Here is a 144,179-nt window from a genome sequence, read left to right as displayed (position 1 = left end):
TGTGTGACGTCACTGATCGTCGTTCCCTATAACAGGGAACAGACGATCAGTGACAAGCCACAAAGAAGAATGGGGAAGGTGTGTTTACACTCACCTCTTCCAGTTCTTCAGCTCCGGGGACCGATCGCGGGACACCGGCGGATATCGGGTCCCCCAGGCGCGGTTACGGAGCTTCGGACCGGGTCGCGATTGCGCTGCCTGGCTTAAAGAGACACGTACAGGTAGGTAATTGTACGCCTTCCCCGTTCTTCTCTGTGGCTTGTCACTGATCGTCTGTTCCCTGTTATAGGGAACGACATTGGGTCTCCAAAAGCCCTCCTACATTGACCAGCCTGGAACTCTCTAAATGGAAAGGAAGTTTGTGGGCTTCATATTTTTAGTTGCCAGGCAGATGTTAGCAAAAGCTTAGAGACAAGCCACTATTCATTTCTCCAAGGTAAAACAAAGGGGGATAGGAGTCATGGTACATGAGAAGCTTACTGGTATTTTAATGATATTCATGCCAAATTTCTTATGGACCCCGTGGCTAGATTATAACCACGATCTCAGCCTTGACCATCCCCTCCTCTCCCTATAGCTCTTCATTATTGGGACAGCATGTGGTGGCGGCTTCACCAAGCCCTGCAGACTCCCCAACTTCTCCTCCCTTTCCTCTTCCTCCCTTGTCTTCTTTTTCTGCCTCCTCTTATTCTTCTCTTTGGCACCCTCTCTACTCCTATTCCTCTCTTCCTTCTTGTCATGCCATAAACACAATGATTGAATGAGCTACCAACCCTTTATCTTCCTTTCTTAGTTGTAACTAGTATCATGTTTTCATGTGCAAGAGCTGCTATTACACATCCCTGACTCAATGTTCCTCATAGTTATTAGCGGTATTTTGTATTGCTGTTACTCTTGTTGCACTGTTGTGGCTTAACATTTCTGCATTGTCTCAGGTATTACCATTTTTGGCTATTGTATGCACCTTTTATGCTTTCTTCGTATCGTTCTGAAATGTTCTAAAAACGAATAAAATCTTTGTGGAATAAATTACATTCCTGGGGATGTCCTGACCCCAGACAGACAGAAATTGATGTCAGGTACAGACAGGAAGTGATGTCAGGTACAGACAGGAAGTGATGTCAGGTACAGACAGGAAGTGATGTCAGGTACAGACAGGAAGTCAAGTCAGGTACAGACAGTAAGTGATAAATACCTGAGCCTACTGCGCTATCGGTCAACAGTCCATAATATTCGAAGTGCATGGGTCAGGAGTGTGCAACGCCTTAATAGTTTTCCCTATAGAGCAACCTATAAAGAGGAATGAAAATACTTACATCCCCCACTTGCTTCCTTACTAGTGTTGAGCAGAATACGCCATATTCGATTTCGCGATATATCACGAATATATAGCCGAATATTCGAGAAATATTCGCTAAATTCGAATATTCGTGATATTTTATCGAAATGAAATGTTTGCGAAATTTCGCTATTGCGAATGCGAAAATAATTGCGAAATTTCGACAACTGCGGTAGGAGCACTCTGATTGGCTCAGAATATTCGTGATATTTTATCGAAATTTCGCAAAATGCGAATGCGATATTTATTGCGGAATTTCGACAACTGCGGTAGGAGCCCTCTGATTGGCTCAGAATATTCGTGATATTTTATCGAAATTTTGCAAAATGCGAATGCGATATTTATTGCGGAATTTCGACAACTGCGGTAGGAGCCCTCTGATTGGCTCAGAATATTTGTGATATTTTATCGAAATTTCGCAAAATGCGAATGCGATATTTATTGCGGAATTTCGACAACTGCGGTAGGAGCACTCTGATTGGCTCAGAATATTCGTGATATTTTATCGAAATTTCGCAAAATGCGAATGCGATATTTATTGCGGAATTTCGACATCTGTGGTAGGAGAACTCTGATTGGCTCTGATGCAAAAGAAGGGCGGAGAAAATAATCGCGCGATATTCCGATTGCCGAATAATCGCATTGCGATTTTTCGGCAAGATAAAATGATCGCTTCAGCTACTCGGCCCAAGGTCTCTAATCATACCAGCAATGCTTTTAGACGTCGATGGAGATCTCTAGGATGTGATCTGTTCTAAAAATAAAATTGAAAAAATTCAAATATTCGGAATAGCGAATATTCACCGCGAAATTCGAAATATATCGCGAATACTCGAATATGCCATATTCGAGCCGAATATTCGCAATACGAATATTCGTGAGCAACACTATTCCTTACCAATGAACACTGCCCACACACTACAAGAGAGGCCAGAGTTGAACAGATTGAGATCAGCTCGTTGTTTAGGGGAGACAATAGAGAGAACAAAAATAAACACCACTATAATATAAACAGGGATAAAGATGCGTAGGAGCAATGGTGGTTATTATGAAGGAAAAAATTAGAGCAAAGAGTTCACTTGTTAATCCCTTATATCCCCACCCTAATATTGTACAACCAATGTCATCCAGATATTTCTAGGAACTTACATATTACCAAATCAGCAATGAGAACATTGAAGGACCAAAGTTCTGTGTCTGAGAGGATGTTAAACCTCACCCTGGAGATCATCACCCTGCTGACTGGAGAGGTAAAGAGGATTCTGGGAAGTCACATGACATCACTCTTATCTCTATTAATAAAACACAGACCTAACAGGAGAGGTGAGGAGGATTCTGGGAGGTCACAAAACATCACTCTTATTTCTATTAATAAAACACAGATCTGACCGGAGAGGTGAGGAGGATTCTGGGAAGTCACATGACATCACTCTTATCTCTATTAATAAAACACAGACCTAACAGGAGAGGTGAGGAGGATTCTGGGAGGTCACAAAACATCACTCTTATTTCTATTAATAAAACACAGACCTGACCGGAGAGGTGAGGAGGATTTTGGGAGGTCACATGACATCACTCTTATCTCTATTAATAAAACACAGACCTGACCGGAGAGGTGAGGAGGATTCTGGGAGGTCACATGACATCACTCTTATCTCTAATAATAAAACACAGACCTGACTGGAGAGGTGAGGAGGATTCTGGGAGGTCACATGACATCACTCTTATCTTTATTAATAAAACACAGACCTGACTGGAGAGGTGAGGAGGATTCTGGGAGGTCACATGACATCACACTTATCTCTATTAATAAAACACAGACCTGACCGGAGATGTGAGGAGGATTCTGGGAGGTCACATGACATCACACTTATCTCTATTAATAAAACACAGACCTGACTGGAGAGGTGAGGAGGATTCTGGGAATGTGACATGATTTTACTGTTTTTGCCTGAATATAGAGTTTCCCTCCTGTGAAGTCTGGAGATAAAATCACCATCACAGTGCCCCCACTTCTCCCCTTCACACCTGAAATAAACAGCAAGGAGAAGATTGTCGAAGTCATTGAGAAGATGACTGAACTGCTGACAGGAGAGGTGAGCAGTGCTGAGAATTCTGGGATATTATCCAGTAACCGATAAGGGATTTTTCTGGATGGTGACTGTATCATTATGTGTGTCAGGTCCCTTTATATTTCTCCACGGAGCTTTGGGAAGATTTACAAGAACAAAATGATCTCTTCGAGGACATTATGATGGACAATGAGCCGCCCCTCACATCACCGGGTAAGAGGAGACACACAGATAGAATGTTTCTTTATTGCACATAATGGGACACTTCAGTTTTCTTGCGAGTGTGTGAAGGTGATGCTCACTGCTGTGCAGGTCTATGTACAATGTTACCAGATTCTCAATGGCCCTGACTAAGACCAGGAGACCGATGCTAGCTAGATCTATACCTACAGTTGTGATCCCTCAAAAGAATGGTACCAAGTCCCTGCCCCGGATGCAGAGGACGAGACGTGGGGACAGCCTGTAATGTTGTCGATCAGCACTGGACCCTGTGTTTGAGGCAGGGCTTTTTTTCAGCAGGAACGCGGGGGAACGCAGTTCCGGCACCTCCAGCTCTGAATGTATGTAATGGCAAGGGGTGCTGAGGTGTACTGGAGGGTCTATTGATGCTGGCTGAGGGGGGATCTATTGTTGCAGGAGGGGATCTATTTTTACAGGGGGAGGGTCTATTGTTGCTGGGGAGGTCAGTTGTCACTGGTGGAGGATCTATTGTTGTTGGGGGGCTCTTATGCTATTGGGAGACAATCATTGCTGGGAGACATAAACTGTTGAAGAAGGGGTATATTGTTGCTAGCTGTTCAGAGTCTATTGTTGCTGGGTGTGCTGCATTGTTGGCTACAGGGGATCTATTTACTTCCTATCATTAACAAATTACATACAAATTACTTAGCACCATAAATTGATAATTGGTTCTGTATCCATTACTGAGGAGGTGGGTAGGGGATTGAACTAAGGAATGGTGCTCAGAGGTGGGCAGGGGATGGAACCAAGGAATGGTGCTCGGAGATGGGCAGGGGATGGAACCAAGGAATGGTGCTTGGAGATGGGCAGGGGATGGAAACAAGGAATGGTGCTCAGAGGTGGGCAGGGGATGGAACCAAGGAATGGTGCTCGGAGATGGGCAGGGGATGGAACCAAGGAATGGTGCTTGGAGATGGGCAGGGGATGGAAACAAGGAATGGTGCTCAGAGGTGGGCAGGGGATGGAACCAAGGAATGGTGCTCGGAGATGGGCAGGGGATGGAACCAAGGAATGGTGCTTGGAGGTGGGTAGGGGGTGGAACCAAGGGATGGTGCTTAGAGGTGGGTAGGGAGTGGAACCAAAGAATGGTGGGTAGGGAGTGGAACCAAAGAATGGTGCTCAGAGGTGGGAAGGGGGTGGACACAAGAGGTGACTCGGAAGGAGGGAGTTCCTGCACCTATTCTCTGAGAAAAAAAGCCCTGGTTTTAGGAACCATGTTCTATGCATGTATTGCCAAGGGGAATTTCCGGTAGGGTGCTATACAGGTACAGGCAGTGACCAACAGTATGGGGTATTGAGTACCTAAAAGTGGTTGTAAACCCTCCGAGACAACTGTATCTATTACTAATGTAGATAACACAGGCAACTGATTACTGCTGTTGAAAGTGTACTCAATGCTTTAGTTCCCATGGAAATCGTCCTTTAATCCAAAATGACGTCATGCGCGATTGCGCAGTAGTTAGTCTAGTTAACGGCACATAAAGTGTGCCGTTTCTATCATATTCTATGCTGGTACATTTGTACGCACAAGCTTCCCCTCAGAACGGCACAGAGGTGAAGTCTCGCGATGATACTCCCCCTTGTGACAGAAAAAGACATCACACAGGGGAGTGAATAGGCAGCATAGACAGATTGTTATGGCGGTACGGCGCATGCGCAACATTTCGAAAGGTAAAGAGAGTAAGGGCAGAAGTGACGTGCATAACAGATTCAGAAAACAGTTCAAGCAACGGCAGAATACCCGGAAATGAAGAGATTAGAAATACGCTAAAAAAAGGTATTTGGGTATTTAGAGACCTTGGGCCAGATTCACATAGGTTAGCGGATCTTTAGATCCTCCTAACCTATGTGATTTAAGATCCGCCGCCGCAAGTTTTTGAGGCAAGTGGTTAATTCACAAAGCACTTACCTCAAAACTTGCGGCGGCGTATCGTAAATCCCCCGGCGGAATTCAAATTCTGCGGCTAGGGGGAGTGTAGTATTTAAATCATGCGCGTCCCCGCGCCAATTTAACTGCGCATGCGCCGTCCGCAAATTTTCCCGGTGTGCATTGCTCCCAATGACGTCGCTAGGACGTCATTGGTTTCGGCGTGAGCGTAACTTGCGTCCAGCGCTTTTGTGAATCTACTTACGCAAACGACGTAAAATTTCAAAATTCAACGCGAGAACGACGGCCATACTTAACATTGGCTGCGCCTCATAGACCCAGGGGTAACTATACGCCGGAAAAAGCCGAACGCAAACGACGTAAAAAAAGCGGTCGTTCTATTTCGGAATCGGCGTAACTGCTTATTAGCATATTGTCGCGTAAAAGATAGGGAAGTGCCACCTAGCGGCCGGCCTGGAATTGCAGCCTATGATCTGACGGTGTAACACAGTTACACCTGTCGGATCTTAGGGATATCTATGCGTAACTGATTCTATGAATCAGTCGCATAGATACGACCGGCACAACTCAGAGATACAATGGTGTATTAGGAGATACACTGTCGTATCTCTATGTGAATCTGGCCCCTAGTTTTAGGGCGATTTTAATCTATGATCCTTTGTAATGAGCTATTGTATGTGAAAATTGAAAAAATACAAAAAATTGGCCGGGTTTACTTCCCCTTGAAGGAGCTTTGGGTACTGCCCACCGTGAGGGGTAAAGACTGGACTCCCCCTCCCGAGGGGGGCGGGGCGGGGCCTGCGGCTGGACTGGTGAGTGCTCCTGGTAGTCCTGCTGGTAACTAGCAAGCTTGTTAGCAACCTCCCCCTTCCCCCTAGGTAGTTGGTTTGATGGTAAACTCATTTGATGGATCTGTGGTTTGTGCTGGCTGTGTTGAGGCAGCAACAAGGCACTGTGATGTTACTATATGTCCCACCTCTGCGGGGCTATTTGGGCCTTGGTGTTTTTTCACTGTTTGCTGCTCTATTTGGCTGTCCATGTACATTTTCCTGAGTTGCTCAAGCACCATATAGTAATGATGAAGCCTGGGAGACTTTGAGCATCAAGTGTGGAGGTGAAGCTGTCTTCGCCATCCACTCTGTTTGAGACAGCCATGCATGCTGACTGGACTGACTCTGACAGGATTTTTACTCCAATGAAGAGGTTTGCTCAGCAATACCACATAGAAGAACAATCCACTATGTGGTGGAGTATGCCTTCGGTAGATGCAGTGATCTCTGAATGAGAGCCTTTCGACAACAATCTGATGTTTAGGATGCTGCTGACAAATGAAAAAAAAAAAATCCTCCCAGTTGGGAGAAAAAAACACTGCGCTAACACAATACAAATAATTGACCGTGAAGATTAATTCTAAATCAATACAATTTAAAGCTGCCAGTACCAATTACCTAGGAAACCAAAAGTAAAAGACAAAGGGCCAGATTCACGTAGATCTGCGGTGGCGTAACGTTTCTCATTTACGTTACGCCACTGCAAGTTTTACGGGCAAGTGCTTGATTCACAAAGCACTTGCCTGTAAAGTTGCAGTGGCATAGCGTAAATCCCCCGGCGCAAGCCCGCGGAATTCAAATCAGCCGGGTAGGGGGCGTAGGGCATTTAAATTAGGCGCGTTCCCGCGCCGAACCCAATGCGCATGCGCCGTCCCTAAAATTTCCCGACGTTCATTGCGCTAAATGACGTCGCAAGGACGTCATTGGTTTCGACCTGAACGTAATTGACGTCCAGCCCTATTCACGGACGAGTTACGCAAACGATGTTAAATTTCAAAATTTCAACGCGGGAACGACGGCCATACTTAACATAGGATACGCCACCTAGGGGGCATGTTTATCTTTACGTCGCGTATCTCTTACGGAAACGGCGTATCTTTACTGCGATGGGCAAGCGTACGTTCGTGAATCGGTGTAACTACTCATTAGCATATTCTACGCCGACCTCAATGGACGCGCCACCTAGCGGCCAGCGCAAATATTGCACCCTAAGATACGACAGCGCAGGCCGTCGTATCTTAGGCATGTTTAAGTGTATCTCAGTTTGAGAATACATTTAGACATACGACGGGCTTAGATTCGGAGTTACGTCGGCGTATCTACTGATACGCCGACGAAACTCTTTGTGAATCTGGCCCAAAATGTAAAATATAAGGTACAGCGCTAAACAAGAGTGAAAAAGTGATGATAGTGTGATGACCATAAGCTAAATGAATGATAAATGGTCAATGATCATGTGATATGTTAAAGGAAAGCAAACAACCGTGAAGGTGAAAAATTCAATCTATAAAAGTCCATGAATGGTGAATCATCAAAATAAAGATTGAGCGAATAAGGTCCTCTTCCACCAAGAAGCCGCCCAGTGAGTGAGATGTAGTCTCCTTACCAGAAAAAGATGACCATCCTGACAGCGGTCTAATGGGCTTAGGGATAATTAGAGACAGGCCGTATAGGTAATGACTCCACAACGCTTGTTCCACAAGATGAATGGGTGCTTCAAAAACTCATGGGATAAGAAACAAAAGACAACCCATAGCGTGATACTGTTGATAAGCGAGTTTAATAAGCTAATAAAAGTTGCACTTACAGTTGGTGGTTTGAAACAGCGCAATGAAATGAAAAAAAAGGGGGATGCGGCGTCTCCTCAATTCCGCTCCTGTTTGCTGGGCTCCCTGCTGTGTATCTCCGTGGTCGGATAAGCGTGATGACGTTCCACTGCTAGGCCACACCTACGTGTTTCGTCATCATAGGACGTCGTCAGGGATAGGCTGGCTGGTCGCGTCATCACAAATGTCTGCAGACCTTGTTAAAGGTTGGTGCAGCCTTGCTGCTGGTAGTTGTTTCTAACAGAGTCTGCCAAGGCCTTGAGGTAAAGTATGAGCAAAAAGTCAGATACAGTACCTTCAACTGTGATATTGATTTGGGAAATCACTGGGATTTTTTTCTCTCATGCCCTCTGCTTCACTATGAAAGACTTGAGGGTTTCCATTCAGCAAATTTCTCGTTTGGGACTAGTGTCCCAAAGCAGCGATTCAACAATCGCATGTGCAAAATTCTCTGGCTAAAATGCTGATCTGCAGAGACCCCCCTGCAAAAAGCTGCTAGTGAATTTTCCCTTTCATGGGTATTGTTTGCTTGGGCCTGACCTGGATGTCCAGAAAATTGTAGGCCATAAGAGTTCTCTGTTGCCTTTTGGAAGGACAATCACGTGACCCAAAGGTCTGCCATTCTTTCTATTTGTTCCTCAACAAGGCATTCCTTTTGCCACTGTCTGGTTTTGACTTCTAGGTCAACCTCAGTTCCAGTTCCGCAAATTCTAGGCCTCCCAGCCAGCAAAGTTCGAGTCCAAGTACTCTTCTCATTGAAGGAGCCTCCCACTCATGCAGGTCGGGAAGGGGAAAATTTAAGACCTTCCTTCTCAGGGTATGATTGTTCCAGTCCCAGAGGAAGAGAAGTTCCACAAGTTTTACTGCAGCCTCCTTATGGTTCTAAAACTGAATGCTGATGTTCCATCCATCTTGGACTTCTTTTGCCAGCTGGGATTCCTGGCATCAGTGGACAAATAGAATGCTACTGCTGTTTAGCCTGTCCGCTGCTGTTGTTCCCGCGCTCGGCCCCAACATCCTCTTCGCCGCTCAGCCTGGCCGTTGATTGGCTAGCGTGGATGGATTAAAAGCAGTGCAGCCATTGGCTGGCGCTGCTGTCAATCACATCCAATGATGCAGCACGCCAAATGATGCCAAGGGGCGGGGCCAAGTCATACAGTGAACGGCTATGGCCGCTCGCTGTATAACGGGAGCGTGCCCGCAAGGACTCCACACAATACGAGGGAGCTCGCATGACTGTGTGGATTTCTTGCGGGGAAGACCAGAGACAACCACCGAGGGACCCCAGAAGACGTTGATAAGTATAACATGTTTGTTATTTAAAAAAAATAAAATAAAATTTACAACCCCTTTAATGTTTAATTTCAGACTAGCTTTTGCATTCTCCTCTTTCACCTTCAATAAGAGACTCTTTAGTTTTTCTTCGCTTTCTGCCATTAGTGTGGCATCGTCTGCATATCTCAGGTTATTGATATTTCTCCCGGCGGTCTTAATTTGTCGATCCTGGCATTAAGAGAATATTGGAAATGGGTGCGCTAATTAATAGTATTGATACATACTTGAAACCAATCAATATACAAATATATAATACTACAACACCTTACATTACTAGAAGATCTAGTAAAAAAGTCCTAGAATCCTGAGCTGTGTTGCACTGGTGATTGCTCAGATTCCTGTGCCAAACAAATTAGATAGACTGTGTTACTGAAAACAAGTCCTATTAGTGCATAATAGCATACGGATGAGAGTCTATTCCCAAATTAGTCCTCAATTTGTGAAGAAAGAATTTTGCGTGCTTCTTGATCAAATAAAGTGATGTTCCACCTTCACCATTAAGCTGTCACCCAAAGTGAATAAATAGATGGCTTCTTACCAGATGGTAATGCCCCTTACTTTGATACCAAAAAAGGGAACATTAAAGCTTATGACAGGATCACCTGTGAGGTCAATGCCGTCCTGGCAGTGATGGTTGCAGTAGTCATTTAATGCCCGATAATTGCATGAAAAACAGAACGATGCCAAACATAGTGTAATTTTGTTTTAATAAAGTAAAAAATATGCAGAGGGAGCCAAGTGGCCGCCTACCGTTTAGGGTGCTTCAAACCCGACACTGGGGCTTACTCGCGTTGGAGCAGTTTAAGATCCTGGATGCTGTATGCCGCCGCGCTCGTTGCCCGGGCGTGCGTTCCACTTCAGCAGTAATGAGAACCAGTGATACAGGAAGTGACGATATTGCGTGCGTGGTTAGGTACCGCCCCACGCACGCAATATCGTCACTTCCTGTATCGCTGGTTCTCATCACTGCTGAGGTGGAACGCACGCCCGGGCAACGAGCGCGGCATACAGCATCCAGGATCTTAAACTGCTCCAACGCGAGTAAGCCCCAGTGCCGGGTTTGAGGCACCCTAAACGGTAGGCGGCCACTTGGCTCCCTCTGCATATTTTTTACTTTATTTGTACTCCAAGGCCATATTTACCTGTTATTCTGGAAATGCTTTGACTTCTTAGTTTAGCATTCCAATCTCCAAATATGAGAAGGATATCTTTTTTGGAGTTAGTTCTAAATGGTGTTGTAGATCTTCATAAAAGTGGTCAACGTAAGCTTCTTCGGCTTAATTTTGAAATAGTCTGCCTCAATTCCAGCCAAGGGGTTAGAATATCTGGGCCTAATCATGGTTTTGTCAGGGCGAGAACGATCCTCCCCTGAACAAATGTCTTGCTCTGAGGATGCAGGTGGACTTGCTCAAAATGCTTAAAATTCCCTTCATTTGCCTCTAATTGAAGGTTCTAGGAAAGCTGGTAGCTTTCTTCAAGTCAGTGCCATTTGCCCAGTTTAATTCTAGGCCCTCCCAAAAGTATGTCTTGGCGGCATGGGACAGGAGAAAACACAGTTGTTGGATTCCCTGATGCCACTACTCTCCAGCAAGAGATTGTCTCTGGACTGAAGGATTCCCTCATGGATGCTGAAGACGGGAAAATAATTTCTTCCTCTATCTTATGTATCGCCCCCTTACTTTCAGTATGGGCGCTATGCCAAAGTTAATGGGAGGGTTAGTTTACTCCCATTCACAATTTGTGGAAATTTGGGTTGTTGCCAATTTCAGAATTTGTCCTGTAGGTCAGTCTGCTCTCCAGGGGTGCGTTATCACCCCTGGTCGGCAGTTGGCGCTAGAGGGGTTCTGACAGACCCACTTTCCCCAGCAGCCAATCAGAGGAGATCTGCCCTTGTTGGGCATGCTGGGGGGGGGGATATATCTGTGGCAACCGCCATTGGTCTCTGTTATGTGCGGGGCCCGAGTTACAGGTGCGGTATCCACCTTCAGGGTACGCGCATCCATGGGCCCCGCCACCGTGGCCTGCTTCAATGAGGTTATGCACCATGCGGAGCCTCACCCTAACATTGAGAGGGGCCCCAGCGACTTGCTTGGTCCCAACCTTCTGCTGAGAAGATCCTAAGCTTGGAGCTGTGCGATGGGGGATAGGCTCGGGGAGAACCTAGAACTAGAGGTTGCCCGGGAGGCCTGGACGAACCATCAGGGATCCGGTTGCCACACTGCATGACAGGTATGCTTAAGCTGTCAGTTGGTGACACAAATCTGAATTGACTGGGAGGATTCACTCATCCTGCTCTCACATATCTCAAATTGACAAAGCCTGTATCAGAGGCTCTGAGTCAGGCCGGTAGTAGAGGTCTGTTCCTCCCAGTGATCTTTAAGTGGCGCTCCGGCTGCCAGGCCTGTGATAGTCGCCTGTCCGGGGGCACTTTACCCACCCTGATCGGGGTGGCGACGAACTTAGTTACACTATTGCTAAGAGCAGGCTTGCTCTTTTTCATATCCAAGGCCTGATACTAAAGTTCCTCAATGCTCATCAACCTTTCTCTATTGTGTGCCATGTTGATGTTGGCCATGTTGGGCCTTGGAATAAAGCATTGAAAACTAATTTTGTGTCTGGACATTTGCTCTTCATCTACACTCTCGGATGTCACACCTAGACCAAGCCAAGAAGGTAACTCAGTAAGCCGATCCCAAACTAATCAGCGGCTCCTTCGGGGGTGAGCGCTACACTTAGAAGGATCCTGGCGCTGGATTCCAGCTTAGTGGGCTGAGGGGGAGTTCTGGACATTTTGTAGGACAGGACGCCCTGTCTTTTTTTGCCAGTGTACAATCATTTGTACAGTAGGTGGTGCATAACCCTGTTAGGAAGGATTACTAAAATTGCTTTGTGTCCTGTGATGTTGATTTTACAGGTAAGTCAAATTCCAGATTTTCAGTCAGTTTATGTGTTTCCTACAGATGGATCCAGTAACATAAACCCACCAGCCAGAGATCTTGCTCTGGATTCCACAGAGGAAGATAACACCATCCCTCATGATAATCAGGTAGGTAGAGTTGAGGTTCTGGAACATAAATCAATTGAACACTGATATGTGTAGATTTTATGAACCCTACACGATGATAGTCTGTGACCCTGCATCCTAAATACTTCTATTTTTACAAATGATTGTGAAATTAGTATGTAGAGATGATATCCCATATTAATTCAGGGGTATGACAAATATTTTGTCCATTTAGTGATTAGACAAATGTTTTCAATTTCATATTTGAAAGCAGAGCCAAGGCCTGGGATTGTCGTAACTAACACCCAGCTGTTAATGACCCCCTTACATAGAGGGCCAGATTCTCAAAGAGATACGACGGTGTATCTCCAGATACACCGTCGTATCTCTGTTTCTGAGCCCGGGTATCTATGCGAGTGATTCTTAGAATCATTTACGCATAGATACGGTGTAGATCCGACTGGCGTAAGTCACTTACACCGTCGGATCTTAGATGTAATTCCACGCTGGCCGCTAGATGGCGTTTACGATGATTTCTCATTTGTTTATGCAAATGAGCCTGATACGCTGATTCCCGAACGTTTTTGCGCCGCCTCGTCGTCGTTTACGTCGTTTACGTAAGCGTAAACTTACCCCTGCTATATGAGGGGTAAGTTTACGAAGGACCGTCGTATGCCATGTTAAGTATGGCGTCGGGACAGCGTCGTCTTTTTCAGTCGTTTACGTCGTTTTACTAAGTCGTTCGCGAATAGGGCTTTACGTTAAGGACGCTCACGTCGGCTTCAATGACGTTTTCCGTCATGAGCTGGAGCATGCGCACTGGGCTATTTTTACGGCTGGCGCATGCGCAGTGCGATCGTCGCGGGGTGCGCTTAATTTAAATACAAGCCGCCCCTTTGAATTATGTGGGGATACGCCGGGCCATTTACACTACGCCGCCGCAAACTACAGAGCAAGTGCTTTGAGAATACGGCACTTGCTCCAGTAAGTTGCGGCGGCGTGGTGTAAATGGCTTACGCTACGCCGCCGCGGATTCTACGAGAATCTGGCCCAGAGTATGTACAGTGAGGAAAATAAGTATTTGAACACCCTGCTATTTTGCAAGTTCTCCCACTTGGAAATCATGGAGGGGTCTGAAATTGTCATCGTAGGTGCATGTCCACTGTGAGAGACATAATCAAAAAAAAAAATTCCAGAAATCACAATTTATGATTTTTTAACTATTTATTTGTATGATACAGCTGCAAATAAGTATTTGAACACCTGTCTATCAGCTAGAATTCTGACCCTCAAAGACCTGTTAGTCTGCCTTTAAAATGTCCACCTCCACTCCATTTATTATCCTAAATTAGATGCACCTGTTTGAGGTCATTAGCTGCATAAAGACACCTGTTCACCCCATACAATCAGTAAGAATCCAACTACTAACATGGCCAAGACCAAAGAGCTGTCCAAAGACACTAGAGACAAAATTGTACACCTCCACAAGGCTGGAAAGGGCTACGGGGAAATTGCCAAGCAGCTTGGTGAAAAAAGGTCCACTGTTGGAGCAATCATTAGAAAATGGAAGAAGCTAAACATGACTGTCAATCTCCCTCGGACTGGGGCTCCATGCAAAATCTCACCTCGTGGGGTCTCAATAATCCTAAGAAAGGTGAGAAATCAGCCCAGGACTACACGGGAGGAGCTGGTCAATGACCTGAAAAGAGCTGGGACCACCGTTTCCAAGGTTACTGTTGGTAATACACTAAGACGTCATGGTTTGAAATCATGCATGGCACGGAAGGTTCCCCTGCTTAAACCAGCACATGTCAAGGCCCGTCTTAAGTTTGCCAATGACCATTTGGATGATCCAGAGGAGTCATGGGAGAAAGTCGTGTGGTCAGATGAGACCAAAATATAACTTTTTGGTCATAATTCCACTAACCGTGTTTGGAGGAAGAATGATGAGTACCATCCCAAGAACACCATCCCTACTGTGAAGCATGGGGGTGGTAGCATCATGCTTTGGGGGTGTTTTTCTGCACATGGGACAGGGCGACTGCACTGTATTAAGGAGAGGATGACCAGGGCCATGTATTGCGAGATTTTGGGCAACAACCTCCTTCCCTCAGTTAGAGCTTTGAAGATGGGTCGAGGCTGGGTCTTCCAACATGACAATGACCCGAAGCACACAGCCAGGATAACCAAGGAGTGGCTCTGTAAGAAGCATATCAAGGTTCTGGCGTGGCCTAGCCAGTCTCCAGACCTAAACCCAATAGAGAATCTTTGGAGGGAGCTCAAACTCTGTGTTTCTCAGCGACAGCCCAGACACCTGACTGATCTAGAGAAGATCTGTGTGGAGGAGTGGGCCAAAATCCCTCCTCCAGTGTGTGCAAACCTGGTGAAAAACTACAAGAAACGTTTGACCTCTGTAATTGCAAACAAAGGCTACTGTACCAAATATTAACATTGATTTTCTCAGGTGTTCAAATACTTATTTGCAGCTGTATCATACAAATAAATAGTTAAAAAAATCATACATTGTGATTTCTGGATTTATTTTTTTGATTATGTCTCTCACAGTGGACATGCACCTACGATAACAATTTCAGACCCCTTCATGATTTCCAAGTGGGAGAACTTGCAAAATAGCAGGGTGTTCAAATACTTATTTTCATCACTGTATGTAGATGAAAAGTCCATTGTAGACTTGTGAGCTTCAAACCCAATGGAGTAAAAGAGATCTGAACACACTGGGCTCACCATTGTCTACAAAATGCCTGTCCTTTTTGTAAGATCATAGTAGTTATGTTTAATTTCTAATAAAACCCAGAATATTGGGCAGGGAGGGAGATGGTACTGATTCCGTCTGATAGTACTTATTATTGGCTACCTACAAAAAGTGCATGTCCTGGTTGTACAGAACCACCTAGATATGGGTGCCCAGAATCTCGACGAGAAAAATAGAGAACCTGCGCTCTATTTTCTCGTCGAGATTCTTGTCGGCCTGTTTCCCGACGAGAAACCTGAGAGTGTGTATACTTACCTGTATGCTCAAAATGAGTTTGACACATGCGCGGTAGCTTCCACGGCATAGGTAGGGTGAAGCAAGATGGCGGCGATGGCATCGAATGTGACGAGTGCATGCTCGTCGTACGCGAAGACGTCATCGCGTTCTTGCCTTTCAAGAGAACCGCGGTTCTTTTGAAAGGTCTGTGTGTACACTCGAGCGGCAAGAGATTCTTGCTAAGAATCTCGTCGAGAAAAACTACGTTTGTTTCCTGACGAGATTCTTGCCCGTGTGTACGAGGCCTAAGAGAGGAAAAGTGCCAAAGAAGCCACATAGCTATATGATACAATTTATTAAAAAATAATAACCATTTACAAAGTTAAACAAAAGATAGGCCACTTCAAGATTGTAAAATGTGTGATCACATCACCAGCGATAGCTCATGAAGACCCCAAAAAACTGAGCCTCGTGATAATGAACATTGTAATTTGCGTTCGGCACACAATGGATTGCTGACTGACAAATCATCACGGACTGTGGAAACTTTACACTAGACCTCATGCAACTAGGATTATGTGCCTCTCCACTCTTCCTCCAGACTCTGGGACCTCGATTTCTAAAATAAATTCAACTTTTTCCTCAGTTTGTGATGTTTTTGGGACCTTGTCATCTGCTGGTGTTGGTCCACTGTGCTTTATCAAGTCTAAAGTCAGTGCAGCCCTCTCCCAGGAAATTCTAGAGCACTTCATGTTCCCTCGGCTGACCAGCTTTATGGAGATGCTGAATTCATTTTTCCCACACTGCCATAAGCACCAATACCTGGTTTAATGATCATGATATCACTGTGCTTGATTGGCCAGCAAACACACTTGACCTAAACCCCATAGAAAATCTGTGGGGTATTGTCAAGAGGAAGGTGAGAGACACCAGACCCAACAATGCAGATGAGTTGAAGGCCGCTATCAATGCAACCACACCTCAGCAGTGCCACAGGCTGATCTCCTCCATGTCACCCCACATTGATGCAGTAATTCATGCAAAATTGAGCCCGGGCCGAATATTGAGTGCATACTATACTGTACATGGACATACTTTTCAGTAAGCCAACATTTCTGTATTAAAAATCATTTTTTTTGGACTTACAGTGCCTTGCAAAAGTATTCACCCCCCTTGGCTTTTTACCTATTGTGTTACATTACAGCCTTTAGTTCAATGTTTTTTTAATATGAATTATATATGTTGGATCAGAACACAATCGTCTAAGTCGGTGAAGTAAAATTTAAAAAATATAGACATAAAACTATTCTTCAGAAATAAAAAACTGATAATTGGCATGTGCGTATGTATTCACCCCCTTTGTTATTAAGCCCATAATAAGCTCTGGTGCCACCAATTACCTTCAGAAGTCACATAATTAGTGAAATAATGCCCACCTGTGTGCAATCTAAGTGTCACATGATCTGTCATTACATAGACACACCTTTTTGAAAGGCCCCAGAGGCTGCAACACCTAAGCAAGAGGCACCACTAAAACCAATCACTGCCATGAAGACCAAGGAACTCTCCAAACACGTAAGGGACAATGTTCTTGAGAAGTACAAGTCAGGGATACGTTATAAAAAAATATCCAAATTCTTGATGATCCCTAGGAGCGCCATCAACTCTATCATAACCAAATAGAAAGAACATGGCACAACAGCAAACCTGCCAAGAGACGGGCGCACACCAAAACTCACAGACCGGGAAAGGAGGGCATTAATCAGAGAGGCAGCACAGAGACCTAAGGTAGCCCTGGAGGAGCTGCAGAGTTCCACAGCAGAGACTGGAGTATCTGTACATAGGATGATAATAAGCCGTACGCTCCATAGAGTTGGGCTTTATGGCAGAGAGGCCAGAAGAAAGCCATTACTTTCATTAAAAAACAAAATGGCACGTTTTGAGTTTGTGAAAAGGCACGTGGGAGACTCCCAAAATGTATGGAGGAAGGTGCTCTGGTCTGATGAGACTAAAATTGAACTTTTTGGCCATCAAAGAAAACGCTATGTCTGGCGCAAACCCAACACATCACATCACACAAAGAACACCATCCCCACTGTGAAACATGGTGGTGGCAACATCATGCTGTGGGGATGTTTTCCAGCAGTCGGGACTGGGAAACTGGTCAGAGTTGAGGGAAAGATGGATGGTGCTAAATACAGGGATTTTCTTGAGAAAAACCTGTATCTCTCTGTGTGATTTGAGGCTAGGACGGAGGTTGACCTTCCAGCAGGACAATGACCCCAAACACACTGCTAAAACAACACTTGTTGGAATGGCCTAGTCAAAGCCCAGTCCTCAATCCAAAAGAAAATCTGTGGTCAGACCTAAGGATTGCTGTTCACAAGCGCAAACCATCCAACTTGAAGGAGCTGGAGCAGTTTTGCAAGGAGGAATGGGCAAAAATCCCAGTGGTAAGATGTGGCAAGCTCATAGAGACTTATCCAAAGCCACTTGGAGCTGTGATAGCCGAAAAGGTGGCTCTACAAAGTATTGACTTTAGGGGGGTGAATAGTTATGCACATTGACTTTTTCTATTATTTTGTTGTTTGCTTCACAATAAATAATAATAAAAAAAAACATCTTCAAAGTTGTGGGCATGTTCTGTGAATTAAATGATGCAAATCCTCAAACAATCCATGTTTTTGAATCAAGCTACCGTATGGTTGCCAAGCAGATTGGTCAGCTGTAAAACTGAAGGTAGTGGAAAGTTACCCTATGCCATGTGCCTGGTGTGTGTGGACACTGGGAAAAGTGATTACACCAAGATTCTAGCTCCCAGTATAGCTTGGAGAATCTCAGAAGTGTCTGGGAATTACTAGGAGGCTTCACAACCCTTATCTCCTTATTCCTCCTCCACCAAACAAGGTCCTCATCTTGGTTAATAAGTCGTCATCAGTCTGCGTCATTGACAATGGCATTTTCTGTTGGTTTAGGGTGAAGATATGACCAACATGAATGTTCAGAGTGATGTAGAAGAGACGTATGTGAATGATGATCAGCAATATACGGGGGAGGATGGGACGGCAAGGACATTCGTAGAGGACTCACCTACAGAGATCAGCACAGGTAACCCACAATATATTCTTCTGTTATCTCTGCTCTATTATTGCGCACTGATTGGTCCAGAGTGGAGATTAGTGATATCAGCCAATAATAGGTTTATAATAGTCATTTCCGTGTACTGATACCCGTCCTACACATTGGAATGTATTTTTTCTCAGATAGACCCAATTTTTTGTGCTGCAGAAACAGTTAATGTATTCAGACATGATATACAGTATGTTACAAAAGTGAGTACGCCCCTTAAATTTTTGTAAATATTTTATTCTATCTTTTCATGTGATAACACTGAAGAAATGGCTGCACTGATATGATGCACTGATGTAGGCAATGATGGCTGCACTGATAGGAGGCACTGATGGAGGGACTGATGGCTGCTCCGATGGCTTCACTGATGGCTGCACTGATAGGAGGCACTGATGGCTGCACTGATGAGATGCACTGATAGTTGGGCATGCATACATGTGTAGTTCACCTTTTTGTCAGGGAGCCACAGCAGGCGTCTACACACATGGCAGGCAGGACATACGAGGTGCGCTGGAAAGGGAGAGGATCCGGGAGATGGGAGGACATGGGACCACCACTGGTCAGTCAGCCCTGGCCGGAGAAACATCTTCCGGGCTGGGCGATGGGGGCCATTCCATTGACAGGATCCCAGGCAGCTGCCACCAGCCTCACACCTCCCTGCACACAGGGCGGACCGCTTCGCTGTTGGTACCACAGTCCCGCCCAACACGGCTGCAGCAAGCTGCCAGGGACTGTATGTGTGTGGAAAGGGGGGACTCGGGGGACAGAGAACTCTGCGTACCCTTGCCCGTGGTGCTCATACACTGAGGGGTATGCGCACCATGGGTTGAAAAACCCAGGCGTAGGCTATAAAAAGATTGCCAAGACCCTGAAATTAAGCTGCAGTACGGTAGCCAAGACCATACAGCGTTTTAACAAAACAGGTTCCACTCAGAACATGTTGACGCATTTCTGGTTTCTCAAACCAGTGACGCAAATTCTGCCATCCATGGAACGCACGCCGTCCTAGCATACACTGATGCCTGTTTAATACAGATGTCTCGTGAGTGGCGTTGCTTGATTGCGCAGCACAAACCTTACTAGCGGTACTTCACTATTGGCTGTTTTCCGTTTTTTCCCATTATGATTGATCTACCTCGGTCCATCCACGTTATGAAAGCTTCTCTGAAGCCTCGTACACATGGCTGGGTTTCCCATCAGGAAAACTGCCAGGAGAGCTTTTGACCGGGAAAACCGGCCGTGTGTATGCTTCCTCGCAGTTTTCCCAACAGGAAAACTGCCGTGAATCCCGGCGGGAAAATAGAGAACCTGCTCTCTATTAAACCCGGCAGTTTTCCCAAGGTGGAAACACTGCTAGGGAGCATACAAACGGCCGGGATTCCCGGCCAAAGCTCTCCCCGCAGTTTTTCCGGCGGGAATCCTAGCCGTGTGTACCTGGGGAAACCTACCGAGCAGGTTCTCGGTTTTCCCGTCGGGATTCCCAGCGGACTTTATACCGCCTGGAATCCCTGTCGTGTGTACAAGGCTTGAGAGTATATTCCTCGTAAACCAGATTTTGTAGATCACAGCTTTTCTTACCCCAGACTGCAAGGCTGAGGGTCCATTAACTCTGGTGAGTGGGGTCACAAGAGGGAAGTGTGGCACTTGAACACTTTATCCTGGGTGATCACAGAAGCGCTTTATTTTGGAGCATTTAGAACTTTATTATATATGTATATGTTTTGATAATATTATCACAGTTAATGTTTTTGAGCACATTATCAATTTGTTGTTCAATATTCTGCTAACGCTGTTAATTCACATATTCATCCACTCAAAACAGGCCTCGCCATGGTCTACCAAAGAAGTTGAGGTCACATGCTCAGCGTCATATCCAGAGGTTGTCTTTGGGAAATAGACGTATGAGTGCTGCCAGCATTACTGCAAAGGTTGAAGGGGTGGGGGGATCAGCCTGTCAGTGTTCAGACCATACGCCGCACACTGCATCAAATGGGTCTACATGGCTGTCTTCCCAGAAGGAAGCCTCTTCTAAAGATGATGCACAAGAAAGCCTGCAAACAGTTTGCTGAAGACAAACAGACTAGGTACTGTATATGGATTACGGGAACCATGTCCTGTGGTCTGATGAAACCAAGATAAACTTATTTGGTGTCAGATGGTGTCAGGCGTGTGTGGTGGCAATCAGGTGAGGAGTACAAAGACAAGTGTGTCTTGTCTACAGTCAAGCATGGTGGTGGGGGTGTCATGGTCTGGGGCTGCATGAGTGCTGCCGGCACTGGGGATCTACAGTTCATTGAGGGATCCATGAATGCCAACATGTACTGTGACATACTGAAGCAGAGCATAATCTCCTCCCTTCAGAGACTGGGCTGCAGGGCGGTATTCCAACATGATAATGACCTCAAACACACCTCCAAGATGACCACTGCCAGGCTAAAGAAGATGAGGGTAAAGGCGTTGGACTGACCAAGCATTTCTCCAGACCTAAACCCTATTGATTATCTGAGGGACATCCTCAAACGGAAGGTGGAGGAACGCAAGGTCTCTAACATCCACCAGCTCTGTGATGTCATCATGGAGGAGGGGAAGAGGACTCCAGTGGCAAGCTGTGAAGCTCTGGTGAACTCCATGCCCAAAAGGGTTAAGGCAGTGCTGGAAAATAATGGTGGCCACACAAAATATTACCACTTTGGGCCCAATTTGGACATTTTCACTTAGGGGTGTATTCACTTTTGTTGCCAGCGGTTTAGACATTAATGGTTGTGTGTTGAGTTATTTTGAGGGGACAACAAACTTACACTGTTATACAAGCTGTACACTCACTACACAACATTGTAGCAAAGTGTCATTTCTTCAGTGGTGTCACGTGAAATTATAGAATAAAATATTTACAGAAATGTGGGGGTGTACTCACTTTTGTGAGATACTGTATGTATAGTGATGTGTTGAACCTACCTAGGTCCGGTTTGAGACAGGATGGGTGAACTTGCTGAATTTGAATGCCATTGGAGTCAAGAAGAACTGAATCTAATGCCGCGTACACACGGTCGTTTTATGTGATGAAAAAAAATGACGTTTTTAAAAACGTCACTTTAATTGACCGTGTGTGGGGGAAAACGTTGTTTTATGTCTTCTAAAAAACGACCAAAAAAAATTGAAGCATGCTTCAATTTTATGTGTCGTTTTTCAAAACGTCAACTTTTACTTCACAGAAATTGACCGTGTGTAGCAAAAGCGTCGTTTAAAACAAAGTTTTTTCATCCACGCATGCCCAGAAGCTACTTATGAAGCGAGCTTCAATGGAAAAAAGTGGTGGAACGTAACCTCGCTTTGCTAGAACATTGTGAGAAAAACGATGGTGTGTAGGCAACTTCATCTTTGAAAATTGAAGTTTCAAAAACGTCGTTTTTTACTTCACAGAAAATGTCGTTTTTTTTCATCACATAAAGTGATGGTGTGTATGCGGCATTAGGAATCAGTAATGTCCAATTTCTATACTACAGTACAATGTATACAAATACTCCTGCACAACCAAATCCTAATCCACTAGTGAAATAAGTGCTGCTGCTGATTCCTAATATGTGTTCCCACATCAAAGACAATGGCCCAGATTCAGGTAGAATCGCGCAATATTTGCGTGGGCAAAGAGCAAAAATTTTTCTCTGCGCCCACGCAAATATTGCGCTTTGCCCGCGATTCACGGAGCAGTTGCTCCGTAAATTGCGCGGGCGATATGCTAAATAGCCCTGCGTAAGGGCGCCTAATGTAAATGATCCCACCGGGGGCGGGAATCATTTAAATTAGGCGCGCTCCCGCGCCGAGCTAACAGCGCATGCTCCGTCGGGAAACTTTCCCGACGTGCATTGCGGCAAATGACGTCGCAAGGACGTCATTTGCTTCTAAGTGAACGTGAATGGCGTCCAGCGCCATTCACGGTTCACTTACGTAAACTACGTAAAATTTGAACGTCGCGAGCGGGAAGCGCAGCTATACTTTAGCATTGGTTGCGCCTGCTATTAGCAGGAGCAGCCTTATGCTAAAGTGGCCGTACGGAAACTCCGTACCTTGCGTGCGCAGGGCCCGCGCAACTTTTGTGAATCGGTGGTAGTATGCAATTTGCATACTATACGCCGATCACAAAGGCCGCGCCCCCTAGCGGCCAACGCAAGAATGCAGCCTGGGATGTGAAGGCATAAGGAGGCTTATGTCTGTCATATCCTAGGCTGCAGTCGGTGTAACGAGGTTCCTGAATCAGGAGCACTCGTTACACCGGAGCAAGTAAGCCCTTGCGCCGCGCAACCTATGGTTGCGCGGGCGCAAGTGCTTCTTGAATCTGGGCCAATATATATATATACTATAATGGTGCTGCACTGCTAAGACATACACATACAACAATACCCAAACCAGATACAGGTAAGTTAAAAAAATAATAACACACAAATACTAATACTAATGGGAAATGTATCCACAATTAAAATTATGTAACAGTCATCAAAACCCTAGTATACACACTGTGCCAGTGCTCAACTCCACAACAAGAATAATATTACTGCTGACGTAAGGTCCAGAAAATGTGATTATGGTCTTGTGTTATTCTCTAATTGATCAATTGTGTAGCCACAACTACAAATCATGAAATTTACCTGTGTCCCACAACTCTGCATATAGTGCCCTCACCTTCAATACATGACGCACATCATATAGGTCATGATGCGCATTGGAACTTCTCCAGAAGGTACACACTAGGTTATATGTCGCTCTGCCCTCACTAGACGGTTAAAAATGGGTGCATGTACCTTTTAAGGGTAGGCTCCCCCGCTTGCAATGTGATAACCTTGCACATTGCAAAATATGCCAGAAGGACCGCCATAGTGTAATATATTTCAAACCCCCATACATTTATTACACATTTAACTCACATAAAATGAAATCCACATAGCATAATGTAACGAAACGTCCCACACTCCGCTTAGGTGCTTTCGTCATATACCGCTTCCTCCCAGTCTGAATATAGATATCAGATATTCCAACCGCTATCAAGCACAAAACAAGACAACACTCGTTTGTTTGCTGAACATGGACTGTTTATTGGAACAAGAATACAGGGCCAGATCCACAGCCCAGCAGCGCAACGTAACTTAACAGATTTAAGTTACACTGCCGCAAATTTCCTAAGTTAGGTATCGATCCACAACACACTTACCTGGAAATTTGTGGCGGTGTAACTCAAATCCGTCCGGCGCAAGGCGTTCCTGATCTAATGGGGCGAGTCCCATTTAAATTAGGCGCGCTCCCGCGCCGGACGTACTGCACATGCTTGTGACGCAAATTTCCCGACGTGCTTTGCGTGACGTGACATAATTTTTTGATCGGCGCGGGGCGTAGCGTATTTTCCGTATTCCCGTACGGCTTACGCAATCGACGTCAAATTTTAAAATTTGACGCGGGAAGGACGGCCATACTTTACACAGCAGTACGCCTGCTGTGTAAAAGTAGGGCTGCTTTACAAAAGTGTAACTAAGCGACGGGAAACTAACGTAGCGGCGACGTAGCGAACGCGAAAAATCTTTGAGGATTGACATAGCTCCTCATTAGCATACCCGACGCGTAATTTCGACGATGAATGCCCCCAGCGGCGGTCGCGGTACTGCATCTTAAGATCCGGCAGTGTAAAACTATTACACCTGCCGGATCTTCTGTCTATCTCTTGGAAACTGATTCTGTGGATCAGTTCCAAAGATAGAAACAGGGATACGCAGGCGGAACAGCAGATCCGCCTGCGTATCTCTTTTGAGGATCTGGCCCACAGTCTTTTATGCAGTTAAAGAGGAAGTTCCTCCTCCTGCTCATAATACTCTAACAATACACCTGTAACCAGAAACATCAATTAGCATGAGCTAATGAACTAATCCCTTAAAGCAGTCGATGTGATTTCCTAACTACAATACACATTGTGACGGATCTCGGATACCCCAAGTGGGCACATCCGTTAGACCTGTGTCTCCAAACCCACCCGCAGCCTCAAGATTCGCCATAACCAGCCCTTAACCCCTCAATCACGAGACAAGCCACACAGTTGTTAAGGGTTAAACATGCAGAGCATAAACTCTTTGGCCCAGATTCACAAAGCTCTTACACCAACGTATAACAAGTTACGCTGACGTAAGTGCAAATGTGCGCCGTCGTATCTGTGCGCCCGACCCACAAACAGATATGCGCCTAAAAACAGGTTTCACCCCGCTGACGTAACTTGCCTACGCCGGCGTAGGATGGGTGCACATTTAGGCTGGACGCAAGTTGGCGCTCCCATTGATTACCCATTCAAATATGCAAATGAGGGAAATACAGCGATTCACGAATGTACGTGCGCCCGACGCAGGCTCCGCGAGGTGCGCGTAAGTTGTACGTCCGGCGTAAAGTTATGCCCCATAAAGGAGGTGCAAACATGCAAAGGTCTGCACCAGGGAACCCAAGCCGTCGTATTTTACGTTGGACGTGTGTCTGGCTGGGCATAGGTTACGGTCACGCCATACGCAGTGATCCGGCGTAGTTTAGGCAGTTGTACCGACATGATTGTGAGCAGGCGCAGAGGGATGCGTCCACGTCACGGCGCATGCGCAGTTCGTTATACGTATCTGTCTGGCGCTCGGCCCATCATTTGCATGGGGTCACGCCTCATTTGCATGGGTCACGCCCACTTCTACCTACGCCGGCTTACGCCTTCGAAACCCATGCCACGTTGGCACAGCGTTGGGAGCACTGGCTTGCTGAATTCCATGCTTGCCTCTCTGCGCTGCGTTAGCGTAGCGTACATTGTTTGCCCTACAGCGGTGTAATGTGCACCCACTCTCTGTGAATCTGGGCCTTTATTAAGTACAATACATACACCTTTAAACACAGTTAGCCTTGTCATAGAGGGGGTAGGGGACAAGGAAGAACCAATGGGAACTCTACATTGAAACAGAAACTACAGTTGAAACATAAAGGGATTATGATAAGCAGGCAGCCCCTCCCTACACATCCCCTGCGGAGAGAGATGTCTCCAGTCCAGACCATTGTCTACCAGCCATGAACCAACACAATTAAACACAGCAACAAGAGGGGGGATGGGGGAGAAGGGATGTAGCATTACATACATTACATTATCTCAATGCCAGCTTGTCACCAAGTCTCTCAGTCTCTTCTGGGCCATAGTCCCTTCCAAAACACACAGTGGCAGTGGCTTCTGTCATACACATTATCATAAATATCACCACAGAACACTTTCATACAATTGCAGGGTTAATTAGCACAAACAACAATTGGGAAAGACTCGTATGCCTAGTACACACGATAGGATTTATCCGCGGATACGGTCCTCCGGACCGTTTCCGCGGATAAATCCTCTGAGGATTTTGATCCGATGGAGTGTACACACCATCGGATCGAAATCCGCGCCAAATTCCCATCGCGATGACGTGTCGCGCCGTCGCCGCGATGATGCCGCGGCGACGTGCGCGACGCTGTCATATAAGGAATTCCACGCATGCGTCGAATCATTACGACGCATGCGAGGGATGGGTTCGGACGGATAGATCTGGTGAGTCTGTACAGACCACCGGATCGATCCGCTGGAGCCGATTCCAGCGGATAGATTTCTTAGCATGCTAAGAAATTTTTATCCGCTGGAAATCGGTCGGCCCGAAATATATCCGCGGATAAATATCCGCTGGATCGTACACGCCAGCGGATCTATCCGCTGAAACCGATCCGCGGATCAATTTCAGCGGATCGATTCTCTCGTGTGTACGGGGCCTTAGAAGTTATACTAGACTCATTTACATGACTGGTGCACTGATGTGTCCTTGCTAATTAACCCACCTTATAAAAAAAACCTTACATAACCTTACCACTAAATTAACCACATGACACCTTCTGGATTAAATGGCCAACAAAGGCCCCTTTATTAATTTAAAAAGATAACATATAAAATAAACTTATAAAATTAACCATTTTTAATAAATATATATATATATCTTTAAATAAATATATATATTTAACCATAAAGGTCTTTCTCCACGGTGTGTGTTTTTTTTTTTACAATTCTTTACACTTTCTTAGTGAAATGGTAGAGGTACAATGTACCCCATTACCAATTCACATAGGTGGGGGCCGGGATCTGGGGGTCCCCTTTGTTAAAGGGGTCTTCCAGATTCCGATAAGCCCCCCCGCCCGCAGACCCTCACAACCACCGGGCAAGGGTTGTGGGGATGAGGCCATTGTCCCCATCAACATGGGGACATGGTGCTTTGAGGGGTCACAGATCCCAAAGCATCCTCCCAATGTTGAGGGCATATGGCCTGGTATGGTTCAGGAGGGGGGGGGCGCTCTCTCGTCCCCCCTCTTTTCCTGCGGCCTGCCAGGTTGCGTGCTCGGATAAGAAGTCTGGTGTGGATTTTTGGCGGAACTCCATGCCATTTTTTTTTAAATTTGGGGTGGAGTTCCCCTTAAAATCCCCACCAGACATGAAGGGTTTGGAATGGATATTTGGGGGGGAACCCCACGCATTTTTTTTTATTTAATATCCATACCAGACCTGAAGGGCCTGGTAATTAAATTTAGGGGAACCCCCACACATTTTTTTTTTTTTATGAATGACTTTTCTCTGTTTTGCCCGGGAGACGACAATTCATTATAGCCGCGAGTGATTTTAAATGACTTTTTTTCCTTCAGAAATTACACTTTGAGTAGAGAAAGTTCTACGCACGGGAAACATGCGCTATTTCACAAGCATACTTTACACCCCCCCCATGGTATAAAATTTAAAGGAATATTTCACTTTTATTGTTTCACTTTAACCACTTAAGGACCCCTTTACGCTGATATACGTCAGCAGAATGGCACGGCTGGGCACATCAACGTATAGGTACGTTGTCCTTTAAGCCCAGCCGTGGGGTCGCGGGCGCGCACCCGCGACCCGGTCCGAAGCTCCGTAACCGTGAACGCGGGACTCACGGACCCGATCGCCGATGGAGTCCCGCAATCGGTCCCCGGAGCTGAAGAACGGGGAGAGCTGTGTGTAAACACGGCTTCCCCGTTCTTCACTGTGGCTCCGTCATCGATCGTGTGATCCCTTTTATAGGGGGACACAATCGATGACGTCACATCTACAGCCACACCCCCCTACAGTTGTAAACACACTTCAGGGAACACATAACCCCAACAGCGCCCCCTGTGGTTAACTCCCAAACTGCAACTGTCATTTTCACAATAAACAATGCATTTTAAATGCCTTTTTTGCTGTGAAAATGACAATGGTCCTAAAAATATGTCAAAATTGTCCGAAGTGTCCGCCATAATGTCGCAGTCACGAAAAAAATTGCTGATTGCCGCCATTAGTAGTAAAAATTTTTTTTTTTATAAAAATGCAATAAAACCATACCCTATTTTGTAAGCGCTATAAATTTTGCGCAAACCAACCGATAAACGCTTATTGCAATTTTTTTTTACCAAAAATAGGTAGAAGAATACGTATCGGCCTAAACTGAGGACATTTTTTTTTTTTTATATATTTTTGGGGGATATTTATTATAGCAAAATGTAAAAAATATTGCATTTTTTCCAAAATTGTCGCTCTATTTTTGTTTATAGCGCAAAAAATAAAAACGGCAGAGGTGATCAAATACCACCAAAAGAAAGCTCTATTTGTGGGAAAAAAAGGACGCCAATTTTGTTTGGGAGCCACATCGCACGACCGCGCAATTGTCTGTTAAAGCGACGCAGTGCCGAATCGCAAAACCTGGCCGGGACATTTAGCTGCATTTTGGTCCGGGTCTTAAGTGGTTAAGCATTATTAAAATCACTGCTCCCGAAAAACCGGCCGGTTTTAAAACTTTTTTTGCATTGATACATGTCCCCCGGGGCAGGACCCAGGTCCCCAAACACTTTTTAGGACAATAACTTGCCTTTAAAATCAGCACTTTAGATTTCAAACGTTCGAGTCCCATAGTTCTAAAGTTCACACAAACTTTTGGTCTGTTCGCAGGTTCTGGTGCGAACTCAACAGGGTGGTGTTCGGCTCATCCGTATTTATGATCAGGATGAAATCAGGATGAAATGCGTCAGTAGCAGGGCCAATGTGAGGGTACTGAGCTGAAGCGGGAATCCTACCCACTGTTTCATGTCTTGTTTTTGTCAGCTTCCTGCGCCAGTCTGTATGTGTTTCAATCCTAGTTACAGTAGCATTTTCTTAGGTTGGTCCCTCTTCTTTGAGCTGACCTATAACTATAACTCTCATAACAGTCTTGTTTGGATGAAAAATACGGAGGAACATAGAAAACTGAAATACTTATAGTAGCAGCAAAAAATACTTCTCCAAACACCCTCCAGTGCTGCTTATCAGCCCGAGCCTATGGACACTTCTTCTACACTGAAGAGTCTGCAATCTGAACTTTGAACCTTTTTATTAGCACAGATCACATGACCCAGTGTCTAGGCTTGTGGTTGTGTGAAGACCATGCACCTCCCAGTCCCCATTGGCTGCTAATTTGTTGATAAGGCTGTGTAGTGTGCATGTAGAAGTGATCTGGGAGGAGGACCAATGACCCGTTGGCTGAAGGGGAGAAGTTACAGACGGTTGGGTCATCCACAGAGGACATTGGCTCACTAAAATCGATATAATCCAGAGGAAATCCTGATTTTAAGTAATACTAACCACTTCCCACCCGCCGTATGCAGGATGACGGACAGGAAGTGGTTCTGTTATCCTGACTGGGCGTCATATGATGTCCAGCAGGATAACATGCCGTAGCACGCCCGTGGGGGTGCGCAGTGCGGTGTGTCAATCTGATATGCCGCATCTCCGATTGTGATAAGAAGCCTCTGTCAGAGGCTTCTTACTACGTGATCAGCTGTGACCAATCACAGCTCATCATCGCATGAACCAGGAAGTGCCGGTAAACGGCATTTCTAGGTTCACGCTGACAGGGAGAACCGATTAGCGACTCTCCCTGTCAGAAGGGGGGGGGGGTCTGTGCTGATAATCAGCACATTAATTATCAGCACAGCCCCCTCAGTTCTGCTAATCACATGCCAATCAGTGCCCAGCAGTGTCCCCACAATAAAGTGTGCAAGTGCCCATCACAGTGTCAATCAGAGCCCACCACAGTGCCAATCAGTGCCCACTACAGTGCCAATCAGTGCCCAGCAGTAACACCTGTCAGTAATCTATCAGTACCTCATCATCAGTGCTGCCCATCAGTGCCACTTGTCAGTGCCAATCAGTGTCGCCTGTCAGTGTCCATCAGTGCTGCATATCAGTGCCGCCTATTGGTGCCTATCAGTGCTGCCTATCAGTGCCCATAAATTCTATATATCAGTGCCTCCTCATCAGTGCCACTTTATCAGTGCCACCTTATTAGTGCCTGTCAGTGAAGGGGAAAACAACATTTTATGACAAAAATGTGGGTCTTTTTTCGTTTATTTAGCAAAAAATAAAACCCCAGAGGTGATCAAATACCACCAAAAGAAAGCTCTATTTGTGGGAAGAGTTTGGGTACAGTGTTGCATGACCACGCAATTGTCATTCAAAGTGTGACAGCACTAAAAGCTGAAAATTGTCCTGAGCAGGAATGGCCGAAAGTGCTCAGTATTGAAGGCATCATTTTTTTAAATTAAAAGAATGTTGGGGCAAATCCACAAAAAACCTGCCTAACTTAACTTTTAGCAGTTAAGTTACACTTGCGGAAAATTTCTACCTAAGTGCCCGATCCACAAAGCACTTACCTAGAAATTTTCGGCTGTGTAACTTAAGTGCCTCCGTCGCAAGGCGGTCTTCTCATCCAGGGGGCGATGCCAATTTAAAGCGGTGGTTCCCCTAAAAATAAACTTTTGACATTGCATTTGCTATAATAATTACAGTTAGAATCGGCTGGTTTTATGTAAAAAATACCTCCGTATGTAGCGTTTGGTATATTCGTTCCCACCGCCACTTCCGGGTACGATGCTGGCGGTGGGCGTTCCTAATTGATGGACAGGCATCCGACCGACGCATCCATCGCGTCACGAGATGCCGAAAGAAGCCGAACGTCGGTGCGGCTCTATACGGCGCATGCGCACCGACGTTTGGCTTCTTTCGGCATCTCGTGACGCGATGGATGCGTCGGTCGGATGCCTGTCCATCAATAAGGAACGCCCACTGCCAGCATCGTACCCGGAAGTGGCGGTGGGATCGAATATACCAAACGCTTCGTACGGAGGTATTTTTTACATAAAACCAGCCAATTCTAACTGTAATTATTATAGCAAATGCAATGTCAAAAGTTTATGTTTAGGGGAACCACCCCTTTAAATGAGGCGCGCTCCCGCGCCGGCCGTACTGCGCATGCTCGTGACGTCATTTTCCCGACGGGCAGCGCGCGAAATTACGTTACGTCGGGCTTTGTGGATTGCGACGGGACAATAAAGTTGCGTCGGGTAAAAAAAAAGTTACGCGCCGGGAAAAAAAAATCAAAATTTTAAAAAAAACGCGGCGATCGAAAAAAAGGTCTGTTTTTACAAGGTGTTACTAGTTTACACTTTGTAAAAGCAGAACTAATTTTACGTATGCAAACGTAAACTTACGCAGAAAACACAAAGCTGAAAAGCTTTGTGGATCTTCGTAAGTCCTCATTTGCATACGCAAAGCGGCATTTCGACTCAAAATGCCCCCAGCGGCGGATCCGCATCCTAAGATCCGACAGTGTAAGTCTCTTACAGATGTCGGATCTTCTGCCTTACCTTAATGCAGGGAATGCATTAAGGCAAAACATCGTTAGACTTTAGAACCAATTTTAGTGAACTAACTCTCTTATATCTATTGATCATGTCTTTATATTTTTTTAGGACACACCACCAAGAAATATGCAATGGACCGTCTCATTTCATCTCCAAGCTGTGAAATGGAAGATAAGAACGTCACAAGAGATCCTGCAGGAGAAAAGGCAATGAGCTCAGCTATGGATGGTGGACTTCCCAATGTGGATGGACCATCAGATCCTTCTGATGCTGAGCAACCTCGTACTGTGAGGGATGGTGCCAGAATTCAGGTGGAGGAAAAGTTTTCCTGTCCTGAACGTGGGGAAAGTTTTAATTCTGAATCAAGTCTTACCGTACACCAGAGATCTCACACGGGTGGGAAGCCACATTCCTGTTCTAAATGTAGAAAATGTTTTTCTCGTGCATCCCGTCTTTACAAACATCAGTATTCTCACACAGGGAAAAGACTGTACTCCTGTCCTGAGTGTAGGAAAAGGTTTGCACAGAAATCAGAACTTGTTCTACATCGAAGCTCCCACCAAGGGAAACAGTCTAATTGCTGCCCTAAGTGCGGGAAATATTTTTCAAAGAAGTCCCATCTTTATAGACATCAGTGTTGCCACACAGGGAAAAAACGATATGCCTGTCCTGAGTGTAGAAAAAGGTTTGCACAGAAATCAGAACTTGTTCTACATCAAAGATCTCACAGAGGGAAAAAGTCGAAGAGGGTTCACACAGGGGAGAAGCCATATTCCTGTCCTGAGCGCGGGAAATCTTTTACACTGAAATCAAAACTTGTTGGACATCAGAGGTCTCACACAGGGGAGAAGCCATATTCCTGTCCTGAGTGCAAGAAATCTTTTACATGGATATCAAGCCTTGTTATACATCAGAGGTCTCACACAGGGGAGAAGCTATATTCCTGTCCTGAGTGCGGGAAATCGTTTACACAGAAATCAGGCCTTGTTAGACATCAGAGGTCTCACACAGGTGAGAAGCCATATTCCTGTCCTGAGTGCAAGAAATCTTTTACATGGATATCAAGCCTTGTTATACACCAGAGGTCTCACACAGGGGAAAAGCCGTATTCCTGTCCTGAGTGCGGGAAATCTTTTACACTGAAATCAAAACTTGTTAGACATCAGAGGTCTCACACAGGGGAGAAGCCATATTCCTGTCCTGAGTGCAAGAAATCTTTTTCACAGAAATCAAGCCTTGTTTTACATCAGAGGTCTCACACAGGGGAGAAGCCATATTCCTGTCCTGAGTGCAAGAAATATTTTACATTGAAATCACACCTTGTTATACATTGGAAGTCTCACACAGGGGAGAAGCTATATTCCTGTCCTGAGTGCGGGAAATCTTTTATACAGAAATCATGTCTTGCTAGACATGAGAGGTCTCACACAGGGGAGAAGCCATATTCCTGTCCTGAGTGCAAGAAATCTTTTTCACAGAAATCAAGTCTTGCTAGACATCAGAGGTCTCACAGGAGAGAAGCCATATTCCTGTCCTGAGTGCGGGAAATCTTTTACACAGAAATCAAGTCTTGCTACACATCAGGGGTCTCACAGGAGAGAAGCCGTATTCTTGTCCTGAGTTAGGCTTTAAAGATCTCATAATATGTGAGAAGCCGCATTTCTTCCCCCAGTGAGGGAATTGTTTTCCGCAGGTGTGCAATCTTCACAAACATCAGCCAGTGAACAAACAGAATGTTTTATATTAAAGACATGTTGTTATGTTACAAATGTTACCTTTTTATGTTATATTATACAGTTAATATTATTCTTTAAAGAAATAAAACCTTAAAATTCAAACAGAACTCTGTTAAATTTATACTTAAAGGGTCACTTTTTTTTTAGCTAAATAGCTTCCTTTACCTTACTGCAGTCCTGGTTTCATGTCCTCATTGGTCGTTTTTGCTCTGATGTTGCTGTAAAACTGCTCTGTTCTGGGCACTTCCTGGTTGTCTGGCTCCGTATGAAAAAAGTCATGGGAGAGTTTAGTTTCATTTTCCTAGCCATGACTCTCTATGGCACTGTCCAGCACAGAGGCATAAAATAACATGCAAAGACTAAACTACTTTCAGTTTCGTTTTTGCATCTAAGAGGCACATTATATGATTGATTTTTATCTATTTTTAATCGTTTTTAAAAGTCAGTTAACTATTATGTCTCTATACCCTGTAAACAGTCATTTCAGCAAAAACATGTTTTTCCTTTAGTGATCCTTTAAGTTATCAGGGGGAAAGCGGTATTGAGCCATACAGAGTCCGGTCATACAAATAGATCTTTCTTTTGGTGGTATTTAATCACCTCTGGGGTTTTTTTTTTTTTTGCTAAACAAACAAAAAAAAGACAGAAAATGTTGGGAAAAAAAGTTTTTCATATTTTGTTATAAAACAAAGTATGAGACCGATGAGGTGGCACTGATGGGCACTTATAGGTGGCACTGATGGGCACTGATGAGGCAGCACCGGTGGGCACTGATGAGGCTGCACTGATAGGTGGCACTGATGGAGATTAATAGTCAGCATAGAGAGGTGGCACTGATAGGTGGCACTGATAGGTACTGGTATGGAAAAAAGGAAATGTTGCGCTGGTTAAATGTATATACCTAAACAATAAAATTGATATGAAATAAAATGCATAAAATTGAAGCCAATAAACCCAAAAACAATGGGAAGCTCTGAAATTAATAGAAAAACTCAGTCCCAGTATATCCGCAATAGGTATAGTTCATATTATAGTGAATAAATGTTCTGGAGAAGAGCATGTGCGATAACCACCATCACGAATTAGTAAAAATTGGAGGCTTACCACATGGCAAGCAATAAATGCTTGCGGCTGCAAACCCCAGCCAGGGCCTTTAAGCGATCCTCACAGGGGGGGGGGGGGATGAATGTTGAGACCTCCAACGAATCCACGGTATTGAAGCGTGTCACAGAAAAGAACACTCAATGGTGAAGTATGACAAGAACCGGAACACACATGAGGTATATTGTGACTTATGGAACCACCACCACCAACACCCTATAATTAGGAGGCTTAACAGAGCGTATAAATAAACCAGCATGTGGCTAAAACCCTAGCCAGGGCCTTTGAAAATCCTGGGCTGTGATTATTATGTCCTAGAATCCTCCGATGTGCATGTTCAATGGATACATGAAAGGAATAACAGGACCCACATAGTGAAGTACGTTACCAGTAATCGTTTAATAAATAAAAAGTTTGCACTTACAAAATCGCAAATAGATAAAAGCAGAGAGAAGCCGGCCGGCTCAATCAAACGCCCGTCCATTCGGAACAACACGTCCTGCGTCAGCACGCTACCTTCCCGACGCGCGTTTCGTCATAAAATGACGTCATCTGGGGCACTGTGTGACACTGTGTGACACTGATAGGCAGCACTGATAAGTGACACTGATGATGAGACACTGATTGGCACTGGTGGGCACTGATTGGCAGCACTGATGGGCACTGATTAGCAGAACTGGAGGGCACTGATTAGCAGCACTGGTGGGCACCAGGGTTGCCAACTTTCAGTCAATTTACAAACAGTCCTTTTTGCATCTGTCCTTGAATGTCTATTACGGACATGTAGGTTGCATGTCCGTAACTGACATTCGTGGACAGATGCAATAATTATGAATTTTACAAACTGTTTGTAAATTTACTGAAATTTGGCAACCCTGATGGGCACTATGGGGACCGATGTCTAACAGAAGCTAGTTAACAGCTTTCTTCTTTTATTCACACTGTGACAGCATGAAGAAAAAAAAAAGCAGATTACCGGCTCCTGTTTACTTCCATCATCTGTGATTGGCTGACAACTGTTCACGTGGTAAAGGGCCCACTGTGATTGGCCTTTTACCCCAGTCTGTGATCAGCTGAGTCCCAGCACGAGAATGTGAGGACGTCCATGGACCCCCTCCCGGGAAGAGAAGCCAGCGCTGATGCTGTCTTTTGGCTATAGCGCGGGCTCCAGGTGTTTAAAGTATATTCTGTAATGACTTGTTTGAAAAAAGGTGTCTCTGGAAATGTTTTTGAAATGTTGGCAACTATGGTAAAAGCAGATCAGGTGGTCTTTATTAACTTAGTGACCACTGACCCGCAATGTACTGTGGACGAGTGCCCATTGTAGGCAAATACATACATACCCATACGTCACGCCTCCTGCCAGCACCTGCTGTGATTGTATGCAGCCATGGCCTGCCAGCAAGTCCCAGCCAATGATTCATGGACCTGCTGATCGGCTGTGTACAATCACAGCCTAGGGCTCCGTGTTGACTTTAAAAAAAAAAAAACTCTGTACACAGGGAACGATCTCTGAAAAGCAGGGGTGAGAAACTCAGAGATCAGTTAGTAAAATCAGCACACTTTACACCCATTGCACATAGTTAGGCACATATTTAACCCCTTGTTAAATCAGATCAGATTAAAGCAGATCAGGTGGTATTTATTAACTTAGTGACCACTGACCCGCAATGTACTGTGGACGAGTGGCCACTGTAGGCAAAGCAACATACCCATACGTCGCTGCCTACTTCTGGGTTCAGGACATGCCTCCTGCCGGCACTTGCTGTGATTGTATGCAGCCATGGTCTGCCAGCAAGTAGCAGCCAATGATTCATGGACCTGCTTATCGGCTGTGTACATTCACAGCCTAGAGCTTCATGTTACTGTGTGACTTTCAACAAAAAATTCTGTACACGGGGAACGATCTCTGTGTTTCTCATCCCTGCAAGGCAATGATGAGAAACTGAGAGCTCAGTTAGTAAAATCAGCACACTTTACACACATTACACATAGTTAGGCACATATTTAACCCCTTGTTTGCACTGGATGTTAACTCCTTCCCAGCCAGTTTCATGAGTACTGTGACAGTGTATAGTATTATCACTGATCACTGTATTAGGCCTCGTACACACGACCGAGAATCTCGTCGTAAAAGAAACATTGTTTTCCTCAACGAGTTTCTTGTCAGGCTTGTCGAGAATCTTGTCAAGCTTTCTTTGCGTACACACTGCCAAGACAAAATCTCATCGTTGTAAAACGCGGTGACGTACAACACATACGACGGCACTATAAAGGGGAAGTTCGATTCCACTGGCACAACCCTTGGGGCTGCTTTTGCTAATCTCATGTTACTGCGTGTTAAGTAAATGTTTGGTGAGAGACGATTTGCGATTTTCAGTCTGTTACAGCGTGACGAATGTGCTATTTCCATTACGAACGCTACTTTTACCAAAGGTGCGCTCCCGTCTCATACTTTATTCTGAGCATGCGCGGGTTTCTAAGCATACACACGAACGTGTTTCTCATCGTAAACCAGCCCGACGAGAAACGCGACAAGGAAATTGAGACTCCTGACAAGAAAAAAGAGATCTTGTTCTCTTTTTTTCTCGTTGAGGACCACGACAGTTTTCTCGACGAAAAGCATACACACGACCGTTTTCCTCGGCAAAAAAGCTCTGCCACCAATTTTCTTGATGGATTTTGTCGAGGAAAACGGTTGTGTGTATAAGGCCTCAGTGTCACTAGTGATATCAGTGTCAGTTCTTTTCAGTGAAAGTTAGTGTCAGATTTCCCATTGCACTATCGCAGTCCTATTCTAAGTTGTTGATCGCCACCATTACTAGTATATAAAAATAATAATTAAATTCCAATATATATACCAGTGTTTCTTAACTCCAGTCCTCAAGGTGCCCCAACAGGTCATGTTTTCAGGATTTTCAAGATGAAACGGCTGTGGTAATGTGCAAAATAATGGAAAGCCTGAAAACATGACCTGTTGGGGCGCCTTGAGGACTGGAGTTAGGAAACACTAATATATACCATAGTTTGTAGGTGCTATAATTTACTCATTGTGATTTTTTTTATCAAAAACATATACAGTGGGTGACCGCGATATTGTGTCAATCTCGCTCCCTTTCTCGGCGAGATTGATCACCTACGAGCCCCATCTCGGGAGCCAGCGCCGAGCTGGCTTGCCGCGATGGAGACAAAGCCGTCATAGAAGCGACGGGAGATCCGACTTGGATTCCCGCCAATTCTACACGTGTGCGGCGTTTGTTATGAATCCTGAGGGGGAAGTCCCCGCCGGATTTTAAATAAAAATCTGCATGGGTTCCCCCCTCAGGAGCATACCGGGCCCTTAGGTCTGGTATGGGTTGTAAGGAGACCCCCCCAACACCGAAAAAACGGCGTAGGGGTCCCCCTACAAACCATACCAGACCCGTATCCAAAGAACGCTACCCGGCCGGCCAGGAAAGGAGTGGGGATGCATGCCCTCAACATGGGGGGGTTGGGTGCTCTGGGGCAGGGGGGCGCACTGCGGGGCCCCCCCACCCCAGAGCACCCTGTCCCCATGTTGATGAGGACAGGGCCCCTTCCCGACAACCCTGGCCGTTGGTTGTCGGGGTATGCGGGCGGGAGGCTTATTGGAATCTGGGAGCCCCCTATAATAAGGGGGCCCCCAGATACCGGCCCCCCACCCTAAGTGAATGGATATGGGGTACATCGTACCCCTACCCATTCACCTGGAGGAAAAATGTTAAAGTTAATAAACACGACACAAGGGTTTTTAAAATAATTTATTAGTCTGCTCCGGAGGCACCCCCTGTCTTCTTTAGCTCTTTTTACCAGGGGGGGGGCTTCTTCTTTGAAGTCTTCGGGTGGGGGCTGCTCTTCTTCACCGCCGTCTGGTTCTCTTCCACCGCCGGGGGGTTGCTTTTATAAAAGCGCCCACCCCCCGGCGGGTTTCCTCCGACGTCTTCGGCGGGGGGTGGTGTGCTTCTCAGGGGGGGCTTCTTCTTCCGCTATCCGGGGGGGTCTTCTCCACTCTCCGGGGGTCTTCTTCTATGTTCGCCGCTCTCCGCTGTTGACTCGGCGCACACCGGTTCTTCCTCCCACTGTCCGGTGCCTTCTCCTTCAGGGCTGAACGTCTTCTTCTTCTTCTATGCTGTGACGTCTTCTTCTTCTGTGCTGTGACGTCTTCTTCTCTTCTCCCGATGTTGACACGTCGCCTCTTCTCGCCTCTTCTCGCTGCAATGACAGGTTCTCGGCTTGCATCTGACTTATATAGGCCTCACAGTCCCATCATGCTCCGGTACCTACCCACGTGGGTAGGTATCACATGGGTAGGTACCAGAGCATGATCCACTGAAACTGGTCCGTCGGTGTCTTCTACGTCACCGCGTTCTCTGTCCGCGGGGATTTTGGTCTGGTGGTGTGTACACAGACCAAAAGCTCCCAGGAGACATGTCCGATGAAAACGGTCCGCGGACCGTTTTTATCGGACATGTCTCCTCGTGTGTACGGGGCCTAAGGCAAAAAGGGTACTGAGCTAGTATTCACCGCATACTAGCTTATTATGAAATTCTTACCTTAGAATGAGGCGTCAGTATCTCAGCCGTTCCACGCCGAGGGAGATGGCATGTTGCCTCAGCGTGTCTTCCGGGTATAGCGGCTCCGGCGCTGTGAGTGGCTGGAGCCGCGATGTCGTCACTTTGGCAAGACTTCTTTCCGGCAAGGTCTGCCATCTTCCGGGCTTTCAGCCGTGAATCCCCGATGCTCCGCTGAAGTCAGCGGCTCATTGCAAAGGGAATATCTCCTAAACCGTACAGGTTTAGGAGATATTCTTTCTACCTACAGGTAAGCCTTATTATAACCTTACCTGTAGGTAAAAGTAAAAAATGTGACCATACAACCACTTTAAAGGGCATCAAGAAGGTCCAGACTCCATCAGATCAATGCCCAACCTGATGACCTATTCAGACGCCCATTGAGGCCTTCTCTCTGCTCTTTTCTGTGAATGTGGAGAGGGCATCTGATAGGGTACACTGGGGCTACCTACACCAGGTTCATGCTAGCTTTAGTTTTAGGATTAGGGGGTGAGCTGAACATACCAGGGTTTGGTATCAGCAGGGTTCAGCAAACATTACTAAAATTCTGGTGCCAAATCCAAACCCCAATAAAATCAAGGGGAACCAGATGTTAAAAAAAAAGCAGGCTATTTTCTAGGTTAATAGGCAAGGGGTTATCAAACAAATGGCATTGGGGGCTGGGCACTAACCTGGGACAGGGGTGTAGCTTAGGCAGGGCCATGGGGGCTGTTGCCCCGAATGCAAAATTCATAGGGGTGCAGATTTTACATCCACATGTCATACGGTAATACACACCCTGCAGAGCTTTTCTAGGAAAGTATTGGTCAGTTGGTGTAGTTTGGTGTGTACTGTGCACTGACCGAGGAGGAGGAGAGGCGGGAGGGGGATCCTCTTTGTCTAGACCTCCTTCCAAATCCTAAACTTTGAGTGTGGGGAACTCTCTACGGGCTCCAACCACCCATGAAACCCCAGATAAGCCAGTTACTGACAGACCTCCTTTATTGTTTTTGGCTTGTTTTTTATTGCTTTATTAGGGGATGATAACTTGGATAAGGTAGAGAATTATGGGATGCCCAACTTGGAAAATGTCCAGAACGTAGAGCAAAAAGGGGACAACTTCCTCCTTATTTACATGAAGGTCCTCTTCTTCCTTCCTCCTACACAAACTTGGTTCACTATATACAGCACACACTGATTATTTCAATGATTTAACAGTCCTGTCAACTCAGCAGCAGCACATTACAGGCTAGGAACATCCCGTCTCTTTGTGGATACATTTTAGTACATTGTGGAGTGAACAGCATCTCCTTCTTCCTTCCTGTGGACACTGAGACCAGTTTTACCACTGCAGAAGACTTCCAGCCCTCCTGGCTACCACCAGCCCGCCTGGTTGCTTCATTCCCCCAGTCCTCCTGACTGGCACACACACATGGAGATTCCCCAAGGCAAGGTTAGATAAAGACTTGGGGCTAGATTCAGATAGAATGGTCTATATGTCCGCCCGGCGTAACGTATCTCAGATACGTTACGCCGCCGTAATTTAGGGCGCAAGTTCTGTATTCAGAAACAACTTGCGCCCTTAGTTACGGCCGTGTAACGTATCTGTGTCGGCGTAAGCCCGCCTAATTCAAATGTGGATGATGTGGGCGTGTTTTATGTATATTAACTGTGACCCCGCGTATTTGATGTTTTTTACGAACGGCGCATGCGCCCTTCTCCACCACTTCTCTCTTTCTTCTTCTCTCCCTATTACCCTAATTTTAAAACCACTTCCATACCTTTACCCCAACCCTGTCTCCCCCCCTTTTGTTTTCCTTTTCTACACTTACCTCCCCTCTTTGTTATGCTTTACCACAGGGCAACAAATGTACCTTACCATGTTTACTGAATATGTTATGTTACTAACCTTTTTCTCCTACAATAGGGAACCTTGGCAACTAAACTTCTGATGACTCAGCCACGAATGGGGGGGTCGGGGTTCCAGGGGGGCCACGCTCAGGTAAGACTGCCAAAAAGCTCACAAACAATCACATACTCCCATCAGGAGAAAATGTCTACTCCTATTTGACAATGCATCCGTTCACCCACCAAATGGCCAATGGCACTGGACGTGGCCCCCTCTGAACCAAGAGCCATGCTCATGTTCCACACGGGTATAGTTAAAGTTACTATTACTACTGTTTCTATCAGATGTTACTGATATTGTTGTTGTTTATGTTAAGGCTTACGTTTTCCACTCAGGGTCATGTCAATCTAAAGAGGCAGATCCACAAAGATCTGCCCCGGTGCATCGTATATGAGATACGCTACGCCGCCGTACCTTACCTGGCTTTAGTTCGAATCCATAAAGATTTTGCGCCGTAAGTTACGGCGGCGTAGTGAGAGTAGGGGGCGTGTTTCATTTAAATGAAGCGCATCCCCGCGCCGAACGAACGGCGCATGCGCCGTCCCTAAATTTCCCGCTGTGCATTGCGCTAAATGACGTCGCAAGGACGTCATTTTTTTTAACATAGACGTGAATTACGTCCATCCCGATTCACGAACGTCTTACGCAAACAAAAAAAAAATGTAAAATTAAACGCGGGAACGACGGCCATACTTAACATAGCAGGTTTAACTATACGCCACAGAATAGCAGCTTTAACTATACGCCGAAAAAAGCCGACTAGAGACGACGTAAAAAAATGCGACGGCCGCTCGTACGTTCGTGGATCGTCGGAAATAGCTAATTTGCATACTCGACGTGGAAAACGACGGGAACGCCACCCAGCGGACGCTGAAGAATTGCATCTTAGATCCGAAGGCGTACGAAGACGTACGCCTGTCGGATCTAACCCAGATGCCGTTGTATCTTGTTTTGAGGATTCAAAACAGAGATACGACGTGGGTAATTTGAAAGTACGCCGGCGTATCAGTAGATACGCCGGTGTACTCGCTCTGTGGATCTGCCCCTAAATCTCCAGTTCTCAGTTGTATCCTACCATTACATCCCTCCCTCATCCATATGTTACTATGCTGCCACAATCCAATCCCATGTCTCACAACTAGTTTGAGTTACCTGGTATACCAGTGTACAACCCCCACAGATTAAAAACCCTCCCTCACCGGGCAGACATCCTACAATGAACGTACCCACTCACACCAAAGATTCTCTCACCATGGAATCATATATTTTATCTGCCGTCAATAGTGGTCAGGAGGGAAACCGATTTTCCTTCCTGATCTTCGACAGCATTCACTGTATGCACCTCACTCAACCCTACATACCTCATAGGGACACAGATCTCACCCCTCTAGTTGAATGCTATCTACCACCCCCACCAACATCGAACTCTCGTAAACACTGCTGACCCGAACCGAAACCTCTCCCGCTTTTAGGTGGGCCTGCAGGTCAATTCCCACACAGTACAGTCTCACAACCCTCCCACCTAAGTTTTCCATGCACCCTTTCCACCACAGTTCACTTCCCCATCCTACCTGAGACCCACTTCACCTCCCCTCCCCACGCCTGCTCCTCTCCCCCCTGCCCCCCCCCCCCCCAACGTCTCTGACTTCCCTAAACCAACATATACACATCGGATCGCCCCTACACCTAACATGACTACACATAAGACAGGTTCTTCTAACCTCTCCCTAAAATGACTCTGCCTTAACGCCAAAGGTCTGAACACCCCAGAGAAACGTTCTCAACTACAAGCCAAGCCAACATGAGAAGCATGAAAGCGGATGTCATTTTCCTACAGGAAACACACTTCTGCTCCAAGAAAACCCCAAATATAACAAACCGCTTCTACCCCCATAGCTACCACTACACCACGACACCTCCCCAATATCGAAATCCAAAGGAACCTCTATACTCCTTTCCAAAAACACTCCTATCCAAATCCCTATACGATCTCAACACGTCCAACCTGTCCAACCTCCCCACAAACGTACTAATGATATCAACTCTTTTTTAGCTTAATTTGCCCCAGAGAAGATTACCGAAGATGTAGCCGCAAATCTTGAGTTCCCAATCACCACAGCCGAATGGCAACAAGCGATAAAACAACTAAAACCCGGTAAGAGCCCAGGCCCAGATGGGCTATCCGCGGGAAAATTACAAAACATTCTCTGACACGCTCCAAAAGACCTTTTTGAACGCCTTCAACTCCCTCTTCCCCTCAAACCCTCTCCCAAGAGGGATAATGGAAGCCCACATTGTATTCATCCCCAAAGAAGATAAAGATCCCACACAAACAAGTAATTACAGACATATATCACTTCCAAACGCGGATATTAGGATTTTCTCCAAGATACAAGCAAACAGACTCTTACCACTACTCCCCTCTATTATTTCCCAAGACCAAGTATGTTTCGTCCCTGGCCGAGAGGCAATCAAGACGTAACTACCACATTTCAAAATGTTTAAGACAACCAGGTTGGGTCCTAACCCCTCACAATGCATGTTCTAATTTTGTAGTGTACGATGTTCTATATTACAGTAGTCTTTGCCTTGTGAAACTCCAATGTATATCTGCTGTTCGAGATTTCTGTAAATGTTTTATTTTTCCAATAAAATAAATTGTTTGAAAAAAAAAAAAAAGAATAATTGTTTTCAGCACTATTTACTGGAGATTGCACAAGAGGGAATAAGAACTGTGGTTGTCAGAGGTTACAGAACAGAGGAGTACAATATTTGACTGTTCAATTGTATTTTATTTTTATGTTTGGATTATTATTATGATGAACTGGATTGTATTTATGTTTATTAGGTAAGAGGTAGAATTATTTGTTTTATTAATGTTCTGGGCACTAAGTTTAGGCATTTAGGGCCAGATTCACAGAAGAGATACGACGGCGTATCTCCTGATCCGCCGTCGTATCTCTGTGATCCGCCCGCCCTAACTATGCGGCTGATTCATAGAATCAGGTTACGCATAGATAGCCCTAAGATCCGACAGGTGTAATTGACTTACACTGTCGGATCTTAGGATGCAATTCTAGGCCGGCCGCTAGGTGGCGATTCCATTGCGGTCGGCGTAGAATATGCAAATGACTACTTACGGCGATCCGCGAAGATCCGCGCGTTCGTCGCAATCTCGTACGTCGTCGCTAGTCGGTTTTTTCCCGTCGCAAAGTTACACCTGCTTTAACATGGCTTATCTTTAGAACAGCCATGTTAAAGTATGGCCGTCGTTCCCGCGTCGAATTTCAAATTTTTTTTTTTTTTCGTAAGACGTCCGGGAATTCGTAACGCCGTAACGCACGTCGCAGTTAAAAAAAACATTGGGGCGCCGTTATTTTGCGCAAAGCACGTCGGGAAATTTTAACACGGAGCATGCGCAGAACGTTCGGCGTGGGAACGCGCCTAATTTAAATGGTGCTCGCCCCATTTGAATTAGGCGGGCTTGCACTGAGCGCATTTACGTTACACCGCCGCAAGTTTACAGGTAAGAGCTTTGTGAATCAGGCACTTAAGCTGTAAATCTGCAGCGGTGTAATGTAAATGGGATATGTTACGTAAACGTAAATGTCTCTGAATCTAGCCCTTATTTGTTGATATCATCTTGTAATATTAAGTACAGCTGCTAAAGATGGTAAATATAGGAAGGCAAAGGGAGGGAGCCATGAGCTCAGTTTTTGAAAAATTTAGTTTTAGAAGTGGTGGAAATCCATACGGATATATGGATATATCAGTTAGTAGCTCAATGAAGCACTCAGAGACTGAAGGGGTGAGCTGAGCTATATTTGGGTGTCATCAGCATAGAAACGGTACTGGAGGCCATGCAAGCCTATCAACTAAGCACGTGAAGAGGGGTAGTTAAAGAATGGAGGGAGTCTGAGGACAGAGTCTTGGAGGACCCCTATGGAAAGAGGAAGAGGAAAGAAAGAGGTAGAGTTGTAGGTGATGCTGAGGAAGCACTTAGATTGGTAGGAGGAGAACCAGCAAAGAATATAGTCTTGGAGGCCAAGGGATTGGAGTTTTTTTGTGTAGGAGCAGGTGGTCCACTGTGTCAAAGGCAACAGAAAGGTCTAATAGTGAGAGTACTGAGTAGCAGACATTGTTTTAGCAGTTATTAAGATATTAGTATGTTTTGTCCATATCTAGGCAATGATGTAAGGCTCCATACCATGCCCATTTGCTTATGTGGCTGGAGATTCCTGACCATGTAAGTGAACGGCCATGGTGACATTAGTGGTTGGTAAGGACACTGCAGCTGCCAGCAGTCGCTGCTTCCTTAACAACCATTGACAGCAATGCCCAGATATGGCCATATAACTATGTAGCGTTTAACCCCGAAGGAGCCGCTGATTAGTTTGGGACCGGCTTTCCAGGTTACCTTCTTGACTTGATCTAGGGGTGACTTCTGTGAGTGTGAATAAAGAGCAAATGTCCAGACACCAATTCAGTTTTCAATGCTCTATTCCAAGGCCCAACCTGGCCAACATCAACATGGCACACGACAGAGAAAGGTTGATGAGCGTAGAGGAACTTTAGTATCAGGCCTTGGATATCAGGGGAGAGTAAGCCTGCTCTCAACAATGGTGTAGCTCAATTCGTCGCCACCCCAATCCGGGTGGGTAAAGTGCCCCCGGACAGGCAGTTATCTCAGGCCTGGCAGCCGTAACGTCACCTGCAGATCACTGGGAGGAAACAGACCTCTGCCACAGGCTGGACAATTTAGGATTTGTGAAATCAGTTTGAGAAAATCCTCCCAGTTAGTTCAATCGATGTCACCCACTGACAGCTTGAGCATACCTGTCATACGGTGTGGTGACTGGATCCCCGATGGTTCGTCTAGGCCTCCTGGACAACCTCTGGTTCTAGGTTCTCCCGAGCCAATCCCCCATCGCACAACTCCCAGCCTAGGATCCTCTCAGCAACAGGTTGGGACCCAGCAAGTCGCTGGGGCCTCTCTCAATGTTAGGGTGAGGCTCTGTATGATGCACGACCTCAGCATGGCAGGACACGGTGGCGGGGCCCATGGATGCACGCACCCTGAAGGTGGGTACCGCACCTGGAACTCTGGCCCCGCAAGAACAACCCGCCAAAAGCGGCTGCCACAGATATATCCCCCACCCCCAGCATGCCCAACGAGGGAAGAACTCCTCTGATTGGCTGCTGGAAGAAGGTTGGTCCCCCAGAATCCCTCTAGCGCCAACTGCCACCCAGGGGTGATAACGCACCCCTGGAGCGCAGACTGACCTACAGGACAAATTCTGGAATTGGCAGCAGCCTAAAATTCCATAATTCGTGAATGGGAGTAAATTAACCCTCCCATTCCCCACTAATTTTAGTGTAGCGCCCGTACTGAAAGTAGGGGGGCGCTACAACTACATTAAGCTATTGATGTAACCCATTTCATTCCCCACCTATTTGTTTGCATGGCCAGGGAGTCCTGACCATGAAAATAAATGGGCTGGGTGACATCGGTAATTGGAAACACAGTGTGGACAAACAGCCAGTGTGCTTCCTTAGCAAACATGGATGACTGGAAGTTGTCACTTTCACCCACAACAAACGCCCAAAATGTTCAGATTAACGTCTGAAAAGGGAGTGCTTTGTCTATTTCTTTCAGATCTGTACAGTAATTCAGTGTGAAACGTTACCTCTGTGTAAGAGCTTCCTGTAATAAAGACCATTCACTGCTGCCCTCTCTCCTTGTGCAGGCTAACTGGTCTTGTCTCCGCCCCCTCCTGTAGTTTTCTTCAGGCAACCTATAGTGGGTGGAGTCTTGTGGACCCCTCCCACAGCTCTGCTCTCTGCACAAGCTATGAACAGCACAGTGATGATGTCCCTGCTACTTTGGTACCATTGTTGGTAATTGTGACCCCTCTGTATTGTGTGATGAGAACTGATGATTTACAAGTCAGAATTCCTGATTAATAAAGAAAACAGAAATCGTTATATCGGGATTGAAGATTTTTTTTATTCAAAGATAATTCCTGTGTGTGGGGTGACGTTCCGCTGATCACAATGATTGATTCTGATCTCATCTCTTCACGAATGTCTTCAATGGCTTCTTATGCCAACAATTCAAATGCTGTGATTAGAAAGACAATAACGAGTATGAATAAAAATAATAATAATGGTGTGTGAGTGCAGGGACATTAGAGTGTAAGCTCCTCTGCTACAGAGACTGATATGACTGGCTCAGTGTTCTCTGTACAGCGCTGCAGTATTTGTCACAGCTATATAAATGTATAATATTAATAGTGTGTGACTGTGGGGGGCATTAGAACAATGATGTCATATATTAAAGCCTATTAACCACTTAAGGACCCCTTCACACCAATATACGTCAGCAGAATGGCACGGCTGGGCACATCCACGTACCTGTACGTGGCCCTTTAAGCCCAGCCGTGGGGTCGCCGGCACGTGCACGCGGCCTGGTCCGAAGCTCCGTGACCACGGCCGCGGGACCCGTGGACCCGATCGCCACTGGGGTCCCGCGATCGGTCCCCGGAGCTGAAGAACGGGGAGAGCTGTGTGTAAACACAGCTTCCCCGTTCTTCACTGTGGCGCCGTCATTGATCGTGTGTTCCCTTATATAGGGAAACACAATCATTGACGTCACACCTACAGCCACACCCCCCTGCAGTTAGAAACACAGATGAGGTCACACTTAACCCCTTCACCCCTTAACCCCTTGTGGTTAACTCCCAAACTGCAATTGTCATTTTCACAGTAAACAATGCATTTTTAAAGCGGAGGTTCACCCTAAAAAAACATCTATTCACCATTACATCCAGCATACTTCGGATATGTAAAGTATGCTGGATTTTTTTTATTTTTTCGGGGCACATACCGTTTAAAAGTACTGTTTCACTCAGTTCGGGCTCTCTCTGGTATGGCGCGCCACGCTTTCCGAAAATATCCGAGCTGGACTCGGCTCTGTACGGCTCCTGCGCCTGCCGTGTAGAGCTGACTGCGCAGGTGCCGTACAGAGCCGAGTCCAGCTCGGATATTTTCGGAAAGCGTGACGCGTCATAACAGCACATCAATCATCTACACCGATGCAGAGAGAACCCGGAAGTCGGATGAAAAATAACTTTTAAACGGTATGTGCCCCGAAAAAAAAAAAAAAAGTCCAGCATACTTTACATATCCGAAGTATGCTGGATGTAATTGTATATAATTCTTTTAGGGTGAACCCCCACTTTAAGCCATTTTTTGCTGTGAAAATGACAATGGTCCCAAAAATGTGTCAAAATTGTCCGAAGTGTCCACCATAATGTCGCAGTCACGAAAAAAATCACTGATCACCGCCATTAGTAGTAAAAAAATAATAATAATCAAAATGCAATAAAACTATCCCCTATATTGTAAACGCTATAGATTTTGCGCAAACCAATCGATAAACGCTTATTGCGTTTTTTTTTATAGCAAAAATAGGTAGAAGAATACGTATCGGTCTAAACTGAGGAAAAAAAACATTTTATATATTTTTGGGGGATATTTATTATAGCAAAAAGTAAAAAATATGGCATTTTGTTTCAAATTGTCGCTCTATTTTTGTTCATAGCGCAAAAAATAAAAACCGCAGAGGTGATCAAATACCACCAAAAGAAAGCTCTAATTGTGGGAATAAAAGGACGCCAATTTTGTTTGGGAGCCACGTCGCACGACCGCGCAATTGTCAGTTAAAGCGACGCAGTGCCGAATCGCAAAAACTGGCCAGGTCCCTTAGCTGCCTAAAGGTCCGGGTCTTAAGGGGTTAATCTTCAAGTCAGGGTTGTGTGGATTTCAGACATGAAATATGGAAAGGCTGCATGTAGACAAAGTTTGATATTATGAATGTGTCGGGTCAATGTTTTACACATTAGCCATTACATAGCTCTAACAATACACAAAAATACAATATTTATCCCCAAAGATTGCAAAGACTCTATATTTGGGTGGAGTGGAGTCTGGTTTTAATGGATCGACACACTTCATCCCGCACTGATTGCAGCACTTGTTTTTTTCCTAGGAAGCTCTACATTATTCTGATGGGTAGAGTTTGGTCCACACTAGGGATGAGCTCAACACACCTGGATCAGTTTGGAAAGTTTTAACTGAACATATAAAAAGTTCTGACGCTGAATCCGATACCCAATAAAGAGCCCAATTTGTCAAATCAATTCTCATAATTTTTAAGGTTAACAGCCAACAAGGGGTTGGCAAAAAATTGCATGGGGGACGGGCTATTGCCCTAAGGAACATGTACCAGTGCAAAAAAAATTATCTAATAATAATATATATACAGTACAGACCAAAAGTTTGGACACACCTTCTCATTCAAAGAGTTTTCTTTATTTTCATGACTATGAAAATTGTAGATTCACACTGAAGGCATGAAAACTATGAAGTAACACATGTGGAATTATACATAACAAAAAAGTGTGACACAACTGAAAATATATTTCATATTCTAGGTTCTTCCACCTTTTGCAGCAGACACATCTCTAGAACTGGTAAGAGGAGACTGTGTGAATCAGGCCTTCATGGTAGAATATCTGCTAGGAAACCACTGCTAAAGAAAGGCAACAAGCAGAAGAGACTTGTTTGGGCTAAAGAACACAAGGGGCCAGATTCATGTACAATGGTGCAGATTTGCACCGGCGTGGTGCATCATTTTTAGACTACACCGGTCCAGCGCGGAGAGGCAGTTAGGTGATTCAAGAAACTTTTTTTGTCTACGATGCCCCAGCGGGGCGGATTTTAGACGGTGTAAGGCGGGGTAAGGCCAACTGGGAGTCACCCTATGCTAATGAAGTGCCGACCGTGGCGCAGGGGTCACGCCGGGGCGCATCTTAGACCGCACATGCTCAGTGACATCCAGGGGTAAATGCCCCAATCTGCACATGCTCAGAACTGCGCCCGGGCGTGATCCCTGAGCTCCGCCGACCCACTACCAAAGCCCAGTCCATGAATCAGCCCAGACTTCCGCCCTGCAGGTGCAAATGTACTGAAGCTTTTTTTTTTCTAAGCTAGGTGGTTTGCATTGTGGTGGGGCAGTTATGGCTGGTGAGGAATCCTCAGGTGGGCGGATGACCAATTTCAGCCCAGAGGAGAGGGCTGTAATTATTGAGGGCCTCTCCCAACATGGGGACCGCCTCTATGTGTTGTCCAGCAAGTGTTGTTGCTCAGTTCGTTTGTAACGCTGCTGCTTTAGCTGCTCTCCAGCTGACCTCTGCAAGTTTGGTGCAAAGTTACCCCTGCTTTTATGAGGTGTAACTTTGCACCGGAAATTTCAGCTCCGCTCACCGGGAGTAGCCTGCGCCGGTCAAGCTTAAGTTGATGAATCGGCCCAAAAACCTCATTTGCATATTTAAAACACAAAAACCATGTCCGCGCCAGATCCGACCAGCGTAAATCTGCGCCAACGCCGCGCCGGCGTGGAAAGGTTACACCGAGGCGATGAAGTCTATTCAAATCTGCACTTACGCCGTGCATCTACCAAAAAAACGGTGTAAGTGCTTCATGAATCTGGCCCAAGGAATGGACATTAGACCAGTGGAAATCTGTGCTTTGGTCTGATGAGTCCAAACTTGAGATCTTTGGTTCCAACCCCCGTGTCTTTGTGCGACGCAGAAAAGGTGAACGGATGGACTCTACATGCCTGGTTCCCACCGTGAAGCATGGAGGAGGAGGTGTGATGGTGCGGGGGTGCTTTGCTGGTGACACTGTTGGGGATTTATTCAAAATTGAAGGCATACTGAACCAGCATGGCTACCACAGCATCTTGCAGCGGCATGCTATTCCATCCGGTTTGCGTTTAGTTGGACCATCATTTATTTTTCAACAGGACAATGACCCCAAACACACCTCCGGGCTGTGTAAGGGCTATTTGACCAAGAAGGAGAGTGATGGGGTGCTGCGCCAGGTGACTACCTCTTGAAGCTCATCAAGAGAATGCCAAGAGTGTGCCAAGCAGTAATCAAAGCAAAAGGTGGCCACTTTGAAGAACCTAGAATATGAAATATATTTTCAGTTGTTTCACACTTTTTTGTTATGTATAATTCCACATGTGTTACTTCATAGTTTTGATGCCTTCAGTGTGAATCTACAATTTCCATAGTCATGAAAATAAAGAAAACTCTTTGAATGAGAAGGTGTGTCCAAACTTTTGGTCTGTACTGTATATATATATATTTACATGCACAAAATAAAAATTAGGGTGACGTTAAATCCTTTTAAAATTATGTAAATATAAATTGTAAAATAATAATGTGTACTTTCAAATATATTATACACAATTACCGTATATACTCGAGTATAAGCCGACCCGAGTATAAGCTGAGGCCCTCATTTTATCACAAAAATCTGGGAAAACTTATTGACTCGAGTATAAGCCTACGGTAAGAATGCAGCAGCTACTGTAAGGCCCCGTACACACGACCGAACATGTCCGCTGAAAATGGTCCGCGGACCAGTTTCAGCGGACATGTTCGGTCGTGTGTACGGCCGACCGGACAATTGTCCGGCGGATCAGACAGGTTTCCAGCGGACAAATGTTTCTTAGCATGCTAAGAAACATGTCCGCTGGAAGCCTGTCCGTCGGACATGTTCGGTCGTCTGTACAGACTCACCGGACATGTCTGCTCGGCCGAAAGCTCTCGCATGCGTCGAAGTGATTCGACGCATGCGTGGAAGCATTGACCTTCCAGGGCCGCGCACGTCGCCGCGTAATCGGCGCGGCGACGGCGCGGCCACGTCACCGCCTATCGTGTCTGCGCGGATTTTTGTTTGATGGTGTGTACAACCATCAGACAGATATCCGGCAGCAGACTGTCCGATGAAAACGGTCCGGCGGACCGTTTTCATCGGACAGTCCGTCCGTGTGTACGAGGCCTAAGAGGAAAAGAGGGTCAACAATGCACATTTGCAGGTTCAGTGTGCCCATTTGCATGCCTCACTGTGCCCATTTTCAACCTTACTGTGCCCATTCTCACTGTGCCCATTGCAGCCTTACTGTGCCCATTCTGACTGTGCCCATTCCAGCCTTACTGTGCCCATTCTCACTGTGCTCGTTCCTTCCGTGATAGAAGGTCACATGCCAATGAAGCAATACATCAGGAAGCGCCGGGTGAAGTCACTTCCGGATGCGGCAGAGACCAGAAGTTCAAATTTACCAGCGTCTTTTTCACGTGTGACCCTGCGAGACGATATATATATATATATATATATATATATATATATATATATATATATATATATATATATATATATATATATATATATATATATCTATATATATATATCTATATATAAAATGTTGAAAAATGAATATTAAAAGTACAATATTCCTTTAAAAACCTGCTTAGGGGTGCCATAAACATGCCTATGAAAGTGTGCATCTCTCCCATAAAATTACATTTCTCTGCAAGCTTCCTTAATTTTGCAAACTGTCCAATGGTCCCCCCCCCCCCCAAAAAGATTAGGGACAAGTATGTATTTTGGGGGGTCACCATGGCATTATTTCCAAAATAAAGGAATCTTGCAAGGCAATGTTAATTCATGTCTTTTTTCTATAAATAAAAATAAATTATAAAATGCGAAAGGACCACCAAAAAATCAATACCAGACTCCGAATACTGTGTGGATTTTAAAGGGGAAGCTCACACACATAAAAAATAAATTTGTGATGTCCCATAAAATCCATACCAGACCCTTATGCCGCGTACACACGACCGTTTTTCATGTGATGGAAAAAAAACAAAGTTTTTCTCGACGGGATTCCTCTCGAGCCTGACTTGCATACACACGATCGTGATAAAAAATGCTCGAGCAAAGCGCGGTGACGTACAACACGTACGACGGCACTATAAAGGGGAAGTTCCATTCGATTGGTGCCACCCATTAGGCTGATTATGCTAATTTTCCGTCTCATAACTTGCTTCTGAGCATGTGCGTTTTTTTCCCCTTTTTTCCCAGTGTTTGGAAATCCGCCGGACTGATTAGATGTTAAATTTTTAAAGCAGCAGCAAACCTGCTGACGTTACATGGTTGCTAATGTGACAGAACACCTCTGATTTTCACATTTAACATGTAAACAGTCAGTTGGGTTTACAAACACTGGGCTGGATTCAGATACCTGAGCGTATCTGTCCGGCCCGCGTAACGTATCTCCGATACGTTACGCCGATCTAACTTTGGGCGCGAGTTCTTTATTCAGAAAGAACTTGCGCCCTTAGTTACGGCGGCGTAACGTATGTGTTGCGGCGTAAGGCCGCGTAATTCAAATGGGGATGTAGGGGGCGTGTTTTATTTAAATTTGTGTTGACCCCGCGTTATTTACGTTTTTTTTGAACGGCGCATGCGCCGTCCGTAAATATCCCAGTGTGCATTGCTCTAAATGACGTCGCAAGGACGTCATTGGTTTCGTTGTGAACGTAAATTACGTCCAGCCGTATTCGACTTACGCAAACAAAGTAAAATTTCAAAACTCGGCGCGGGAACGACGGCCATACTTAACATTAGCTACGCCTCATATAGCAGGGGTAACTATACGCCGGAATAAGCCGAACGCAAACGACGTAAAAAAAAAACGATGGGCGGTCCTAATTTGCATATTCCTCGCATAAAAATACGGAAGCGCCACCTAGCGGCCAGCCTGGAATTGCAGCCTAAGATCCGACGGTGTAAGTCACTTACACCTGTCGGATCTTAGGGATATCTATGCGTAACTGATTCTCTGAATCAGTCGCATAGATACGACCGGCCGAACTCAGAGATACGACGGCGTATCAGGAGATACACCGTCGTATCTCTTTCTGAATCCGGCCCACTGTATTTAAGCATATAAGCTCAATTTTGTGTTAAAAATAACTGTGAAATCTAAAACTCCGGTGGGTGTAACAAGATGTCCGCTTGCCCCTTCTCACTCTATCATTACTGTGCAGGGGTGTAACAAGATGGCGGCGATGGAACGTCACTTCTGGAGCAATCTGTGATGGGGAGCCGAATGTGACAAGACACCGGCATCCTTACTGAGGGAAACAGGAAGTGAAGCCTTGCAGCTTCACAACCTGTTTCCTACTGCGCATGCATGAGTCGCGTTGCTCTTTCTGAATGGTCCCTGCTGTCTTCTGGAACCTTTGTGTCTCCCAGAAGGCAGCGAGGGGGGAAGGAGGAGGACCGGACAATGCATAGATCAACGCACAAAATTGCAGCGATCTTTCCCTGGAAGTGGGAGCGTATACCTGGTTTTGACAGGCATCGGCTCTCCCCTCCCTCCGAAAGGTGCCAAATGTGGCCCTGGAGGGTGGGGGGAGAATCAGATTTATAGAAGTTTAATTTTTGATGGAATTCCAATTTAATAGGGTATGCAAACTATGAGTAGGACAACCCAACACAAATACAGCATTGAGGGACTTTTTCCCCATTCAGTGTTGGTGGAGAGAGGGTGGGAAGAGATCCAATAGAGAACAGTGAGTGTTATATGTCCATGTACTGGAAAGTCATGAGAACATGTCCAGTATCAGTGGCCCGGATTCAGAGAGCCATTGCGTCTGCGTAACCATAGTTACGCAGCGCAATTGCTTACTTGCGCCGGCGTAACGAGTTCTCCTGATTCAGAGAGCTCGTTACGCCGACTTCGGCCTAAGATATGCGTGGCATAAGGCTCTTATGCCCTCATATCTTAGGCTGCATTCTTACGTTGGCCGCTAGGTGGCGTTTCCGTTGTGGTCAGCGTATAGTATGCAAATTGCATACTAACGCCGATTCACAACGTTACGCGAGCCTTGCGTACGCAGTTTACGTCGTTTGCGTACGGCGGTTTTAGCGTAAGGCTGCCCCTGCTATTAGCAGGGGCAGCCAATGCTACGTATACCCGTCGTTCCCGCGTCGCGAAATTTGAAATTTACGTAGTTTGCGTAAGTGAATCGTGAATGGCGCTGGACGCCATTCACGTTCACTTTGAAGCAAATGACGTCCTTGCGACGTCATTTGCCGCAATGCACGTCGGGAAAGTTTCCCGACGGAGCATGCGCTCTACGCTCGGCGCGGGAGCGCGCCTAATTTAAATGATTTCCGCCCCCTACGGGATCATTTACATTAGGCTCCCTTACGCAAGGCATTTTTGAAGAGCGCCCACGCAAATTACGTGGCTACTGCTTCATGAATGAAGCGTAGCGCAAATAATTTGCGTAGGCGCAGGGGAAAAAGGGTACACTGCGCCTCCGTAATGAGCGCGCAGCTGTACCTGAATCTACCCCAATGAACCCAAACAAGTGAATGGCAACATTGGCTCTCTGGTGTTACAGACTTTTCAGAAAACGTTTTTCTATATAGTGTAAAGGTTCTCCGTTATCACTGGGTTGTCTAAGCTTGGTTTACCTGTAATGGATGGGTCAACACACTTCCTCCCACATTGATCACAGCACCACTGTTCTCCAGGACAGTCCTGATTTTCAAGGCAGTCACCTAAATTTAAACTGTTCGGACAAAATTGAAAAAAATAGAGTGGACATTCATCTGCAAAAAGAAGACAGAGAGGGAGAGTTAATGATGCTCCACTCCAGGTATGACAAACGCATGTACAAGAATGGGCGGTCACACATTCACCCATGGGCAGCACTTTGATGGTAAAAGAACATTTTACTTTTATTTACTCAAATTCACTGTTCACCATTTTTTTTAGCTTGGATTTACTGCCCGTGCCTACCATTGCAATACTTCCTGCCCACCCAACCACCCGTCCTTTACAATTCACACAATAGATGATTTTTATGCTTCACAGAGTCAGGGATAATGAAGAGTACATTACAGTTACAATGGCTCTGACATGTACAGGCGCGTTGTTTTTACTTTAACGTGAATCACTTTATTAGTATTTAAAGCGGGGGGGGGGGGGGGCCTTTTTTCTGCCAAGGGCCATTTGGATTTTTGTAACATCATTTGGGGGCCGTACAAAATCATCGACTTAAAAATGTATGCACTTTCACAGTGGGGGTGCCACTTTGGGAACACATGAACAGAGGGCAGCAACAATGCAAGTCAGATGGCAAGCATGGCTCATTTAAAATAACTCAAAATCATATTTTATCTGCTGTTTTTTTTTTTATAATACACAGTAGTGGTCATTAACCTTGCTTCAGCCAGCTCCCCCCCCATCCAGCCATTTATTTATCTGCTCTAAGTTCAACTTCCGCGTACTTTACAAGTAGTCCGTCTGCTCTGTAGCACAGTGCTAGCTTCAGCTAGAGCCAGGCAGGCTCCTCGAGACGGGTCCTCAGCTCCTCTAGCTCGGGTACAGCCTACACTGTTAGTCACAGCTCCCTGTGCACAGCGCTCCTCTCCAGCTCCTCTCCAGCTCCCACCTCGCCTCCGGCCGTGAGTGGAGTGACGTCACGCCGCTGGCAGGGAGGGACTACGAGACTCCTCCGTAGGGGGAGACATTAACCTCCACAGTGAAGGGAGGGGAGATGACAGTCCGCCCTCAGCACATGCATGTTCAGTGCCGCTGCTCGCTCGCTATGTAATGACACAGCCAAGTGACACACTGGCGGGTGGCCATGGCAGAACTTGCGGCTGCGCCCCCCCTCCTATATTAAATGGTAGCGCCCAGGGCACTCGTCCCGCCCGCCCCTGCCTTGTCCTGGCCCTGCCGCAGACACACACTCAGCGGCATGGGCGGGGGGGGGCTGGATGGAATGATTTTGCGGGCCGCAAGCGGCCCGCGGGCCGCAGATTCCCCACCCCTGATTTAAAGCAATGAGAAAAGCAATAATATCTAGAGAGATCACAGCACTCGAGAAGCTGTTTCCTATCAGACTCTTTCTCTCCCTTTAAAACTTCAGATGGACCCATAGGTAGAGAGCAGAATGAGGAGGGAAGTCACTGTTTTGGCTCATTCAGCTATTTGCTTAAATTTCATCCACCTGGAGAGGATGAGCATGGCTGTGTAGCAAGTGTATGCTGCACACCTTGATTATAAATACCTTAGTGAGTGGGAGTGATCAGGGTCTGTCAGCCAATCCTATGATTTTCGAAGTGGAGCCAGGTAAGGTGAAAGAAATGGAAAAGAGTACCGCTCCAAGCCCTGCGACCTATGCTGTGCTCCCGCCCTGTAGTACCGACAGGTGCAGACTCTGCGCTGACTGATCCGTGGAAAAAAGAAATGTTCCTGGACTGCCACACTCTGATAGGCGATTTATTGAAACAAAATGAACAAAGGATAAAATCCAAAGCTGTATAACATCCAAAAATTCATGCAACACTGCAATCAATGGTAGAAAGTGGACATAGGGGACAAACAAGCTAACATGTATAGATGCTTAGTCATAGGTGAAAGAAAGTGATGAATACAGGGAACCCACTATGAATAGGTGTATACTAACACCTGTGCCTCATAACATCCGGGCGGGGAAGCCCGGCCTCTGATGGCACCTCAGCCAGTGCGGCGTCCGACACCACCGCATAAATGACATTGTCCCACAGTGGTAGCGCCTGGTATTGCAGCCCAACAAATGTGGATGGCCTCCGTGCTACTCAGCAAAGAGAGCACAGAGGCCCCCCTTGCCAGGGAGTCTCGATTCGCGCCACCTAACCAGCAGTACCGGACCTACATGCCTCTAGCAATGAAATATATATATATATATATATATGTAGCACTACCCCTGAAGGAGCTGCTGGTTTGTTTTGGGTGGCATGTTACCTCTACTTTTGTGAGCATAAACTTTATTTTCCACAAACCCTCCTAAAATAAAATAAAATAATAAATAAAATAATAAACTCTATTGGCTCAAGTCGTTTGGAAGTCACCATGAAGTAGTACAGGAAACTTCTAAAGTTGGAGCGACTTCAGTAGTGCTAATTAAGACAGCTCCTATTGAATAAAATGGGCTTTCAGATCTCACGCGACTTGGAGTCTCACAAGTCGAATCCCAAGTCGTGGCTCGTGGCAGTGTGAACCGGGCCTTGATGTGGTACCTTTATTAAATGTAACCATATTGCTATACTTGGAGGCACCTCTCTTATCTTTTATACTCAGTCGTGACGTGACGTGACGTGACGCTACTCGTATTGCAAGACCTCACTCGTTTACCAAGTTAAAATTTATAAAAAAAAATGTGCTCATCTTGTAAAACACTCGCAGACCAAGTTACTCGCAATCCAAAGATTTACTATATATAGATCAGACAAATTTTATTTTATTTTTTTAAAGTGTAAAGGTTCTCTATCTAAACTTTTGTACCTGATATAAGAGGGTCACCACACTTTTTCCAGCATTGTTTGCAACACTTCTTTTCCCCTTCACAGTCCTGATCCGTCTCACATTCATTTAAAGATGGGCCTCCCAATGTGCATAAATTAGTCAAGCCTGGGCAGTATCCAGGTTTGTCTGTGGAAGGAAGACAGAGAAGGACAGTCAGTAACTTTCTTCACCAGGCATGTCAAACTCATACACAAGAATGGGCTTTATAGGCGGTCACACCTTCATCCATGGCCAACACTTTGATGGATATAAATAGCCAGATTCACGTACGCCGGCGTAACTTTGTGCGGGCGTAACGTATGTCATTTACGTTGCACCGCCGCAAGTAAGAGAGGCAAGTGCAGTATTCACAAAGCACTTGCTCCGTAAGTTGCGGTGGCGTAGCGTAAATGTGCCGGCGTAAGCGCGCCTAATTCAAATTGTGAAGAGGTGGGCGTGTTTTATGTAAATAAAGCATGACCCCACATAAATGACGTTTTGAACGAACGGCGCATGCGCCGTCCGTGGACGTATCCCAGTGCGCATGCTCCAAATTACGCCGCAAAGACTCATTGGTTTCGACGTGAACGTAACCTACGCCCAGCCCTATTCTGAATCGACTTACGCAAACGACGTGAAATTTGATGGCGGTTCCGACGTCCATACTTAGCATTGGCTGTGCCATCTTTTTGGTGGATTATCTTTACGCCTGAAAACGCCTTACGTAAACGGCGTATCTTTACTGCGACGGGCAAGCAGACGTTCGTGAATAGGCGTATCTCGCTGATTTATGCATTCTAGGCGTAAATCAGCGTACACGCCCCTAGCGGCCGGCATAAATAGACAGCTAAGATACGACGGCGCCAGCGGTCGTATCTTAGCTACATTTAAGTGTATCTCAATTCGAGAATACACTTAAATATACGACGGCGCAGATTCGGAGTTACGACGGCGTATCTACTGATACGCCGTCGTATCTCTACGTGATTCTGGCTAACAGTGTACATGGTAAAAAAATACATTTTAAACCCTTTCCCTACCAGGGCTGTTTTTTGCAGCCCACCCAAACGGTACCTCACATTGATCTGACACCAACAAATAACTATACGGCACCTATGGTAAAAGACCTTTGATTCCCGTAAGTGGCGAACCTTTTATTCCCACTGCCTAAAATAGAGACAAACAGCCTCTCTTTCAATATAATTAGTTGGAGGGAGTAAAAGATGGTTCCACCCCCCCCCCCCCTTTTTCTTCCCAACTCCTCTACCTCGTTTCTTTCATACCTTTCTCCCTTTAGTGCCTTGAAAAACTATTCATACCCCTTGAAATTTTCTACATTTTCTCATGTTACAACCAAAAACATAAGTGTATTTTTGGGGATTTTATGTGATAGACCAACACAAAGTGGAACATAATTGTGAAGTGGAAGGAAAATTATAAATGGTTTTCATTTTTTTTTTACAAATAATATGAAAAGTGTGACGTACATTTGTATGGCGCCCCCCTGAGTCAATACTTTGCAATACTTTCACTGCAATTACAGCTGCAAGTCTTTTTGGGGATGTCTCTACCAGCTTTGCTCATCTAGAGAGGGACATTTCTGCCCATTCTTCTTCTTTGTAAAATATCTCAAGCTCTGTCAGATTGGATGGAGAGCGTCTGTGATCAGCAATTTTCAAGTTTTGCCACAGATTCTCAATGGGATTTAGGTCTGGACTTTGACTGGGCCATTCTAATGCCCCGTACACACCATCACTTTATGTGATGAAAAAAAACGACATTTTCTGTGAAGTAAAAAACGACGTTTTTGAAACTTCAATTTTCAAAGACGAAGTTGCCTACACACCATCGTTTTTCTCACAATGTTCTAGCAAAGCAAGGTTACGTTCCACCACGTTTTTCCATTGAAGCTTGCTTCATAAGTAGCTTCTAGGCATGCGCGGGTGAAAAAACGTAGTTTTAAACAACGTTTTTGCTACACACGGTCAATTTCTGTGAAGTAAAAGTTGACGTTTTGAAAAACGACACATAAAATTGAAGCATGCTTCAATTTTTTTTGGTCGTTTTTTAGAAGACATAAAACAACGTTTTCCCCCACACACGGTCAATTAAAGTGACGTTTTTAAAAACGTCATTTTTTTTCATCACATAAAGTGATGGTGTGTACGGGGCATAACACATGAATATGCTTTGATGTAAACCATTCCATTGTAGCTCTGGCTTTAAGGTTGTTATCCTGCTGGAAGGTGAACCTCCCCCCAGTCTCAAGTCTTTTGCAGACTCTAATGCCGCATACACACCATCACTTTATGTGATGAAAAAAAAACGACATTTTCTGTGAAGTAAAAAACGACGTTTTTGAAACTTACATTTTCAAAGACGAAGTTGCCTACACACCATCGTTTTTCTCACAATGTTCTAGCAAAGTGAGGTTACGTTCACCACGTTTTTCCATTGAAGCTCGCTTCATAACTAGCTTCTGGGCATGCGCGGGTGTAAAAATGTTGTTTTAAACTACGTTTTTTGCTACACACGGTCAATTTCTGTGAAGTAAAAAACGATATTTTGAAAAACGACACTTAAAATTGAAGCATGCTTCAATTTTTTTTTTGTCGTTTTTCAGAAGACATAAAACGACGTTTTCCCCCACACACGGTCATTTAAAGTGACGTTTTTAAAAACGTATTTTTTTTTCATCACATAAAGTGATGGTGTGTACGCGGCATAACAGGTTTTCTTCTAAGATTGCCCTGTATTTGGCTCCATCCATCTTCCCATCAACTCTGACCAGCTCCCCTGTCCCTGCTGAAGAAAAGAATTCCCACAACATGATGCTGCCACCACCATGTTTCACGGTGGGGATGGTGTGTTCAGGGTGATGTGCAGTGTTAGTTTTCCGCCACACATAGCGTTTTGCTTTTAGGACAATAATGCCTTGTTTCCACTGAACGGAATGGTTCGGGTCAGTAAATTTGGAGTGGTTAGAATGGACCGGTCTATTCTCGTGAGCGTTTCCACTGCAAATCGGACCGTCAGGGACCATTCAGGGTTTAGAAAAAATGCCTAGCGAGTCCACCAATCAGTGGAATGTATTATATGTCTGCCCGAATGGAACCGTTTCATTTTCTATGGCACCACATCTGAAACAGGACCCAGAATGGTCCGGTACGGTTTAATGGCACACTTTCATAATGGAAACACCCAAAATAGCGTACCGAACCGATCCGCTCAGTGGAAACGAGGCATTAGTAACATTTTGGTCTCATTTGACCAGAGCACCTTCTTCCACATGTTTGCTGTGTCCCCTCCCCCACATGGCTTCTTGCAAACTGCAAACAGGACTTCTTATGGTTTTCTTTCAGCAATGTCTTTCTTCTTGCCGCTCTTCCATAAAGGTCAGATTTGTGGAGAACATGACTAATAGTTGTCCTGTGGACAGATTCTCCCACCTGAGCTGTGGATCTCTGCAGCTCCTCCAGAGTTACCATGGGCCTCTTGGCTGCTTCTCCTTGCCCGGCCTGTCAGTTTAGGTGGACGGTCATGTCTTGGTAGGTTTGCAGTTGTGCCATACTCTTTCCATTTTCGGATGATGGATCGAACAGAGGTCCGTGAGATGTTCAAAGCTTGGGATATCTTTTTTTAACCTAACCCTGCTTTAAACTTCTCCACATCGTTATCCCTGACTTGTCTGGTGTGTTCCTTGGCCTTCATGATGCTGTATGTTCACTAAGGTTCTCTAACAAACCTCTGAGGGCTTCACAGAACAACCATATTTATACTGAGATTACATTTTACACAGATGGACTCTATTTACTAATTAGGTGACTTCTGAATGCAATTGGTTCCACTAGATTTTAGTATTAGTACATTAGTACATTACACAGCACCCTGCACCTCTGGGCTCCTTTACATTAAACAGCACCCTGCACCTCTGGACCCCTTTACATTACAGAGCACCCTGCACCTCTGCTCCCCTTTACATAACACAGCACCGCACCTCTGGACCCCATTACATTACCCAGCACCCTGCACCTCTGGACCCCTTTACATTACACAGCCCCCCACAGTTTGTTACACAGACACCCCCCCCTAACAGTTCTGGACCCCCTACATGTTACACAGACCTCCCTACAATACAGACCCCCTGCCTACAGTACATACCCCCCCTACATTACAGACCCCAAGGTTTTTCTTGGAAAATCCGATATTGGCCCGTATTCTTGAAGCTCTTACGCCAACGTATCTTCTGATACGCCGCGTAAGTGCATGGATGCGCCGTCGCATCTCTGCGCCTAATTCTTAAAAGAAGATACGTCTGAATTTTGGCCTCATCCGACCGACGTAAGTCTGCTACGCTGTCGTATCTTGGGCGCATATTTACGCTGGCCGCAAGGGGCGCTTTCATTGATTTCCACGTCGAATATGTAAATGAGCAAGATACGCCGATTCACGAACGTACTTACGCCTGTCGCAGTAATCTATGCCGTTTACGTAAGGCGTACGTCCGGCGTAAAGTTACATCACATAAAGCAGGGGTAAGTCATGTTAGGGTATGGACGTCGGAACAGCCGTCGTATTGTACGTCGTTTACGTAAGTCGTATGTGAATGGGGCTGGGCGTAGGTTATGTTCACGTCGAAGGCATTGAGCCGTCGTATCTTAGGGAGTATATGCAACGGGATTCTGAGCATGCGCACGCATGCGCCGTTCGTTCGGCCATTCATTTGCATGGGGTCACGGTTCATTTACATGTATCACGCCTTCCTTCAACCTACTTTGAATTAGGTGGGCTTACGCCGGCCAATATACGTTACGCCGGCGCAAGTTTCGGAGCGAGTGCTTTGTGAATACTGTTCTTGCCTCTCTATGTTACGTCGACGTAGCGCATATGAGATGCGCTACGCCCGCACAAATATACGCCGCTCTACGTGAATCCGGGCCAATGTATATGGGGTATTAGAATACATTTATAAAGGGATGAAAGAATAATGATAAGAGGATTGATGAAGAAATTGTAGGTCATGGCATTCACTAACTTACCTGCGGTCACTGCTGGGAACACGACTGCCCCCATGAGAAGGGAGAGAGATATCACCATCACCTTCATGTCTGCTGGGAATATTCCGCTGATGATCAGCTCTGCAGATGGATTTTATACCCAGGCCTTAGAGATCATAGGGACAGGGCAGGAACTGAAACAAAATGGTATTATTTAACTTAGTTCCCAGTTTCGCAATAGGTAAATAACTCTTCAACTAAGTCAATGCTAATAAATATTTATTATATAATTGGTGTGGGAAAGTTGAGAAACAAGTCAAACAGATTTGCAAACTCAATGTGATGTTGAATTCTTGATTCACTCTGAAGATTCCTTTGTTTGGTTTGCATTTCATTAGCAAGGCATGCCTGTCTAAAAATGAAGCCAGTGGATTAAAGGTAAATCTGCTGGTTGTCAGCATTTATTTCACGGACCCAAGTTATAAAGGTTTACTGTTACAGGGCCAAGTTAATAAATTGCCCATGTCTTTTTCACACACAGTATTCTAAATCCTTTAGAATGACCTTGAATGACCTTTAGAATGAACACTGACCTTGTACCACCTGTGCCACTAACCCTGTATCCCCTGTGACACTGACCTTGTACCCCCTGTGACACTGACCTTGTACCCCTGTGACACTGACCTTGTACCCCCTGTGACACTGACCTTGTACCCCCCTGTGACACTGACCTTGTACCCCCTGTGACACTGACCTTGTACCCCCTGTGACACTGACCTTGTACCCCCTGTGACACTGACCTTGTACCCCTGTGTCACTGACCTTGAACCCCCTGTGACCCTGATCTTGTACCCCCTGTGACACTGACCTTGTACCCCTGTGTCACTGACCTTGTACCCCTGTGTCACTGACCTTGTACCCCCTGTGACAATGACCTTGTACCCCCTGTGACACTGACCTTGTACACTTGTGCCACTGACCTTGTACCCCTGTGTCACTGACCTTTAGAATGAACACTGACCTTGTACCACCTGTGCCACTAACCCTGTACCCCCTGTGACACTGACCTTGTACCCCCTGTGACACTGACCTTGTACCCCCTGTGACACTGACCTTGTACCCCCTGTGACACTGACCTTGTACCCCCCTGTGACACTGACATTGTACCCCCCTGTGACACTGACCTTGTACCCCCTGTGTCACTGACCTTGTACCCCTGTGTCACTGACCTTGTACACCTGTGCCTCTGACCTTGTACCCCTGTGTCACTGACCTTGTACCCCCTGTGACCCTGATCTTGTACCCCCTGTTACACTGACCTTGTACCTCCTGTGACACTGACTTTGTACCCCTGTGACACTGAACCTATACCTCCTGTGACAATGACCCTGTACCCCCTTGTTACACTGACCCTTTACCTCCTGTGACACTGACCCTGTACCTCCTTGTGACACTGACCCTGTACCCCCTGTGACACTGACCCCGTACACTCTTGAGGGGGGAGGGGTGAGCAGGAGTGTCAGGACGCCCACCAACACACAGTTCCTTTCTCTATCTGCAAAGTCGATAGAATCCTGACCCTCCTGCTCGCCCCCTCAAGAGGCTTTCTCCACACCAGGGACAAAGTGTCGCATTACTGTGTGTAGTTACAGACAGAAGAACAGGAAGTAAGGATTTCTCAGAAGAAATAAGGACATTTAAAAGCAAAATGGAAGGATGAGGTAAGTGAAAGAGGACTGCACTAAGGTAAAGGAAGCTATTTAGGGATATTTTTTTTTCCTTTACAACCCCTTTAAGTTCAATGGCAGGGAGGTTGCTAGGGCAGAGGACCTTGTCTATGGTCCCCATACCCCTATGGGTCCCATACCTTTCCTATGGGCCCCATGATCTGTAGTATGGCTAGAGATGAGCTTTATGTTCGAGTCGGACATGAGTTCCACTCGAACATTGGCTGTTTGGCCGTTTGCCGAACATCGAACAATTTGGGGTGTTCGCGGCAAATTCTAAAAGCCGCGGAACACCCTTTAAAAATCTATGGGATAAATTAAAAGTGCTAATTTTAAAGGTTAATATGCAAGTTATTGTCATAAAAAGTGTTTGGGGACCCGGGTCCTGCCCCAGGGGACATGTATCAATGCAAAAAAAAAGTTTTAAAAACTGACGTTTTTTTAGGGAGCAGTGAATTTAATAATGCTTAAAGTGAAACATAAAAGTGAAATATTCCTTTAAATTTTGTACCTGGGGGTTGTGTATAGTATGCCTGTGAAGTAGCACTTGTTTCCTGTGCTTAGAACTGTCCCTGCACACAATGACATTTCTAAAGGAAAAAAAGTAATTTAAAACTACTCGCGGCTATAATGAATTGTCGGGTCCCGGCAATACAGATAAAAGTAATTGAAAAAAAAAACAGCATGGGTTCCCCCCTTAGTCCTTTGGGTCTGGAATGAATATTAAGGGGAACCCTGAAACAAAAAAAAATAAAAAAAATGTTTTGGGGGTCCCCCCAAATTCCTTATCAAGCCCTTAAGATCTGGTATGGAACCCTGCGCCATTTAAAAAAATGGCATGGGGGTTCCCCCAAAAAATCCATACCAGACCCTTTAGGTCTGGTATGGATTTTAAGGGGAACCCTGCACCAACATAAAAAAAAATGGCGCAGGGTTCCCCCAAAAATCCATACCAGACCCTTATTCGAGTTATTCATTATTTTGGTAATTTGACAAATCTGAAAAATTTCAATTCGGTAAGTTCCATTCGTATAGATGCGGGATTCGTTAGTTTGAAAATTCTGATAAATTCGTATTTGTTACATTCACTAACAGGCAGCCAAATTTGAAAGGAAATTCCAATACCTATAATTTAATAGTTTATAACTATTATTCCAGTTTTCATTATTTTAATTATTATTAATAATAAATAAACAAACAATGTTAATGGTTAATAAACGTAATATTTTAATTATGATATAAATTATCCAAATGTTTTTTTTTCTTTCAGATTTTCGGATTTTCGCTTATTTTCGAATTTTCGGATTTTCAAATTTAGTTTTTTTGTTCTTTTGGAAAAAAAAAAAAAATCGGAGAAATTTGTTAAACCGTTTTTAGTTCATTCGGATGTTTTTGAATGAAAGAATATGCCGAATTTTGACGAAAAACTAATTCCGAAGGAAACAAATTGCACATGTCTACAGGTCAGCCATCTGTCAGGGAAAATGAATAGCGGTAGGGAAAGGTTCCGGATGAGTAGGGACAGGATAGGGGCACACTATCCTTCCTAGGAATCCTCCCCACTGGGCTCAGACTGACCTGGCTGCATTCCACCCTCAGAGACAGATGCTGTTGGTGCATCAGAAGTTGCTCCAGAATTGTGAGTGTTCCCATATGGGTGCCTTCCCTCTGGGCTGTTTGTATCTTTCAGCCATTTCTTCAATACAAGTTTTGTTAGTTGCAACCGGACTCAGTGGGCCAGATTCACGTATCTGGTCACATCTTTGTGCGGGTGTAGCGTATCCTATTTACGCTACGCCGCCGCAACTTAGACAGGCAAGTGCAGTATTCACAAAGCACTTGCTCCGTAAGTTGAGGCGGCGTAGCGTAAATTGGCCGGCGTAAGCCCGCGTAATTCAAATTTGGAAGAGGTGGGCGTGTTGCATTAAAATTAGCCGTGACCCCATGCAAATGAGGGGCCGAACGAACGGCGCATGCGCCGTCCATGGACGTATCCCAGTGCGCATGCGTCGGATAGATGAACGTAACTTACGCACAGCCCCATTCACGTACGACTTACGTAAACAACGTAAAAAGATACGCTTGTTCCGACGTCCATACTTTGCATTACCTGCGCCTCATAAAGCATGGGTAACTTTACCCCGAACGTAAGCCTAACGTAAACGGTGTAGCGGGCGCAAGTACGTTCATGAATCGGCGTATCTAGCTAATTTACATATTCAACGCGTAAATCTACGGAAGCGCCCCTTGCGGCCAGCGTAAATATGCACCCAAGATACGACGGCGTAGGAGACTTACGCCGCTCGTATCTTGGCCAAATTCATGCGTAACTGATTCTAAGAATCAGGCGCATAGATACGACGGCTCGCATTCGGAATTACGACGGCGTACGTGGAGATACGCCGTCGTAAGTCCTTTGAGAATCTGGCCCATAGAGGTTGAATTTAATTTGTCAGTTGGCCATGCCACCATGTTATCAAGACTCTTCTGTAATATGTCACTCACACAAAGTGGAATTAAATTCCTCTGTTGCTATTGATGAATATATTTTCAAGGTTTTTATGTCCGGAGTTCAGCCTTACTATCTTATACAATGGCCCAGATTCAAGAAGCACTTGCGCCCGCGCAACCATAGGTTACGCAGCGCAATTGCTTACTTGCTCCGGTGTAACGAGTGCTCCTGATTCAGGAACCTCGTTACACCGACTGCAGGCTAAAATCTGCGTGGCATAAGGCTCTTATGCCTCGCAGATTTTAGGCTGCATTCTTGCGGGGACCGCTAGGGGGCGCTCCCATTGTGTATCAGCGTGTAGTATGCAAATTGCATACTACCACTGATTCACAAGCTTGCGCGGGCCCCGCGCAAGCCAGGTACGGAGTTTCCGTACGGCTACTTTTAGCGCAAGGCTGCCCCTTCTAATAGTAGGGGCAGCCAATGCTAAACTATAGCCGGCCTTCCCGCGCCGTGAAATTTGAATTTCACGGCGTTTGCGTAAGTGAAACGTGAATGGCGCTGGACGCCATTCACGTTCACTTAGAAGCAAATGATGTCCTTGCGACGTTATTTGCCGCAATGCACGTCGGGAAAGTTTCCAGACGGAGCATGCGCTGTACGCTCGGCGCGGGAGCGCGCCTAATTTAAATGATTACCGCCCCCGGCGGGATCATTTAACTTGCGCGCGCTTACGCCAGGCAAATTTGCCGGCGCGCCCTCGCAATTCACGGAGCTACTGCTCCGTGAATCGAGGGCAGCGCAAAATATTTGCGGGGGCGCAGGGCAAAATCGTTGCCCTGCTCCCCCGCAAATATCGCGCAATTCTACTTGAATCTGGGCCCATGTTGGTAATTGTAACTCCTCTGTATTGTGTGAAAACAACTCAGCATTAGCAGGTCAGAATTTTAAAATAATAAGGAAAACAAAAATTGGGGATTGAAGAATTCTTTATTTAAACACAATTCCTGTGGTGGGGTGACGTCCTGCTGATCACAACGGGGTGATGCCGATCTCATCTCTCCATAAATGTCTTCAACGGATTCCTATCCTGACACTTAAACGACTGTGATAGAAAGACAACAATGAATAAAAAATAATAGTAATTATAATTAGAGTGTAAGCTCCACTGGTACAGAGATGTGGCTGGCTCAGTGTTCTCTGTACAGCACTGCGGTATATGTCAGAGCTATAGAAATGTATAATATTAGTGTGTGACTCCGGAGGGACATTAGTGTGTAAGCTCCTCTGGTGCAGAGACTAATGCCTGACGAAGGGGCCCTACACAGCTCCGAAACGTTGCACTCTCTATGTGTTGTGATCATGCAATAAAACATCCGTTTGGACGCTATTTACGTCGTTCCATGGTGTGCTGGCAAATATTTCTACTACTAATGCCGTGTACACACGATCGGAAATTCCGACACGGAATGTTGGCTCAAACATGTGTTGCATACACACGGTCACACAAAATTTTCGATTGGCAAGAACACGGTGATGTACAACACTACAACGAGCCAAGAAAAATGAAGTTCAATGATTCCGAGCAAGCGAAAAAATTGATTCTGAGCATGCATGTTTTTTTGCGCGTCAGAATTGCATACAGATGATTGGAATTTCCGATAGGAACTTTTTCCGTTGGAAAAATAGAGAACCTGCTCTCAATCTTTTGTTGTTGTAAATTCCGACAGCAAAAGTCCAATGGAGCATCGGAATTTTCGACCAAAAGCTCACATCGGACTTTACTTGTCGGAATTTCCGATCGCGTGTGCGCGGCATAAGAGCTTTGCTTATGATACATAGTTACACCAGAGTTGGACATTGGAGAAGTTCTTCTTGGTTCAGCTTTCTACGACATGTAGCAAAGTATAAACCTATTGACTAGACTAGAGACAGGAGGAGGGGTAAGAAGGCTGCTTAACCACTTGAGACCCGCGCTATTGACAAAAGACGTCAACAGCGCGGCTCTCAGGTGCCAACGGGACGTCTTTGGACGTCTTTTTAAAAGCATTACCCGCGCGCGCCTCTGGGGGGCGTGCAGCGGGTAAACACTGTGCCGCCGCATCGCTGGGGACCCGATGCGTGTACCTGGCGGCCGCGATGTCCGCCGGGTACACGCGATCGTCGGTGACACGGCAGGTAACAGCAGAGACGTGGAGCTCTGTGTGTGTAAACACAGAGCTCCACGTGCTGTCAGAGGAGAGGAGACCGATCTGTGTCCCTTGTACATAGAGACACAGCATCGGTCACCTCCCCCAGTCACCCCCCTCCCCCCACACAGTTAGAACACACCCAGGATACCCATTTAACCCCTTCCTCACCCCCTAGTGTTAACCCCTTCCCTGCCAGTCACATTTATACAGTAATTAGTGCATTTTTATAGCACTGATCGCTGTATAAATGTGAATGGTCCCAAATTTGTGTCAAAAGTGGCGAATACGTCCGCCGCAATATCTCAGTCCCAATAAAAATCGCAGATCACCGCCATTACTAGTAAAAAAAAAATAATAAGAAAAAATCATAATTCTGTTCCCCATTTTGTAGGCGCTATAACTTTTGCGCAAACCAGTCGCTTATTGCGATTTTTTTTTTTTTACAAAAATACCTCGGAAAATACGTATCGGCCTTAACTGAGAAAAAAAATAGTTTTTTTTAAAAAAAATTGGGATATTTATTATAGCAACAAGTAAAAAAAAAATATATATTTTTTAAATTGTCGCTCTTTTTTTGTTTATAGCGCAAAAAATAAAAACCGCAGAGGTGATCAAATACCACCAAAATAAAGCTCTATTTGTGGGGAAAAAAGGACGTCAATTATGTTTGGGAGCCACGTCGCACGACCGCGCAAATGTCAGTTAAAGCGACGCAGTGCCGGAAGCTGAAATTTCGCCTGGGAACGAAGGGGGTTTATGTGCCCAGTAAGCAAGTGGTTAAGGGGCTACAAAAGTTGGTCACATTGCCTTTAGAACAGTTCCTCTGGACACGTCCCCAGCCTCCTCCCATAACATCCTTTCACAATGTTTTGCTTTTTACCTCACCAGCAGGTAATTTGTTTATTATATGCAGGGATGGACTGGCCATTGTCACTACAGGGAGTTTCCCGGTGGGCCAGTGGCTCAGTGGGCCAGCTTCAGTGACAGCGGACCGCCGCCCCCCTCTGCTCCTCTGTCTCTCCCTTCCCGCATCGCTCACCTCCTCTCCCTCCCTGCAGCACTTACCCGGGGGGATCAAACAAGCAGGGGGAGGACCAGAGGAGCATGGGGGAGGGGGCAGACAGCTGACTCAACAGCTATGGCCTGGGAGTTTCTCACTTCTGCCTAATCTTGTCCCATAAGGGGGGGGCACCAAACTGATTCTTTCCCCCGGGTGAAATAATGTTTAGCTTCCCCTCTGGTACTGCCTATTAGGCCGCGTACACACCATCCGACCAAACCGATGAAAACGGACCGAGGTTCAGTTTCATCGGTCCAAACCGTCCGTGTGTACGCCCCATCGGTCTGTTGTCCTTCGGACAAAAATGAGAGAACTTGCTTTAAAATTGAACCAAAGGACGGCTGACCATCGGTCCAAACCGATGGTTAGTACACAAAAGCATCGGTTCAAAACCCGCGTATGCTCAGAATCAAGTCGACGACGCATGTTTGGAAGCATTGAACATCGTTTTTTTCAGCACGTTGTGTGTTTGACGTCACCGCGTTCTGACCCGATCGGATTTTGAACTGATGGTGTGTACGCACATCAGACCATCAGGCTGCTTCAGCGGTGAACCGATGAAAACGGTCCGTCGGACCATTCTCATCGGATGGATTAACCGTGTGTACGCGGCCTAAGAGTACCAGTACCAGACGTTCTACTCTAATAAAGTAGAATGGCTAGTGGCTAGTAAAGGGGGAGAGGGGGCTTGGGTGGCCGGAGGGGGGGGGAGGGTGCAGAAGTTGGCCGGCCACCATGGGAGAGACCTGTAAAAGTGGGCCAGTCTGGATGAAGTCCAGGGCCAAATTTTTGTCCCAGTCCAGCCCTGCTTATATGTGCCTGAGTTGGACATTGGGCAGTTGTACTCTTGTCTGGAACTGTTGGTGAGGAAGGGTTGGTGGACTATGGCAGGGGTCATCAACCCCCGGTCCGCGGCCCACTACCGGGCCGCGGCACTTCTGCAGCCGGGCCGCGAGCAGGCGTCATGAGAGAGCCCCACATGTGGACCGCGGCACTCTGCCATTCGGACTGCAAGGAGACTTTTCTTCCTCCTGCCGTCGCTCTGTTATCCTCACAGAGCCGACAGCGGGAGGCGGAACAATTCTGGGTGGAGGGCGGAGCTGCCCAAGGTTATCAAACAGGCGATTGGCTGCTAGGACTGTCCTTCATCCTAGCAGCCAATCACCTGTTTGTTACCTTGGCCCTCCATCCAGAACTGTCCCGCCACCCTGCAACTCCTCTCCTCATGCTGTGCCTCCCTCCGATCTGTCTCTGAGTGTGGGGGACGGAACTGAGGACTGTCATGTGTGGGGGACGGAACTGAGGACTGTCATGTGTGGGGGACGGAACTGAGGACTGTCATGTGTGGGGGACGGAACTGAGGACTGTCATGTGTGTGTGTGGGGGGGGGGGCTGAGGACTGTAATGTGTGGGGAGGAAGGCTGAGGACTGTAATGTGTGGGGGGGAAGGCTAAGGACTGTAATGTGTGGGGGGGACTGAGGACTGTAATGTGGAGTTATGATATAAATAGGGGAAGACGACAGTACTGTTAATGGGGGAGCCCAGATTATGATAATACTACCAGTGACATGGTGAGTGTGAGCAGGGTCTAGCGGGGGCACTAGCTTCATCTGTTGGGGCCTTACCACATCTGATGGCAGGCAGCATGGCAAGTGACAATCCGCATCTGGTGGCAGGCAGCATGGCAAGTGACATGCTCAAAGCTCCCACTGATTCTGCATTATGGTGGGTTTAACTTTATTTATTACTACAATGTAAAAAAATAGAAATAATGCGCTGGCAAATTGCCCACGAAAAATCGGGCCTTGGCAAAATTTTCTTCCATGCAGCCGATCCCCGGTGCCAAAAAGGTTGGGGACCACTGGACTATGGTATGTGGTTGGGTGCTCACAGTTCATCTGGGACTGGCACAAGAGGTGATGTCTAATTGGATATCAATGGCTTGTTTTGTAAGTTGTTTTGGGGTGATGATTTCGGTAAGACCGTCGTCCCTCCCCCTCCTATACGGGATGGTGCTTTCTGTGTAGCATTCCATCCTTTGTTTTCAGAAGTTATTTTTTCCCTACACAATGGATATGTTTTACCAATGTTAATCTACTGTGGGTCTATGCATTTCATGCTGCATCTGTTTTCAGCTCTTCTTTCCATCACAGTCATTGTCCTTTGTACATACATTTGGATAGCTGGAGTCAGGGCTGGACTGGGACAAAAATTTGGCCCTGGACTTCATCCAGACTGGCCCACTTTGACAGGTCTCTCCCATGGCGGCCGGACAACTCCCGCACCCCCCCGGCCCCCCAAGCCCCCTCTCCCTCTTCACTAGCCACTAGCCGTTTCACTTTATTAGAGTCGAATGGCTGGTACTGGTTCTCTTATAGGCAGTACCAGTGGGGAAGCTAGACATTATTTCTACCGGGGCAAAGAATCAGTTTGGTGCCCCCCCTTATGGGATAAGATTAGGCAGAAGTGAGAAACTCCCAGGCCGCTGTCACTGAAGCCGGCCCACTGAGCCATCGGCCCACCAGGAAACTCCCTGTAGTCCCAATGGCCAGTCCATCCCTGGCTGGAATTGAGCATTGGACACATCACCTTTCTGGTTGGGAAGCTTCCAGGTTTTAACGACTGGATAGAGACAGGATTTAATAAAGGATTTGGTGACGGGGACGGGGAAAAAACATGCATGCTCGGAAGCATTAAACTTATTTTTCTCGCCTTGTCGTACTGTTGTACGTCACCGCGTTCTTGACGGTCGAAATTGAGTGTGGCCATGTGTATGCAAGCCAAGCTTGAACGGAATTCCGTCGGAAAAACCATCCGAGTTTATTCCGACAGGGAAAACCGGTCGTGTGTACAGGGCATTAGGCGTACTTAGTGTTAAAGTGTAAGTAAGGTTGACTCACACACGGGGTCCCGGCATCTGTTGACGCAGGACTCGCTGCAGCACTTCTGCTGACCTTCACAGTCTTCATCGTTCTTGCAGACGGTATCGTTGACAGACAAACATCTGAACAGCATGATGGTATTGGGCACCCCTACATAAGGACACAGTCCACTTTTTTCAGCTGAAACAAAACAAAAACATATTTTTGCCATGAATTTATTTATAGAGTCACATGCAGGGATGTCCCTAGTGCCGGGAACCCGGGGGCACATCACCCTTGTGGGATTCTCCAAGTCCAAACACTGCACACGCCCGCTGGAGCAGGTGGGAGTAAAGCAGCAGGAGCTGAAGTGCTGAAGCAGGAAGCAGATGTGAAATCGAGGATTGTTCCATGCAGGGCCGTTTGAAGGAGTTTGGGGGCCCCAAGCAAAATGGGGGCCCCCAAGCACCCCTCCCTCCAGCATGCAAAGCCTACGTTAACGCTACACATTTTTTTTTCTATTCATACCTCCCCTTCGTCCCTGTAGGCTGCCGCTGTAGCGTGGCCGAGCTCCTCTTCCCCCTGCCTCTTCCCCAGTCCCCTATCAGATAGTGCCCGGGCTGGGCCGGATACCGTGTGGTACAGGATATTCAGTTTCCTGTCCTTCCGGCCGGACTGAAAGGAAGTGAGCACTCAGTGTGCACTTCCTGTCAGTCCGGCCGGGAACAGGAAACTGAATCTCCTGTACCACGCGCGGTACCCGGCCGGACTGACAGGACTCCAGGTGGAAGGAAGAGGAACTCGGCCACGCTAGATCCTAGGAAGGGGAAGTTGGGGGCCCCAGGCCAGCTCGGGGGGCCCCAAGCAATTGTTTGTTTTGCCTGTCCTGTAGCGACGGGCCTGGTTACATGCATTTATGTTGTGTGGGCTCTAAAAAATAAACAGACCGTTTTCTTCCCTTAGTGAACCATGCACCACAGAAGAAATTTCTAATATAATAAAATCCCTTAAAACCTCAACCGCTCCTGGCCCCGACGGTTTTTCAACCATATATTATAAGAAATATACATCTCTCCTAACCCCTAGCCTCTCCAAAATGTTCAACCACATCCTGCAAGGTGGCTATTTCCCCACAGAAATGTTACTGGCTAACCTATCCCTTATACCTAAACCACAGAAAGACCATACCCTTCCACAAAATTTCCGTCCCATTTCGGTCCTCAACAACGACCTCAAACTGTTCGGCAGACTGCTCGCGAATAGATTGTCCTCAGTTATCACATCACTGATCCACACAGATCAAACGGGCTTTATCCCAGGTAGGCAAATAGTGGACAACATCAGATTGGTCACTAATCTGATCCAGGACGCCAACCTTTCTTCCCGCTCTTTGTGTTTCCTTAGCCTGGATATCCATAAGGCATTCGATAGTGTAAACTGGTCCTATTTAAATCACCTTCTACCTAAATTCGGCATCTCAGACAAATTCATTCATGGCTTCAATGCCCTATACCATTTTCCTCAAACTAGAATAAAAATCCCTGGAAACAACTCGGAATTCTTCCCCCTGAGCAGGGGTACAAGGCAGGGCTGCCCCCTTTCCCCCCTCCTTTTTGCCCTGGCCATCGAGCCTTTGGCTCACGCTATAAGATATAATACTAATATCAAAGGTTACATTAAGGGCCCACACGAATTTAAACTTAGTCTATACGCAGATGACGCTCTTCTTTCCCTCACTGACCCACTTATCTCGATCCCTAACCTTCTTTCAGAACTTCACTCATTCCACAAACTTTCCGGCCTGCAGGTTAATACCAACAAATGCTCCATTCTCCCTATTAATTATCCCCCAGACATATTAAGTAACTTACAAAAAAACTTCAATTTTATATGGTCCCCAATATCACTTAAATACCTCGGCGTAAATATCACTGCCTCCCATAACCTATTGTACAAATCCAACTACCTCCCCCTGTTTTCCCAAATCAGCGCTTTGTTGAAAATTTGGTCTACCTATCACATTTCATTTCTGGGTAGGATATGTGCATTTAAGATGTCTATCCTCCCCAAATTATTATATTTTTTTAGATCTTTACCAATTAACGTCCCTAAAACCAGACTCGAGGCATTGCAGCGTGAAATCAATAAATTCATATATAATAATAAACGACCTAGATGTGGATACTCCACAATGCATAGATCACAACGTGACGGAGGATTAGGACTCCCACACATATGGCTTTACTTTGTAGCCTCCAGACTGATTCATATGGCACAGTGGTCCTCCCCAGACGATAGTATCCCCTGGCTGAGATTCGAGTCGACCTCCATCTCACCTATTAACCTCAAAGGCATTTTATGGACTAACTCAAAACCACACCATACGCTCCCTAAGCTCAACATGATTGTTGCTCAGTCGATCCAGCTGTGGAATAGACTTAAAACTACTCTTAAACTCTCCTCGATGTCCCCTCCGCTGGCCTCCTTCTTAGGAGACCATAGATTCCCTCAAGCTTTCCGGGACAACACTCAATTCCACCGCTGGGTCGACCATAACCTCACCACTCTGAAATCCCTCACTTTCAACGCCAAATTTATCCCTTTCTCCACTCTACAGACCAGGTTCGATCTTCCATTTTTGGAACTCCCTCAGTACTCTTTAATCCAAAACTTTTATACTAGTCACTATCCATTGCCTATGGTACCCCCTAGTACATTGTTCGAGCGCATCTGCATCTCTTCTCCTAGAGATAAGGGTCTGATCTCAATAATGTATAACTACCTCAATAACTTGTCCCAATCAGAAAAGTCGGGCCCTATGCTGAAATGGGAAGCTGATTTAAAATGTACAATATCTGTGGAGTCCTGGTCCAACATGATAGATAACCTTCGTAAAAGTACATGTGCTGCAGCATACAGAGAATCACCCCTGAAGCTTCTAACTAGATGGTATATGACCCCATCTAAAATACATTCCTTCTACCCCGCTTCCCCCTCGTGTTGCTTCAGGGGTTGCCCGGAGCAAGGAGATTTCCTCCACATTTTTTGGAGCTGCAAACACCTAGACCAAGTTTGGAGTGCTATGGTCACCAGACTAGAATGCGCCCTAAAAAAGAAAATCTCCCTTTCACCCCAGATTTGTTTATTGTTTGACACCGTCCCCGACATCCCTCTCCCCTGCATTGGGCTAATTCACTCCCTGATCAGCTCCATCCACTGGATGATAGCCTATAATTGGAGATCCCAAAATCTTCCTTGGTCCCAGGTCGAATCCAGAATGGAAATGATTAGAATATCAGAAAGAATACATTATACACTTATTGATAGAATGCAGAAATTTAACGAAAAATGGTCTTACTGGTCTACTCCATCTATTCATCTGTGATAACCCCCTTTTGCCCCATGTTCTTACCTATTATCCGTTACCTCATGTCGAATCGATGGCTTGACAATTTTCTTTACTGTATACCCATGTGTGTCCTACTCCTATAAATCTCATCATCTCTGTACCTATATCATGCAATTTATGTAACCGTTGTATTTCTTGTCTTCCAAATAAAACTTTTGTAAACAAAAAAAAAAATAAACAGACCGGATACACTAAGAACGGTATTCAGCTGACTAAAGCAGAACCAAAGCTGATCCAAAGTCCACAAAACACACCTGTGCTCCCAGGGCTGGTGCACTGACACCCTAGGCAAAAACTAATTTTGCTGCCCCCTTGGCTCCACCCCTGACTCCACCCCATTTCCCCATCCAATGTAAACCCCACCTTTTTAATGAAGCGCCCATCAATGTAGCTTTACCAGCGTCCATCAATGCAGCCTCACCAGCACCCATCATTGAAACCTCACTGGCACCCATCAATGAAGCCTCACCAGCACCCATCAATGCAGCCTACCAGCGCCCCATCAATGCAGCCTACCAGCGCCCATCAATGCAGCCTACCAGTGCCCCATCTATGCAGCCTCACCAGCGCCCATCTATGCAGCCTCACCAGCACCTATCTATGCAGCCTCACCAGCGCTGATCAATGCAGCCTCACCAGCGCCCATCAATGCAGCCTCACCAGTGCCTATCAATGAATTGTTGCTTACTTACATTGATTTGGGATACAGTCCTCCGCCGCTGACTCTATGTGCGAATGGAGTCGGCTGCCTGCTGATGCTGAGACTTATAGTCAGATTCAGAAAGACTGGCTTAATTTTGAGTCGGCGTAGCGTATCGCATATACGCTACGCCGCCATAAGTCAGAGAGGCAAGTGCTGTATTCACAAAGCACTTGCTTCCTAAGTTACGGCGGCGTAGCGTAAATGGGACGGCCTAAGCGCGCCTAATTCAAATGAGGAACAGGGGGCGTGTTTTATGTTAATGACTTGTGAACCGACGTGTTTGACGTTTTTAACGAAAGGCGCATGCGCCGTCCGTGGACATATCCCAGCGTGCATTGCTCCAAAGTACGCCGCAAGGACGTTATTGGTTTCGATGTGAACGTAAATTACGTCCAGCCCTATTCGCGAACGACTTACGCAAACGACGTAAAATTTTCAAAATTCAACGCGGGAACGACGTCCATACTTAACATTGGCTAGGCCAGCTTTTTGTTCGACTAACTTTACGCCGGAAAACGCCTTATGTAAACGGCGTATCTTTACTGCGACGGGCAAGCGTACGTTCATGAATAGGCGTATTTCGCTGATTTACGCATTCTAGGCGTAAATCAGCGTTCACGCCCCTAGCGGCCGGTGGAACTAAACAGCTAAGATACGACGGCGCAAGCAGTCGTATCTTAGCTACATTTAAGTGTATCTCAATTTGAGAATATACTTAAATGTACGACGGCGCAGATTCAGAGTTACGACGGCGTATCTACTGATACGCCGGCTTAACTCTTTGTGAATCTAGCTATTAGTTGCTTGTTGCAGAGAGAAGAGAGTAGGAACACCAGTGGCCGGGGCACCCTAGGCGGCTGCCTAGTTTGCCTAGTGGTAGCACCGGCCCCGTCTGCTCCAACAGTGGGCAGCACAGTGGTGTAGTGAGTATCACTCTCACCTAGCTTAGAAAAGGATGCTGGTTTAAATCCCGACCACGACACTACCTGCCTGGAGTTTGCATGTTCTCCCTTGTATATATTTATGTATTTTTTGTATATTCTAATAGGTTGTATTTTTCTTTTGGGACCGAATTTTCGAATTTTGTGTATTTTGTGTAACTATTCTATATTTTGTATTAAAATATATATTTTTTATATTTTTGATTTCATTTATTGCCCTTAAAATCCCATTTCTTTGAGGTAACTTTCCTTTTTTGCATGTTCTCCCTGTGCCTGCGTGGGTTTCTTTGGGGTACTCCGGTTTCCTCCTACACTCCAAGATCATGCTGTGTCAGAGAACCAACCGTGGAAGGACTGGCAGACCTGTCTTGCACGTACCAACGAGCATGCGCGCGCATACGGGCAACAACACCGTAAATGCAGTGTTCTTTACTGCGCACGCACGTGCGCCATTACGCACGCAATGCGGGCAGGACTCCTGGCGTCAGTTCCCTATTTAAAGCTTGCTGCAGCAGTCATCAACTGCTGCATGATCTTCAGCCCTTGATGTGATCCTGAGTTCTTGTTCCTGTTCTCCTTGTATTTCTGTTGACGACCCGGCTTGCCTGACCAGACTTCTCCGTGCATGACCCCTGGCTTGTCTCTCGGCTTATCCTTTGTCCTGTTCCTGTCTGCTGGATCCAGTGTATGACCTCGGCTTGCCTTCTGACCTGTTCCAGTCACTTCCTGCTTTCTGTGTATGACTACCGGCTTGGCTCCTGACTCCGCCCCTGGGTTTCCTGCCAGTCTACCTTATCTGTTACTTCCGTGGTACCCCTGCCTGACTGCGTATCCTGGTCTACAGCTGATCTCCAACATCTACTCAGCAAGTCACAGCTGGCAACTCCTGCATCTCTGGGCATAGCACCCTCTGTGTCACCTCCAGGGGGCGTTCTGCACTTAGTCGCAAGGGAAGCTCTCTCAGCACTTCGGCCTCTGGTAAGGTACGTGACATGCTGGTAGGTTAATTGGCTTCTATCTAAATTGGCCCTAGTACATTAATGTGTGTTAGGGACCTTAGATTGCAAGCTCCTTGAGGGTAGGGACTGATGTACATTCAACAACCACAAGAGCCCTCTTCGGCAACATATTTTTGGTCTCTTCCAGGTGCTGGTCTTTGGGCATCTTGATTAGCCGGAATGGGCACAGAATAGGGTGACCACATTTCCCAACTGCCATTCAGGGACACCCTCCCTTCCCAAAAATCAGCTTGTGTTGTAACCATTCACACCACAGTGATTTGACACAAGAGGCGGGATTTATGATTTCTCCAATCACAAGCAGGGGGCGGGATTGTTCTCCTCCAGGCATTCCCGGCCAGGACAAGTACCGTCGGTGAGTAAAGCGGTGATTTGGTGGCCTTTTTTGGGGGCATCAGATTGGCCCTGGGGGTGGCTGTGTCAGTTTCATTCCGGGACACTGTATTGTCCTGGAATGAATGTGCCCGGGACAGACCTGCAAAATGCGGGACTGTCCCGGGCAATGCGGGACTGTCCCGGGCAATCCGGGACACATGGACACCTAGCACAGAACCAGACAGAATGGCTCAGTGCCTTGATTGCTATGAACAGTATTCAGCTGCCTAAAGCAAAACCAAAACGTAACCAAAGTCCACAAAAAATACCTCTGCTCCAACAGTCCGACAACCACAAGAGCCCTCTTTGGCATCATCTTTTTGACAACTTCCGGATGCTGGTCTTTGGGCGTCTTGATTAGCCGGCATGGGCACGGAACCAGACAGAATGGCTCAATGACTTGATCGTAGTGATGGCCAATGACAGTGATCACAATGCTCCTACTAACCTCCAGTGATAAGGGGGTACGCTGAACAGCAAGGGGGGGGACATTGACACCACTGAGCCGCAAGGGGGTACACAGGGGGCATATTTAACATAGAAGAGGCACAATGGCCAACAATGGAAGATGGGCACAGACACTGACTGCCAATGTAAAAGAGATATATACCATGACAGAAAATGTAAAGGGGGCACAGCCACTGACCACAGTCTGGGTATTTTTACTCCTGTTAACTACCAACTCAAGGCATTTTTCTCCTACAGATCACTGATGCCCCCTCCCACTAAATACCAACACTGGCCACTTTTTCTTCTCCCTGACCACAAATGCCAGACATTTTTCCTCTATCCAACCATCAATTCCATGCATTTTGTTCTCTTGCTGATAACAGACACCAGACATTTTCCACTTGTTGATCACAGACACCCGTCATCCTTTCCTCCAGCAATATAAGGGCCACTATGACATACACTGCTGATAGCTGAACTCTATACATTGGGGGGGGGGGGGGTTCAGAACTAAAGCAGACTGAATATGTAGTAGCTGATAAGCATTGAAAATGAAAAATAGCTTCTGATTGACTGCCATGTACAGCAATTTCAGATTCTGGCTGAAAAGTTTAGATAGATACCCTCACTGTATTGTACATTACATACTCCTGATCTCTACATTACATACTCCTGATCTGCACATAACATACTTTGGCCCCTGCATTCTATACATTACATACTCCTGACCCTCTGCACTCTGTACATTACCTAATCCCAACCCCCACACTATGTACATTCACTTTGTACATTACATACTCCTGGTCCCTGTACTCTGTACATTACATACTCCTGACCCTTGCACTCAGTACATTACACACTCCTATTCCTTGCACTCTGTACATTACATACTCCTGATCTTCTGCACTCTGTACATTACCTAATCCCAACCCCCACACTATGTACATCAGCGGCCCGCGGACCGGTTTTAAATGGCCCACGGGTGCCGCGGAAGTGTAGATCGAGGTGCATGAAGAGTAGGGGTGCAACAGATCGTCATTGATCCGTGATCCGCACGGATCAATGACTTCGGATCGGCACACACGTGATCCGTGGCGTGCCGCGGGACTGCAGAGCAAAGCGGTAAAAAACACATTGAAATTGTCTCCGCTCTGTTTGCACACAGCCCGCCTGCTCTTAACCACGCTGTGATAGACAGAATGCGTGTCCAATGCGCTGATGTGTTTTGTCTATTACAGCGTGGGCTTAGGAGGAGGTGGGGCTGTGTGTGAGCAGGAGTGGAGACGTTTGAACATACGAGCGGTGAGTTGGTTTCTAGCAGAGAATGTGCTGCTGCCGCCCGTCCGTTCCCCCCCCACACCTCTCCCTGCTGGCTCTGTCCCCCCCCCTCCTCCTCCCCCCAGCTGCCGTCCGTCCGTCCCCCCCCCCCCAGCTGCCGTCCGTCCGTTCCCCCCCTCCTCCCCCCAGCTGCCGTCCGTCCGTTCCCCCCACACCTCTCCCGGCTGGCTCTGCCCCCCCCTCCTCCCCCCAGCTGCCGAGTCTCCTGTCCTTGCTGCAGATAGCACACAGTGAGAGGGGTGAGCTGTGCTCTTCCCATCTCAACTGTGAGGACTGTTTTTGGAGGTGACAGGGTTAACAAAGAGAACCTGTCACCTTCAATTGCTATGACACAGGGAATTGTTTTCTCCTGTGTGATAGCAATAAAGTAAAATGTAAAAAAAAATAAGAAATAATAATTCAATTAATAAAAAAATAAGTAATTAAAAAGTAAAGAAGAAGAAAAATAATATTAAAAATAAGAAAATTATACAAAAATTTAAGTAAAAACGACAAGCTACAAAAAAAGTGATAATGTAATAAAAAAAAAGAAACAAAAAATATTTGAACTAACCGTGCCGCCCCTGCCATCCAACTGCTATTCTCCGGGGGGGGGTGGTTCGGTTGGTGAGGAGGGGGTGCATTGCAGAACCTGGCCTTGGGGTGGCAGGGAAAGGAAATCCAGCCCTGCTGGCTGCCCTCTCACTTCTTCCAACCTGGCGAGGCGGCAATTTGGGGAAAAGTGAGGGGGCAATTTGGGGCACAGTGAGGCAGCAATTTGGGGCACAGTGAGGCGGCAATTTGGGGCAAAGTGAGGCGGCAATTTGGGGCACAGTGAGGCAGAAATTTGGGGCACAGTGAGGCGGCAATTTGGGGCAAAGTGGGGCACACCAGGGAACATGGGGCACACCAGGGAACATGAGAGCACATCAGGGCACATGGGGCACAGCACATCAGGACAGGGCACATGGCACATCAGGGTACAGGACATGGCACATCAGGGCACAGCACATCAGGACAGGGCACATGGCACATCAGGGTACAGGGCACATGAAACAGCACATCAGGGTACAAAGCACAGCACATCAGGACAGGGCACATGGCACATCAGGGTACAGGGCACATGAAACAGCACATCAGGTTACAAAGCCCAGCACATCAGGGTACATGGGGTAGCTGGGCTTTGTACCCTGATGTGCTGTTTCATGTGCCCTGTACCCTGATGTGCCATGTGCCCTGTCCTGATGTGCTGTGCCCTGATGTGCCATGTGCCATGTCCTGATGTGCTCTCATGTGCCCCATGTTCCCTGGTGTGCCCCATGTTCCCGGATTGTGCCCTGATGTGCTCTCATGTGCCCTGGTGTGCTCGTATGTGCCCCATGTGCCCTGATATGCCCCATGTGCCCTGATGTGCTGTGATTGTGCCCCATGTACCCTGATGTGGCCCATGTACTCTGATGTGCCATGTGCCCCATGTACCCTGATGTGCCCCATGTACCCTGATGTGCTGGGCTTTGTACCCTGATGTGCTGTTTCATGTGCCCTGTACCCTGATGTGCCATGTGCCCTGTCCTGATGTACTGTGCCCTGATGTGCCATGTCCTGCACTGTGCCATGTGCCCTGTCCTGATATGCCCTGCCCTGATGTGCCGTGCTCCCTGATGTGGCCTGTTGTGCTGTACCCCTATGTGCTGATGTGCTGGGCTTTGTACCCTGATGTGCTGGGCTTTGTACCCTGATGTGCGCTGTGCACTCATGTGTGCTGTGCCCTGTGCCCTGATGTGCTATTGTGGTGACCGGGGAGGGTGAGCCCCACGGCCACACACATGCGCTTGATGATAGCTACTTGGTTCTTGGGGCTAGGAGCCCAGGGTCAGGTGGTATTAACCCTTAGTGAGGGCCAGATGGTATTAACCCTCTCTGTCACGTGACGCCACTGTAGTCTTGGTATACCCTGGGAAACTACAGCTCCGGGGGCCTCCGTATCCCCGCTAGTTAGGATGGTAATGACACAGTCCACAACAGGGGTTAATACAATGAAGGCTTTACTGGCATGAAGGCAGGTGTCAAAATCTTCACAGCGTTTAAACAGAGTGTCACAAAGGTTCTGCAGACAATCTCTAGAGGATCACACAGCTGATAATGCTTGAGCTTAGCTGATCATATATATACTCGGCTGCTGAGGCCGGATTAGTAATTCAGGGCCTATGCTTAACTAGGCTGAAAAATAGATACACTTACTGAAGTGTCGGTAGACTTGAGGCTTTTCACCGGAATAACGGATTGATCCGATGAATGAGCTGAAGTTCTGGTTCTGTAGTGTTTAGGGATACTCCAAGCTTTGCTGTACTTTCTCCTGAACTGGAGGCCTCTGGCCTGCACTGCTTCTCCTCTGACTGTGTTTTGCTCTGCTCTGCCAGGAACTGTGTGAAGCACTAGACTGACTTAAACAGGAAGTACAATCCCTTATAAGGGCCTGATGAGACTGAAGCCCATTGGTTGAGAGCTGTGGATCATAGAGACTGACCTGTATTCCCCTTGGAACTTACATTCAAAGTTTGTTACAAGTTAAAGTATAACACAACACAGTAAGGTCTTGTCTAGCACTTAGTCCTCCTGACTCTAATACACTCTGACTGAACATGAGATGGCTGACTAAACCTCTTAAAGCTATACACACCAAATAAACGTATTATCAACCATAACAGTGTAAATCACATCATGACTAGCTGAGACCCCGCAGGGGAGACCCCACAATCCGAGGGCCTCCATCTGACAGGGCCTACAGCAAATACCTGTACTGGGACACCACACTATACCCTAATGGTGAGTGGTCAGTGTGTAGTGTAGTGGTCAGTGTGCAGTGTAGTGGTCAGGGTTAATAATGCGTTCGCTGACACCAGTACTGTTTTTGAAGTTTGCATGCGGCCCCCCATGGTATATGGAAACTTGTCTTGTGGCCCTCAGGTAATTTGAGTTTGAGACCCCTGATGTACATTCACTTGGAAATTACATGCTCCTGGCCCCTGTACTCTGTACATTATATACTTCCGACCCTCGCACTCTGTACATTACATTCTCCTACCCCTTGCACTATGTACACTACATACTCCTGACCCTCGCACTCTGTACATTACATACTCCTGACCATCGCACTCTGTAAACTACATACTCATGACCCTCGCAGTCAGTACATTACAAACTCTTGACCTTCACACTGTGTACATTATACACTCCTATCCCTTGCACTCTGTTCATAACATACTCCTGACCCTCACACTCTGTACATTGCATACTCTTGGCCCTCACACTCTGTACATTACATACTCTTGGCCCTCACACTCTGTACATTACATACTCTTGACCCTAACACTCTGTACATTATACACTCCTATCCCTTGCACTCTGTACATAACATACTCTTGACCCTCACACTCTGTACATTGCATACTCTTGACCCTCACACTCTGTACATTATATACTTCCGACCCTCGCACTCTGTACATTACACTCTCCTACCCCTTGTACTCTGTACACTACATACTCCTGACCCTCGCACTCTGTACATTACATACTCCTGACCCTCATACTCTGTAAACTACATACCCCTGGCCCTCGCACTCAGTACATTACATACTCTTGACCCTCACACTGTGTACATTATACACTCCTATACCTTGCACTCTGTACATAACATACTCCTGACCCTCACACTCTGTACATTACATACTCTTGACCCTCACACTCTGTACATTACATACTCTTGAGTCTTGACCCTCACACTCTGTACCTTATACACTCCTATCCCTTGCTCTCTGTACATAACATACTCCTGACCCTCGCACTCTGTAAACTACATACTCCTGACCCTCGCACTCAGTACATTACACACTCCTATTCCTTGCACTCTGTACACTACATACTCCTGACCCTCACACTCTGTACATTACATACTCTTGACCCTCACACTCTGTACATTATACACTCCTATCCCTTGCACTCTGTACATTACATACTCCTGACCCTCGCGCTCTCTACATTACACACTCCTATCCCTTGCACTCTGTACACTATATATTCCTGACCCTCACACTCTGTACATTACATACTCCGGACCTTTGCACTCTGTACATTACATACTCCTGACCTTTGCACTCTGTACATTACAGGCTCCTATGTCTTGCAGTCTGCATATTACATACTCCTGACTCATGAGCTCTGAACGTTACATATTCCTGACCAAAGTGTTCATTGACTCACCAGTCGCTAATTGCTAAGTAGTTTCCAGCTAATCCAAAGCAGTTTTTTGAGAGACTATTTCCTCGTCGGGTCCACCTTTTTGTTAATTGACAGCACACAACAGTGGGTGGATCCATAGTCATTATTCAGTCCAATAGCTGCTTTCTAACCTGCTTTCTGCCATCTGCTGTCAATCAAATATAAGGCGGACCTGATGGAGAAGCTGTTTCTCAGTTTCTCATCAGGCTCCACCCACCAGTGACTCAAGTCATTCCTTAAAGGGACACTAAAGGTTCCCGTTTAAAAAAAAAACAATAACAAGCATGTTATACTTACCTCCAATGTGCAGCTAGTTTTGCACACAGTGGCCCCGATCTTGGTCTTCTGGGGTCCCTCGGCGGCTGTCTCGGCTCCTCCCCACAAGAACTAACCCCCTTCATGGGAGCTCTCTCTCATGGGGGTTGGTTCTTGCGGGCCGGCTCCCGTGATACAGCCGACAGCTATAGCCGCAGACTGTATCACTCGTCCCCGCCCCCCCTTGAGTACTTATACCACCACCTACTATCAGAAGAACTAATACTGTATAATATGAGAATCGGTGTTGCGTCTTTTTCTGCATAAACAACATGCTAACATAAACAATGTATAGTAATACAAATTCTTTAGATTGAGGCTGAGGAGCTCAGCTTTAAAAAAAAAATGTGCCCAATCACCTCCCCAACACCAAAACACTTACCAGAAGACACGGCTTGAAGTAAGATGATCCCCAGGAGGACGGAGAGGGCCCCGACTGTGGACGGTCTCATGGCTGCTTACCGGAGTGAATATCCGTGTTGTAGCTCCATCTCTGGAATTTATATCAGAAACTCTATTGGGCGGAAAGTGGCAGAACAGGTATAGGAACCGGTTTTGTTCCTTGTAGTCTGCAATACTCTCCTATGAGGCGTAAAGCATCTACTACATAATATTTATGATTTCTTCTATGATTCACAGCAGCCACGCCAGTTGTTTTGTATCAAGTATCAATTACATTATCGCTTTCCACCTATTCTAGTTCCTCATTGCAAAAAAAACTATTGATGAATTGGTGTTGGTAAGTTGGGCAGAAATTCTGTTATTACCAGGGCTTTTTTTCTCAGAGAATAGGTGCAGGAACTCCCTACTTCCGAGTCACCTGTTGTGTCCACCCCCTACCCACCTCCGAGCACCATTCCTTAGTTCCAGCCCCTACCCACCTCCGAGCACCATTCTTTGGTTACACTCCCTACCCACCTCCGAGCACCATTCCTTGGTTCCACTCCCTACCCACCTCCGAGCACCATTCTTTGGTTCCACTCCCTACCCACCTACGAGCACCATTACTTGGTTCCAACCCTCTACCTACCTCTGAGCACCATTCGTTGGTTCCACCCCCTACCTACCTCCGAGCACCATTTCTTTGTTCCACCCCCTACCCACCTCCAAGCACCATTCTTTGGTTCCACTCCCTATCCACCTACGAGCAACATTGCTTGGTTCCACAACCTACCCACCTATGAGCACCATTCCTTGGTTCCAAACCCTCTACTTACCTCTGAGCACCATTCCTTGGTTCCACCCCCTACCCACCTCCGAGCACCATTCTTTGGTCCCACTCCCTACCCACCTACAAGCACCATTCCTTGGTTCCAACCCTCTACTTACCTCTGAGCACCATTCGTTGGTTCCACCCCCTACCTACCTCCGAGCACCATTTCTTGGTTCCACCCCCTACCCATCTCCGAGCACCATTCTTTGGTTCCACCCCCTACCCACCTACGAGCACCATTCCTTGGTTCCAACCCTCTACTTACCTCCGAGCATCATTCGTTGGTTCCACCCCCTACCTACCTCCCAGCACCATTCCTTGGTTCCACTCCCTACCCACCTCCGAGCACCATTCTTTGGTTCCACCCCCTACCCACCTACGAGCACCATTCCTTGGTTCCACCCCCTACCCACCTCCAAGCACCATTCTTTGGTTCCACTCCCTATCCACCTACGAGCAACATTGCTTGGTTCCACAACCTACCCACCTATGAGCACCATTCCTTGGTTCCAAACCCTCTACTTACCTCTGAGCACCATTCCTTGGTTCCACCCCCTACCCACCTCCGAGCACCATTCTTTGGTCCCACTCCCTACCCACCTACAAGCACCATTCCTTGGTTCCAACCCTCTACTTACCTCTGAGCACCATTCGTTGGTTCCACCCCCTACCTACCTCCGAGCACCATTTCTTGGTTCCACCCCCTACCCATCTCCGAGCACCATTCTTTGGTTCCACCCCCTACCCACCTACGAGCACCATTCCTTGGTTCCAACCCTCTACTTACCTCCGAGCATCATTCGTTGGTTCCACCCCCTACCTACCTCCCAGCACCATTCCTTGGTTCCACTCCCTACCCACCTCCGAGCACCATTCTTTGGTTCCACCCCCTACCCACCTACGAGCACCATTCCTTGGTTCCAACCCTCTACCCACCTCTGAGCACCATTCCTTGGTTCCACCCCCTACCCACCTCTGAGCACCATTCTTTGGTTCCACTGCCTACCCACCTACGAGCACCATTCCTTGGTTCCAACCCTCTACTTACCTCTGAGCACCATTCGTTGGTTCCACCCCCTACCTACCTCCGAGCAACATTCCTTGGTTCCGCTCCCTACCCACCTATGAGCACCATTTCTTGGTTCCACTCCCTACCAACCTATGAGCACCATTCCTTGGTTCCACTCCCTACCAACCTCTGAGCACCATTCCTTGGTTCCACCCCCTACCCACCTCTCAGTAATAGATTCAGAACCAAGTATCAATTTGTGGTGCTAAGTAATTTTTATAGGATAGGAAGTAAAATAGATCACCTGTAGACAGCAACAATAGACTCTGAACAGCTAGCAACAATAGACCCCTTCCCTCAACAGTTGATGTCTCCCAGCAACGATTGTCTCCCAGTAGCATAAGAGCCCTCCAGCAACAGAAGATCCTCTACCAGCAACAACTGACCTCCCCAGCAACAATAGACCCTCCCCCTGTAAAAATAGATCCACTCCAGCAACAATAGATCCCCCAGCAGACAGCATTTATAGACCCTCCAGTACACCCCAGCCAGAGAACAGGCCAAGGGGCCAAACACGGGCGGTTGCAGATTGGGATCAGGCAGTAGAGTAGTCCAGGAACAGGCCGAGGGTCAAACACGGGTGGTTGCAGGTTGTCATCAGGCAATAGAGTAGTCCAGGAACAGGCCGAGTGTCAAACGCGGGTGGTTGCAGGTTGGGATCAGGCAATAGAGTAGTCCAGGAACAAGCCCAGGGTCAATCACAAGTGGTAGCAAATACAGATGGGACGTCCTCCCAGAATCTTGTTCCCACGCGCCCCCAGGGGCACACTCCCGGAAATGACAGAGCAATCAATTGTAAACAAACCGGCGTCATGTGATGACGCCGGTTTTTTGACGCGGAGGCAGCAGCAGTGCTGGATCTGTGACAATTGCAGTCACATATCCAGCCATCCATCCCTCCGTGCTCAGCCATCCCTGCCAATACTCTGCAATACACAATACCCTGCAATACCCCCTGTCAATACTCTGCAATACCCCCTGCCAATACTCTGCAATACCCCGCAATACCCTGCAGTACTCTGCAATACTCCGCAATACTCCGCAATACCCTGCAATTCTCCGCAATACTCCGCAATACCCCGCAATACCCTGCGATACTCCGCAATGCTCCGTAATACCCTGCAATACTTCACAATACCCTGCAATACTCCGCAATACCCTGCAATACTCTGCAATACCCTGCGATACTCCACAATACTCCGTAATACCCTGCAATACCCTGCAATACCCTGCAATACTCCGCAATACTCCGCAATACCCTGCAATACTCCGCAATACTCCGTAATACTCCACAATACCCTGCAATACTCTGCAATACCCCGCAATACCCTGCAATACTCCGCAATACTCCATAATACTCCACAATACCCTGCAATACTCCGCAATACCCTGCAATACTGTGCAATAACCTGTAATACTCTGCAATACTCTGCAATACCCCACAATACTCCGCAATACTCAGCAATACTCCGCAATACCCCGCAATACTCTGCAATACTCTGCAATACTCTGCAATACTCTGCAATACCCTGCAATACTCTGCAATACCCTGCAATACTCCACAATACCTTGCCAATACTCGCAATACCCTGTAATACCCTGCAATACGTCCCCACCCCCCTCCAGCCACTCTCCGGTGTTTCCACCGACTCACCGCTACGATCAAAGCCAGGATAACATTTTTTTCAGGCTTCCCAGCCTAGAGGTGATATGTGGGGTCTTATTGACCCCATATCTCACTGTAAAGAGGACCTGTCATGCTATATTCCTATTGCAAGGGATGTTTACATTACTTATAATAGGAATAAAAGTGATAAAAAAAAAAATTTGGGGGAAAAAAGTGTGAAACTAAAATGAATAAAGTAAAATGAACAATATTTTTTTTTTTAAAGTGCCCCTGTCCCCGCACGCTCGCATGCAGAAGCAAACACACACGTAAGTCCCGCCCACATATAGAAACGGTGCTCAAGCTACACATGTGAGGTATCGCTGCGAACGTTAGAGCGAGAGCAATCATTTTAGCCCTAGACCTTCTCTGTAACTAAAAACTGGGAACCAGTAAAGCGTCGCCTATGGGGATTTTTAAGTAGCAAAGTTTGGCGCCATTCCACGAGCGTGTGCAATTTTGAAGGGTGACATGTTAGGTATCTATTTACTCGGCGTAACTTCATCTTTCACATTATGCAAAAAAACTGGGCTAACTTTACTGTTTGTTTTTTTTTTAAGCACACAACCTTGTTTTTTTAAACACGTTCGAAACATTGCTGCACAAATACCTTGCGAGATAAAAAGTTGTAATGACCGCCATTGTATTCTCTAAGGACTTTGCTAAAAAAAATATATAATGTTTGGAGGTTCTATGTAATTTTCTAGCAAATAAATGATGATTTTTACATGTAGGAGAAAAATGTCAGAACTGGCTTGGGTGCTCAAGGATCGCCTGAAAGTGCTCCCTGCATGTTGGGCCTCTGTATGTGGCAACGCTGTGTAAAAGTCTCACACATGTGAAGGTGCTCCCTGCATGTTGGGCCTCTGTATGTTGCCATGCTGTGTAAATGTCTCACACATGTGGTATCGCCATACTCGGGAGGAATAGCAGAATGCGTTTTGGGGTGTAATTTGTGGTATGCATATGCTGTGTGTGGGAAATAACCTGCTAATATGACAGAAACGAGAAAAATGTATTTATTTTTACAGAATTTTCAGTCTTATTTCTTTTATAGCGCAAAAAAATAAAAAAAACCAACGGTGATCAAATACCACTAAAAGAAAGCTCTATTTGTGTGAAAAAAAGGACAAAAATGTCATATGGGTACAGTGTTGTATGACTGAGTAATTGTCATTCAAATTGTGAGAGCACCGAAAGCTGAAAATTGATCTGGTTAGGAAGGGGGTTTTAGTGCCCAGTGGTCAAGAGGTTAAAGACAAATCCTTTACTGTGGTGGGGGGACGTCTTGCTGATTGCAATGAGTTGATGACGACCTCATCTCTCCAAAATGTCTTCAATGGCTTCTTGTTCTGAGTCTTCAACTTAAATGATAGAAAGAAAATAATGAATAACAGTAAAATTAATAATGATAAATAAATTATAGAGTGTAAGCTTCTCTGGTGCAGAGACTGATGTGACTGGTTCAGTGTTCTCTATACAGCACTGCGGTATATGTCAGAGCTATAAAAAAGTATAATATTAGTGTGTGACTGTGGGGGGAGACATTAGAGTGTAAGCTCCTCTGGTGCAGAGACTAATGCCGCGTACACACGACATATGACATATTTTTTGCTCTAAATTTTCACGTCGTTTTTAATGTTGTCATTTTTAGAGTTGAAAATATGTTTATTGGAAATTTCGACATATCAAACAAGAAAAAAGAACAGTAAACATTAGAAGGCACAGTCCGCATACAGTCACAATAATGATTGGGGGGAAGAGTCAGCCAAATGGCTATCGCCCACAGCTAGACTCTCACCGATAAGCATAACAATAGATATGCCAACAACTGTATATACAATGAACCAATAATAAAAGAAATTATGTGCGACCACTAGGGCCTCTTCTTTTTGGCAGAGCTGCGACTGCAAACTACGGTATTGAAACACAAAAAAAAAGGGGGGAGGGAAACAAGAATACAGGAAAAATTTAAATGGAAGGGGAAAGAGGAGGGAGAAGGGGGAGAAAGTGGGGAGGCGAAGGAGAGACAGGTAACAGGGGATTCGAGGGGGGGGGGGAGTGGGCTGCCGACAAGACAATCTGGAGGGAGAGTGAGGGTGGGTGTAACTACAGGGAGAGATCCCGAATCGGGGCACCAACCCGACCCGAGGTATAGAACGATACACTAACGATCATATTGACGTTGTCATTTTTAACGTCGTAAAAAAATGGACGTGTGGACTTTAACGACGTGAAAAAAAACGTGCATGCTCAGAAGCAAGTTATGAGATGAGAGCGCTCGTTCTGGTAAAACTAGAGTTCGTAATGGAGATACGCCGCCGCAAGTTTTACGGGCAAGTACTTGCACTTGCCTGTAAAGGCGCAAGCCCGCCTAATTCAAATGATCCGGGTAGGGGGCGTGGATCATTTAAATTAGGCGCGTTCCCGCGCCGAACGTACTGCGCACTGCGCCGTCCCTAAAATTTCCCGACGTGCATTGCGCTAAATGACGTCGCAAGGACGTCATTGGTTTCGACGTGAACGTAAATGGCGTCCAGCCCCATTCACGGATGAGTTACGCAAACGACGTCCATACTTAACATTGGCTGCTCCTCCTAAAAGCAGGAGCAACGTTACGACGAAAACGAGTTACGCAAACGCCGTAAAAAACTACCGCCGGGCGCATGTACATTTGTGAATCGGCGTAAGTAGGTAATTTGCATACTCTCTACGCTGAAAACAACGGGAGCACCACCTAGCGGCCAGCGTGAGAATGCACCCTAATATACGACGGCGTAAGAGACTTATGCCAGTCGTATCTTAGGCTAATGTCGGCGTATCTAGCTTTCTGAATACAGAAAGTAGATACGCCAGCGCAGATTTGAATTTACGCGGCGTATCTATGGATACGCCGGCGTAAATTCTATCTGAATCTACCCCAGTGTGTATAACAATAATTAAGTTGAAAAAAACGTTGCTTTTTCTAGACCATTAAAAAGGGTCATGTGTATGCGGCATAAGAGCTTAGCTCATGTTACATAGTTATACCACAGTTGGGCCTACCCTTTTTTGAAGCCAATTAGAGCCTCAGGCTCTAATCACATGCTTCCAGAAAAAAAAAAAACATTGAAATCCATGTGTTCGGCACCCTGCATGTAGATTAGGGGGCCAGATGCATGGATGGGGGGGAGGGGGGCACGCCTGTGCGTCCTGCATGAGCGGCCGCCACTGGCACAATGGGTAATGGACCATTGAATGTTAATGGTTGGTTTCCTGGCTGTTTTGCTTACTCAGTAAAGCTGTTGACTTGCTCTTTCCAAAATAAGCAGTTTCAGAGCGATGATTTTGCCAAGAACCTTATAATTCCCCCTCCTGATAGGGATGATGATTTCTGTGTAGCATTTCATACTTTTAGGTAGATTCACAAAGAGTTAGGCCGGCTTATCTACAGATAAGCCGACCTAACTCTGAATCTAAGCCGGCCTATGTTTAAGTGTATTCTCTAACAGAGATACACTTAAACATATCTAAGATAGGCTGGCTTGCGCCGTTCTATCTTAGGTTGCAATGTTTCTTTTGGCCGCTAGATGGCGCTTCCATTGCGGCCGGCCTAGATTATGTAAATGAGGGGATACGCCGATTCACGACGATTCATGAGCGTACGCCGGGCCTACACCGTCGCATTACGTCGTTTCCGTACGCGATAGGCCGCCTAAAGTTATTCCATCTATGAAGTGGAATAACAATGTTAAGTATGGCCGCCGTTCCCGCCGCGAGGTTTGAATTTTTTACGTTGTTTGCGCAAGTCGTCCGCGAATCGGGAGTTACGTCGTTTACGTCCGCGTCGAAATCAATAGGCCCGTACGGCCTACTTAGCCGAAATGCGCACTGGGAAAATGTAGTCGCTCGGCGCATGCGCAGTGTCAAAAAACGTCAAAAATGTGAGGTCAAGCCTCATTTCCATAATACACGCCCCCCATCCAGTCATTTGAATTAGGCGAGCTTACGCCCGCTCGTTTTAGGCTACGCCGCCGAAAATTTGAAGGTAAGTGGTTTGAGAATCACTAATGGCCTAAAAAATTTACGGCGGTGTAGCCTAAAAAGAGTAGGCTAGGCCGTCCTAATTTTAGGCCATTCTATGTGAATCTACCCATTTGTTTTTTAGAAGTTAAGTCTTTCCTAATTAACGCACAGTCTTACCAGTGATAACTTACCGAGGGTCTAGGCAATGCATGCCACATCTCTTACAGCACTTCTTCTTTCCATCACAGTCAGCGTCCTTCGTACATTCAGTTCGGTGGTTGGATTTGCCATTCCGGTATAAGCAAAAAAAATTCATGGGTGGGCAGTTTCCAGGTTTGACAACTGGATAGAGGCAGGATATAAAATAGGTTATAATCATCACACTCTACAGTATAGCGCCCTCCTGTACCTTTTGTATTGAACTGCACTGTAATTGTGTTGTCCCCCCTATACATTGTAAAGCGCTGTGTAAACTGTTGGCACTATATAAATCATGTATTATAATAATAATAATAATAATAATAATAATAATATGGTCAGGTCAGAGGACATTCATGTAAGGAGGTGATATGACCCCTCCTACCTTTGATTACATCATAGCAATCATGGCATATAGACCTACTTGCCTTTGGAGGTTCTCATGTATCCAGGGCATGGTATAGGTAATGTTTAGACCTTTTCTATATTATTAATGACGTTTTATTGCTTATCCAAGTAGCTTCTTTAGCTCTAAAGTGTCAGGAACACACCACTGTTCTTAAAGCCACACAATTAACTTTAACCACTAATAGTAGATTTACTGCTAGCGGGCAGCAGCTGCAGGCACCCACAGTAGATTACAGCCATTGTGAGAGGCCAGGGTATAGGGTGACCACATTTCCAAACTACCATTCAGGGACACCCTCCCTTCCCAAAAATCAGCTTGTGCTGTAACGAAACACATCACAGTGATTGGACACAAGAGGCGGGATTTATGATTTGTCCAACCACAAGCAGGGGGCGGGGATTGTGCTCCTCCAGGCATTCCCGGCCAGGACAAGTACTGTCAGTGAGTAAAGCGGTGATGGGGGCATCAGATTGGCCCGTGTGGGGGTGGCTGTGTCAGTTTCATTCCGGGACACTGTATTGTCCTGGAATGAATGTGCCCGGGACAGACCTGCAAAATGCGGGACTGTCCCGGGCAAGCGGGGACACGTGGTCACCTTACCGGTCATAGCGATCACAAGATTAATATGTAAACAAAACAGTCATGAATGCCTTCAATGCATGAATGATTTACCTACTATTTTGATGCTGTGAGTGGCCCACAGCCATCACATGGTACCTGGGCCAACCACAGCACCCTGTACCATGTGATTAGCTTTAGCCAAATCACACATCACAATAGTAAGTAAGATCTCATGAATGAAAGCCATTCATGACAGCTAAAACTATTGCTTTTAACCGTGATCATCACTATTATAGTGGAACATTGGATTGCGAGTGTAACGGAACGTCCCACACCCCGCTTGAGGGCTTCAGTCATATACCGCTTCTTATCAGTCTGGACATAGATATCAGATATTCCAGCTGTTCTCAACACACAACGAGACGAGACTTGTTTGTCTGCTGAACATGGAGTGTTTAATAGGACCAAGAATGCAACCTTATATACAGTTTAAAGAGGAGGTAACCAGAACATAAATTAACATGAGCTAATTAACTAATCATTTACCCAGACTAGGCGAGTAGACGTCACGTCTCCTCGCTCACCTGCTATACAATACGCATTATCATAAGTGTAAACACAGGCCATTTTCACACAATAGCATGGTCTCCGGCGCCCCCCCCCCACCTCTGGCCACATGCGGTATTGCATGCCATAGAAGTCAATGTGGAACAAATGATTTTCGCTACCATTGACATCTATGTGATGTGTCATTTGATACACGAGTGCTTTGGATTATAAGCATTCTCCTGCAATGGATTATGCTCGTAATCCAAGGTTCCACTGTATAAGCAATAATAGTGTAAAAAAAAAAAAATAATCCCTGAATCCCTTTAAAAAAAAAAAAAATGGTTTAATAAATTTAATAAAATATTATTTACTTATTTGTTAATTTTTTTTACATACTGTCACCAATTGGTATCCCTGCCACATATCATATGATACTGCTGTTCTGCACTGATGACAGTTATGTTAATCTCTCCATTGTTTTTTTAAACTGTGAAAAAAAAATTACAACTTCAAAAAACCTTGCCATGCCTCTTACTAAATACCTCAGACTGCTACTTTACTTTTCAAAAAAGCTGTAATTTGGGGGGTGTCTGCAGTGCCCTGGAAATTTAGGATTGAGCGATTTTCAAATAAATATACCAGGCTTCGCTGCTGTCCAATTCGGACCACGGTGATCCCACCATTTAGTAGCCCTTTCTTCCCTCACAGAGCCGACAGCGGGAGGCAGGACAGTTCTGGATTGAGGGTGAGAGCTGCCTGAGGTTAACAAGCAAGTGGTTGGCTGCTAGGATGAAGGGTGGTCCTAGCAACTACTCACTATCTTGCAGTTCCCGCCCTCCATCCACATATGTTGTGCCTCTTTTCTGTCTATTTCAGATAGGACAGTAAGAGGGGCCAAATTTGAAGGGCGGCTGATATGAAAAGGAGCTGAGGACTGAATAAGTGAGGGGGGTGGGGGGCGAGGTGAGGATTGTAATGTGGGGGGCTGAGGACATGAAAGTGGGGGGGCTGAGGACTGTTTAGTAGTTTAGTAACACTTTAAGTATCATAGGAAATACTTAGCACCATCTAGAGGCCAAATGGGGTATTTAGCATTTCAAATGTTGGTGAGCTACTGAGTAAATTTAAAGTTAATTCCCTTCACTGTTGCTCTTTCCTGGGAACTCCTATCCCCAGCACTGGTCCCTGGCAGTGTATAGACTACAACGGCAGCCTTGTGATTTGGGCATACTAATAAAGAGCTATTTGCCACTCTGAAGACTCTTCCATTGGGTCAACCTTCTGGTGGGTGCCAATCAGTGGCTGCTGGTGCTCAATATTGTGGAAGGGGGGCACTCACACTACACCCCCCGGTGCTCACTTGATTGGCGACCCACTCAACCGCTTGGTGTGTGATCGGGAATGTGGAGATTGACTCGATCTACTCAACCCCCCGGCACGTGATCCACGGCCTTACCTTATGCTGTGGTGCTGTGGTACATGTGTGGGGAGGAGACCGATGGCAAGCTGAATCCGAGGTAGGGTTCCAGGAAGAGGCTGATGGGGCAGTTTCTTCGCCTCTCTGTCTAACAGGAAGTGGGTTCTGAGACCCAAATTGGCCAGGAGCTTCTCCTCCTGGCCAATCAGTTCTCAGGACCCGCTTCCTGATTGGCCGGGAGGAGAAGCAGGAAGACATTATTATATATATAATATTAAATTGCTAATGTCACAAAACAGGGCGGGCTCAGGGCGTAGTGCTCTGCTCCCCAAGCCCACTTTTTTTTTAAGCCGACTCTAATAATTTTCTTTACAGAAAAACTCCTATTGAAATCCATTCGTCCAGCACCCTACATGGAGATTAGGGGCCGGGTGCATGGATTAGGGGGCGGTGCCCCTGCGCCCCTAATGAGTGCGCCACCACTGGTGCCAAGCCAAACAAAGGCTCCTCCTATGCACCAAGCTATCGGTACATAACAAAAAAGAAGAGAGCTGGTGGCATTTCATTCAAATCCAACACAACTATAAGGCCCCGTACACACCATAGAATCCATCCGCAGATAAATCCCAGCAAATGGGTTTCAGCGGATCTGTTTAATGATTCGACGCATGCGTGGAATTCCTTATATGACAGCGTCGCGCACGTCGCCGCGTCATAATCGCGGCGACGGCGCGACACGTCATCGCCAGAGGATTTCGTCGCGGATTTCAATGCGATGGTGTGTACACTCCATCGCATTAAATCCGCCGAAATCCTCGAGAGGATTTATCTGTGGAAACGGTCCGCTGGACCGTATTCGCGGATAAATTCTATCGTGTGTATGGGGCCTCACTTTATTGTTCTGAAAAGACAAACACAATGCCCCACCTTGAGTCTCCTCCACTGATGTGTTTCACTCAAGCCTGGGCTTAAACTTAGAGATGGCAACGTTAAACTTAGTCTGGGTGAATTGATGGAAAAAGAGAAGGAGGAGGTTCCAGGTGGGGCTTATCTGTCCAAAACAATAAAGTTACAGTTGAATTTTAACGGAGTGCAACAGACTGGGAAAGCCAGTTATTTCTCGTGCCCGGGAATACGCAGGTGCTGCACAAAGCCTTTCATTTTTATGGCAGGCTGTATGTGGCAACTGCAGCTCCCAGGGTGCAGGAAACCAGCAGAGTCTGTGTGCCTAAAAAAATGTCCATGTGCTTACCCTTGGGCATACTTTATGTTAAAGTGTATATCAAGCCAATGACTTTTCTTCTGTTTTTTTATGTAGTGGGGGGAGGATTAGAACCCATGGACTGTCCCATTTGAAAAATCCAGGCTGCATAGAAATGTTGCTGGGGGGCCCCCTTCAAAATTTTGCAAGTAGGGTTGACTCACCCACAGGATCCCGGCATTTGTTGACGCAGAGCTCACTGCAGCACTTCTGCCGACCTCCACAGTGTTCATCTTCCTTGCAGGTGGTTTTGTCGAGAGATGGACATTTGAACAGTTTGACAGAATTCGGCGCCCCTACATGAGGACACTGTCCACTTTTTTCAGCTGAAAGAAATAGAAACATATTTTTGAAATTACGGTTATTCATTCATAGGGTTGCATGCAGGGGTGTCTATAGCGTCGGGCACCCAGGGAAAGGTGCCCCAAGTCCTGACACTGATCACCCCAAGGAACAGTTGAGAGTGTGGCTACATTAGGGTGACCACATTTTTTCCAAACTACCATTCAGGGACACCCCCCGCCCCCGCGCGTCCACCCTCGCACCAGCCCAAAAAAATATAATTTTTGATACTTTTTTGATACCACCTCTGTCCTGGACCTCTATCTGCCAAATTCCTGAAAACTGCCGAAGCCGCCCCCCACTCGGCCGAGCGGGGGTGTACCTTCATGAAGAAGATTTGGGGTTCTGCTTACTAGTTTGTTGGCCCCACTGCTTCCTGAACTTCTGGGCCTGGCCCTGATCCTTAGGCTTTGTGGCTGTCTGCGAACGCATTCGCCACTGCCTGGACAATGGCCCAGGAGCTGGAGAGAGAGAACGCTTAAAACAAGGACGCTTGTTTTTCTTTATATCCGGCAACAGAGTAGTCTTGCCGCTTGATATCTTCTGGATATATTTTTCTAAATCATCCCCAAAAAGCTGTTCCCCATGAAAAGGGAAACTGGTCAAAGGTTTTTTACATGGGGCCTCTGCCGACCAGTGTTTCAGCCAAAGAATTCTACGCATGTGTACTAGCTGGAGTGTAAGGCGAGATGCTTGCTGTATAGAATCCCTAATGGCGTCTACTGCGAAACATAAAGCCTTGGGCATATTCTCCCAAAATGTGGCTTGCTCAGAGGGCAGGTCTTTTTTTTTTTTAAGTGTATTTTGTGCGTGTACTCGAGAGAGGAGCCGGACTGCAGGAGTTGGGAGTAGGCAGGCCTCCCCCAGAGGTAATCTGCCACCTTTCTCCATGCCCCGGGTGGCAATGGTGGTCCTCCCACACAGCCCGCCCTACCTGCTCCGCTTTGAAGCCCAACAGGGGCAGAGGGACTCCCTATAAGGGAGTGAGAGGATCTAGCCCACTCAACCAGCCCCGTTAGTCCTTCGCCTCTCTTTTTAGAGACCGCGTGGTCAAAGTGCGTGCATGTTAACCCAATTTCGAGTGCTTGTAAGTGTGGTGGTTTTGTGGGAGGGGGGTGGGCGTACTAAGCGCAGGCTTACCTCGCATAGCACACCCACTGGGAGCCGGGCTGAGACCACCAAACTCAATTCACATGTAGCTGAGACCGGGATCCGAACCCCTAGCTGCAGAGGTGAATGGCTTGTCAGCGCAGTGCCAATCGCGTTGAGCCACAGCAGCTCGAGGGCAGGTGTTTTAACCCTTCCTTTACTTGATCCCTTAGGACTTGACATATACCCACTGCTGCCACTGCAGGTTGGGTTACTGCGCCTGCCAGGAGAAAGGAAGATTTTAATAAAGATTCCAATTTCTTCTCAGAAGGATCTTTGAATACCTGGGCATTGTCTACCAGACAGGTCAAGCTCTTATTTACGCAAGAGTCTGCCGTTTCCACTGAAGCCAGACTCCACCTCTTGGTAAACTTTTCCTCCATTGGATAAAGAACCTCAAATTTCCTAGGAGGAGAGAATCACTTGTCTGGATGCTTCCAGTCTGCGTAAATCAGTTTCTCCAATAGAGGATGAAGCAGAAAGGAACCAGTAGTCTGTGGGGATTTTAAAGACCCCAGTGCAGGCACAGGTGAATCAGTTAATTCAGAGGGAGGCAACTTAAATGCAGAGCGAACCATCTCAGTATAATATTGCACCTGCAATTGTTGTGCCCGGGAAGTTGAAAAAAATTCCTCTGAAACATCTGAATCCTCAGTCTTGTCCTTATCCTCTGATAGAGGTATGTCCTCCTCACCCTCATCAGATTTTTCTGAAGGGAGATCTGAAGCAACTGAAGGTACTCTACCACGCTTTTCACCTTGTGAGGATTTAGCGATTAATGAGGCGAGTCTCCCTTCTAAATTGCTAAGGGCAACAGCCAAAGAGTCCTCTGCCGGAGTCAATAGCTCATCCTGCTCAGGTGCATTATAAATTACCGGAGAGGAAGGTACCAAGCGGGCCCGGGTAGAGGATCTCGTCTTAGGTGGCGATGTTTTTTTGTCTTTTTTAATCCCTGTATTTTTACCAAACAACAAAGCCAAGGTACTATCAACTGTGTATACTTCTGTGCTAGTTAAAGTGGATGTAAACCCCAATGTAGAGAATAAGATTTCCTATCATCTGTGCCCAGTCTTGCCACACAGAGTTAATCCAGCTCTGAGTAATCCTCTTTTTATTGTTCAGGTAAATAAAACCGACTTCCAGATAAAAACCAAAGTCCTTGCTTGAGTGACAGGTTATTTACATATCTCGTGCACTGCTTGTAGACATGCACAGCTTCTGTAAAAAGTGCTCAATTCACATCCCCCTCCCCTCTTCCCTCCAGCTCTATGTATATTCTGATGGCTCTTGCATTTTCTCATGGCACTGAACTGTGACTCACCCCATATTTTGAAAACATTTAATCAAAACACAGGGGAGGGGATGTGAATTGTGCACTTTTTTTCAGAAGCAAGGACTTTGGTTTTTATCTGGAAGTCTGTTGTATTTCACTGTACAATAAAAGATGATTGCTCAGAGCTGGATTAACTCTGTGTGGCAAGACTGGGCACAGATTATAGGAAATCTTATACTCTATATTATGACATAAGCATTTTTTTTGGGGGGGTTTACATCTACTTTAATCCTACAGTATGCAACTAATCACACAGTTTCATGCTAAGTGGGTGTCCTCTTTTGGGGGTCACCGCGGGTATTGCGTGCCAACCTTCAGGGATGAGGGTTTCTACGCATGTGTACTAGCTGGAGTGTAAGGCGAGATGCTTGCTGTATAGAATCCCTAATGGCGTCTACTGCGAAACATAAAGCCTTGGGCATATTCTCCCAAAATGTGGCTTGCTCAGAGGGCAGGTCTTTTTTTTTTTTTAAGTGTATTTTGTGCGTGTACTCGAGAGAGGAGCCGGACTGCAGGAGTTGGGAGTAGGCAGGCCTCCCCCAGAGGTAATCTGCCACCTTTCTCCATGCCCCGGGTGGCAATGGTGGTCCTCCCACACAGCCCGCCCTACCTGCTCCGCTTTGAAGCCCAACAGGGGCAGAGGGACTCCCTATAAGGGAGTGAGAGGATCTAGCCCACTCAACCAGCCCCGTTAGTCCTTCGCCTCTCTTTTTAGAGACCGCGTGGTCAAAGTGCGTGCATGTTAACCCAATTTCGAGTGCTTGTAAGTGTGGTGGTTTTGTGGGAGGGGGGTGGGCGTACTAAGCGCAGGCTTACCTCGCATAGCACACCCACTGGGAGCCGGGCTGAGACCACCAAACTCAATTCACATGTAGCTGAGACCGGGATCCGAACCCCTAGCTGCAGAGGTGAATGGCTTGTCAGCGCAGTGCCAATCGCGTTGAGCCACAGCAGCTCGAGGGCAGGTGTTTTAACCCTTCCTTTACTTGATCCCTTAGGACTTGACATATACCCACTGCTGCCACTGCAGGTTGGGTTACTGCGCCTGCCAGGAGAAAGGAAGATTTTAATAAAGATTCCAATTTCTTCTCAGAAGGATCTTTGAATACCTGGGCATTGTCTACCAGACAGGTCAAGCTCTTATTTACGCAAGAGTCTGCCGTTTCCACTGAAGCCAGACTCCACCTCTTGGTAAACTTTTCCTCCATTGGATAAAGAACCTCAAATTTCCTAGGAGGAGAGAATCACTTGTCTGGATGCTTCCAGTCTGCGTAAATCAGTTTCTCCAATAGAGGATGAAGCAGAAAGGAACCAGTAGTCTGTGGGGATTTTAAAGACCCCAGTGCAGGCACAGGTGAATCAGTTAATTCAGAGGGAGGCAACTTAAATGCAGAGCGAACCATCTCAGTATAATATTGCACCTGCAATTGTTGTGCCCGGGAAGTTGAAAAAAATTCCTCTGAAACATCTGAATCCTCAGTCTTGTCCTTATCCTCTGATAGAGGTATGTCCTCCTCACCCTCATCAGATTTTTCTGAAGGGAGATCTGAAGCAACTGAAGGTACTCTACCACGCTTTTCACCTTGTGAGGATTTAGCGATTAATGAGGCGAGTCTCCCTTCTAAATTGCTAAGGGCAACAGCCAAAGAGTCCTCTGCCGGAGTCAATAGCTCATCCTGCTCAGGTGCATTATAAATTACCGGAGAGGAAGGTACCAAGCGGGCCCGGGTAGAGGATCTCGTCTTAGGTGGCGATGTTTTTTTGTCTTTTTTAATCCCTGTATTTTTACCAAACAACAAAGCCAAGGTACTATCAACTGTGTATACTTCTGTGCTAGTTAAAGTGGATGTAAACCCCAATGTAGAGAATAAGATTTCCTATCATCTGTGCCCAGTCTTGCCACACAGAGTTAATCCAGCTCTGAGTAATCCTCTTTTTATTGTTCAGGTAAATAAAACCGACTTCCAGATAAAAACCAAAGTCCTTGCTTGAGTGACAGGTTATTTACATATCTCGTGCACTGCTTGTAGACATGCACAGCTTCTGTAAAAAGTGCTCAATTCACATCCCCCTCCCCTCTTCCCTCCAGCTCTATGTATATTCTGATGGCTCTTGCATTTTCTCATGGCACTGAACTGTGACTCACCCCATATTTTGAAAACATTTAATCAAAACACAGGGGAGGGGATGTGAATTGTGCACTTTTTTTCAGAAGCAAGGACTTTGGTTTTTATCTGGAAGTCTGTTGTATTTCACTGTACAATAAAAGATGATTGCTCAGAGCTGGATTAACTCTGTGTGGCAAGACTGGGCACAGATTATAGGAAATCTTATACTCTATATTATGACATAAGCATTTTTTTTGGGGGGGTTTACATCTACTTTAATCCTACAGTATGCAACTAATCACACAGTTTCATGCTAAGTGGGTGTCCTCTTTTGGGGGTCACCGCGGGTATTGCGTGCCAACCTTCAGGGATGAGGGTTTCTACGCATGTGTACTAGCTGGAGTGTAAGGCGAGATGCTTGCTGTATAGAATCCCTAATGGCGTCTACTGCGAAACATAAAGCCTTGGGCATATTCTCCCAAAATGTGGCTTGCTCAGAGGGCAGGTCTTTTTTTTTTTTAAGTGTATTTTGTGCGTGTACTCGAGAGAGGAGCCGGACTGCAGGAGTTGGGAGTAGGCAGGCCTCCCCCAGAGGTAATCTGCCACCTTTCTCCATGCCCCGGGTGGCAATGGTGGTCCTCCCACACAGCCCGCCCTACCTGCTCCGCTTTGAAGCCCAACAGGGGCAGAGGGACTCCCTATAAGGGAGTGAGAGGATCTAGCCCACTCAACCAGCCCCGTTAGTCCTTCGCCTCTCTTTTTAGAGACCGCGTGGTCAAAGTGCGTGCATGTTAACCCAATTTCGAGTGCTTGTAAGTGTGGTGGTTTTGTGGGAGGGGGGTGGGCGTACTAAGCGCAGGCTTACCTCGCATAGCACACCCACTGGGAGCCGGGCTGAGACCACCAAACTCAATTCACATGTAGCTGAGACCGGGATCCGAACCCCTAGCTGCAGAGGTGAATGGCTTGTCAGCGCAGTGCCAATCGCGTTGAGCCACAGCAGCTCGAGGGCAGGTGTTTTAACCCTTCCTTTACTTGATCCCTTAGGACTTGACATATACCCACTGCTGCCACTGCAGGTTGGGTTACTGCGCCTGCCAGGAGAAAGGAAGATTTTAATAAAGATTCCAATTTCTTCTCAGAAGGATCTTTGAATACCTGGGCATTGTCTACCAGACAGGTCAAGCTCTTATTTACGCAAGAGTCTGCCGTTTCCACTGAAGCCAGACTCCACCTCTTGGTAAACTTTTCCTCCATTGGATAAAGAACCTCAAATTTCCTAGGAGGAGAGAATCACTTGTCTGGATGCTTCCAGTCTGCGTAAATCAGTTTCTCCAATAGAGGATGAAGCAGAAAGGAACCAGTAGTCTGTGGGGATTTTAAAGACCCCAGTGCAGGCACAGGTGAATCAGTTAATTCAGAGGGAGGCAACTTAAATGCAGAGCGAACCATCTCAGTATAATATTGCACCTGCAATTGTTGTGCCCGGGAAGTTGAAAAAAATTCCTCTGAAACATCTGAATCCTCAGTCTTGTCCTTATCCTCTGATAGAGGTATGTCCTCCTCACCCTCATCAGATTTTTCTGAAGGGAGATCTGAAGCAACTGAAGGTACTCTACCACGCTTTTCACCTTGTGAGGATTTAGCGATTAATGAGGCGAGTCTCCCTTCTAAATTGCTAAGGGCAACAGCCAAAGAGTCCTCTGCCGGAGTCAATAGCTCATCCTGCTCAGGTGCATTATAAATTACCGGAGAGGAAGGTACCAAGCGGGCCCGGGTAGAGGATCTCGTCTTAGGTGGCGATGTTTTTTTGTCTTTTTTAATCCCTGTATTTTTACCAAACAACAAAGCCAAGGTACTATCAACTGTGTATACTTCTGTGCTAGTTAAAGTGGATGTAAACCCCAATGTAGAGAATAAGATTTCCTATCATCTGTGCCCAGTCTTGCCACACAGAGTTAATCCAGCTCTGAGTAATCCTCTTTTTATTGTTCAGGTAAATAAAACCGACTTCCAGATAAAAACCAAAGTCCTTGCTTGAGTGACAGGTTATTTACATATCTCATGCACTGCTTGCAGACATACACAGCTTCTGTAAAAAGTGCTCAATTCACATCCCCCTCCCCTCTTCCCTCCAGCTCTATGTATATTCTGATGGCTCTTGCATTTTCTCATGGCACTGAACTGTGACTCACCCCATATTTTGAAAACATTTAATCAAAACACAGGGGAGGGGATGTGAATTGTGCACTTTTTTTCAGAAGCAAGGACTTTGGTTTTTATCTGGAAGTCTGTTGTATTTCACTGTACAATAAAAGATGATTGCTCAGAGCTGGATTAACTCTGTGTGGCAAGACTGGGCACAGATTATAGGAAATCTTATACTCTATATTATGACATAAGCATTTTTTTTGGGGGGGTTTACATCTACTTTAATCCTACAGTATGCAACTAATCACACAGTTTCATGCTAAGTGGGTGTCCTCTTTTGGGGGTCACCGCGGGTATTGCGTGCCAACCTTCAGGGATGAGGGTTTCTACTTGAAGGATGCCTCTTCCCTGGGGCTTGTAAAAGACTCTGCCAGGACTTTTAGCGTTTGAAAAAAAGCGAAAGTCCTGGACCCTAGAGCCCAGTCCTCCAAAGAGAGACATTACAGGCGATACCTCGTGCACGAGGCCCGGATACCATCCAATGGGGCGTAATAAATTAAGCATCTTGGATGGACCCGAAGTATAGCTCTTTTGCCCAAAAAGGGCCTCCATGGCAGAGCTTCCTTTAGCACTTATTCTCATTGCATTCAATCTTCTTAGAAACTGGCGAAAAAACTGAGGTACTTCCTGTATGGGAGGGGTTAAATGTAGGGAAACTTGTTCTCATAGGTTGTGCCAGTGTCCAATCGCCTCTGGTGATCATACAACCCACTATGTAATGACTAAAGGCTCTGTGTCCCGTGGTGTACGATAAAGAAAAACAGCTTGCTAACACAAACAATGCTTAGTAATGAAAATTCTTTATATGCTATGCTTTAAGATGATCAGATTTCATATGCCTATTTAACTATTCATTGTGAATGACTGCCCTTCACTGCATGTGGCTTACAGGTTGGTTGAGGTGAAGGAGCTCAGCTCTAAAAGGCAATGGGGTTGATTTACTAAAGGCAGTTGCTCCAGAGCTTAGTACATGAGCAGAAGCTCTACTGACTTCCATCATCCAAAAATGCAGTTTTATTCTGTTTATTTGTCGTGCACGTGATTGGGTATTCTTTGCAAAGTGAAGCTTTACCTCATTTACTACTAAGGGACTATATACAAGATTTTAGTAATGAGCACGGTATCATTGGCAGTAATCAGCATGGATTTATGAAGAATCGTTCTTGCCAAACCAATCTATTAACCTTCTATAAGGAGGTGAGCTGTCATCTAGATAAAGGAAGGCCCGTAGATGTGGTGTATCTGGATTTTGCAAAAGCATTTGACACAGTTCCCCATAAATGTTTACTAGGGGTGCAACGGATCGTCACCGATCCGTGATCCGAACGGGTCACCCCGTTCGGATCGGCACACCACGCGATCCGCGGAGCGCTCCGGAGCCTAGCTCCGGAGCAGCGGCCATCTTGCTCCACCCCAACCAATCACAGAGCGGCTGTGATTGGTTGGATGGGATGTCCCGTCTCTGCACCTGATTGGCCACCGTGATGAGCGCCCTCTCTGATTGGAAGGCTGCCCGGATTGGCTGGTTTTCTTGGCGCGCTCTGGGAATCAGGATGAACGTGTGGAGCTTGAGGGGGAAAAGTGAGCGCCGCTATGAAGGACGGGGACTCAGTGTTCTTTACTAGTGTGGGGGCAATGTTGGAGTGGTCTGGAACAGTGATGGTGATGACTAGTGGGGGACAATCGTGGACATTACAGTGCAAGTACAGTGAGTTGGATGTTGGACTGGCTATTATATTACAGTGATTACTAGTGGGGGCAATGTTAAACTGGCTATTATATTACAGTGATTACTAGTGGGGGCAATGTTAAACTGGCTATTATATTACAGTGATTAGTAGTGGGGGCAATGTTAAACTGGCTATTATTACAGTGTTTACTAGTTTGGGGGCAATGTTGGACTGGAATAGTGATGGTGATGACTAGTGGGGGACAATGGAGGACATTAAAGTGACGAGTGGGGGGCAATGGTGGACATTACCATATAGAGCCATTGGCCCAGCTGGAGCCCAGACTTGAATCCGAAAATGATCCGATTCGTGACTCCTGATCCGAGGATCGATCCGATCCGTGAGTTTTTTTTTTTTTTTATATATTTAAAGGTTTTTATTGAACGTTTTTTCAAATAACAACATGACATTGAACAATGGTACATGCAAAAGATGAGTCAATTCCATCTAACATACCCGAGCCGGGAGAATATCTCCCCTATCCCCAAAAAACGTATTCAGTGAAATCCTCCAGAACAGGCAAACAGTAGTGTTAAAACCAGTCGTGTGAGCGCCATTTCAATGCTCCTACTTATAAGTTAGTACCGCTCAAGGCCCATAACCCATCCGTGAGTTTTTTGATCTGTTGCACCCCTAATGTTTACTGTACAAAATAAAGACTGTTGGCATGGACCATAGGGTGAGTACATGGATTGAAAACTGGCTACAAGGGCGAGTTCAGAGGGTGGGGATAAATGGGGAGGACTCTGAATGGTCAGGGGTGGGTAGTGGGGTCCCTCAGGGTTCTGTCCTGAGACCAATCCTGTTTAATTTGTTCATAAACGACCTGGAGGATGGGGTAAACTGTACAATCTCTGTATTTGCGGACCATACTAAGCTAAGCAGGGCAATAACTTATCCGCAGGATGTGAAAACCTTGCAAAAATATCTGAACAAATGAATGGGGTGGGCAACTACATGGCAAATGAGGTTCAATGTAGAAAAATGTAAAATAATGCATTTGGGTGGCAAAAGTATGAATGCAATCTACTCACTAGGGGGAGAACCTCTGGGGGAATCTAGGATGGAAAAGGATCTGGGGGTCCTAGTAGATGATAAGCTCAGCAATGTCATGCAATACCAAGCTGCTGCTAACAAAGCAAACAGAATATTGGCATTCATTAAAAAGGGGATCAACTACAGGGATAAAATGATAATTCTCCCGATCTACAAGACTCTGGTCCGGCCGCATCTGGAGTATGCTGTCCAGTTCTGGGCACCAGTCCTCAGGAAGGATGTACTGGAAATGGAGCGAGTACAAAGAAGGGCAACAAAGCTAATAAAGGGTCTGGAGGATGTTAATTATGAGGTAAGGTTGCAAGCTCAGGACTTTTTCTCTCTGTAGAAGAGACGCTTGAGAGGGGATATGGTACAAATACCATACTGGTGACCCCACAATAGGGATAAAACTTTTTTTGTGGAAGGGAACAAGACACATAGCCACTCATTAAAATTAGAAGAAAAGAGGTTTAACCTTAAACTATGTAGAGGGTTCTTTACTGTAAGATCGGCAAGGATGTGGAATTCCCTTCCACAGGCGGTGGTCTCAGCAGGGGGGCATTAATGGTTTCAAGAAACTATTAGATAAGCACCTGAATGACCACAACATACAGAGATATACAAGGTAATACTGACATATAATCACACACAAAGGTTGGACTTGATGGCCTTGTGTCTTTTTTCAACCTCACCTACTATGTAACTATATATACTAAGGTCTGGAGCAAATGCACTTTGCAAAATTCACAGTCTATTTGCCTTTAGTAAATCAACCCCACAGTGTCCAATCCCCTCCCCATCACAAAATTACTTACCGGAAGACTCGGCTTGAAGCAGGATGATTCCCAGGAGGACGGAGAGGGCTCCAAACGTAGACGGTCTCATGGTTGCGTATCGGAGTGAATATCTGGTTGTAGCTCCATCTCTAGTTTCTCTCTAATTTATATCAGGAACTCTGATGGCAAGAAAGTGGCAGAACAGGAATAAGAACTGGTTGTGTTTCCTAGTCTGTCATTCTCTTCTTTGAGGTGTAGAGCATCCGATATTACAGCATATTTATGTTTTTTATTCATAGCAGCCACGCCAGTTGTTTTATTGCAAGTATCAATTAACTTAAGACTTTCTAATTACTTTCCTTATACCGAAAATAATGAGAGCAATGATGTTGTTGTTATATTGCAAAAGAAAACACTTAGGCCCAGATTCACGTATCTGGGCGTATCTTTGTGCGGGCGTAGCCTATCCTAGATACGCTACGCCGCCGTAACTTAGAGAGGCGAGTACCGTATTCACAAAGAACTTGCGCCCTAAGTTACGCTGGCGTAGCGTAAATGGGCCGGAGTAAGCCCGCCTAATTCAAACTAGGCTGGTAGGGGGCGTGTTGTATGATAATGAATCGTGACCCCACGTAAATGACGCACCTAACGAACGGCGCATGCGCGCGCATGCTCAGTATCACTTCAAATTTTCTCCCTAACTTACGCCGGTTCAATGTTTAGTCGACGTGAGCGTAATATTGGTAATAGGTTCTACAATGTAAATATATAATAGTATCATAGTAACATAAGAAACAAGAAACGATATACAGTGATGAAAATAAGTATTTGAACACCCTGCTATTTTGCAAGTTCTCCCACTTGGAAATCATGGAGGGGTCTGAAATTGTCATCGTAGGTGCATGTCCACTGTGAGAGACATAATCAAAAAAAAATTACAGAAATCACAATTTATGATTTTTTAACTATTTATTTGTATGATACAGCTGTAAATAAGTATTTGAACACCTGTCTATCAGCTAGAATTCTGACCCTCAAAGACCTGTTAGTTTGCCTTTAAAATGTCCACCTCCACTCCATTTATTATCCTAAATTAGATGCACCTGTTTGAGGTCATTAGCTGCATAAAGACACCTGTCCACCCCATACAATCAGTAAGAATCCAACTACTAACATGGCCAAGACCAAAGAGCTGTCCAAAGACACTAGAGACAAAATTGTACACCTCCACAAGGCTGGAAAGGGCTACGGGGAAATTGCCAAGCAGCTTGGTGAAAAAAGGTCCACTGTTGGAGCAATCATTAGAAAATGGAAGAAGCTAAACATGACTGTCAATCTCCCCCGGACTGGGGCTCCATGCAAAATCTCACCTCGTGGGGTCTCAATGATCCTAAGAAAGGTGAGAAATCAGCCCAGGACTACACGGGAGGAGCTGGTCAATGACCTGAAAAGAGCTGGGACCACCGTTTCCAAGGTTACTGTTGGTAATACACTAAGACGTCATGGTTTGAAATCATGCATGGCACGGAAGGTTCCCCTGCTTAAACCAGCACATGTCAAGGCCCGTCTTAAGTTTGCCAATGACCATTTGGATGATCCAGAGGAGTCATGGGAGAAAGTCATGTGGTCAGATGAGACCAAAATAGAACTTTTTGGTCATAATTCCACTAACCGTGTTTGGAGGAAGAAGAATGATGAGTACCATGCCAAGAACGCCATCCCTACTGTGAAGCATGGGGGTGGTAGCATCATGCTTTGGGGGTGTTTTTCTGCACATGGGACAGGGCGACTGCACTGTATTAAGGAGAGGATGACCGGGGCCATGTATTGCGAGATTTTGGGCAACAACCTCCTTCCCTCAGTTTGAGCTTTGAAGATGGGTCGAGGCTGGGTCTTCCAACATGACAATGACCCGAAGCACACAGCCAGGATAACCAAGGAGTGGCTCTGTAAGAAGCATATCAAGGTTCTGGCGTGGCCTAGCCAGTCTCCAGACCTAAACCCAATAGAGAATCTTTGGATGGAGCTCAAACTCCGTGTTTCTCAGCGACAGCCCAGAAACCTGACTGATCTAGAGAAGATCTGTGTGGAGGAGTGGGCCAAAATCCCTCCTCCAGTGTGTGCAAACCTGGTGAAAAACTACAAGAAACGTTTGACCTCTGTAATTGCAAACAAAGGCTACTGTACCAAATATTAACATTGATTTTCTCAGGTGTTCAAATACTTATTTGCAGCTGTATCATACAAATAAATAGTTAAAAAAATCATACATTGTGATTTCTGGATTTTTTTTTTTTGATTATGTCTCTCATAGTGGACATGCACCTACGATAACAATTTCAGACCCCTCCATGATTTCCAAGTGGGAGAACTTGCAAAATAGCAGGGTGTTCAAATACTTATTTTCATCACTGTATACATATACTTCACATGTAGTTAGTAAGGATTGCATGGTCTTTACTTACAAAATTGCACAGATGGTTATGGCATGTGGCTGGTATGTGAAAACTTCCATTGATGTATCATAAGGTTAGTTAACAGTAAGGTTAGCCCAATTTTTTTGTAAAATGTGAAAGACGATGTCATGCCAAGTTAATACTAGGGTTTTTTTTAAAAATCAGTGCCCTTGGCAGCTGAGTAAACCAAAAGTGATGTCATGACATTGCTTCTGGGTTACTAGATCGGAGACCTGATGGAAGCTGTTTCCAGCTTCGTTCTGGACTTTGGCCAGCTGGTGGACGGGAGAGCCGCTAAAGGGACAATCCTTAAGATTTCAGCCAAACAACATTAAGCTGCATCAGTTGTTATCCCAAGACAGCCAACCGATGGCTCTAACAAATGGTACCAGGGTGACGCCTGCAGCTGCAGGTACCCCCTTTAACCGCTTCCATACCGGGCACTTACGCACCTTCCTGCCCAAGCCAATTTTCAGCTTTCAGCACTGTCGTACTTTGAATGACAATTGTGCGGTCGTGCTACACTGTACCCAAACAATTTTTTTATCATTTTGTTCCCACAAATAGAGCTTTCTTTTAGTGGTATTTGATTACCTCTGCGGTTTTTATTTTTTGCGCTATAAACAAAAGAAGAGCGACAATTTAAAAAAAAAACACAATATTTTTAACTTTTTTATTTAATAAATATCACAATTTTTTTTTTAAAAACGTTTGTTTTCCTCAGTTTAGGCCGATACGTATTCTTCTACATATTTTTGGTAAAAAAAAATCGCAATAATCATATATTGATTGGTTTGCGCAAAAGTTATAGCGTCTACAAAATAGGTTATAGATTTATGGCATTTTTATTTTATTAATTTTTTTACTAGTATTGGCGACGATTTGCGTTTTTTTTTTTTTTTTACTGTCACTGTGACATTGCGGCAAACACATCGGACACTTTTGACACATTTTTAGGGCCATTCACATTTATACAGCGATTAATGCTATAAATATGCATTGATTACTGTGTAAATGTGACTGGCAGGGAAGGGGTTAACCACTAGGGGGCGTTGAAGGGGTTAATATGTGTCCCTAAGGTGTGTTATAACTGTAGGGGGGAGGGGACTCTCAAGGGGAGGAGACCGATGTGTGTTCCTCTGTACTGGGAACACACATTGGTTTCCTCACCGCTGACAGGAGGTGGATCTGTGTGTTTACACACACAGATCCACACTCCTGCCGTGATTACCGACAATCGCGGGCACCCGGCGGCAATCGCGGCCGCCGGGCACCCTTGCCGGGTCACGAGCGTCGCCACGGGCGCGCGCGCGCCCTAGATCGCCGGGAACGCAGGACGTCATATGACGTCCACCCGGATCGAGGAGGGGTTTCTGCTGCCGTCATTTCACAATGACGCGGTAGGGAAGTGGTTAAGCAGAGAATGCAAATTTGCGTATGGTCGACGTGAAGGGATTAATAAATTAGCATTCTTCTTTAGGCGGCGGGAGGGGACATGCCCCCTTCCCGCCGCCATCCGGTGCTTCTTCGGGCTCTCCCGTGCCATCGGGGGGCCCGGAGAGCGAATTGGCCGGCGCTTGCTGGGAAAGCATAGAGATGACTAGTGACCAGATGGTCACCAGTCATCTCTATGACCGTCGGAGGTCCGGGCGCAACGTTATGACGTCACGCACGGTACCCGGAAGTAAACAAAGCCGCAATCGCGGCTGTCGGCATTAGATCTGTGAATTTTTTTCACCAATCTAATGCTTGTAAGCCTGGAGGAGAGATGTGGGGTCTTATTGACCCCACATCTCTCCATAAAGAGAATCTGTCACAGTGATTCCTATTACATGTTTACATTCCTTGTAATAGGAAATAAAAGTGATCAAAAAAAAAAATGTAAAATAAAGTGTAAAAATAAAAAAATTAAGTAAAATAAAAATAAAATTAAAAAAATATTTTTTTTAAAACGCCCCTGTCCCCTGTAGGTCGCGCTTAGAAGCGAACACGCATGCAAGTCCCACCCACATATGTAAACGCCGTTCAAACCCCACATGTGAGGTATCGTCACGTGCGTTAGAGCGTGTGCAACAATTCTAGCACTAGACCTTCTCTGTAACTCAATAATAGTAACCTGAAAACATTTTTAAAGCGTTGCCTATGGAGATTTTTAACCTCTTCCATACAGGGCAGTTATACACACTTCCATACCAGGCCTATTCTGGCACTTCTCTCCTACATGTACAAATCATAATTTTTTTGCTAGAAAATTACACAGAACCCCCAAACATTATATATGTTTTTTTAGCAGACACCCTAGGGAATAAAACGACGGTCATTGAGACCTTTTATCTTGCACGGTATTTGCGCAATAATTTTTCAAACGCCTTTTTTTTGGAAAAAAATTGTTTCATGAATTAAAAAAATTAAAAAACAGTAAAGTTAGCCCAATTTTTTTGTAAAATAGGAAAGATGATGTTACACCGAGTAAATAGATACCTAACATGTCACGCTTTAAAATTGCGCACACTCATGGAATGGCGCCAAACTTTGGTACTTAAAAATCTCCATAGTCAACGATTTGAAATTTTTTACAGGTTACCAGTTTAGATTTACAGAGGAGATCTAGTGCTAGAATTGTTGCTGGCACTCTAACGCACGCGGCGATACCTCACATATGTGGTTTAAAAGGCGTTTACATATGTCGGCGGGACTTGCGTGTGCGTTCGCTTCTGCGCGCAAGCTACCGGGGACAGGGGCGTTAAAAAAATTAATTTTATTTCTTTTTTTATTTTTATATATTTATTTATTTTTTTACACTTTTTTTTATTTTTTTTATCACTTTTATTCCTATTACAAGGAATGTAAACATCCCTTGTAATAGGAATGTGTGTGACAGGTACTCTTTATGGAGAGATGCGGGGTCAATAAGACCCCACATCTCTCCTCCAGGCTGGAAAGCATGAAATCTGTGAAAAAAAATTCACCGATCTCATGCTTGCTGTTGCTTAGCAGCCGCAATCGCACCTTTGTTTACTTACGGGACCCGGGCGTGACGTCATCACATCGCGCCCGGGTCCTCCGACAGTCATAGAGATGACTGGTGACCATCTGGTCACCAGTCATCTCTATGCTTCCTGCGAGCGCCGGACGATTCGTTCTCCGGGCCCCCGATGGCACGGGAGAGCCCGGAGAAGCACCGGATGGCGGCGGGAGGGGGGGATGTCCCCTCCCGCCGCCTGTAAGAACGATCTAGCGGCGGAACCGCCGCTATGATCGTTCTTACGTTGTGCAGAATCGCCGGCCCAAGAGAAGGATATCTGAATGATGCCTCTAGCTGCAGGCATCATTCAGATATCCCGCCCACAAAGCCCAGGACATCATATGACGTCCACTCTGAACGGCAGAGGTTCTTTGTGGACGTCATTTTACTATGGGCCGGTAGGGAAGTGGTTAAGTACCGAAGTTTGGCGCCATTCCATGAGTGTTTGCAATTTTAAAGCGTGATATGTTAGGTATCTATTTACTCGGCGTAACATCATCTTTCACATTATACAAAAAAATTGGGCTAACTTTACTGTTTTGTTATTTTTTAATCCATGAAACCGTTTTTTTTTCCAAAAAAAGGCGTTTTAAAAATTATTGCGCAAATACCGTGCGAGAAAAAAAATTGCAATGGCTGCCATTTTATTCTTTAGGGTGTCTGCTAAAAAAAATATATAATGTTTAAGGGTTCTGATTAATTTTCTAGCAAAAAAATGTGATTTTTACATGAAGGAGAAAAGTGCCAAAATAGGCCCGGTTGTCAAGTGGTTAAAAGAGCTTCCTCATTAACTACTTGCCAACCGCTGCCAGTAGATGTACGTTGGCAGAATGGCTGATGTGCGCAAAGCAATGTATGGGTACATTTCTTTAAAATTTCCGCCTTGTGGGCGCGTGCAACCGACACAAGCTCTGTGACCATGCCCCCGGGTCCCGCGGACTCGATGTCTGCCGATGTCCCGTGATCGTGTCACGTAGCTGCAGAATGGGGAGATGCCTGTTCTGTTCTGCCTGGTGACAGGACACTGATCGTCTACTCCCTCTCATCGGGAACAGTGATCAGTGTCATGTCACAGTAAGCTCTGCCCCCCCCAGTTAGAATCACTCCATAGGACACACTTAACCCCTTCCTAACCCCCTAGTTGTTAACACCTTCCCTGCCAGTGTCATTTACACAGTAATCAGTGCATTTTTTTAGCACTGATTGCTGTGTTAATGTGAATGGTCCCAAAATATCATCAAAAGTGTCTGATGTGTCCGCCATAATAAAATTGATCTTGGAAATGCAAACTTTATACTTCCAAGATCATTTTTTTCTCTATTTAAAGGGGTTGTAAAGGTTTGTTTTTTATTTTCTAAAAAGGTTACTTTTAGCTAGTGCATTGTTGGTTCACTTTCCTTTCCCTTCGATTTCCCTTCAAAATGTTTATTTCCTTTGTCTGAATTTCTCACTTCCTGTTTCTCCTCAGTAAACTTCACACCATCATCCGAGCCGCGTTTACTCAACCAGAACAGCTTACTGAGGAGGAACAGGAAGTGAGAAATTCAGACAAAGAAAAAAAACATTTAGAAAGGAAATGTAAGGAAAAGGTAAGTGAACAATGCACTAGCTTAACCACTTCCCGTCTGGTCAATATACAATTGACGTCCGGGAAGTGGTTGTGAAATCCTGACTGGACATCTATTTGGAGTCCTGCAGGATTTCATGGCGTGGGGGCGCGCAGCATGGCGATCGGTGAGGTGACCGGCGGAGGCTCTTTACCACATGATCAGCTGTGTCCAATCACGGCTGATCACGATGTAAACAGGAAGAGCCGTTGATGGCTCTTCCTCACTCGTGTCTGACAGACGCGAGTAGAGGAGAGCTGATCAGCGACTCTCCTGACAGGGGGGTTTGTGCTTATTGTTTATCAGCGCAGCCCCCCCTTGGATGCCCACACTGGACCACCAGGGAAGGGGGCAGTAAAAAATAAAAATAAAAATGAGAAAGAAGCCAATCAGTGCACACAAATGGGCACTGACTGGCAACATGGGCACAAGTGATGCCCAGCAGTGTCCATCAGTGCCACCCCTCAGTGTCTATCAGTGCCACCCCTCAGTGTCCATCAGTGCCACCTCTCAGTGCCCATCCATGCCCAGTACCCACCCATGCCCAGTGCCCACCTATCAGTGCCCATCTGTGCCACCCATAAGTACCCATCAGTGTCGCCTATGAGTGCCCACTGCCGCCTATGAGTGCCCATCAGTGCCGCCTATAAGTGCCCATCAGTGCCGCCTATAAGTGCCCATTAGTGCCGCCTATGAGTGCCCATCAGTGCCGCATACCAGCACCGCCTATCAGTGCCGCCTATCAGTGTCCATAAGTGCTGCCTATCAGTGCCCATCAGTGCCGCCTATCAGTGCCCGTAATCGAAGAAGAAAACTTACTTATTCACAAAAAAAATAACAGGAAAAAAATAAAAACTTTTTTTTTACAAATTTTCGGGCTTTTTTTAGTTGTTGCGCAAAAAATAAAAATCGCAGAAATCGCAAAAAATAAAAATCGCAGAGGTGATCAAATACCACCAAAAGAAAGCTCTATTTGTGAGAACAAAATGATAAAATAATTGTTTGGGTACAGTGAAGCACGACCGCGCAATTGTCATTCAAAGTGCAACAGCGCTGCAAGCTGAAAATTGGCTTGGGCAGGAAGGTGTGTAAGTGCCCCGGTATGGAAGTGGTTAAAGGAACCTATTTAGAAAATAAAAAACAACCTTTACAACCCCTTTAACCCCTTCCCATCCAACCCGGGTGTCCCTTTAACAGGGTCTTTACATCCTCTGGGCAGGAAGGACCAGTCGATCACATGACCACTGTGATTGGTTATCACAGCGACCACATGATTTCTTATAAAGAACTGACATTTACAAAGGAAAATGTTTTTTAGGGTGGAACATGTTCCCGCTCCTGCAGCGGTTTGTCGATCTGAGCCCCCTGTATGACCATTACGTCCTCCAGGAAATCCATACCAAACTCTTGTGTTCAGATCGAACCTTGAGCTCATCCCTAGTCACAAAAATCAAATCGTTCAATAGATGGACCTTGAAATTCATTTGAAATATTTATATGGTAAGAACAGGCACATCACAACCTGTTTTGGGCTTGATCCAACTGACTGGTCACATTACTCATGGGACACATTAGCCAAATTCCCATCCTCAATTAATTTCATCCAGTTTGTATTGAGTCATTCAAGCTCTGAAGAAGAAGGAGCACTTTGCCCCTGAAATGTGTTGGCTTTATCTGATGCTCTTAACAAATATCAATTTCAAATACAATACGAATTTCAAGAAAGATGAAAGCTTGTACTAGATACTCCTTTACAGATACAAAGAACTCAACAAATAAAGCTGACAGGTTGGCCAGGACTGGGAAGCTAATTCTTCTAAAGGACAATGGGCCAGATTCTCGTAGACTGGCGTATCTTTCCGGCGTCGTAACGTATCTGATTTACGTTACGCCGCCGCAACTTACACGGGCAAGTGCTGTATTCTCAAAGCACTTGCTCCATACGTTGCGGCGGCGTAGCGTAAATCGGCCGGCGTTAGCCCGCCTAATTCAAATGTGGAAGGGGGGGCGTGTTTTATGTTAAACTACTGTGACCCGACGTGATTGACGTTTTTCACGAATAGCGCATGCGCCGTCCGTGGAAATCTCCCAGTGTGCATTGCTCCAAATACGCTGCAAGGACGTATTGGTTTTGACGTGGACGTAAATTACGTCCAGCCCCATTCACGGACGAGTTACGCAAACGACGTAACTTTTTTAAATTTCGACGCGGGAACGACGGCCATACTTAACATTGGCTGTGCCTTATATAGCAGGGGCAACTATACGCCGGGAAAAGCCTAAAGTAAACGTTGTAACTTTAGTGCGTCGGCCGCGCGTACGTTCGGGAATTCGCGTATCTAGCTAATTTGCATACTCGACGCGGAATTCGACGGAAGCGACACCTAGCGGTCAAAAAAAAATGCAGTTTAGATCCGACGGCGTAAGAGACTTACGCCTGTCGGATCTAATGGATATCTATGCGTAACTGATTCTAAGAATCAGGCGCATAGATACGACGGCTCAACGCAGAGATCTGGAGATACGCCGTCGTATCTCGGTTGAGAATCTGGGCCAATGTGTCCAATCTCCTCTCCATCACTAACCAGCAAAAGCTACTTGGAGCAGGATGATCCCCAGGAGAAGAGAGATGACCCCAACTGTGGACGGTCTCATGGCTGCTTACTGGAGTGAATATCTGTGTTGTAGCTCCATCTCTTGCATTTATATCAGAAAGTCTAATTGGGGAAAGTGGTAGGACAGGAATGGGAACTGGTTTGATTTTTTATATTTTGAGGCGTTGAGCGTACGTGCAGTATTTACATACTGCTTGTTAATTCTTATTCCCAGCAGCCATACCAGCCCTTTTTATACCACATATAAATGATATTATGGCTTCCCCTTTACTCCCTTTCCTCAGGCCAAAAATAATTGAAGTATTAGTATTGGTGCATTTGTCAGAAATGTTAATATTACCACACATGTTTGTGACATTCCTGGTCTCACCTGTTATTAATTCCAATGTTGGCATCACTCTCCTTTAAAAGATTCACCATGATGGATTATAAACTATCATGGGGTCCAGGTGTAGGGGTGGCATCCTTCAAAAGCCATTCTGAGGGACGAAACGCACAAGTCCGGAGCTACAATGTGACATCATCACGCTGGCTCAGACTGCTGCTGGTAGTCAGTTCTAATGCTTGAATTTAATCCTTCACTTGTCTACTATTTTAATAAATCGATCTAAAAACTGCTATAATATGCGGATTCTTCTTCTGTCTTCTCTTGCATTTGAGATCCGTTTCCAGTGTATGTATGTTGCCACTCGAACAACAGGTGTTCATTTCTTCGCAGAACAAACAAACATATGGGGCGTTTGTGGCAAATTCGAGAGCCACAGCATGCCCCAGCGTGCTCCAGCGCGCCCCAGCGTGCCCCATAATTCAGTTCTGGAACAGTCACTTGCTTTGCTCTCTCAATGGCTCCCAAAACCTGTTGCTGATGCTCTTGGGAGAGATAAGGCACAACCTGGGCGCAAATCCCATTTAACCTTTTGACAATTTCAGCCTGTTTGTGCATTTCAATGTTCAAGCCACGGGACATCTCATAATACATGACGTAGTGTCGTTGCATCTCTGATTTCTCACTGGCCAACTTGTCAAATTCTATTTTAGACTGTGATATTGTGCCTGATCTAAGGTAGATGTCGGGGAAGATAGTCTTACCCGGGTCTCAGCAGCTGGCGAGTTGGTTCCAGCAGCAGGGGTCTGGGAACAGGTAGTCACTGGGTTGGCTTCAGTGGGGCCCATCGGGGCGTAAGCAGAAACGAGGGGGGCCAAATCATTCCCCAGTAGTACATCCGCTGGCAAATCTTATCCCCATTTGCCAGTACTAGGTCTAGAAAATGGTCACCTCCGGTTGGGCTTTTTACAAACTGTTTTAGAGAAACCCCATTTGGTACTTTCATTACGTCCCTGCTCCTGCTTGTAATAGCAGTTTGAGAAATCCAATTAATGTCGGGCACATTGAAGTCACCCTTAAACAAAACCTCTCCCTTCATTGCCATTTGAGTTATAACATCAATCAATCAGTTATCATGTCCTGGCGGTCTGTATACTACACCAATTCTAAGGCCTCGTACACACGACCGAACATGTCTGCTGAAACTGGTCCGCGGACCAGTTTCCGCGGACATGTTCGGTCGTGTGTAAGGCCGACCGGACAATTTTCCGGCGGATCGGACAGGTTTCCAGCGGACAAATGTTTCTTAGCATGCTAAGAAACATGTCCGCTGGAAGCCTGTCCGTCGGACATGTTCGGTCGTCTGTACGACTTACCGGACATCTCCGCTCGGACAGTGATTCGACGCATGCGTGGAAGCATTGACCTTCCAGGGTCGCGCACATCGTCGCGGCGACGGCGCGGCCACGTCACTGCGTATCCTGTCTGCAGGGATTTCGGTTTGATGGTGTGTACAACCATCAGACCGAAATCTCCGAGCGGACATGTCCGATGAAAACGGTCCGCGGACCGTTTTCATCGGACATGTCCCCTCGTGTGTACGAGACCTAAGGGAAGATCCCTCTCTGGTTCGAAGCCAGACCCATGCCTTTTTGTTTTGTTTAACTAGCCCGGCTCCTTTGCTTACATGGCTGGTGAATGGGGCTAGTGATGTCACTGATTGATAAGGAGTCAGTGGTGCCTGCATCCGCCAGAGTCCTTAAAGCAAGGGTTCCGTCCACGTCTTTTTTTTTTAAGTCAGCAGCTACAAACACTGTAGCTGCTGACTTTTAATAAGGACACCTACCTGTTCTAGGCGCCCGCGAAGTCGGCCTCCCCGAGGTCGATCGCTCAATCGCGGCAGGTCCTCGCGCCACCATCCTCACTAAGGGAAACAGGCAGGGAAACCTTGCAGCTTTACTGCCCGTTTCCTACTGCACATGCGGGAGTCGCGGTGGCGCTTTGTGAATGGGCCGGCTGCTCTCTGGGATACACACAGTTCCCAGAAAGGCAGCGTGCCCCATTGACCAGAAGACACCGAGTGTAGGACGAGGAGGAAGACCAGCCGTGGAGGATGAAGAGTCAGATTAGGGACTTCCGCATAGCAACTGCTATTTCTGGTAATTAAAAAACGTTTTTTTTTCATTTGTTTTTCTATTTTTTTTTTATTTTTGGTAAAAAATATTTTTTTAGGGTGGAACTCCACTTTAACAACTATTGACAGTGGGAAGCTGTCATACACAATACCAGAAGTAAGACGGGTCAATTTTTGGGTGCTTGCAGAATTGCCAAAACAGCAAAGGTTCATATTGAACTGAAAGCTTAATTATCCCTAAATTTTTGGGTGCTTGCAGAAATTCCCCGAACAGTCAAGGTTCAACCTAAAGCTCCTTTGGTCTAATATGAACCCCCAGAGTTAGGGATAGCTGACCTCCTTCTATGTAGAGTGGGTTATGAGGCATGGTGGGTGCAGTGCAAGGTACATTCATGGGTACCAGACACTTTTTGAATGCAAAGAGATTTATTTCCTCTTAAACAGAACTTTGGGAGAGCGGGTTAGGGCCAGGACACCCTTTAGTAGTTGCAATGTTAATTAGCAGACTCCGAGACTTCTATAGGTAGACAGCCATGCAGGGAAAGGCACCCAGCCGGACACCACATCTGCATGTGTAGACATGTATGGCAACAATCTTAAACAGTTTATAACAAAGGTTGCAATGAACTGTTTTACTTCCCCCACAATCTCCTCTTTAGATCTTTACAATACTGAGCTCCCCATTCTTTATAACCAGATGTGCTTCCTCATTCTTTATGGGGCCAATATGGTCTGTCCTCCCTTTTTTGCTGTTTACATACTTAAAAAAAACTCTTGGGATTTTTTTTGCTCTCCTCTGCTATGTGTCTTTCGTGTTCTATCTTAGTCGCCCTAATTGCACCCTTACATTTCTTGTTGCATTTCTTAGAAAGTCTGAATGCTGATGATGATCCCTCAACCTTGTATTTTTTGTAGTACTTCACCTTTGCTTTTATATTCATTTTTACATTGGAGTTAAGCCATTCAAGACATTTGTTCGCTCTTTAAAATCTATTGCCCAATGGGATGCGTTGGCTAATGTCCTTATTTAATATGCTCTGAAAGCAAACCCATCTCTCCTTCGTGTTCTTTGTTCCTAAGATTTTATGCCAATTTATGCCTTCTAACAAGGTTCATAGTTTAGGGAAGTTGGCTCTTTTGAAATTCAGTGTCTTTGTATTCCCCTTATATTTCCTATTTGTGTGATTTATACTGAAGCCAATTGACCTGTGATCGCTGTTTTCTAAATTGCCCCGTATTTCCACATCCATGACCAGGTCTGTATTATTGGTAACCAGTATTTTTTTTCTTTATTGTTATTTTTTTTCACAAATTCTGACAAATTCCAAGCATTGATTATGCAAAAATGGGCTGCCATCAATCCGGATAAGGCCCAGAAGTTGATTGACAGCGTGTCAGGGCGAATTGCAGAGGTCCTGAAGAAAGAAGAGTCAACACTACAAATATTGACTCTCATAAACGTCATTTAATTGTCAATAAAAGCCTGTGACACTTATGAAATGCTTGAATTTATACTTCAGTATACCATAATAACATTTTACAAGAAGATCTAAAAACACTGAAGCAGCAGACTTTGTGAAAATTATTATTGGAGTCTGTAACGGAATGGCCGTGGGACCCAGAGGCTTGAAGGATGTGGGGTACTCCTGTGTCTGCTTCACCAATGACTCTTGTGTCTAGGGTCATCCTATGTCCACTAGGGGCATAGGATGACTGAGAACTGATATCATGGATTACATGAGATGGGACAGTAATGATAATTCATGTATTGCAGGATATCTTGAAATATTACAAGTTGTTCATTCTGAACACAACAGGTCAATAGAGTGTCTCCTTCAATGTGGAACATAGACTGTTGAGTTGTTAATTGATGTTAATCACCTCCAGCTACCTGGCTGTAGTGATGAAAGCTTGCTGTGATTGCATGCTATTGTCTATTTTGTTAATTAAGCCTGGCTCCTAAGATATTTCATGGTGCTATGCTAACTAACCCTGTATTGTGTGAAAGTTCTATTGATGCTAATATGTGTTGTGAGTTAACACCCTCTAAAGGTCAGACGTCTGACTTATGTTCACTAAAGGAATGTGTATTGTGTAGCAGGTGAGAATAGCTTATCGCGGAGTCAGAAAGTCTGTCTAAAATGTGATTTGAGGGGGACTCGTTAGCACCCATTGTGTGATGTTGTGGGTGGAGTGTGTCATTGTCCCTTTGATTCCTGCAGCATGCTTTCTAAGTGTATATAACAAACCTGAGTTTACCAATAAAGTCGATTCTGTTTGGAACCAGAGAACAGAGCTGTGTCTCGTTATTCTGGGGGGGGAAATCCAATGGGTCCTGTCTGCTGGATTGTGGAGTGTCGGAAGCTATCTTGGGTTGGTGGAATGGAATATCGTAACGGCGTTAACCCCTGACCATTACAGATTCATTCTCAAAACTTTTGGACACGGCTGTATTTCTTCCAGATCTGTCCAGTTTGAGACTTTACCTCTGTACAGGAGTGCTTCCTGTATTAAAGACTGGTCACTGCTGCACTCTCTCCTTGTGCAGGGTGACCGGTCTTGTCTCCGTCCCCTTCTATCGTTTTCTGCAGGCATCCTGTAGTGGGTGGAGCAATATGGGTCCCTCCCACAGCTCTGTTCTCTGTACAGCACAGTGATGGTATCACTGCTATTTTTATGATAATATCTGGATCTGCAAATGTGTTTTTACACACAAAGTGATTTTTTTTTATCCTCTGCTGCTATTGAGAATATAGTTGAATTAAAGCTTTTAAGTCCATAGTTCTATCTTTTATGTCTTATCCACTGTTGGTACTTGTGACCCCTCTGTATTGTGTGAAGAGAACTCAGCATTAGTCAGAATTCCTCATTAATAAAGAAAACAGAAACTGTTATATCGGGATTCAAGACTTATTTATTTAAAGACAATTCCTGGGTGGGGGGACGTCCTGCTGATCACAATGAGTTGATGACGATCTCATCTCTCGACCTCATCTCTCCAAAAATGTCTTCAATGGCTTCTTGTCCTGAGTCTTCAACTTAAATGATAGGAAAGAAAATAATGAATAACAATAATAATAATAATAATAATAATGATAAATAAATTAGAGTGTAAGCTTCCCTGGTGTAGAGACTGATGTGACTGGTTCAGTGTTCTCTGTACAGCACTGCGGTATATGTCAGAGCTATATAAATGTATAATAATATTAGTGTGGGACTGTGGGGGGAGATATTAGAGTGTAAGCTTTTCTGGTGCAGAGACTAATAGCTTAGATCATGATACATAGTTATACCACAGTTTTGCATCAAAGAAGTTCTTGTTCAGATTTTTACAACATGTAGGGGATTATAAACCTACTGACAAGACTATCTAGAGGAAGGGGTTAGGAAGGCTGCTTAACCTGTTATGGACCGCCCCACGCAGATATACTGTGGCAGGGCGGTGCTCCTGCGTGAAAACACGTACCTGTACGTGATTTTGTGCACTGGGTCTGGGGTGCATGTGCTGCCGGCGGCTTGCTGTGATTGGACACAGCAGGAGCCAATCAGCGGGTCCAGTGGATGGATGTCCACCGGGACCCTCCAATCGTTCTCAAGAGAGGCAGAACAGCATTCTGTAAACAAGGCAGACCACCATTCTGATTCTGTGAGAGGGGAAGATGGAGATATTGTGTTCCTTCTAAGCAGAAACACAGATCTCTGTCTTCCCCCAGTCAAAACACCCCCTAGAGACATAGTTAACCGTTTGAACACCCCTGATGTTTTACCTTTCCTGTCACTGTTATTAGTGCAGTGACAGTTCCTTTTTTTTAGCACTGATCACTGTATTGGTGTCACCGGTCCCTAAAAAGTGTCACTTAGTGTCAGATTTGTCCGCTTCAATGTCACAGGCCCGCTAAAAATGGCTGATTGCCGCCATTACTAGTAAAATAAATTTAAAAAAATTCATAAAATGTATCCCATAATTTGTAGACGCTATAACTTTTGCGCAAACTAGGGTTGTCCCGATACCGATACCAGTATCGGTATCGGGACCGATACCAAGTATTTGCGGGAGTACTTGTACTCCCGCAAATACCCACGATGCCTAAATAGAATACTTGCCCCCCCCGCCGCCGTCGTATGTCGCAAAGCTGCCGCCGCTTTAATCACCGCGCGGGAAACTGTCCAATCGCGAGCAAGGGGGAGTGTCTCTATACACAGCGCGGCAGGGAAAACAGCTTATTCAAACGAAAGCTGACTGTAATGTTCCCCGTGCGGTGATTAACGCGGCGGCGGCATCATTTAGGTACGGGGGACATGGCTGCATGTGGGGGGACATGGCTGGATATGTAGGGGACATGGCTGCAATATGTTTGGGGACATGGCTGCGTATATGGGGGACATGGCTGCAATATGTTTGGGGACATGGCTGCAATATGTTTGGGGACATGGCTGCGTATATAGGGGACATGGCTGCAATATGTTTGGGGACATGGCTGCATATGTTTAGGAACATGGCTGCATATGTGGGGGACATGGCTGCATATGTGGGGGACATGGCTGCAATATGTTTGGGGACATGGCTGCAATATGTTTGGGGACATGGCTGCAATATGTTTGGGGACATGGCTGCAATATGTTTGGGGACATGGCTGGATATGTTTGGGGACATGGCTGGATATGTTTGGGGACATGGCTGGATATGTGGAGGACATGGCTGCATATGTGGGGGGACATGGCTGCATATGTTTGGGGACATGGCTGCATATGTGGAGGACATGGCTGCATATGTGGGGGGACATGGCTGCATATGTGGGGGGACATGGCTGCATTTGGGGACACATTTAAAAAAAAGTATCGGTATTCGGTATCGGCGAGTACATAAAAAAAAGTATCGGTACTTGTAATCAGTCCTAAAAAAGTGGTATCGGACAACCCTAGCGCAAACCAATCAATATACGCTTATTGGGATTTTTTTTACCAAAAATATGTAGCAAAATACATATTGGCCTAAATTGATGAAGAAATTACATTTATTTATTTTTATTTTTTGGGCATGTTTTATAGCAGAAAGTAAAAAATATATATATTTTTTTTCAAAATTTACAGTCTTTTCTTGTTTGTAGTGCAAAAAATACAAATCTCAGAGGTGATAAAATAGCACCAAGAGAAAGCTCTATTTGTTGGAAAAAAAGGACATCAATATTATTTGGGTACAGAGTCACATGACCGCGCAAATGTCAGTTAAAGTAGCGCAGTGCCGCAAAAAATGGCCTGGTCATGAAAGGGAGTAAACCCTCCGGGCCCAATGTGGTTAAGGGGCTACAAAGGTTTGTCACTCTGCCTTTAGAACGGTTCCCCTGGATAAGTCCCCAGCCTCCTCCCTTCCCATTCTTTGAAAGGTTATTGTTACAAATTTGTGTTTTTTTCTCCTGCCTGTAGTTAATTGGTTTCTTATTTGTTCCTGATGTGGACTTTGGGTAGTTGGTAGTGTCTAGAACTGTTGGTGAGGAAGGGTTGTTGAACTTTGGTATGTGGTTGGGTACTCACAATCAATCAAACTATGACTGGCATAAAGAAGTGGCGGCTGGTGCTCAAATTTCCTGGGGGGGGGGTCCCCAGCCAGCCATCCATCCATCCTCCCACCCCCAATTGCTTGATCGATCGCTGCTTCCCACCCCGTCGAGCGCCTCTTTGCTTGCTCGCCCATCGCCCTCTAGCCCCACATGTACCTTTTATCCCTGCATATCTCTCCCCGAGTCCAGGCGGTCTCCTCCCAGCCATTCAGGAGTCCTGGAATCCGGCTAATGCCACACAACTGGGTGGGTTCAGGGCAAAGTGCTTTGCGCCCCCCGAGCCCACCCTTTTTTGAAGCCAATTAGAGCCTAATGCCCCATAAACACGTGCAGGATTTCCGACGGGAAAAGTTCCCATTTGAAATCCCGGGGGGAAAGCCGAGAACCTGCTTGGGCAGTCTTTCGCCCTATACATGAGAGGTTTCCCGACAGGAAAACTGTGAGGAGAGCTTTTGGTCGGGAATGCCGGCCGTGTGTATGCTCCATCGCAGTTTTTCCCATAGGAAAAATGATAAAAAACGCCGGGCAAAAGTCCACCGGTTTTCCCGGCGGGAAAAAAGAGAGCTGGTTCTCTTTTTTTGTCCGGCGTTTTTTGGGCAGTTTTCCTGTCAGAAAAACTGCATGGAGCATACACACGGTCGGGATTCCCGGCCAAAAGCTCTCCCCGTCAGGAAAACCAACGGTGTGTACGAGGCTTCAGGCTCTAATCACGTGCTTCGAAAAAAAAAGGCCTATTGAAATCCATGCATCCGGCACCCTGCGTGTAGGTTAGGAGGCCAGATGCATGGATAGGTTTGGGGGCTGGCGCCCGTGCGCCCTGCATGAGCGGCCACCACTGGCACAAAGGGTAATGTATAATTGGATGTTAATGGTTGGTTTCCTGGCTGTTTTGCTTACTCGGTAAAGCTATCGACCTGCTCTTTCCAAAATAAGCAGTTTCAGGATGATGATTTGGCCAAGAACCTCATCCTTCCCCATCCTGATGGGTATGATGATTTTTGTGTAGCATTTCATACTTTGGCCCAGATTCAAGAAGCACTTGCGCGGGAACAAGTGTGATTTGCGCCGCGCAAGTACTGATTTGCTCCTATGCAAATTTGCGGCTGATTATGTAAACCAGTTAAGCCTGAAATGCGGCCATTTTCCCGCGCACGCAGCCTAGCTGTTCCTGTGCAATTTTCGCGCAATTTTGCGCGGGGTGTAAGTTGCGCCTTCATGGAATTCCCTCAGCGAATATGCAAATTAGGTACTGCCGATGATTCAGAAACATGCGCGTGTGATGCGCATCTTGCGCTGGAAGCGCGCAAGCTTTTTTCCCTGGGCAAACTTGCTCCTGTTAAAAGCAGGGGCAAGTTAGCAAAAGATGGCCAAATGTCATCTAAAGGAGCGCGCAACTTCAGCAGCACCTAGACAGACGATCTGAACAAGCAGAGCACCCACATTTTCGGGACCTCACATCTGTGCACCAACATGCCAGGGGCAGCTATGGTTCTTGATATTCTATTGACTGAGCCGACTCGTAGGAGGGCACGGGAGAGGGAGAAGGGGAGGGGTCCACAAGGGAGGGGCTTGCCCTGGAGGGGGATGACGTGCTGGGCGGGGGGGTGGTGGGTTGCACAGGGATGGTGGTATCCTCCTGGAGGGAGCCAGAGTCCTCCTGGATGAGGAAAAAGGAATCCTCCTCCAATACCACTTGCTCCTCCATACTTGGCCCCGGTATGATCTCCTCCTGGACCAGCATAGCCAGAATGTCCATGGGGCCTGACTGGACCCCTGGCTCTGGTCTGGATGGGCTGGGTCGAGCCGCAGCCGAAGACGGCCCAGCTTCTTCTTCCTCATCACCACCTGTGGATGACACCAAAACGACATATTTTGCTGGTGCAACACACTTCTCATATGTTCACTTGTACCCCCTCCCATGATGCACAGCAGATATGAAAGAAAAATAATACTTACATCTTCACTTCTACCCACAAATATGTTCACTTGTACCCCCTCCCATGATGCACAGCAGATATGAAAGAAAAATAACTTACCAGTCCCCAAGTTCCCAACAGTGGAGTCGTACCCTTCAAGTCCCTCCACCTGCTCCTGCACGAACGTTTGTGCAATAAGCTGCTCCTCCTGATTGAGCCGGATCATACATCGCGGCCCACCTCCCGTGCCACCAGTATGTTTCCTGATAAGAGCCAGTTTTTCACGGACCCTGCGCCTCATATCATTTAATTTCTTCTGGATGTCATCCCAGGTACGCACTTCATTACCCAGGGCATTGATGTCCAGGGCAATGGCTTCATATATAGCCCTCCTTTGGGCAATGGTGGTGTTTGCCCGCTGGGCACCATATAGGACTTCCTTATGCTGCTGGAGTGCAGCAATCAGGATGTCCATCTCCGCAGCCACATAGTTGGCCTTCCTTTTTTTGGTCCCTTTGGGAGGTGCCATGTCTTGCAAAAGGGCTGAATTTCCTTGCTCAGGGGGGGTAGGAAAAAGCAGGATGAAATTCAGCAAAGAACCTGCGCAAGTCTGCTCCTATTTATTTGCTCAGTGCAAGCAGCTGAGCAGGATTTGCCCTGAAATTATGCTAGCAAACCTCTGCTGAGCCGAAAATTCCTCATTTACATAGGGGCACACCCACTTTGACTTGCACGGCCTTGCGCCCTCAGCTTTAAGAAGAAAAATGTTACTGCGCTGATCTAATTATCCAGAGGTATTTAATCTCTGGGAATATGGACATAAGTGAAATATCAGGGCCACAATGTACCCAATCTTAAGTGTGAATAACCTGAATACAAACAATAAAAAATATAAGAAATATATGAGACATACAAATGTGACACAGTGATTCCAAACTTAAATCATATATCTAGATCAGTGTGTCAGCATACAATCCATATGCCACAGTGCTTCTATGAGAAAAATGGCTGTTGCTGCTACTGACCAACCAAATAGTGAAAACAATACGAAAGATATTACAAAAAAATATATTATATATATATATATATATATGTGTGTGTAAAAACCCAATATGCGGTACGCCAACTGCACCGTGAGTTGTCCAATAACCAATATTGGAACAAAATAAAATAAATATCAATAAAAGTGAAATAATTATCAAACAACCATACAAATGTGCAATGTGCTGGCTGCACTTAAAAATAGTCCAAATGACAGGCAATCTTGCTCTTATACAATAGGTTCCAGCAAACACAAGGTTCAATGTTGGTAATGCTGTATACAGGAAAGTGCCGCTATCTCTTCCACCCGACAAAGATGTGCCACCATCACCAATGGTTAAAATCAACACTCACCAGACCCCAGATATTATTAGGCTCCAAAGTGGTGTCTTTTCTTTGTCGGTCAGTGGGTGTTGCCTCCTTTTCCCTTTTACAAGGTGTCATCAATTCCTCAAAAACAAGGGGCTCATCATGGTGTAGTATATTAAAATATGTATTTATTTAAAAAAGGTAAAAAAATATAACACTTACAATATAAAGTGCCTCTGACCGGCACTGAGTGTCTTTGGCAGTGTCAACCGTTAAAAGCCGCTGACCAGCATTTAAGTGGCGTAGAGGCTGTTTGGACACACACATTGAGGGTGCAGCACACCAGCGCGCACGGACCCCTTGTAGCAATACATGCGGAGCACAGCGGGGCAAGCACACCTCTTAGGACGCCACTTAAATGCTGGTCAGCGGCTTTTAACGGTTGACACTGCCAAAGACACTCAGTGCCGGTCAGAGGCACTTTATATTGTAAGTGTTATATTTTTTTACCTTTTTTAAATAAATACATATTTTAATATACTACACCATGATGAGCCCCTTGTTTTTGAGGAATTGATGACACCTTGTAAAAGGGAAAAGGAGGCAACACCCACTGACCGACAAAGAAAAGACACCACTTTGGAGCCTAATAATATCTGGGGTCTGGTGAGTGTTGATTTTAACCATTGGTGATGGTGGCACATCTTTGTCGGGTGGAAGAGATAGCGGCACTTTCCTGTATACAGCATTACCAACATTGAACCTTGTGTTTGCTGGAACCTATTGTATAAGAGCAAGATTGCCTGTCATTTGGACTATTTTTAAGTGCAGCCAGCACATTGCACATTTGTATGGTTGTTTGATAATTATTTCACTTTTATTGATATTTATTTTATTTTGTTCCAATATTGGTTATTGGACAACTCACGGTGCAGTTGGCGTACCGCATATTGGGTTTTTACACACACACATATATATATATATATATATAATATATTTTTTTGTAATATCTTTCGTATTGTTTTCACTATTTGGTTGGTCAGTAGCAGCAACAGCCATTTTTCTCATAGAAGCACTGTGGCATATGGATTGTATGCTGACACACTGATCTAGATATACGATTCAAGTTTGGAATCACTGTGTCACATTTGTATGTCTCATATATTTCTTATATTTTTTATTGTTTGTATTCAGGTTATTCACACTTAAGATTGGGTACATTGTGGCCCTGATATTTCACTTATGTCCATATTCCCAGAGATTAAATACCTCTGGATAATTAGATCAGCGCAGTAACATTTTTCTTCTTAGAGCACTATTGACCCCCACTAAGGGCACACAGTACTGCAGCAGATCACAGTTCACATTTATTTATTTATTTATTTTCTTTTGCGCCGGTGACACTCACAACCAATTGCGCCCTCAGCTTTGCCTTAAACAGGAGCAAATTAAATGAACAAACGATTCCTGAATCAGGTGGCAATTTGGCAAAATTGCTCCAGCGCAGAGAAATTCAGCTGAGCGGCTCAGGTGTAAGTAATGGGCAAATCTACCTGAATCTGGGCCTTTGTTTTTTAGAAGTTAAATCTTACCAGTGATAACTTACCGAGGGTCTAGGCAACGCATGCCACATCTATTGCAGCACTTCTTCTCTCCATCACAGTCAGCGTCCTTTGTACAATAATTTGGGTAGCTGGTGTTGTCAGGAAGGCGTAAGCAAAGTATATTCATGGGTGGGCAGTTTCCAGGTTTAACTGGATAGAGGCAGGATATAAAATAGGTTATAATCATCACACTCTACAGTATATGGTCAGGTCAGAGGACGATCATGTAAAGAGGTCAGCATATGACCCCTCCTACCTTTGATTACATCATAGCAGTGATGGCATATAGACCTGTCTGTGGAGGTTCTCATGTATCCAGGACATGGTATAGGTCACGTTTAGACCTTTTATATCATTTTGATGATGTTTTATTGCTTACCCAAGTAGCTTCTTCAGCTCTAAAGTGTCAGGAACACACACCAGTTTTTATAGCCACACAATTAACTTTAACCATTTGCCAGCTAATCATAGATTTACTGCTAGTGGGCAGCAGCTGCAGGCACCCACAGTTAAGGTTGCCACCCTGCCGGTATTTTACCGGCACAGCCGGTATTTTCATTCGGATTCCGGGCTGTGCCGGTAAGTTTGAATGAAAAATACCGGCCATGCAATGGCCGGTATTTTTCATTCACTGTCATCACCAGAGGCGTAGCGTGAGGGGCAGGGGCGCACTGACCATTCGGTGAGTCGGGCACTGCACGAGGACCCCGTGGTGGGAGGGCCCGGGCCGGCTCAGTCTGCCCCTGGAGGTGCCCGCAGCAGCGCAGCTTATTATACACAAAATCAAAAAGAACTGTACCCCCAAGGAAGCAGTGCCATTGAACCATTGGCTGTGGCTGTGTGAGCAGCTCAGAGGTGTGAGCTGGCTGATATGGATGGCTCATCAGAGGCGTGCGATGATGTTCAGTCACAGGCGCTCCGGCCACCTCTCCCCCCCTGGGGAATTCAGCTGAGGGGGTGGGGCCATAAGTCACTGCCGTGGGGTCCAGTCTGTGAAGGAGCTGGAGGGAGAGAGCACTGTACACAGAGAGGAGCAGACTGAGACAGCTTGAATTTCCCAACAGCATCCACACTGACCTGCCTTGTGTGTAGCTGCAGGTCAGTGTGATAATGAAAGCACTGCAGTTACTGTGTCTGTGTTATAAGAGCCATGCTGAGTGTTACTTCCTGGTTCCTTCCTTCTTGCCCTGTGCTGTGTGCCTATTTACCAGGTCAGGTGCTATTCACTAGTACACACTGATATCTGGTACACTGAATGCCACTCAATGCACTCAGTGTATAGATATCAGTGTTATATAGGGAATAGCACTTAGCCCTGGTTCACATTGGAGCAATTTGCCAAATCGCATGGCAATGTCACTACCCAAATCGGTGCGATGCCCCATTTGTGGCGCTGCACCGATTCCTAAAAGTAGTTTCTGTATAACTTTTGGTGACTTCTTGGTGCGATTTCCATAGACATCTGTGCAGCAACCCGCACAGATGTCTCTAAAATCGCCCGCCAAACTTGCACTGACGTGCCGGTATGAAATCGTGCGAGTTTAGCTGAACTGTTTTGCACAATTTCATTCCCGCTGTCAGTGTGAGCCTGGGCTAAGTGGCTTAACTTACTACTTTTACTGTCCCCCCTCCAAACCCGCATGTGAATCCCTCCTAATGGGGGAAAAACAAAAAAAAAAAAGAGTAGATTTGGGCTCCATTGACAACAAAATTCTTTATAGACATGGATGCTTATATGCTCAGTACTCTGGCATAGAGATGTTCTGTAGTGCAGAGCAGAACCTGGGCTGGCCTGACAACACTGCTTGGGATTTCAGTGCAGCAAAGGGTTCCCTCTCTAGCTATACCAGATCTAGCCTCAGACCTTCTCCTCTCCACCCTTCCGGCTGACCGCGCCGGATGCGCAATTCGTCTGGGACTGGGAACTCATGGCATACCGATCTGGACACAGGTGAGCCTGTGAGGGAGGCAAGAAGCCATCTCAGATGGGAGTAGGACTTGGAGCAGCCGCCTGTCAGCAGCAGCACTTAGGGAGACAGTCAGACTCACCTCACCGCCATGCTGCCATGTGTTAATGCATTGCCAGCCACTCCAGCAAGCACACACGCAGCATGCCTGACAGTGTAGTGGGGTGGGCAGTGTAGTGTAGTGGGGTGGGCAGTGTAGTGATAAGTGGGGTGGGCAGTGTAGTGTAAGTGGGGTGTGTAGGCAGTGTAGTGGGCAGTGTAGTGCAAGTGGGGTTGGCAGTGTAAGTAGGGTGTGCAGTGTAGTGCGGTGAGCAGTGTAATGTAGTGTAGTGGAGTATAGTGTAGTGTAGTTTAGTGGGCAGTGTAGTGGGGTTTACTGGGCAGTGTAGTGGAGTGGGCAGTGGAGTTTAGTGGGCAGTATAGTGTACTGGGGTGGGCAGTGTAGTGTAGTGGAGTTTAGTGCAATCGGGCCCCTCCCCTTTTTTAGCTCCACCCCCACATAGCCACGCCCACGGCCGGTATTTTTCTGAGGGAAAGGTGGCAACCCTACCCACAGTAGATTACTCCGCTGGGTACCCAGCCGTTCTGAAAGGCTGGGGTATCATGTGATCAGGGCTCAAGTCCTGCGAGAACGAGTGGGAACGGAGTCCCTGCACTTTTTTTACAGCAGGAACGCAGTTCCCTTTGCAGGACTCGAGCAGCCGAGAGCAGCCGAGCCGCCCGAGCCACCCGAGCCAATCCTTCACTAAGCGGCGATGCCCAGCTCGAGTCACTGTCAGAGGCAGGCGAACCTTAGTAATCCTTTATGTTACTGGCTGCTTCCTGTATATGGATTCATCGGGTAGTGTGGGGGTATTCCGTCACTTCCTTGATGCCGCAATGTCTCCTGGGAGTTTTTGTCATTGTTCCCAGGAGACATTGCGGAGGTCATTGAAAAATTTCTAAAATTCGAAATTTAGAAAATCGAAAATGAAAAATTCGAAAATTTTAAAAAAATATGAAAAATTCGAAATTTCTAAAATTCGGGATTTTTAAAATAAGAAAAAAAAACATTTTTTTTTGTATTTCCGGAATTCGGAAATACGAAAATTCGGAAATTAAAAATTCGGAATTTCGAAATTTTCGGAAGTCCGAAAATTCGGAAATGGAAAAATTCGGAAATACGAAAATTCGGAAATTTGAATTTTTCGGAAATTCGAAATTTTCGGAAGTCCGAAAATTCGGAAATAAAAAATTTGTGAAAACGAAAATTTGAAATTAACGAATTTCCGAATTTTCGTTAAAAAACTAATTAGAAACTAAACTAATTGCACATGTCTACTAATGACCGTTCCCCGTGATCGGGAATGGTCATCAGTGATGTGTCAGCTACACACCCCGTAACAGTAAGAATCACTCCCTAGTACTGACTTAACCCCTACAGCGCCACTAGTGGTTAACCCCTTCACTGACAGTGTCATTTTCACAGTAATCAGTGCATTTTTATAGCACTGATCGCTGTAAAAGTGACAATGGTCTCAAAAATGTGTCAAAAGTGTCCGATGTGTCCGCCATAATGTCGCAGTCACGATAAAAACCGCTGATCGCTGCCATTGCTAGTAAAAAAAAAAATTGTCATAAAAATGCTTTTTTTTTTTTTTACCAAAAATATGTAGAATAATACGTATATACGTATAATACGTATTTATAGCGCAAAAAAAAACGCAGGGGTGATCAAATACCACCAAAAGAAAGCTCTATTTGTGGGAAAAAAAGGACATCAATTTTGTTGGGAGCCACGTCGCACGTAATTGTCAGTTAAAGTGACGCAGTGCCGAATCGCAAAAAGTGGCCTGGTCTTTGACCAGCGTAATGGTCCGGGGCTTAAGTGGTTAATATTGTGGAGGGGGCGGCACGCACACTACACCCCCCCTGGTTCTCACTCGATTGCCAATCCACTCAACCCCCCGCACGTGATCCATGGCCTTACCTTATTCTGCAGTGCTGTGGTAAAAGTGTGGGGAAGAGACCGATGGCGAGCTGAATTCGGGGTAGGGCTCCAGGAAGAGACTGGTGCTGATAGGGCCATTGCTTTGCCTCTCGGTCGAACAGGAAGCATGTCCTGAGACCCGATTGGCTGGGAGTCCTAAGACTCCCAACCAAACAGGTCTCAGGACTGGCTTCCTGATTAGCAGGGAGGAGAAGCAGGAAAAAATTAGCGAATATTAATTCGCTAATGTCACACATCTGGAGGGCTCAGGGCGCAGTGCTCTGCGCCCCAAGCCCACCCTTTTTTTAAGCCAATTAAAGTCTCAGGCTCTAATCCTCTGTTTAAAAAATAGCTCCTCTTGAAATCCATGTGTCCAGCGCCCTGCATGGAGATTAGGGGCACAGGGGGGCATGGATTTGGGGGGCGGCACCCCTGCACCCCTAATAAGTGCACCGCCACTGGTGCCAAGCCAAACAAAGGCTCCTCCTATGCACCAAGCTATCAGCACATAACAAAAAAAAAGAGACCTGGTGGCATTTCATTCAAATGCAACACAACTATAACTTTATTGTTCTGAAAAGACAAACACAATGCCCCACCTTTAATCTCCTCCACTGATGTGTTTCACTTAAGCCTGGGCTTAAACCTACAGATGGCAACGTTAAACTTAGTCTGGGTGAAATGAAGGAAATAGAGAATTTTGAAAGTAGGGTCGACTCACCCACAGGGACAGGGTCCCGGCATTTGTTGACGCAGAGCTCACTGCAGCACTTCTGCCGACCTTCACAGTCTTTATCTTCCTTGCAGATGGTTTTGTTGACAGACAGACATTTGAACCGTATGACAGTATTGGGCGGACCTACATGAGGACACTGTCCACTTTTTCCAGCTGAAAGAAACAGAAGCATAATTTTGCCATGAATTCATTTACATGCAGGGGTGTCTCTAGTGCCGGGCACCCAGGGCAAGGTGCCCCAAGTCCTGACACTGATCACCCCAAGGAACAGTTGAGAGTGTGGCTACATGAGCTGGAGCGCTGATGCAAGGTACAGAAGTGAAAACAAGACGTGTTGTAGGCAAGAGCTTGGGCAGCAGCTGACATGTTTCTATCTCTTATCCCTTAGGAAATAGTATGTGTGCCGAAAAGTGATTTATTCTGTGTGAGCTCCAAAAGATCAGTAGACTGGATACAGCAACCACAGAATTCTGCTGCCTAAAGTGGAACCAAAGTCTGAGGCCCCGTACACACGGCCGAGGAACTCGACGTGCCAAACACATCGAGTTCCTCGGCCAGTTCAGCCCTGAAGCCGCCGAGGAGCTCGGCGGGCCGAGAGCTCCCATAGAACAACGAGGAAATAGAGAACATGTTCTCTATTTCCTCGTCGAGCTCCTCGTCGGCTTCCTCGGCCGAAAGTGTACACACGGCCGGGTTTCTCGGCAGAATTCAGCCAGAAACTCAGTCGGAAGCTGAATTCTGCCGAGGAAACTGGTCGTGTGTACGGGGCCTCATTGCGAGGTCCCTCACCGGCATCAACTCTCTGGCTTTCTCTGGGTGCTTGCGTAGGAGTTTAGTCATCCTGGCACACTGGCACTGTGTTGGCAATGTAAATTGAACTGTGCATGTGCATTTCAAAGAGCAATAAAAAGTTTGTTTCATCGACCCCCCCATACCCCCCCCCCCATTACATACTCATGATCCATGCACAGAGGGTGGCGGTGGACGTGGTATACTTGGATTTTGCAAAAGCATTTGACACAGTTCCCCACACACGGCTCATGTGTAAGGTAAAGTCTATAGGCTTGGAAAGGCCAATTTGTAAATGGATAGAAAACTGCCTAAAAGAGAGAATTCAGAGTCGTGGTTAAGGATTCTTACTGTGAATGGTCTAAGGTAGGAATGAGCTTCGCATTCGATATGAACGTATGCTCGACTCATTGGTCGTTCGATCGTTCGACGAAACTCAAACAAAACGGGTCGTTCACGCCAAATTCGAGTGACGTAAAACGTCCCATAATTCACTGCGGCGTTGAGAGCTGATGATTGGCCAAGCATGCTGTATGTCCCGCATGCTTGGCCAATCACAGCGCGCCAAAAACGAAGAGCCATAATTGGCCAAAGCCAGGGTGGCTTTGGCCAATTATGGCTCAGGGGAATTAGTACACGCCCCACACTATAAAAGGCAGCCTGCACGGCGGCCTCGTGTAGTGTGTTCCCGCTTTGTGAAAGAGAGGAGCAGTCAGACAGTTAGATAGAGAGAGATAGATAGAGACACAGTGGGGCTGATTTACTATGCTCTGTGCGCTGCGCTGGTTCATGCCTTAATTAGTGCGCCGGGTGAAGCCTTAATTAGGCGCATGAACCAGCGTAGCAGCCGGCGCATTGAAAGTAATATGTAAAGCCGCGGGGAGAAATCAAAAGTGTTAATTTTAAAGGCTAATCTGCAAGTTTTGTCCTAAAAAGTGTTTGGGGACCTCAGTCCTGCCCCAGGAAACATGTATCAATGTTTTTTTTATTTTTTAAAACGGCCGTTTTTTCGGGAGCAGTGAAATTAATAATGCTTAAAGTGAAACAATAAAAGTGAAATATTCCTTTAAATTTCGTACCTAGGGGGGGGTGTAATGTCAGCATGTGAAATAGCGCATTTTTCCCGCACTTAGAACTGTCTCTGCAAAAAATGACATTCTGAAGGAAAAAAGCCATTTAAAATTCACACGCGGCTATAATCAATTGTCGGCTCCCGGCAATTCTAAAGGGATTCATTCATAAAGGAGAAAAAAAATGTGTAGGGGGTCCCCCAAATTAAATTACCAGGCCCTTCAGGTCTGATATGGATATTAAGTGGAACCCCGCCGTAAAAACAAAACAAAAAAAAGACGTGCGGTTCCCGGCAAATATCCATACCAGGCCCTTCAGGTCTGGTGTGGATTTTAAGGGGAACTCCACCCCAAATTAAAAAAAAAATGGCGTGGAGTCCCCCTAAAAATCCACACCAGACCCTTATCCGAGCACGTTGACCTGGCCGGCCGCAGAAAAGAGGGGGGGACAGAGTGCGCCTCTCCTGAACCGCACCAGGCCACATGCCCTCAACATGGGGAGGATGTCCCCATGTTGATGGGGACAAGAGCCTCATCCCCACAACCCTTGCCCGGTGGTTGTGGGGCTCTGCGGGCGGGGGGCTTATCAGAATATGGAAGACCCCTTTAACAAAGGGGACCCCCAGATCCTGGCCCCCCCCCCTATGTGAAATGGTAATGGGGTACATTGTACCTCTACCATTTCACCCCAAAAAAAATGTCAAAGTGTTAAAAATGACAGTAGCCGGATTTTGACAAATCTTTTAATAAAATCTTCTTTTCTTCTTCCATTCGGGTTTCTTCCGCTGCTTCTTTCTTGGGTCTTCTCGTCCACATCTTGCCCGACGTCTTCTTCTATCTTCTCTGTCCATCCTTCAGCCTTGTCGTCCACATCTTGCCCGGTGTCTTCTCCTGTCTTCTCCGTCCCTCAGCCTTCTCATCCACATCTTTTTCTTCCCCGGACGCAGCGCTTGAATTTGAATTGGCCGCCGTGTTCCGCTCCTGGGACCCGCCCCCCTCTGACGCCACAAGTAAACTCCTTAGAAGGTCATGTGCGTCAGAGGGGGGCGGGGTCACAGAGCGTCACACGGCGGGGGAATTCAATTTCAAGCGCGACGTCCGGAGAAGAAAAAGCCGCCGCAGCTTCCAATTGAAGTTCCCGCTGTGTCACACTCATGTGACCCCGCCCCCCTCTGACGCACATATGCCACACGCGGACTTTCATATGAGTTTACCTGTGGCGTCAGAGGGGGGCAGGTCCCAGGAGCGGGAACACGGCGGGCTCTTCAATTTCAAGCGCAGCACCCAGAAGATCAAGAAGATGTGGACGAGAAGGTCGACGGACAGAGAAGAAGATGGGAGAAGATGGCAAGATGGCAAGATGTGGACGAGAAGACAGGAAAGAAGCAGAGGAAGAAACCCGAAGGAAAGAAGAAGAAGGACCCGCGGAAAGAAGATTTTATTAAAGGAATTGTCAAAAACCGGCTACTGTCATTTTTCACACTTTTGTCACTTTTTTTGGGTAAAATGGTAGGGGTACAATGTACCCCATTACCATTTCACACAGGGGGGGGGCCGGGATCTGGGGGTCCCCTTTGTTAAAGGGGTCTTCCAGATTCTGATAAGCCCCCCGCCCGCAGACCCCCACAACCACCGGGCAAGGGTTGTGGGGATGAGGCCCTTGTCCCCATCAACATGGGGACATCCTCCCCATGTTGAGGGCATGTGGCCTGGTGCGGTTCAGGAGAGGGGGGTGCCGCACTCTGTCCCCCCTCTTTTCTGCGGCCGGCCAGGTTAACGTGCTCGGATAAGGGTCTGGTGTGGATTTTTAGGGGGACTCCACGCCATTTTTTTTAAAATTTGGGGTGGAGTTCCCCTTAAAATCCACACCAGACCTGAAGGGCCTGGTATGGATATTTGGGGGGACCCCACGCCATTTTTTTTTGTTTTTACGGCGGGTTCCCCTTAATATCCATTCCAGACCTGAAGGGCCTGGTAAATTAATTTGCGGGGACCCCCATACATTTTTTTTTTTTTTTTTAGTTTTAATGAGCAACGCCTGTATTCTTTATAGCCATGAGTACTTTAAACTTACTTTTTTTTCACTTTAGAAATGACATCTTGTACAGGGACAGTTCTAAGCATGGGAAACATGCGTGTACCCCCCTCCCCCCCTGTATGAAATTTAAAGGAATATTTCACTTTTATTATTTCACTTTAACCACTTCCATACCGCGCCTATTCTGGCACTTCTCTCCTTCATGTAAAAATTATATTTTGTTCCTGGGAAATTACTCAGGACCCCCAAACATTATATATAAGTTTTTAGCAGACACCCTAGGGAATAAAGTGGCGGTCATTTTTTATTTGATTTCCAACGGTATTTGCGCAATCATTTTTCTAACGCCTTTTTTTTTGGCCCAAAAAAAAACACGGTCCATGAATTAAAAAAATAACAAAACAGTAAAGTTAGCCCAATTTTTATGGATAATGTGAAAGATGATGTTACACCGAGTAAATAGATACCAACTTGTCACACACTCATGGAATGGCGCCAAACTTCGGGACATAAAAATATCCATAGGCGATGCTTGTTTTTTTTTTATACAGGTGACCAGTTCAGAGTTACAGAGGAGGTCTAGGGCTAGAATTATTGCTCCCGCTCTAACGCATGCGTCAATACCTCACATGTGTGGTTTGAATGGTGTTTACATATGTGGGGACTTACATGCATATTCGCTTCTGAGTGCGAGCTTCTAGGGACAGGGGCGTTTTTTTTTTGTTTTTTTTTAGCTTATATTTTTCTGCTTGCACTTTTTTGTCACTTTTTTGATTTTGGATCACTTTTCTTCCTATTACAAGGAATGTAAACATCCCTTGTAATAGGACTAGTGTGTGACAGGTCCTCTTTATGGAGAGAGGCGGGATCAATAAGGCTGGAAAGCATGGTATTGGAAATAAAAAAAAGATCTCATGCTTTCAGCTGCAATCATGTTCGTTCAGCACAGTGGTGTAGTGTATAGCACTTTGACCTAGCAGCAAAAGGGTCGCTGGTTCGAATCCCGTCCGTGACACCATCTGCATGGAGTTTGCATGTTCTCCCTGTGCCTGCGTGGGTTTCCTCCCACACTATAAAAACATGCTGTAAATCGGATCCGGTCTAAATAAGCCCTCATATGCAGTAGTATATTTAGGTTTTGTGCTGCCCTAGGCCTGACTACATATCTGCACCTCCTAATAGAAAAATGACCCACCCCTTCCTGTCAAAGCCACACCCTGTTTTTGTATCACCCGCCCAGGAATTTTCAGGGCACACACACACTAGTTCTGGGGGGGGGGGTTACTGGACTCCCTTAATTTGCATAGTTTTTCTCTCACTTCCTGTTTGGCTATGGGGCAGGAAGTGAAGGCACATCTCCCCAATTGGACACAGATAATACAAAATAAACTGACAGGGCCTATAACCCTCCCTCACTCTATCCAAAATTAAAGAAAATAAAAAGTGTTGATTATAGTTCTAGTCAGGGGCGGACTGACCATTGAGTCACTCGGGCACTGCCCGAGGGCCCCATGCCACTAGGGGGCCCCGTCAGGGTTGCCAGGCTCAGTAAAACCAGGGACAGTATGTAAAAATCTGTGTTTTTTTTAGATCTGTCCCTGATATGTCCGAAACTGACATGCTTTTAATGTGAAAATCCCAAGATTTTAGCTGCCCTGCCTCTGCACTGCCTCCTGGCGTGGTGGCCATCTGTAAGCCAGAGGGGCCCCATAATCTTCTATTGCCCGGGGGCCCCATGAGTTGTCAGTCCGCCCCTGGTTCTAGTTTAAGCACAAATTTCATAGAGTTTTATTGAGAGGCCTAAGAAAATATAACCATGCCAATAGGCCAGGATACAGCGTTGCTAATATGTATGAATGTGTGTGTTAGGGCACCCCACAAACACCACCCAATGTTAACTAAAAAAATATTAATTTTCAAATAAGTATTATCTGCTCATTTTTTGGGGATGTCTGCACCCCTGATAGTGACAACATTTGTGAGGTGTCTTCACCCTTTCTAATTCATTCACTTCCTGTCACATAGCCAAACAGGAAGTGAGGGTAAAACCTTACTAATATCTTTTCTTGGGGACACAGAGATCAATCTAAATAGTTTCCCATTATGTAAATTGCACTCTAGCATTTTGCTGTGTACACCCCAAATTTCCTAGGGATCTTGGACTTTGGGGTCCATTTACTAAAGGCAAGTGCAAAGCAAGGAAGAAAACAAAACAACTTTGCTTCTACAGGATTGGATGTTAAAACCATCAGTGCTTCCTCTATGATTTTCAGCAACTATGCTTGTACTTGCAGAGTGGCTTTGTCTTTACTAAACCCCAAACTAAATAATCATTTGAGGCAGGGATCCTCAAACTACGGCCCTCCAGCTGTTGTAGAACTACACATCCCATGAGGCCTTGTAATGCACTGACATTCACAGACATGACTAGGCATGATGGGAATTGTAGTTCCTGAACAACTGGAGGGCCGTAGTTTGAAGACCCATGATTTGGGGTGTACACAGCAGTGCTGGAGTGCAATTTGCTTAATGGGGACACTAGTTAGATTGACCTGTGTCCCCAAGAAAAGACACTGGTAGGGTTTTAACCTCACTTCCTGTTCAGCTGTGTGACAGGAAGTGAAGCCAATTTTAAGAAAAGGGACACAAAGCTCAACCCAAAAAAAACACAAGCAGGGGTTCTAACACTCACTTGGCTTCCCTCAAACACCCACAATTTGAATAGGATTGCCTTGCGCTAGATTTAAGCACAGTGCTGTAAATCAGCACGTCAAGCCTGTCCACCAATAGCAAACCCCCCCCCCCCCAACAGGCCATGTTTGCAGGTTTTCCTTCATCTTGCACATGTGCTTTAAAAGACAGTCTGGACAGCAATTCTTGACAAGAGAAATCCACAAAACATGTCCTGTCGGGGGTACTTGAGGGCTGAGGACCACTGCAGTAAAAAGAAAATACTTACCACTTTGTCTTTAAAGTCATGGAGAATAAACATGGCAAACATTTCATGATTACACACCAGGAAAGAAGCTTAGACAAAAATCACACATAATTTGTTAGGCCCAAACCTATTTCAGCTGCAGCTGTCAAAATATGTAGCATGAAAAAGTAACAAAAAACAAACTTCAAAAATGTAAAGTAATTTGTATTGGTCAACAAAACAAGGAAAGCAAAAAAAGACAAACACACACACACACACACACACAAACAAAAATACATTTCAAAAATCAAAATAAACATAGGTTTAACGTCGCAACATCTTCACAAATGTTTCATAAAATAAGGCAGCAGAGACAAATACATCAAAGTGAACATCATTTAAAAATAAACAAAAACCATTGGCAAAATTAAACAAAAACATGCAACAAACCACATTTGTGTTTGGCAACAGCATTTCTGCCTGCCTGCCCCTATGAGGGCAGCTGAGGAATGATCGATCTACGCTTTTTATAACAGTGCTAGTAATGAAGCAATTGAAATCACATGAACAAATTGCAGTCTCTAGTTTGGGTGAGCTTGTAAGTGCTTCCACCTGTTATTAACCCAACCAAGCTTCTATGACCATCCAAGTGATTTTCACCTTTTAAAAAAAAGGATAATTTTTTTCAAAGTGTCTGAGCAGACTCAGTTCATCACACATGTAGGAACAAAGCTGCAATGGCATGAGAGCTTTTTTTTTTTTTCCCTGATCTCATGCTTTCCAGCCTGAAGGGGAGGTCGAAGTGAACACGCACATTTAATAATCTATTTGTGGGAAAAAAAAGGTTGCCAATTTTGTTTGGGAGCCACGTCGCACGACTGCGCAATTGTCAGTTAAAGCGACGCCGTGCCGAATCACAAAAACTGGCCCGGTCATTGACCAGCAATGTGGTCCGGGGCTCAAGTGGTTACAAATTAACAAAACACTAA

General features: G+C 45.9%; 4 protein-coding genes and 1 pseudogene across 6 annotated transcripts; 1 reads left to right on the top strand and 4 right to left on the bottom strand.

Annotated features, from left to right (window-relative positions):
- The first annotated feature begins 2,505 nt into the window (after positions 1-2,505).
- LOC120935560 lies at positions 2,506-33,025 on the top strand (annotated as a pseudogene).
- Positions 33,026-46,706: 13,681 nt separating this feature from the next.
- On the bottom strand, positions 46,707-63,644 carry LOC120935988 (perlwapin-like). Of its 2 annotated transcripts, none has more exons than XM_040348048.1 (4): positions 63,022-63,644; positions 57,983-58,129; positions 55,123-55,260; positions 46,707-46,840 (listed from the first exon to the last, which is right to left on the bottom strand). In XM_040348048.1, the coding sequence occupies exons 1-4, from the start codon at positions 63,086-63,088 to the stop codon at positions 46,821-46,823; spliced, it is 372 nt and encodes a 123-aa protein (XP_040203982.1). In that variant the 5' UTR covers positions 63,089-63,644; the 3' UTR covers positions 46,707-46,820. The 2 variants fall into 2 exon arrangements, with proteins under 2 accessions (XP_040203982.1, XP_040203983.1); XM_040348049.1 differs by having other exon boundaries at positions 46,707-46,825; positions 63,022-63,642.
- A 4,485-nt stretch (positions 63,645-68,129) lies between these two features.
- Positions 68,130-86,610, bottom strand: LOC120935987 (auswaprin-a-like). The gene is made up of 3 exons (XM_040348047.1): positions 86,462-86,610; positions 73,312-73,473; positions 68,130-68,263 (listed from the first exon to the last, which is right to left on the bottom strand). The coding sequence occupies exons 1-3, from the start codon at positions 86,529-86,531 to the stop codon at positions 68,256-68,258; spliced, it is 240 nt and encodes a 79-aa protein (XP_040203981.1). The 5' UTR covers positions 86,532-86,610; the 3' UTR covers positions 68,130-68,255.
- Positions 86,611-91,210: 4,600 nt separating this feature from the next.
- On the bottom strand, positions 91,211-109,300 carry LOC120935986 (whey acidic protein-like). Of its 2 annotated transcripts, none has more exons than XM_040348044.1 (4): positions 109,154-109,300; positions 98,592-98,753; positions 94,224-94,374; positions 91,211-91,399 (listed from the first exon to the last, which is right to left on the bottom strand). In XM_040348044.1, exons 1-4 carry the CDS (start codon positions 109,221-109,223, stop codon positions 91,393-91,395), a joined length of 390 nt encoding a protein of 129 aa, XP_040203978.1. In that variant the 5' UTR covers positions 109,224-109,300; the 3' UTR covers positions 91,211-91,392. The 2 variants fall into 2 exon arrangements, with proteins under 2 accessions (XP_040203978.1, XP_040203979.1); XM_040348045.1 differs by having other exon boundaries at positions 91,211-91,391; positions 109,154-109,298.
- A 14,872-nt stretch (positions 109,301-124,172) lies between these two features.
- On the bottom strand, positions 124,173-136,662 carry LOC120935985 (antileukoproteinase-like). Its single transcript, XM_040348043.1, has 3 exons — positions 136,362-136,662; positions 131,707-131,854; positions 124,173-124,314 (listed from the first exon to the last, which is right to left on the bottom strand). The coding sequence occupies exons 1-3, from the start codon at positions 136,546-136,548 to the stop codon at positions 124,311-124,313; spliced, it is 339 nt and encodes a 112-aa protein (XP_040203977.1). The 5' UTR covers positions 136,549-136,662; the 3' UTR covers positions 124,173-124,310.
- Positions 136,663-144,179: the final 7,517 nt, after the last annotated feature.

Source organism: Rana temporaria, chromosome 4 (assembly GCF_905171775.1).
Source record: "Rana temporaria chromosome 4, aRanTem1.1, whole genome shotgun sequence".
In the NCBI taxonomy this organism is placed as follows: Eukaryota; Metazoa; Chordata; class Amphibia; order Anura; family Ranidae; genus Rana; species Rana temporaria.
The sequence above is the reverse complement of the archived record's forward strand: the minus strand, read 5'-3'. Positions and strand labels throughout refer to the sequence as shown.

Excerpts from the sequence above, each read along its gene's own strand:
- LOC120935988 (XM_040348048.1), bottom strand. The coding sequence starts at position 63,088 with ATGAAGGTGATGGTGATATCTCTCTCCCTTCTCATGGGGGCAGTCGTG. Across the intron at positions 55,261-57,982 it reads TGGTGACCCTCTTATATCAG|ATGAATGTCCACTCTATTTT; the intron begins GTACAAAAGTTT and ends TTCTTTTTGCAG. Across the intron at positions 46,841-55,122 it reads TGTTGACCCATCCATTACAG|CATTTGAATTGTTGGCATAA; the intron begins GTAAACCAAGCT and ends TTCTAATCACAG.
- LOC120935987 (XM_040348047.1), bottom strand. The coding sequence starts at position 86,531 with ATGAGACCGTCCACAGTCGGGGCCCTCTCCGTCCTCCTGGGGATCATC. Across the intron at positions 73,474-86,461 it reads ACTTCAAGCCGTGTCTTCTG|CTGAAAAAAGTGGACTGTGT; the intron begins GTAAGTGTTTTG and ends GTTTTGTTTCAG.
- LOC120935986 (XM_040348044.1), bottom strand. The coding sequence starts at position 109,223 with ATGAGACCGTCTACGTTTGGAGCCCTCTCCGTCCTCCTGGGAATCATC. Across the intron at positions 98,754-109,153 it reads GCTTCAAGCCGAGTCTTCCG|CTGAAAAAAGTGGACAGTGT; the intron begins GTAAGTAATTTT and ends TATTTCTTTCAG. Across the intron at positions 94,375-98,591 it reads CAAATGCCGGGATCCTGTGG|TTGTCAAACCTGGAAACTGC; the intron begins GTGAGTCAACCC and ends GCCTCTATCCAG.
- LOC120935985 (XM_040348043.1), bottom strand. The coding sequence starts at position 136,548 with ATGCTTCTGTTTCTTTCAGCTGGAAAAAGTGGACAGTGTCCTCATGTA. Across the intron at positions 131,855-136,361 it reads CCGGGACCCTGTCCCTGTGG|TTAAACCTGGAAACTGCCCA; the intron begins GTGAGTCGACCC and ends GCCTCTATCCAG.